General features: G+C 35.1%; 1 protein-coding gene and 2 pseudogenes across 5 annotated transcripts; all 3 read right to left on the reverse strand.

The window, feature by feature from the left end:
* Positions 1-37,468: 37,468 nt before the first annotated feature.
* Positions 37,469-40,231, reverse strand: LOC116274183 (annotated as a pseudogene). The gene has a single exon (XR_004182776.1). The product of XR_004182776.1 is annotated as a 14-3-3 protein zeta/delta pseudogene (transcript).
* Positions 40,232-58,480: 18,249 nt separating this feature from the next.
* LOC101017012 (UDP-glucuronosyltransferase 2A1) lies at positions 58,481-117,534 on the reverse strand. 3 transcript variants are annotated; one of them, XM_021938573.2, is made up of 6 exons: positions 114,047-117,534; positions 70,456-70,604; positions 67,050-67,181; positions 65,982-66,069; positions 65,303-65,522; positions 58,481-60,770 (listed from the first exon to the last, which is right to left on the reverse strand). In XM_021938573.2, exons 1-6 carry the CDS (start codon positions 114,759-114,761, stop codon positions 60,491-60,493), a joined length of 1,584 nt encoding a protein of 527 aa, XP_021794265.2. In that variant the 5' UTR covers positions 114,762-117,534; the 3' UTR covers positions 58,481-60,490. The 3 variants fall into 3 exon arrangements, with proteins under 3 accessions (XP_021794265.2, XP_021794264.2, XP_003898868.2); XM_021938572.2 differs by lacking the exon at positions 67,050-67,181 and adding an exon at positions 105,261-105,890; XM_003898819.3 differs by lacking the exon at positions 114,047-117,534 and adding an exon at positions 105,261-108,828.
* Positions 117,535-119,941: 2,407 nt separating this feature from the next.
* Positions 119,942-121,329, reverse strand: LOC101017828 (annotated as a pseudogene). Its single transcript, XR_160798.5, has one exon. The product of XR_160798.5 is annotated as an acetyl-CoA acetyltransferase, cytosolic pseudogene (transcript).
* Between the last annotated feature and the right edge of the window lie 22,531 nt (positions 121,330-143,860).

The following is a 143,860-nucleotide window of genomic DNA, read 5'->3' on the forward strand; positions in this document are numbered from 1 at the left end:
AAAAAGAGTAAATGTAAAACAATATTGCATCCCTAGTGAGATTGCAAAGATTAGTGCTGCTGTCAAGGATTTGCAAGATGCAAGGGTGGTGATTCCCACCACAGCTCCCTTCAACTCTCCTACTTGGCCTGTGCAGAAAACAGACAGATCTTGAAGAATTACAGTAAATTATTGTAAATGTCACCAAGTGGTGGCCCCAATTGCAGCTGTTTTACCAAATGTGGCTTCATTGCTTGAGCAAACTAACACATATTCTGGTACCTGGTATTCATCCATTTATTTGGCAAATGCCTTTTTCTTCATTCCTGTACATAGGGCCCACCAGAAGCAATTTGCCTTCAGCTGGAAAGGCCAACAATATGCCTTCACTGTCCTGCCTCATGGGTATATCATGTCTGGTTTTGTGTCATAATCTTGTTCCCAGAGATCTTGATTGCTTTTCTCTTTCACAAGGTATCACACTGGTCCATTACATTGATGACATTATGCTGATTAGACTGATACAGTGAGAAGTAGCAGCCACACTGGACTTATTGGTGAGACATTTGCAAGCCAGGTTATAGGAAATAAATCTGACTAAAAGTCAGGAAACTTCTACTTCAGCAATATTTCTTAGGGTCTAGTTACATGAGGCCTGTCAAGATATTTTTTCTGAGGTTACAAGAAGTTGTTACATTTGGCCCCTCCTTCAACGAAGAAAGAGACACAACACCTAGTGAGCTTATTTGGATTTTGGAAGAAACACATTCCTCATTTGGGTGTGTTACTCCAGCCTATTTATTGTGTGACGTGAAAGGCTGTCAGTTTTGAGTGGTGCCAAGAACAGGCAAGGGTTCTGTTACAGGTCCAGGCTGCTGTATAAACTGATATGCCACTTAGGCCACATAACCCAGCAGATCCAATCATGATTGATGTGTCAGTGACAAATAGTGATGTTGCTTGGAGCCTCTGGCAGGCCCCCATAGGGGAATCACATGGAGGTTTCTAGGATTTTGGAGTAAGGTCCTGCCATCTTCTGCAGATAACTACTCTTGTTTTGAGAGAAAACCCATGGCCTGTTACTAGGTCTTGTTAGAAACTGAATGTTTGAATATGAGTCACCAAGTTACCATGCCATCCAAACTACCTATTGTGATCTAAGTGCTTTCTCACCTATCTAGCCATAAAGATGGACGTGCACAGCAGTGCTCTATCATCAAGTGGAAGTGGTGTATATGTGACTGGGCTCAAGCTGCTTCTGATGGCGTAAGTAAGTTACATAAGAAAGTAGCTCAAGTTCCCATAGCACCCCCCCCCCCCAGTCACCCTACTTTCTCTCTCCCAGTATGCACCCATGGCCTCATGGGAAGTTCCCTATGAGCAGTTGACAGAGGAAGAGAAGACAATGACCTGGTTTACAGATGGTTCTGCATGGTATGTAGGTGTGATGATTAATACTGAGTGTCAACTTGATTGGATTGAAGGGTGCAAACTATTGTTCCTGGGTGTGTCTGTGAGAGTGTTGTCAAAGGAGATTAACATTTGAGTGAGTGGATTGGCAGAGGCAGACCCACCCTCAATCTGGACCCACCATCTAATCAGCTGCTAGCACAGCTAGGAAAAAATCAGGCAGAGGAATGTGGAAAGACTAGACTGGCCTGAGTCTTCTGACCTCCATCTTTCTCCTGTGCTGGGTGCTTCCTGACCATAAACATCAGACTCCAAGTAGTTCAGCTTTTGGACTCTTGAACCTACACTAGTGGTTTGCCAGGTGCTCTTGGGCCTTTGGCCACAGACTGAAAGCTGCACTGTTGGCTTCCCCACTTTTGAGGTTTAGTTACACAGACTGGCTTCCTTGCTCCTCAGCTCACAGACAGCCTGTTGTGGCTCTTCACTTTGTGATTATGTGAGTCAACACTCCCTAATAAACTCTTTTTCATATATGCATATATCCTGTTAGTCCTGTTCTTCTAGGGAATCCTGATTAATACAGCAGACACCGAAAGTTGATAGCTACACCACTACAGCCGCTTTCTGGGACATCCATAAATAACATTGAGCAATGCACCTGGTTGTGCACTTTGCTTGGAAGGGGAAATAGCCAGACGTGTGATTATATACTGATTCATGGGCTATAGCCAATGATTTGGCTGCATGGTCAGAGAACTTAGAAGAAGCATGATTGAAAAATTTTTGACAATTAAGTCTGGAAGAGAACTATGTAGATTGACCTCTATGTGTGGTCAAAACTGCAACTGTATTTGTGTTTCACGTGAATACTCAAGAAAGGTGACCTCAGTATAATTTTAATAATCAAGTGGTTAGACCTATTCTGTGAACACCACTCAGCCTCCTTCTCCATCCACTCCTGTCATTGCCCAATGAGCTCATGAACACAGTAACTATTGTAGCAGGAATAGAGGTTATGCATTCAGCAACAAGGACTTCCACTCACCAAGGCTGACTTTGCTACAGCCACGGCTGAATGTCCAAGCTGCCAACAGCAGAGAAAAACACTGAGCCCTTGATATGGCACCATTACTCAGGATAATCAGCCAGCTACTTGCTGACAGGTTGATTCCATTGGACTTTTTTTTTTTTTTCTCAAGGAAAGGGCAGTTATTTGTCCTCACTAAAATAGACACTGCAGATATGAATTTGCCAATCCTGCACTCAATGCTTTTGCCAAGACTGCCATTTGTGGACTTGCAGAATACCTTGTCCACTGTCATCGTATTCCACGGAGCATTGCCTCTGACCAAGGAACTCACTTCACAGATAAAGAAGTGCAGCAGTGGGCTCATGCTCATAGAATTCACTGGTCTTGCAATTTTCTCTGAGGTATTGCATCAGCCTGAGGCAGTTGTCTTCTTGAATGGTGGAATGACCTTTTGAAGTCACAATTACATCACCAGCAAGGTGACAATACTTTACAGGACTGGAGCAAAATTTTCCAGAAGCCTCTGTATACTCTGAATCACTGTCCAATATATTCTACAGTTTCTCCCATAGCCAAGGTTCATGGGTCCAGGAATCAAGCAGTGGAAGTGGAAGTAGCACCACTCATCATTACCTCTAAAATAAATTTTCCTTCCTGTTCTCACAACGTTATGTTCTACTGGCCTAGAGGCCTTTAATAATCAAGTGGTTAGGATGACCCATTCTGTAGACACGACTCAGCCCCCTTCTCCATCCACTCCTGTCACTCCTGTCAGGGAGGGAGCAATGCTGACCCAAGTAGGCACAACAATGACTTTATTAAACTAGAAGTTAAGATTGCTACCTGGCTACTTTGGGCTCCTTCTTTCTTTCAGCCAACAGACTAAGAAGGGAGTTATCTTGTTGACTGGAGTGATTGATCAGGATTATTAAAATGAAGTTAGACTACACCTCCATAATAGATGTAAGGAAGAGTATTTCTGGAATACAGGAGATTCCTTAGGGCATCTCTTAGAATTACCATGCCCTGTGATTAAGATCAATGGGAAATTACAACAACTAAATCCAGGCAGGACGACAAATGGCTCAGACCCTTCAAAAAAAAAGGTTTAGGTTAGTCCAGCAACTAAATATGACCACCAGCTGAGGTGTTTGCTGAAGACAAAGGGAATACAGAATGGGTAGTAGAAGGTAGTTATGAACACAAGCTACGACTGCATAAACAGTTGCAGAAACAACAACTGTAATTGTCATGAGTATTTTCTCCTTATTTGATTAAGAATATGTTTGTGCATGTATACACTTGTATGAAGAACATATCTTCATTTTATTTCCTTTCTTTTTTCTTTATCATGTAACATGATTGATTTACTTCATATTAACATTTAAGTGTTTTTAACTTTATGTAATAGCATTTAGGTTAAGGATTAATGTACTTCCAATTGTAGAAAGAATAGTTGTATTATGTTAGATGTAAATATAATCTTACTATTTTCTGTATTTGATGATTTATATGATTTCAGGAGATGTGTATTGGTGCCATGTTGACAAGGGATGCACTTGTGATGGTAAATATTAGGTGTTAATTTGATTAGATCGAAGCATGCATAGGTAGCTGATAAAGTACTGTTTCTGGGTGTGTCTGTTAGGGAATTGGCAGAAGAGATTGAAATTTGAGTCAGCAGACTAGGAGAGGAAGACTCACCCTCAGTGTGGGTGAGCACCATCCAATCAGCTCCCAGGATGGCTAGACCATAGCAGAAGGAAGAAAGTGGAATACGTTGGATTGTTGTGTCTTCTGGCTGTTATCTTTCTCTCATGTTAGAGGCTTCCACCTGTTCCTCCTGCCCTTAGACATGAGACTTCAGGTTTTTTGGCCTTTGGACTCTTGAACTTAACACTAGTGGTTTGCTAGTTTATCTCGGAATTTCAGCCACAGGCTGAAAGCTGCATTGTCAGACTTCCCTGTGTTTAAAGCTTTTGGTCTCAGACTGAGCCACTACTAGCTTCTCTCTTCCCGAGCTTGCAGATGCCCTATCATGGGACTTCACCTTGTGATTGTGTGAGCCAATTGTTTTTAATAAACACCCTTATATATACATATATCCTATTAGTTCTGTCCTTCTGGAGAACCCTGACTAATACCACCATTATCATGGATAGTACAAAAATAACTCATATGTCTATAAGTTTTACCTGATACATTTGTATAGTAAAGCCTTCTCATTGATTCAATAATAATGAGGGAGTTTTTCTTATGCTCGTATGGGAGAGGAGTCCGTATAGAGTACAAAGTAAAAAATTAGCTGGGTCTTTTTATTATCTCTACTTGGCTGTAGTAAAACAACTGTGATATTGGAATCTTTTTTGGATTTTTTTCTATGTAGTATATACAAAATTTGGTTTAATTAATTGTAGTATATTTATGTAATGGAATATTATAGTATAAAAATGAACAAACTACAGTGATATGCAAAAATATAAATAAAATAGAAATCATTGAAGAAGTTAGACATAGGATATTTTTCAATTACTTTATTGTCTTATTTACATAGATGCAAAGACATACAGATTTCACTCATTAGCCAGAGATGGGAGAATCAGGAGTCACATCTCTGCCATTTGAGTAACATGTTGACATTTATCAGCCAAATGCTTACCTCCAAAGCAAGATATAAAGACTTCCACTTTCTAGTTTCTGTTGTAGTGGTATTTGTCATTCCACAGTCTGTGTAAATATTTCATTTACTTTTCCAACAACTAACTGGTAGGAACAACAGTTATAACCAGAAAAACACATAGAAGATAATGTAATTAGAAAGATAAAAAGTTAAAGTACTAGAGCTTTTAAAACTTAGTGTTAATTTTTAGCAAGAAACCTCAAGATTTTCACTGAAGGGGATATGATATTACATTCATATTTTGAAGATAAGATGAGAGACAACATCATGTGAAAAGTTTTTCTTTACTTTCATGAATATTTGGTTCTTATATCTGGAGCTGGAAATCTAAAATAATGCTACTGTTTGTAGAGCCCCTACACATTTACTATTTCCCACCACCATGTGAGAATAACTGTATATGGAAAAAGTGGAGTACAGTGCTTTTTGGAGAAGGTGAAATATGGAATGATTTACAAAACTTTGACATGCTCAGTAAAACAAGAGAGGAAGTGACTGCAGGGCAAAGAAGAGAAACAGAGTACACAAGAAGGCTGTGAATTTTTTAGTAGTGCTTTCAGGTGGAATGTAATGACAGATAAGATGAATAATACATTTCTTAATACAAGTAAGAGCATAGGTAGTACATAGCTTGAGTTTAAAACACTAACACCTACATAGAACTTGAAGAAAACATGAAACACATAAGAATCTTCCTTATCTTTATAAGGAATCAAACTGCTTACTTCTAATCTAACTGCAATCTTACCTACAAGTATAATCATCCTTTTCTACTCCTCCCCTTCCATTAAATGAATTTCTGTGCCGAGTTTCACTTCTATTAAGGCCAGTCTTTTGGAGATATTCACCTTACCTCGTAACCCTCCTGCCTTTTTTCTGTATCCATAACTTCCCTTCCATAATAATTCTTTCACATTTAAAATCAGAAGTAGATAATTTATTTTCAATTGTACTGACTCTGGGATCCATCAGTTTAAGGTAAATTGTTCCCCAATCACTACCAACAAACATAGCTCCATTAGTTTAAGGTAAATTGTTCCCCAATCACTACCAACAAACATAGAAAAATTATACGATCTACTTGTTTCCGCTCTCTTATTGGTAAAATTTGTCTAAAACTAATATGATTTTTAATGATGTTTAAGAATGTATTGAGTTAATACATTGCACTTAGAATAACATCAAGCATTTAACATAAAACAATACTACAACATACTGGGTCCTGATCTTGATGCCACATCTTGATGCTATGTCTTCAGGTTGGTATTGATTTTGATGGCTTATCTTTAAGTTTCGTGGATCTTAGAACCATTCAAGTTTCATGTTATTTCGTTTTATTTTCCATTCACAACTTACTTTTATGGGAGGTGTCTATGCATTTCATCATCTTTCCTTACTTTCGATTGTGTAATTCATTTTGTATTGCTGCCATTTCGTTGAAACTGCAAACATGCCAGAATAAGTAAAAAACGTCTTCAAGTCAGATTTCAAAAAACTTTTCAGTCATTTTATTGACACAATCTAGAATTCAATACTATTTTACTCTATCTACTAAAATTCTTATTTTGATTTATGGCTCACCATAGCCTCACCATTTTCTCATGTTTTTTACTTGTTCTCTCCTCTTTAGCAGGTATGACAGTCTATTTCTATCTAGTAAATGTAAATGTGTTTATTTATTCATTCGTTCAGTCAACATGTATCAAATTTGTTCTTTGTGCCCAGATGATCACTAGGTACAAAGAATGTGGAGACAAATGAGATCAGTCCCTACCTTCTCTGTCTTTATTTTATTGATTGATGTATACCTAAATAAAAAAGTGACAAGATGAACAGAGTAGTTACATTTGGGAAGAAAATTATGGGAATTATACAAACAAATTTTGAATGCTTATGTTCAACGGCTTTAAAAGAAGTTGTTGCAAAAATTAGTTTACTTCAGTATTTTCAAGTTGTAGCCTATAATTTAAAGTTCAACTCAGATGCCTCTCAGGTATAACCAGTGTATGGAATTTTTTTTCTTGATTCTTTTCATGCTCAGGATCACATCAATGAATGCAAAAAATCTATAAACTTGGTGAGTGTAGGTTATTTGCCCAGCTGTGTCATCTAACAGAGCATATTATGAAGATATTGCAAAATGACATATAGAGATTGATAGAAAATATTTTTTATCATGTGAATACTGGGACTTCTCATGTTTGAGACTGATTTTATTTAGGCTACCTAGACTCTAGAAGACTTAAAGATCAACATTTAATTATTGGCTGGTTATCAGAGACTGGGAAAGCTCACAAGGTTTCAAATGGCTCAAATCTTGTCTGACTCTGAGGTTGTTCTCATCCGTAATCGATACATAGATGTTTTTTATGAAAAATTAGAACACTGGTTATGTGTCTTATGCAACAGTATTCATGACTCTTCAAATTAACACTGTTTGCAATATGTTCTAACATGTTTATTGTGGGCAAGTTTTGTGAGATAAAATTTGAAACTTGCTTGTTATAATGCTGATCAAAGATCCACACAGAATGAGTGTTTCTAAGTTGGAAAATACATAGATAGAAAAGGAAAGATTAGTTCAGGGCTTTGAATTTATAACTCCTGAAAGAAGAGAAAACAACCTCTATGGAAGGAAGTTGTAAATAATATCCAATATCTTGTAGCCAAATGGAAATCATGACTATCAGGCCCCAAATCTAATTGCAGTGGTGAATTGAAATGACTTTTCAACGTACAAGCTCATAGATGTCTCTAATTTGCCTCATGTTATATCAGAAAACTGAGTAGAAATGAGGGGGACCCTGAGATTTAGAGAGGGATATTTCAGCAGACACAGACAACTTAGAAACTTATACTCCTAAAACTCCTTGAACTTCTTTTATGGGCTCAATGATACCCTCCTTGTCTGTCTGAAAACACTAATTTTGTGTTGTGTAAGACTTTGTAAGAACTTAGCATGGAATAATGTTCTAGCAAGGGAATCTACAGTTTCCATAAGATCCATCTCTACCACTTCTCAATGCTTCATTTCAAGAAGAGAATTGCAAAGTCCACTCACATATACAGCAACACGAGGCACAATTTTATCACTTTGATGGACTGAACAAGAGGCTCATTTTTCATCTTAAATAAAAACTATTAAAATAATATTTTATCAGGCCAACTTTTTATAAAGATGCATGTATCCACTACTTTGAGGTTAATGTGTTGGTCCAAATAGTTAATTATGTCATTATCAGGCATTTGGTTGAATAATTAAAGCCTGGATTTAACATGACTTATAGTAAATAAAGTTCAAATTTGATAACATTATTGATATTCTATATGAAAATCACCTATAGGCTGAGGGAAATGGGAATGTTAGAGGAGATATATTATGTGCAATATGTTCAGAATCCATTTCACCATCTCAGTGACATTAAAAAATATATTCGTGCTAAACCTATCAATAGCCTTGAAAATCTACATTGTGTTTTTCTTCTGTAGGGTAGAGATGAAAGTGAAAGATGCCGCAATAAAATTGGGATCTACAATTTCAGTGGAAATAATAGACACCAATGATGGTAGAGGCTGGTTGGGTTATATTAACTACAAAATACTTGATTTGGAAAAGTACCAAATCCAGCTACAGGACCAAAATTGTAGAATGTTTCAACTTACAGGTAACTGTGGCATTGCCTAATTGCTCACATTACTTTTCAGAATAAAATGTATGAACAGCCTATGATGATACTGCTTCATCTTTTTTGAATATATAAAGTAGATATCCTATGTGTACACACCTATATATCCTATATATCTTATACATGCATTGAACGTGTGTGTGTGAGATTAGATAGATATATAGACAGACAGATAGATAGATGATAGATGGATAGAGAAATAGAGAGATAGACTAGATAGTAGATAGGTAGATAGACAGACAGATAGATGATAGATAAATGGATAGATAGATAGCTACATGAATACACATATACATAGATAGATGACTATGTTGCCTATAGACACCTTGTGACATTCATATTATAACTCAGAAATTTCACGTTTTCTTCCTTTGTCTGTCGTAGATGCCAAAGTTAAATAAACCTTTAACAAAATATAGTAAGAGAATCTCAGCATTTTGGAGCAAAACTCTCACCCATTTTCCTGAAATATCTTCTCCATTAGAAAAACAGTCTCTGATTTACTCTTGAGTTGTGGTGGATACTTACTATTAATATTTGTCCATGGGCACCAAGAACCTATCCTACCTGAGATGGCTGTTCTGTTGTGAGAACAACAAAAATATAACTGAACATTAGCAGCAGTATTCTACTCTTAATGGACATACAAATATAAGAAAAGGACTGAGAAAATTTCAGAAAAACAATTAAATCACTTTAGCAAATGGATAAGGCTCTCATGGAACTGAACAATGTTTTTAAACCAATCTCAATAAGGCTGCCTAGAGATTTATGGGGTAATTTCTAATTTAATAGAACAAAATACAGGGTTACAGTCCCACTCAGGAGTGTCTCTTAAAAAATCTTTAAGCAAAATCCTTCTAATGGGCAGAATATCAAGCAGGACATCTAAATAACTGTATTTTTTGGGAGGGGGAGGAGCAGAGAATGGCCTGTGTTACAGCTCTACAGAATCACAGGTAGTACCTAATGAACTGACTAGTTTTTAAGGATATGGAAATAATCTCAGTGAAAAGTTAATGGAAAGAATATTTGAGGTAGACTTATGTGGGTTTACCTTTTGTAATTGGCAGAAATCACTTAGAAGGCATGCACTCTAGGAACTGCCTCAGCAATAAAGTGGATTGAATAAGTAGTCCTATGGAACTCAGTCTTTTCCTTCAGACCTCCAGAACTTGATCGTAAAGTTTATTTTTAAAAAGGAGCAATGCTGTCTGAGACAGAGACTATATATAAGTTTATGGCGTGGACTTTATCCCACCAAGGCTGATCTGGCTACTACAGCTGCTACATGCTCAAAATGTTAATAGCAGATGTCAGCCTGAACCCTCCTCAGCATGGCATCATTCCCTAAGATTCTAGCCAGACACAGGTACATCACGTACATCACCTTTCATCATACAGCATGCATTCTTTATTTCATAGTACATATGCTTAAAAAAAACACACAGAATTTTCCACATCTTCTCTTTGTTATTTCTGGTGGCATCAAAATCTGTGAACATGAAGGACCCATAATCAAATTATGATATTAATCTCAACATTGAGTATGAATAGGAAATATATTCACAGCGAAGGAAATGCAACAAGTTCTAATGTCTGTGAAATGTGCTGATTTTATAAAATTCCCCATTATCTAATGAAGATCCTGAAGTTCTTACCTACGAGAAAAAATTGATTTTGTGGTCTTAAAAATGCAGTATGTGTTTTAAATTAGAATCTGATAGCTGACATTTTCCATATTTTAGTTTAAGTACATGAGTGTAGAATTCAAGAAATTTAAAAAGGGAATGGATTCTCTCAAAAGTATGCACTAATATTTTTCAAAGACTACTTTTTTTATTATTACAACCTAGAGGCAATTTGAAGGTTGTCAATCACAACAGAGGAATATGGGATCCAAATATGGGAATATAGAATTCGTATTACCTAGGGATTTGGCCACAGTTTACTTAGATTGGAAGCTGAGAGCACTGCTTGATTATTCTGAACTACTGTGTTTTGGATTTTGGCCAGAGAAGGTATTACTCTCCTGGCTGTGGTTATTGATCCAAAATACCAAAGATAAACTAGGATGCTAAAATATGTTGAGTATAGTCTAAATTATATCTAATATCTGCATTTTACAATAACATATCTTAATACCTTGGTATTCAGTAATAAAAATCAGTGAAAAGTAATGGCAAATCATTAAGACAAAACATATTATTACATTGATTTGAAAATGATGAAATTCGGGATAATTCTACCAGCTAAAGAACTTTGACCAGAGGAAGTGCTGCCAGAGAATAAGGGACACATGCAATATTTACAAACAAAATAAGTTAAACAACCAACTTCAGTCTCCTGGTTAACTCTAAGGGATGATCTTATAAGAGCTGTGCAAAAGCACTCTCGCTGATGTGACCTGGTGTCTGCTTTGTGAGGGATGAGATTTTCCACATTTGACTCATCTGAATAGTTTTGTTAACAGCTGTCAGGGAAAGTTGATTCTCTCTCTCTCTCTCTCTCTCTCTCTCTCTCTCTCTCTGTGTGTGTGTGTGTGTGTGTGTGTGTATCCATGTATATCCTGCAGTTACACTGACTAATCCAGTTTGCATTGCCCAGAAACTTTTGCCAGCTGGTCTTCTAATGATATTCAGATAAGGAGAGATAACTGCAGAACATCAAAGAGAAGGAGGAGAGAAAGCAGCTCCTATCTTACCTGATCTTTCTCTACCTTGGCCTCACCTTGTTTTCAGTGGCTGTGTCTCTCTGCAACCCCATCTCTTACCATGCTATCTTGTTTCCACAGTTCCATTTCTTAAGGAACTCTAAAATGTCACTTCTTTTACTTTTCCTTTCCAACCTAGGGTTAATGGAGAGTTTCTTCTCTTGATAAGTCATAGTTCCTAGTTTATTTTCTTAGCTCTGTCAACATTACTGGGAATAGTATCACCCTAAAGCTGAATTATTATGGGGATACACCTGTGAATAAAATAAAACTCCTAAGCTTTCAAGCAAAACAAAACAAACTCACCAGAAAGGAGACCCCAGGCAGATTCAGTGGTTTTGGCAAGGCAGGAAATTAGTCACACCTCATTGCTCCCCTTCCCTATAACTGTCACAGGACTTTATGTTCTAATAATTCAACAGACACCAGTTCCTGAAAAAAAAAAAAAATGATTGAAAGATTTTTCCACCAATGTTGACAGACTGTCTAACGTCATGACTAGACCTTCCCTTACTGTGGCTTCTCTAGGACAGCTGACTGGACTTACAAAGCATTCTTTCCTAAGCAATAAAGACTGACCACAGACTGGTTCTCACCAGCCCACGATGACTGTGCACAAGGTGCTTTTATGCCCTCTGATTGACTTTTTGATGTAAAGAGACAAGTTTCAGTTCATGTTAATGTTAAGTCTCCATGCCAAAGTAGGCATGGGATGAACATACATATTTGTTCACCATGCATGTGTTTGGTCTTCTTCATTAATATTCCTAGGATTATTATATATCCTACTGAATATGTATGCATAACTGGTTGGGTCCTCTTAGGCATAAAGCCCAGCCTCTATTTTTTATCTCTGAATCATACGCTTTTGGTATTAGCTGGAGACTCTGTTTCCTAACCTGCAGATTGTAACCCTTTGTAACAAATAATTCTCTCCTTTTTCTTCTTCCACGTATCTCATGGTGTTTGGTTAACACACTTCCCTGAAGTTCCTAAGCACCTATCTAGCTCCTAAGCTGACAATTTCAATACAATCCAGTAAACTGTTATTATCCATGCATATATTTTAAAAAGTCAATTCACTGGAATAATTGAGAGGGGAAAAGAGACAACCAAGTCTGACTCTTTAGGATTGAATTTAAGCCAAGTGTTGAGAGTATTTATTTGGAAATGAACATATTATTCCCTTTGTCCAAAAATCATGGTACAAGGGCTTTGAAAAGATAGTTTTATGTAGACTACTTCCACTAAAAATACATGCTGCACAGAATTCCATTAGAGTTTGCCTTCTCCCCTTCTTCTCAAATGCCAGGCTTCAAAAATAAATGGAGTATTATACCTATCTTTCAAATTTGGACACTAAATAAAATAATTGTCTCAGATAGCCCAGAAACAAGCTTAAGGCACTTATTCAAATTCAGAGCAAATACTGAGAAAACATGAAAAAAAAAATCACGAGCTGATAACCATTTACACAATATTAAATTTTTTTCTAAATGACAGATGAAGACAATCAAGCATAACATATGCTATGGTCTGAATGTGCCCTCTAAAATTCATATGTTGAAACTTAATTGCAATGTCTTATTATTAAGAGATGGGCCTTTAAGAGGTGATGAGGTCATGAGGGCAGAACCCTCATGAATGAAATTAGGAGCCTTATAAAAGGGCTTGGAAGAAGGGGCTTCTTCTCTTCCACTCTTTGCCATGTAAGAAAACAACATTGGCCCACTATTTATCTTCCATCTTTTCTGCCCTGTGAGAACACCAAGAAGGCACCCTCTATGGCCTTCAGCCAATGCCGAAACTCCTGGTGTCTTGATCTAGGACTTTTCGGCTTCCAGAAATGAGTGAAAATAAATTTCACTTCTCTATAGATTGATGAATCTTTGTCATTTTTTTTTATAGCAGCAGAAACAGGTTGAGACAATATGTGAATCCCCAAAAGAGAATATTTGAAATAAAATAAGAATATGTGGGTAATAAATACTAGATCAAAAATCCAATTATGAAACAAAATGATAAAAGAGATAGGTGAGATGTTAAATTAATTTTTGGGAAATAACACCTGAAAGAATGGATAAATAAATTAGAAACAGAAAGCAATGCTTATGACATTAAAATGAATTTACTAATTAAAATTATTTAAGGCAATCTCGAGCTGAGAATAGTAAAAATTAATTAAAACAATTAGAAAATAATCAGAATGAGGATGATCAAAATATTTTAAAGTAGTGACAACTGAAATCTGATGTCCCAAAAGTAGAGAAAAAATGGAACTGAAAGTTATCCTAATAATCAAACAAAAATTAATTTCTAAAATAAAAAATGAATACTTTAAATCTTGAAATAGCTGTGTTATAAAGACACACTATTAGCTGGGAAAATGTATACAATTTATAAAAATATATTAAAATTAAGCTTCTGAGTTTAAAATATAATGATTTTTTTCTAGTCAAAATGGAAACTTTTCAAAAAAGGAAATAATTTGATAGACCTCAAAAGTTCTTTAGTAACATTTAAAGCTAGAAGACTGAAAATGATTTACACAGTTCTGAAGGAAGAAAGTGAGAACTAAGTACATGATACTAAGATTTAGATTTTGCTCATTCTCACATAAAGGCAATGAGTGAATATTACAAAACTTGATCTCAGAGAATTAATATCCATGAGTCTTTATTGAAAGCAAATTCTGTATGACATATTCAAACCAGAAAAATTAAAAACATTCTGGAATAATCTCTGATTCAATGGTATACATTGAATTCCTTCAAATATAGCAAAAAGACCAAAGAAATGTGAAGAAAAAAAATGTCAGAACTATTGACAAGTTATAATTATGATGTAAATCATATAAATTGGGGATGAAATTACTTCCATAGCAGAAGTTTAGCTAATAGCTAAAACTAAAATGCATGGTTAAACATAATGACTAAAACTATGTATACATATATCATACTATTTCTTAATCTTAGAGACATCTATCAGAGAAAAAAACAATATATAAAGATATATATCTAAAATTCAGTAGAGATTAGAGTTCCATTTCAATATCTTTCAGCTAAATTAAATAAAATTATGTTTAAAATTTTATTTAAAAATCCATAGGTAGTACTAATCCATTAATGTGGATAACCCTCCCAAAAAGGTTGTCACACTGGCCCTTTGCTCTAGCTGGTGGAGGGCAGTGGCCCCACATGATGAGGCAAAGGACTCACTTAGCTGTTAACACTTAAGCCGTCCACAGGTGGCTGAGCTGAAAGAGCACTGTAACACACCTTCTGGAGCTTCAGGGGGTCACAGGCATCTCTACCTGGATGCTGCCCGCACAGAGTTTGCTCATGCTACTGCCAAAAAGCAGCTGGCCAGACCCCATACTCGCTTGCCTAGGTGCTCCTTCCCACAATGGGTTGAGCCAGGCAAGCTGAGTAAATGGAGTTTGTTCCGGTCAGTGTCCAAAGGTGGTTGTCCAGGTCCTGCACTTGCTCACTCCCGGTTCCTGCACTTGTTACCTTGTACGCTCCGTCCTGCAAGGGGTACGAGGACAGGCTGAGTAAATGAGACACCCCTGTCATGAGTCCCACAAAGGGGTCAAGAAAATATCCTGCATCAGTAGGTTAGACTATATAAACAGTGGTACTTATCTGGAGGTTTATTAGTGACTGCTTTTGAGATACAAAAAATTCACTCTTGTCATTGTGTTTACATTCATCTCCATAGCTGCGCCTTTGACCTTTATATGAATGATGTCATTAGGCTGATGAGCAAATATGGGAACTCACACCATACAGAACTATGATAAATAGCTTTATAGATCACATTAATTACACCGTAAGTGACACATGCTTTCTTTTTGAGATGACCTAATTTGTGGAATGGATGAGAATGAGATAAGGATTTCATTCAAGGGCGGGGCCAAGATGATGAACTAGAAGCAGCTCATGTGTGTTGCCCTCAGGAACGGGAAACAAAAGGGTTAGTGAACCCTGACCTTGCAAGTGAATCATTTGAGAAACCATGTCGGGATCCATCAAAGCAGCAGGGGAACACAGAGAGCAGAGAGGAGCAAAGCTGAGCACTGACCGGTCTAGGCTTAGAGCAGAGCAAGGAAAACCTCTGCAACATGAGAAAGGAAGAGTGAGTGACAGCTCCGAGGGGGATTCATGCTCTCCATAGGGACCTGTACACGAATAGGAATATGGAAATCTCCCTTTCCCCCTCCCCAGCACTCCTGCAGTGTGTTTCTTGTTTGAGGCAGAGAGCCACCGAAACATTTTTCCAGGTGAACTTACAAGGAGATCTTGTAAGCTTTGAGCCCAAGAGGAGACCAGCAATGATGTCACAGGTAAAATAGAAAACACAATTGTGGTGCCTGGGAGCAGTAAGATTGCTCCCTTTGCTGGAAGGGGCTTAGCACCATTTTCCAGCCCAGTTGTCCTGCTTTGGCCCAAACTTGGCTGGCTACTCAACTAACCCAGCTACTAGTAGCCAAGTGGGCAATGCTCACTGGAGATTCCAACCCACTGGTCACATTTTAGTGTAAACTGAGCTGGAGTACATAGTCTCCTCATATCCCAGGAAACACCCAGGTGGCAGGGCATATGACCTCACTAAACCACATCAATTATAGCCAGGTGAGCAATGCCTCTAGAACTTCTGACCCAGTATTCCTGTATCTGTGTGTACTCAGCTAGAGCATGCAGCATTCCATTGGTCCAGGGAATACCTAGGTGAAAGAGTATACGTGGTTGCTCACCTCCATCACTAGTAGTCAGGTAGGCAATACCTGTTAGAGATTCTGACCCACCGGTCCTGCTTCTGTTGGAATTCAGGCAGTAGGTACAGCCTCTTGTTATCCCAGGAAGCAACCATACAGGAGGGCAGGTGTCCCCCAGAATTACTGCTGCTGATAGCCAGGTAAGCCAAACCTGCTAGAGCTTTCTGCCCAGCAGTTCTACTGCTGTCTGAATTTGCTGGGCAGCACACTCTGCTATTGCCTTGGAAACACCCAGACTATAGGGCAGACAACTACAATCACCCCTACCTCCAATAGTCAGATTGGCCATAACTGTTTAGAGCTTCCAATCAGTATTCCCTTTTCCATCCAAATTCTACTGACAGGTGTAACCCTGGTTCTACTGACAGGTGTAACCCTGGGCTGCCCCAGAAAGCATAAAGACAACACTCTAGGACTGGCCTGCCAAGGATATGGCTTGTCTGCCAACAGTGGCCCCTGCCTGAGAAAGCCCCATGGACTGGAACAATCAACAATAGAAACAAGGATATGGAGATTGTAATTGGAGACAAAACACAAACAGTCCACTATTCCAAATCCAGGAGTGGACTAGAATTGAAACCAGTCAACTAAACCCATGTATTATCATACTCACTCACAAAAGAAAAAAGCAAAATATTCGATACAAAGGACAGCAACTTCAAATAATAAAGGAATATCAGTTCACACAAATGAGAAAGAACGAGTGCAACAAGTCTGGCAACTCACAAAGTGAGAGTGCCTTCTTCTTTCCAAATGACTGCACTAGTTCTCCAGCAAAGTTTATTAATCAGGCTGAAATGGCTAAAATAACAGAAATAGAATTTAAGATATGGATAGATATAAAGATCATTGAGATTCAGGAGAATGTCAAAACCAATTCAGCAAAGCTAAGAATCACAATAAAACAATACAGGAGCTGAAAGATGAAATAGTCATTATAGAAAGAACCAAACTGATATGTTAGAGCTGAAAAACACACTACAACAATTGCATAATGCAATCACAAATACTAAGGACAGAATAAGCTACACTGAGGAAAGGATCTTAGAACTTAATGATAGGCTTTCAAAATAACTCAGTCAGGCAAAAATAAATAAAGATAAACAACACCTGAGAAATATAGAATTATGTAAAGAGACAAAATATATGACTCATTGGCATCACTGATAGAGACAGGGAGAAAGCAAGCAACTTGGAAACTATATTTCAGGATATCATCCATAAAACTTTCCCAAACTAACTAGAGAGGCCAACATTCAAATTCGAGGAATACAGAGAACACCTGCAAGTATGCAAAAAGACACGGATCCCCAAGACACATAATCATCAGATTCTCCAAGGTTGAAATGAAATTTAAAAAATATGAAAGGTGGCTAGAGAGAAGAGACTGTTCACATACAAAGGGAACCTCTTCAGGCTAACAGCAGACTTTTAAACAGAAAATCTACAAGCCAAAAGAGATTGGGGACGTATACTCAGCATTCTTCAAGAAGGAAATTTCCAAGCAAGATTTCATATCCAGCCATATTGATTCATAACGAAGGAGAAATAAGAATCTTTTCAGATAAGTAAATTCTGAGAGAATTTACCACCAAACCTGACTTTAAAAAGATCCAGAAAGAAGTGATGAATATGGAAAGGAAAGATGGCTACCAAACACTACAAAAGCATATTTAATTACTGAGATTACTGACACTATAAAGTAACCACACAAACTAGTCTGCATTATAATGAGCTAACAATACAATAATAGGATCAAATCTGCACATATCAATACTAACTTTCAATATAAATAGGTTAAGGGTCCCTCAAAAGGCACAGAGTGACAAGCTGGATAAAGAAGCAAGACCCAGTATCATGCTGTCTTCAAGAGATGCATCTCTCATGCTATGACATCCATAGGCTCAAAATAAAGGGATGGAGGAAAAGCTACCAAACAAATGCAAAACAGAAGAAAGCAGGGCTTGTAATCCTAATTACAGATCAAATGGATTTTAAGAAAGATAAAGAAGAGCATTATATAATGGTAAAGATTCAATTCAGCAAGAGAACATATCTTAAATATGTATGCACCCAACAATAGAGCACCCAGATTTATAAAGCAAGTTATTTTAAATCTATGAAGAGACAGAGATTCCTACACAATAATAGCAGGAGACCTCAATACCCCACTGACAGTATTAGACAGATCATCAAGGCAGAAAATTGACTAAGATATTCATGAGTAGAACTCAAAACTTGACCAAATGGACCTAATAGACATCTACAGAAGTCTTCACTCAAACCAACAGAATACACATTCTTCTCATAGCCATGTAGTTCATACTTCAAAATTAACCATATAATCAGACAAAATACAATAATCAGCAAATTCAAACAAAAAAACAAAATCATATCAACCACTGTCAAAGACCAAGCACAATAGTAATAGAAATTAATAGTAAGAAAGTCACTCAAAACCATACAATTACATGTAAAATAAAATAAAATAAAAAATTACTACTGAATGACTTTGGCAGAAATTAAGAAATTCTTTGAAACTAAGGAGAACAAAGATATAAAATACCAGATTCTCCAGAACACAGTTAAACAGTTTTAGAGGGAAGTTGATAGCATTGAATGTCCACATGAAACATTTTAAAGTATTTCAAATTAACAAACTAACATCGCAACTAGAAGAACTAGGGAAGCAAGAGCAAATCAACCCCAAAGATATCAAAAGAAAAAAAAAATCAGTCACAGCTGAACTGAAGAAAATTGAGATACGAAAAAACAAACAAAAAAATCAGTGAATCCAGAAGTTAGTTCTTTGTAAGAATTAAAAGAAAAATACACTTCTAGCTAGAGTAAAAAGAAATGAAAAAAGATAGAATATCCAAATAATCATACTTGCAAATGACAAAGGGGATTTTTCCACCAACTACATAGAAAAACAAAACAAAGCAAAAATCAGTCTAAAATGAAAACAATACTCCAAGCACACAAATTACAAAATCCAGAGGAAATAGATAAATTTATAGACACATTCAGCCTACCAAGACTGAATGTGGAAGAAATTAAATCCTAAACAGACTAACAACAAGTTCTGAAATTGAATAACTAATAAAAAGTCTGCTGACCAAAAATAGCCCAGAACTAGGTAGAGTCACAGCCAAATTCTACCAGATGTATAGAATAAAGATGATTCCACAATTTCTCTAAACTGTTCCAAAAAAAAAGAGAAAGAGGTATTGCTTCCCAACTCATTATATGAAGACAGCATCATCCTGATACCAAAACCTGGCAGAGATACAACAAAACTGAAAACCTCATCCCAATATGCTTGATGAACATAAATGAAAAAATCCTTAATAAAATACCAGCAAACTAAATGCAGAAGCACATCAAAAAGCTAATCCACCATAATCAAGTAAGCTTTATTCATGTGGTACAAGGTTGATTCAACTTATGGAAATCAATAAATATGGTTCCTCTCATAAACAGAACTAAACACAAAAAATCACATGATTATTTCAATAGATGCAGAAAAGACTTTCAATAAAATTCCAGATCTCATCATGTTAAAAGCCCTGAATAAAAATAAGCATTGAAGGAACATACATCAAAATAATAAAAGCCATCTATGACAAAACGACTGCGACCATAATATGGGATTGGCAAAAGTTGGAAGCATTCCCTTTGAAAACTGGCATAAGACAAGGATGCCCTCTCTCACCCCTCTTATTTAACATGGTACTGGAAGTCCCGGCTAGAGATATCAGGCAAAGGAAATAAATATAGGGCATCCAAATAGAAAGAGGAAAGTCAAACACTCCATGTTTGCAGATGACGTGATTCTATATCTAGAAAACCACAGTTTTTGTCCAAAAGTTTCTTGTTCTGAGAAACAACTTCAGCAAAGTCTCAGGATACAAAACCCAAGTTCAAAACCAGTATAATTTCTATATGCCAACATCCTTCAGGTTGAGAGCCAAATCAGGTACATAATTCCATTCAAAATTGACACAAAAAGAATGAAATACTTAAGAATACAGCTAACCAGGTAGGTGGAAGATCTTTACAATGAGAACCACAAAACACTCTGCAAGGAAATCAGAGAAGACACAAACAAGTGGAAAAACATCTCATGCTTATGGATAAAAAGAATCAGTATCATTAAAATGGCCATACTACCCAAAGCAGTTTACTAGATTCAATATTATTTCTATCAAACTACCAAATGGAATTCTTCCCAGAATTAGAAAAAGAAAAACTGTTTTCAAATTCATATGGAACCAAAAAGAGCCCAAATAGCCAAGACAATTCCAAGTAAAAAGAACAAAGCTGGAGGCATCACATTGTCTTAGTTCCAACTATACTACTGGACTATAGGAACCAAAACAGCATGCTACTAGTACCAAAACAGGCACATAAACCAGTGGATCAGAATAGGGAGTCCAGAAGTAATGTTTCAAACCTACAACCATCTGATTTTTAACAAAACTGACAAAAACAAGCAATTGGGAAAATATTGTCTATTAAATAATTTATGTTGGGATAATTGGTTAGCTATATGCAGAAGAATGAAATGGGGACACTTCCTTTCACTATATACAAACATCAACTCAAGATGGAAGAAAGACAAATGTAAAATGTAAAACTATAAATAGGCTGGAAGATAACCTAGGCAATACCATTTTGGATATAGGAATTGGCCAAGATTTTATGGCAAAAGTCCAGCTTAAATTTTCACTTTAAGCTGATCCCAGCTGTGTTCTGTGTACAATGTTTTAACTTACATCTGAAAAGGTCACTGTTAGTCAATCTACCTTTCCAATTAGTAGAGTGGCCACAAGGATTAAAGTACTGATTTCTGTGAATCTGAGCAGGGGCTTAGAAAATGCATTAGTCTGTTTTCATGCTACTAATAAAGACATACCTGAGACTAGGTAATTTATAAAGGAAAGAGGTATAATTGACTCACAGTTTCACATGGCTAGGGAGGCCTCACAATCATGCCTGAAGGCAAGGGAGGAGCAAATGCATGTCTTACCTGGCAGCAGACAATATAAGGTGTGCAAGGGAACTCCCACTTATAAAACCATCAGATTTCATGAGACTTATTCACTGTCATGAGAACAGCAGGGGAAGATCCACTCCCATGATCCAATTACCTCCCACCAGGTTTATTCCATGGCATGAGGGAATTATGGAAGCTACAATTTAAGATGAGATTTGGGCGGTGACACAGCCAAACTACATCAGGCAGTAAGACTGATGTGTCTTCTGTGAGATTTTTGACTATTGATCTTAGAGAAAATAAAAACCCCATCTCCACCTAAATTTTGTGCAAAATCTTATCTTTCTTGTGAAGGTAAAATTATCTCTATTACTAAGGTGCAGCATCATACAGGAAAAGAAAATGTCCACATATACTTCTAACTGGAAACAGTAAAGAAGTTTCAGAGAAATCTGTAGGCTGATTCTTTCTTTGGACAAGTAGAGCTGTCTAGTCTCCTGAAAAAATCATTATGATTCTAATACTTACGGCTTAAATGCGTTATCATTGATCACAAGTAAAAGCATGAAACAAAATTGGATCAGAAAATGAGTAGATGATAAAGAGTAATTCTTCTCATGGTGCATGGAACTGTTACCTGAACAGTATAATTTAACCAACCAACAAAGTTGTTTGCAAATATACTAAAATATTCTTTGGATGGAAGCCCAAGAGAGTCCTGAGGTCTTCGCTTTTGAAATAAGCAGTATGCCAATTTACAACCAAAAATTATTAATAAAATGATCTTCACTTCTCTTAGGCAAGCATTGAGTATTATTTTCTTCATGTTGATACCTTCCATTGTTAATAGAGCTAAGGAGAAATTTATTAGAAAGAAAATACAGAGTAATATATTTGTTTTATATTTTTGTTTTGTTTTCTTTAGGTGGAATTTCACTCTTGTTGCTCAGGCTGGAGTGCAGTGGCACTATCTCAGGTCACTGCAACCTCCGCCCCCCAGATTCAAGATTTCCAAGTAGCTGGGATTACAGGGACGTGCCATTATGCCCAGCTAATGTTTGTATTTTTAATAGACATGGGGTTTCATCATGTTGGCCAGGCTGATCTTGAACTCCTGACCTCAAGTTATCTGCCTGCCTTGGACTCCCAAAGTGCTGGGATTATAGACATGAGCCAAGAATACATAGCAATATATTTTAATAGAAGATAACACAATTAAACTCCTGTGATACTTATTTTTCACATTAATGCAAAAGGGCTCCTCTGCCTTACTGATGTGCAGATTACCATGCGATTGTGACACTAGCTGCACATCTTTAGTTTGAAGTTTAGCACAATAGTGAACATCAGTGGTGATCTGTCAGAATCCACTGTAAACTGGTGATGGTGGCCACCATAAGGGGATCCTTTGCCTGTGGAAAGGAGAGGAAAGACCAAAAAGACTGTATTGTGCTTTGAGTGCCAGCTTAGCCAGAGCAGAATCAAACATCAAGTCAATTTCTAACGTTCTTGACTCCAATCTCTGGCTCCCAGACAGCATCTCTGAACATACCTGGGGCCTGGGCCAAACAGACAACCTAAAAGGAATGGGCTTTGACAAGGTCCTGTACTAACTTCAGATCTAGTCCAGCAACATTACAGTGGTGGTGGCCACGGGGTTGCTGGCATTTCTACATTCACAGTTCCAGGTGGCTCAGCACAGAGGGAGAAATTCCATTTGTTTGGAAGAAAGTAGTGAAAAAGAACAAGAGTCTCTGCCTGGTAATCCAGAGAATGTTTGCAGATCTTATCCAAAATCACTAAGGCAATACTTCTACGAGTCTGCAAAAACCACAGCATTATTGCATTTGGGGTCAAAGTCTCTGAATACATGGAAAGCCATTCTAAGAAGGACAGGCAGAAACAAACTCAGACAGTGAAGACCACAATAAATACCTTAGTCTTCAATTTTCAGAAATCAACAGACATCTAAAACCATCAACACCAACCTCATTAAATTAGTTACCAGGGACCAGTCCTTGAGAAAGAGATATATAGTCTTTCAAAAAAAAAAAAAAAAATCAAAATAACTGTTTTAAGGAAGCTCAAAGAAATTCAAGATAATACAGAGAATGAATTCAGAATTCTATTAGATAAATTTAAAGAAGAGATTGAAATTATAAAAAAGAATCCAGCAGACATTCTAGAGTGGAAAAATGCAATCAACATGCTGAAGAATGCATCAGAGTCTCTGAATAGCAGAATTGATAAAGCAAATGAAAGAATTACAGATGAACATGGTGGCTTATGTCTGTAACTCCAGCCCTTTAGGAAGCCAATGGAGGAGGATCATTTGAGTCCAGGAATTTTAAACAAACCTAGGCAATGTGGGGAGACCTCATCTCTACAAAAAGATAAAATGATTAGCCAAGCAAGGCGGTGTGAATGTATAGTTTGAACTACTCAGGAAGCTGAGGTGGGAGCACCACTTGAGTCCAGGAGGTCAAGGTTGCCCTTAATTATTATCAAACCACTGAAAAACAGCCTAAGTGACAAAGTGAGACCAAGTCGCCAAGATGATAATAATAATAATAATAATAATAACAACTTTGATATGCTTGAAGACAGGCTAATTGAAAATATGCAGTCAGAGGAGACAAAAGGAAAAAGGAGTAAAAATCAATAAAGCAGTAATTTATATATACAAGATTTACAGAACAGCCTCAAAATGACAAATCAAAAAGTTATTTGCCTTAAAGAGGAGCTAGAGAAAGAGACAGAGGTAGAACGTTTATTCAAAGGGATATCAGAAAACCTCCCAAACCTAGAGAAAGGTATCAACATTCAAGTTCAAGAAGGTTATAGAAAACCAAACAGATTTAACTCCCACCAAAAAAACTACTTCAAGGCATTTAATATCATCAAATTCACAAAGGTCAGGAGTGAAAAAAAAAAATCCTAAAAGCAGCAAAAGGAAAGAAAATACAACATATAATAGAACTACAATAAGTCTACTGGCATACTTTTCAATAAGCCTTACAAGCCAGGAGAAAGTGACATGATATTTTTAAAGGGCTGAAGAATAAAACTTCTACTTTAGAATGATATGTCTAGAAAAAACACCCTTTAATCAAGAAAGAGAAATAAAGACCTTCTCAAACAAACAAAAGCTTAAAGAGTTCATCAACAGCAGACATGTAGCATAAGAAATGCTAAAGAGAATTCTAGCTGAAAGAAAAGGATGTTAATAAGCAAGAAAAAAATCATCTGAAGTTACAAAACTCATTGGTAATAGTAAGCACACAGAAAACGCAGGATTGTGTAACACTGAAATTATGGTGTGTAAACTTTTGACATAAGTAGAAAGATAAATGATAAAATAATCAAAAAGGATAATGACAACTTTTCAAGACAGACAGTAAGTCATAAAGAGAAACAAGAAAAACTAAAAAATCAGAGAGATCAAGTTAATGTGTAGAGTATCTATTAGTTCCTTTTTGCATGTTTGTTTGTTTATACAATCAGTGTTAAGTTGCCATCAGTTTAAAATAATGCGTGATAAGATAGTACTTGTTAGCCTCACGCTAACCTCACATAGAAAAGCATACAACTGAAACCAAAATAAATTAAAAAGCAAGAAATTAAAGCATAGTACCAGAGAAAATCACCTTCACTAAAAGGAAGATAGAGAGTAAAGAAAGAAAAAGCTAAGACCCCAGAAAAATTATAAAACTTATAACAAATTGGAAGGAGTAGGTCTCTACTTATCAATAATAACATTGAATGTAAACTATTAAACTCTCTGATTACAAGACATAGAGTGAATGGATGAATGAGAAAACAATACGCATTGCTCTGTTGCCTGCAAGAAATACACTTCAGCTATGAAGACACTCATAGACTGAGAATAAAGAGATGAAAAAATATACTTCATGCCAATGGAAACCAAAAAAAAAAAAAAAGTAGGAGTTACTATACTTATATCAGACAAAATAGATTTCAAGACAATAACTATAGGAAAGACAATGAAGTACACTATATATTAATAAAGTAGTCAATTCAGCAAGACAACATAACAATTTAAAATATATATACACCCAACACTGGGTCATCCAGATATACAAAGTAAATCTCATTAGAGATAAAGAAAGATATAGACCCTAATAAGATAAAAATGGAAGACTTTGATACCCAACTTTCAGCACTGGAGAGATCTCTCAGAAAAAAAAAATAATAAATAACAAACAAACATGGGACCAAATCTGCACAATCAGCCAAATGAACCTAACAAATATTTACAGAACATTTCATCCAGTGGCTGAAGAACGGATCATTCTTGAGAAGACACCATATATTAGGTTACAAAACAAATTTTTAAAAATTTAGAAAAAAAGTGAAATAATACTAAGCATTTTATCTAAACACCCTGGAATAAAACTATAAAACAATAACAAGATAAATTTTGGGAACCATATAAAAACATAGAAATTAAACAATAGGTTTTTGAATGGCTGTTGGATCAGTGCAGTAATTTTTAAAAATTAAAAAAATTTCTTGCAAAAAATGTAAGAAAATCATAAGATACCAAAACCTAAAGGATTCAGTGAAAGCAGTACTAAAAAGATACCTGTAAGTGCTGACAACAAAAAAGAAAAACTTCAAATAAGTAACCTAACAATGCCTCTTTAAAAATAAGAAAACAAAAGCAAAATGAACAGAAAATTGGTGGAAGAAAAGAAAGGATAAAATTAGAGCAGAAATAAATGAATTTGAAATAAAAAAAAGTGCAAAATATCCATGAAACAAAAAGTTGTGTTTTTTTGAGAAGATAAACAAAATTGATAAACCTTTAGCTAGACTAAAAAGAAGAGAGAAGACATAGATAAATGGAATCAGATATGTAAAAGGAGACATAATTGATACTGCAGAAATTCAAAGGATTATTGGTGGCTACTATGAACCACTATATGCTGAAAATTTACAAAAATCTAGGAGAAATGAACAAATTCCTTGACGCATACAGTCTATCAAGATTGAACCATAAAAAGTTCCCAAATCTGTCCATGCTTATGTCCTGAATTAGGATTTTTATGGATTTATTTCCTACCTTTAAGTCCTTAATCCATCTTGAGTTAATTTTTGTATAAGGTGTAAGGAAGGGGTCCAGATTCGGTTTTCTGCATATGGCTAGCCAGTTTTCTGAACACCATTTATTAAATAGGGAATCCCTTCCCCATTGCTTGTTTGTGTCAGGTTTGCCAAAGATCAGTTGGATGTAGATGTGTGGTGCTATTTCTGAGGCCTCTGTTCTGTTCCATTTATCTATATATCTGTTTTGGTACCAATATCGTGCTATTTTGGTTACTGTAGCCTTGCAGTATAGTCTGAAGTCAGGTAGCATGATGCCTCCAGCTTTGTTCTTTTTGCTTACAACTGTCTTTGCTATGTGGGCTTTTTTGTTGTTGTTGTTGTTCCATATGAAGTTTAAAGTAGTTTTCTCCAATTTTGTGAAGAAAGTCAATGGTAGCTTGATGGGAATAGCATTGAATCTATAAATTACTTTGGGCAGTATGGCCATTTTCATGATACTGATTCTTCCTACCCATGAACATGGAACGTTTTTCCATTTGTTTGTGTCCTTTCTCATTTCCTTGAGCAGTGATTTGTAGTTCTTCTTGAAGAGGTCCTTCACATCCCTTCCAGGGTATTTTATTCTCTTTGTAACTACTGTGAATGGGAGTTCACTCATGATTTGGCTCTCTGTTTGTCTCTTGTTAGTGTATAGGAATACTTGTAATTTTTGCACATTTATTTTGTATGCTAAGATATTGCTGAAGTTGCTTATCAGCTTAAGGAGATTTTGGGATGAGATGGTGGTGTTTTCTGAATATACAATCATGTCTTCTGAAAACAGGTATAATTTGACTTTTTTTCCTATTTAAATACCCTTTATTTCTTTCTCTTGCCTGATTGCCTTGGTCAGAAAAATAGCAAGTAACAAAATCAAAGCCATATCCTAGGAAAGAAAATCCCAGGACCCAATCAGTTCACTGTTGAATACTTCCAAACATTAAAAAGTTTTTTTTAAAAAAAAAAATAACAAAACTAATATCAATACCTTTCAAGCTCTGTCAAAACAGAATAAGAGGAACACTTCCAAACTCATTCTCTGGGGCTAATAGAAAACCAGAAGAAGACACATTAAAAAAAAAAGAGAGAGAGAGAGAGAGAGAGAGAGAACTACAGACTAATATCACTGATAAATATTGGGGTGAAAATCCTGAACAAAATACTAATAAATCCAATTCAACAGCACATTAAATAAAAATCGTTCATTATGACCAATTGGGATTTATCTCAGTGATGCTAGGAAAATTAAGTATATGCAAATCAATCAATGCAATACATCTTAACAACTGAAGGACAAAATCCATATGAACATTTCAATGTATGCTGAAAATGCATTTGATAATGCTTAACATATCTTCCTGATGAAAACTTCAACAAAATGAGTGTACAAGAAACATACCTCAACATAATAGAATCCATCTATGACGGATCCACAGTTAGTATCACACTGAACAGGAAAAAACTAAGTCTTTCTTCTTAAATCTGGAACACAATAAGGATTCCCACTGTCACCACTGTCATTCAATATAGTCCTGGAAGTCTTAGGTAGAGCAGCAAGACAAGTGAAAAAAATAAAGGACATTAAAATTTGAGAGGAAGAAGTAAAATTATCCTTGTTTGCAGATGGTATGTCTTATATTTCAAAAAACCTGAAGGCTTCACCAAAAAAAAAAAAAAAAAATTAAAACTGATAAATAAATTCCATGAAGTTGCAGATACAAAATGGACACACATAAATGAGTAGCATTTCTATATGCCAACAGTAAGCAATCTAGAAAAGAAATAAAAATGTAATCCCATTTACAAGAACAACAAATAAAATTAAATACCTAAAATTTATCTTAACCAATAAATTGAAAGATATCTATAATAAAAACCACAAAACATTGGTGCAAGAAATGGAAGAGGACACAAAATATAAAAATATATTTCATTTTTATGAATTAGAAGAAGCAATTTTATTAAAATGCTCATATTTCCTATTCATTCTACAGATTTGACACAATGCCTATCAGAATACCAATTACATTCTTCACAGATATAGAAAAAAAAATCCCTAAAATGTATGCGAAGTCACAAAAGACCCAGAATAATCAAAGATATTTTGAGCAAAAGGAACAAAACTGGAAGAATCACATTATCTGACTTCAAATTATACTACAGCATTATTATATTATACAGCACGGTAATGACATCAAAAGACAAACATAAGTCAATGGAACATTATTGAGAAGCCAGAAACAAATCCACATATGTAAACTCATTTTTAAGAAAGTTTCCAAGAACATACATTACAAAAAAGACAGTCTCTTTAATAAATGGTTCTGGGAAAACCAGATATTTATCTACAGAATAATGATATAATACCTACTTCTTACCTTACACAAAAATCAAATCAAAATGGATTAAAGACTTAAATATAAGACCTCAATCTATAAAACTAATACAGGGACACATTGGGAAAACTCCCCAGGACATTGGTGTGGGCAAAAAATTTCTTGAGAAATACCCTAGAAGTAGAGGCAACCAAAGCAAAAATGGAAAAATGGGACCAAAAGTAGAATTATGGAGCTAAACAGTATCTTCACATTTAATGTGAAAAGGTTATTCCAAGTTACACTTCATCAAAAAAAATTCTTAGATTCATTTAAGTTGTAAATCTTCTCTGGAAAAAGAACTCGCTGACTTAAAGTTTATTTCTCTAAGTATCAGTGACTTTTGCTGTCTTACATGTGAATTGCCTGTTCATTTATGACCTATATTCATATTGGTCTGTTTATCATTTTGGTTGTTAATTTTTACTAGTTTCACTGTAACAAAACCAATCTTTTGTTACTTGTTTTGTAGGATAGATTTGGAAAAAAATAATTCTGGCTTATGTGAAAAATGTTAAAGTATCTACCATGGTAGTGTATCAGTTCTATTTTTCTTTAAAAATATGTCAATTATCTACATGAGTTAAAAATTATGTTGTAAACTCTTTCTATAATTCCCTTAGTGTCAAAGTTTTAATATGTTTTTAAGTTAGGTTTATACCTCAGCCTGGAGAACGTTTCTTGTGAAATTTGAATGACGGTCTTCTTACTAATCAAGGCAACTGTTGTTGTTTAACTCAAAAGTTTTGATCATAAAGTGCTTTGCTGATTTGTAGCTTTCAGAAGGGCCTGGAATATCCCTGTGACTTTCCCATAAGATTGTTGTAATTTTTGTATTTTTTGCATTATTACTGATTATGGTTAACCACAGTTTGCATAGATTTTAAAAAATTGTTATTATTCTATTTTTAATCATGCCAAATTATGTAGTGTTTTCATATTATGGTTATGAGAAGAGTGTAGCAACAGTCTGCTGAGGAAAGAGAGAAGGAATAAGACATGCTCATCTAAATTATGGCTACATAAAAATGATAATTATTAGTGTAAACTATCTTTTACAAACTTATGTTGAATGTCACAACATATCTGAAAAGTAGTTACTGAAAGCAAAATCTTCTCGAAATGGCTCAATTTTATAGCAAGAAGCAGATTGACATTGCTATTTTTTCCCATTCCACATAAATTCTACTGGGAAATGCTTTAATGTATGTTTTAGGGGAGAAAAATTATCCTGACTCTGGATACACATTAGAGTTAAGCAGCACTGTTTGTCTCCCAAATCCTGAAGGAGTGTATGAGAGTATTAATATGGTTTGGCTCTGTGTCCCCATGCAAATCTCATTGAATTGTAATAATCCCCATGTGTTATGGGAGGGACCTGGTGGGAGATAATTGAATCACGGGGCCAGTTTTCCCCATATTGTTCCTGTGATAGTGAGTGAGTTCCATGAGATCTGATGGTTTCATAAGCGTCTAGCATTTCCCCTGCTGGCATTCATTTCTCTCTTGCCTGTCGCCATGTACGATGCCATGTACAACATGTCTTTTGCCTTCCTCCATGAATGTGAAGCCTCCCCAGACACGTGGAACCTCTTCCATTAAACCTCTTTTTCTTTATAAATTACCCAGTCTGGGGTATGTTTTTATCAGCAGAGTGAAAACTAACACAATTTTATAAATTTCTTTGACCTTGGCTTCGGGCAAGGTCACAGATGAGATCTCAACAAATTCTGAAGTATTTATTTTAGACATATCTGACTACAGTGCAATAAATTTTTTAAAAAATAATAATTCATTAAAAAAGAATGCACCACTATTCAAATTACATGTACAAAAATACATACATTTCAGTGTTTCATATAGTGTAGTATACTGAAATGATTATAAGTGACTCAATTTTTTCCCACTTCTTCTGCTCCAGAAATATATACTTCCAGAAGAAAAAATGACATTGATCAACATACATAGACTAGCATAAAATGAAGACATTATGTCCACCAAGTGTTAACACTAGAAGTAATTCTATGATTAGATCCTTGTAAAAGCTATGAAAAAAAAGTGACTTTTGGGAGGCAACCAAATGAGACATAGTCCCTGGAAGTATAGAGTACAATTTAGAATGCAGTGAATTCCTGCTTAAATAAATAAATAAATAAATAAAACAAATGTAATGGAACTAGACATCTTCCTAGACTAAAGCAGAGTCAATCAAAAAAATTGTGAAGACATGCTCTTACATGCAGAGTGTTCATAAATCAATGCCTGTTGAAAATTTCCTAAAGAAAACCATATAAGAAAATAACCATATACAATAGAAAGATTTGCATCCAAGATTTGTAGATAGAGAAAAATGTCAGAATGAGATGTTTATGTTTTTTTTTTTATTTTTTGAGATAGGATGTTGCTGTATTGCCCAGAGTGGTATGTTTTCAGTGATATGATTATGACTCATTGCAGCTTCAACCTTCCCAGTTCAAGCAATTGTATCACCTCAGCCCCCTGAACAGATCACAGATTCATGCCACCACATCCAGGTAATGTTTTTAATTTTTTGTAGAGGCAAGCTCTCGCTATGTTGCTCCTGGGCTCAAGGAATCCTTCCACCTTGACCTCTCAAAGTGTTGGAATTATAAGTGTGTAGCACTGAAACTGGACAGAATAAAAATTGTAAATAAGCATGATTCGAATATTCAGAGAAAAAAGAGTCACTAACATAAGACAAAGATGGAATGGTAAAAGAAGCATGAATTCTAAAAACCAAACAAGCATAATGCGATACTACCTTACTCCTGCAAGAATGGCCATAATCAAAAAAAACAAAACAGTAGATGTTGGCATGGATGTGGTGATCAGGGAACACTTCTACACTGCTAGTCGGGTTGCAAACTAGTATAAACACTATGGAAAACAGTGTGGAGGTTCCCTAGAGAACTAAAAGTAGAACTACCATTTGATCCAGCAATCCCACTACTGAGTATCTATCCAGAGGAAAAGAAGTCATTATATACAAAAGTTACTTGCACATGCATGTTTATAGCAGCATAATTCACAATTGCAAAATCGTGGACCAATGCAAATATATATGATGGGATAATACTCAACCATGATAAGGAATGAGTTAACAGCATTCACAGCAACCTGGATGAGATTGGAAACTATTATTCTCAGTGAAGTAATTCAGGAGTGGAAAATCACACATCATATATTCTCACTGATATGTGGGAATTAAGCTATCAGGACGCAAATGCATAAGAATGATACAATGGACTTTGGGGACTTGTGGGTAAGGATGGGAGGGGGTGAAGGGTGAGGAATAAAAGACTACAAATAGGGTGCAGTGTCTACTGCTCAGGTTATAGGTGCACCAAAATCTCACAGATCACCACTAGAGAACTTATTCATGTAACCAAACACCACCTGTACCCCGATAACCTATAGAAAAATTAAAAAAAATAAAATAAAATAGACATTTTTATTTTTTGAAATTAGAAATTGGTTCCCTAAGTATATGAAATATTGCGCCCAAGAGAAATCACCTAATGCCCTAGACACTGCCAATAAACTGATGAAAACATACACATTTTTTTTTTGTTAACAACTTGCATTACAGCTGTCCTAATCACCTGCTTTTCTTCTAAAGCTCTCATGTTTCTAGTTGTTTGCTTGATCTTAACCACCCATCCCACGCTTTGTTGGAATGTTTGTGATCTGATTCAATGTGTTTGTTTCCATTTTTATTTCATGCTATCCCAACTCCTGCAACTTGCATGTCCTCATTATGATTGATCAATTCAACTACAAAGATCACCTTATCTGACCAAGGACTATTCATTAATTTTTACTAGTTTGTCTGACCTTAGCTAACCTTATATCCTTTGCCAGTCACTCTGAACCACAGTCATGATGACTCAGGATTGTAGATCTCTTTCAATTAACAAATTTATATTTTGTAAAATATCTATACCAGAGAAGAATCTATAGAAAAAAACACAACATGAAAAATTGAGGACAGGATATGAACAAAATTCTGACTGGATTATAAGCCAAGAAAGTGATTAATCAGATTAATAATTAGGGATTTACAGTAAAATCACTGATATATTTTTATATTTTGCACTGATAAAATTAATATTTATTTACAGGCCAAGCACCAAATAACTGGCAACTCCAGGGCTGGTTTGTTGGGCATATGACTGGTGATAGGTGAATGGTACACAGGGGCCCAGAAGAGCAGATTGCAACCTACTAGTATCTCAATTCTTATTATACTTTTGGACAATAGGAAACAGACCATCAGTGGGACTTAAAATTCTGTGGGCCAACTCTAAGCTCATCTTTGTTGGAAACTCTATATGCCACAACTTATAAAAACATTATTTTCGAAAGAAAGTCATGCCTCTTACTCATCTGAATCTAAGATTCAATGGCCAATGGTACAAGAACTTTGGGGATGCTAACAAATGAGAAATTTGAAATTTGTTTACCAGTTTTCAATTGATTGTTCACCAGGTGCAAATAAAGTTTTGTGATGTTGAATCAGGACCCTGTAAACATTCCTCATTTGCCAGCTGTCTGAGTGGTTAGTTTCATCAATAGAGGACACTGGAGTGACTGCGAGGAGGTGTAGGCAGGAAGACACATCCCTCCCAAGGTCCTACTCTTCACTGTTATTCAGTAATTTTTATGAAGATTATCGGGTTTTAATAATATGTATTTTAAAGAATATACGTAAAAATATACTTAAAGAATATAAGAAGGACATTTTCAATTAGCATATTTGTTTTATCTTTTAAGAAACGTAGCATTCTGCTCAGGAATCAATATAGAAAACTCCTACATATACTATTTGTCCTTGACATAGACAGACTCAGCTTTATATGTTATTTTCAAGACTAAATTTACAATTGTTTGATTTTTGCCTTCAACCTCTGTGGTGCTTGCACATTCCTGTCTTTAAGTATTATATTCAAAATAAAAATAAAAGAGATTATCACAGAGATGAAGAATGTTACATAAATTCAGTCATTCTATGTGATTACTTAAAGTTTATATGTTTACATATTGCTAATGGCTGAGACATTTAAAAGTTTGCTGAATCAATATCAAAGAGATAGATGCACAATATTATAACTTTTTGAATTTAATATACTTTGGGATTTTGATGACTTTCTATCAAGCACACCTTTTTATGTACATATTTTCCTAACTATAAGTTTATATATCACTTTACATAAAAAGACTTTTCAAAATTAAACCAATCAAAGTGAAAGTATTCTTTGATCTCCTATGGATAGATATTAATTTATGTATCTGGCTATGTGGTCTAAGAATTGCAAAGAAGATTTATTTTGACAAAGTCATTAATACCTTTCCAGATGATATTTTGTTAAGAAAATATAAATAAACTAGTATTTAGCTTCCATAGTACATGTTGAGCTTCATTACTGACTTAGGCTAATATTTATATGTAAGGTTTACCCCTTTTAAAAAAAAAACACATTAAAATAATTAAAGAGCATTAATGCATTACTTTTTTCCTTCCTTGTATTTCACTATTATTTCTTTTTAATGGAATGACTATATGTTCGGTTTAATAAAATATTCAGCATATATTTATTTTCTAGACGTTATCATACTTAGTTTCATTACCATGATTTAACAATAACAATTTATTGTTAAAAATATTATTTATAGATGAGCACTGTAAAATTATTTCCCATGTGTCATAAATTATTATTATACTTTTTTTTTTCATTCAAATGTTCAGATATATCTCATCGGACAAAAGAACTGCTCTTAAGTTCATTTCTTTCTTCTCTGTGATTTGCTTTTCAATTCTTGTTCTGAATCTAAAGGCTATACTGACCAAAATTTAAAGGCAAGATTTAGAGAGCTTTTGTCATTTATCATGCTTTCTCCAGCATAAACTTTAAAAATTATTGTACAGAATATTTGGTTCTTTATTCAATCTACAATTTATTTTTCTCTGTGTTATGAGAGGATAGTAAGCAAAATGACTATATACATTTCTGGTTTGTATATCCTCAGTATGCCAGGTATTAAAGTAATTGGAAGTATCTGACTTGACAAGGTAAGACTAAGAAGTGTGACATCTTAGTTCAGAAGAGAAATCTTGTAACCTTATAATCTAGAGGGACTGGACTAAACTTTCTGGGCTCAATCTATCATTCCTAACTAAAAGGAACTAGCTTCTCCTTTTGTTTTGTGTATTACTATCCAATTACAAAGGGTCACCACTAAAGCAAAAATGGCAATTCAAGCACGTTTAAGGCCATATGAGGAAAACATCTTCAGAGTTTCTAAACAAATAGCTTACCAGGTTGCATAGTTTTAGACAGGAAGCCAATTATGACCATCTAGCATTTTTGAAACAAAGAATACTTTCATGAGGAAATATTGTGTATTTCATATAGAATGTGAATTTAAACTTCTGTGTAACACAAAAGACTTGCCTAAACACCATGCTAAGAGACTTGGCCAAGTTTAGCTCAGCTTATATGTGCACTAGGTGATGGATTTGTCCCGAAAAGTGACCCCAGCCTTCATGTTGAGACTTTGCTGAAAATAGCATGAACCTGCCAGACTGCAAAACATACACTGTTTAGCTGATGTTCCTGAACAATTAGCAATTATTTTCCACTTCCTTTTTATGTAATATTCTGTTTTCATATAGTCCTACTAGTCTCTTGTTTTCCTCATTTTCGTTTCCTCATATTTCCTTTTTATTCATATCTGTTTTCTCTTTATAAACCTCAGTACCTTTGTTTCAGTTGGAGTTGAGCTCAGTTTATACAGTAGTCTCTATCCCCTACTTCAGTAGTCAAAATAACATCTGCTTTGCAATCTTTAACAAGGGCCTTGCTTTGATTTTCTTTGACAGAAACACATATGTTCTGTTTGATTGTATTTTGTTTATACAGAAGATGTTGTTAAAATGCACAGTTAAAATGCCTAGTCTTTCTGATTTCAAATCAACAGATTAAAATTCCAGTGAATCTTGTGTTTTTTTTTTTTACTTTAAAAATATACACTTGTAAGCATAAAAATTCAATTATTTGAGCTTTTCTAAAATTATAATTACACATTACTTAATGTGTAACCAAGAGTAAAATATTTAAATAAATCAGGAATTACAGGTTTTATGAAATGTAGAGGAGAATCTTGCCACAACTTAATGCATAGATATGGAATTAAATGGAATGATCTCCGGTGTCATGCCTACCAGCCTTAGATCTCAAGAGTGCTAATATCTCTTTTCCTTCTTTATGTACTTAACAAACTTTTGATAACTAAAAAAGCAATATTTTATGACAAATAGAGTAAGAATTTCCATGCAGGCCAGCACATGCAGAGTAGTACTGGAACCAGGTGAGGTTGTGGGCAGCTGGCACAGGTACTTGGTTGCTTTTTGGTGTGTGACAAACTCAATCCAGAAGACTTCTTAGGACTTCATAGGCTGAACATAATGAATGATCCATAACCATGTAACATTCTCTCTACAGCTAAAATAAAATCAAATAGACAACAACTTATAGAATAAACTAGAAACGATAAATATGTGAAAATATTTTTGCAGAAGTTTAAAATGAGTGTCACATAACATGGATGAAAACTAAAATATTTTATTTCAAAGTGATTATAGAGATTTTGGTTTATGGACTAGAATTTGTTGGATGCATAAGTTTTCAAGATGTAAAGAGAGAACTTAAGAGAGAACAAGTATTTCTAGCCTAGAGAGTGGAAGAAGTTAAAGCCAAAAAGAAATATACATACACACACACACACACATATATATACACACACATATATATATACATATATACATATATATATACACGTATGTATTATTTGAGAATACAAAGTTTAATTATCTGCTATAACAATTATTAATGGATGTTGTATACAAGGTTCAAAATAGTAATGGATGTGGTATACAAGGTTCAAAATAGTATCATAGTAATGGATGTGGTATACAAGGTTCAAAATAGTATCAAAGCCTAGAGATAGGAAACAAATCTATGACAAGGTTCAGGTCCACTTCCAGGCAAAGCTGATAAGAAGTTAGTATTGATCAGGAGTTAGTATTGGCATTATATCAGTGGATTAATGTTTAAAAGCATGAAGCTGGTTGTATTTAGTTTGAATCTTAGAATACCTGGTGAAATTATTCTCATGATAAAGAGGTTCTCAGTAAACATTTGCAATTATTACTCTCTTTTTTGTATTGTGGTTTTTAGAATCTAAGTGGTGCTCAATATTTTAATTTGAGGCATTGTACTTCCATTTGTTTTTGCTGTTGAAATAATTATAGACTAATAGACAAAGAATAAGAATGCATGTCAGTATTTGGCTTACCATGTCAAAACCAAAAACTGCTATATAGAAGCCTCATATTTCTGGTTGGAGACATTTTGGCAACTTATTTCTTTCAAGTCAATTATTTTTTTATTTTATATTTTTTTTCAAAAAAAAGGAACCACAGCTATAAAACAAAGAATATAGCTACATGTAAACTAGTATCTTCTTTTTATAATAATTTTTAAAAGTCAAATTTGAAAGCTCTGGTAGTTTAAAATTTATCAGTGATAGGAACAAAATGTTAGCATGAAAAATTTGGAAGACATTAAATATAATGGCAATTAGAGTTTCATTATGTCATTCTGATTTAATGAAAATGAATTATTTTTTTCCATCATCAATATTTATTGAGCATTTACAGTGTACTAGGCACAATAGAACATACAGAAAACATTGTCCGTGCTCTTGAGGAGCTTACATTCTAAAAGAAAAAATACACTTCTTTTAAAATGGCATTTTTGTTTTGTGTTTTCTGCACAGTACTGAGGAAATATTTTGTTAAAGTGAGCTTTGGGTATAACTTAGCCCCATCATTATTTAGAGAAGAGAGGAAGAAGAAAGAGGAAGGATTTTAAAGGCAGACAACGACAGACCATTCAGGATAGGTAGGGTTTTAAAGGGAGATAAACACAATCTCATCAACTAAGGACAGATTTACTACGATAAATAGGATGAGGGAAATAGTCTGTGGGGTGCAAGCAAAGGAAGCAGGGTGCCTCAGACATTGAGTGGAGCCAGAAAGATCTAAAAAAGGAAAGTAATCTTGTGCACCTGACAAATAGAATAAAGGATCAAAATCGAAGGCAGGCTGTAAGAGTATCAAGAAATTCTTAAAAACCAAAAAGTGACTTGGAAGCACAAAACTTACAGTTAATGCTACCCAGTGTGATGATGGGCCAAGAACAATGTAGATTCCTAAGTTAGAAAATGCCATATACCAAAATTTTAAATGGAACATATTACATTGTTTTGCAATCAATCTCCCCCACTCCCAGAAAAATAGGAACTCATTTTTTTTCAGGGTGGAGAGGAAGAGAGGGGATCATGGGACATGGAAACAGTAGTTATATTAGTAGTTTTGTTGTTATGATAAATTTTGTGTTTAAACTTGGTAAAAGCCCATTAGCTGCCAAGAGGGAATAAGGAATAAATTTCAAAAAAATGTACAATTTCCTTTAGAGAAGTTTCAGAACCAAAAGACTAATTTACATGAAAAGCTGTAGAGAAAGTAGTTGAAAAGTCCATTCATAAAACTTTTATTCCACTTACATGAATTTAATGCACGTGTTCTTAACAATTATGCTTGGATTATTCATGAAAATTTCATAAGACATTAAGCAAAGCTAGCCATCATCTCAAGTTATTTCCCTGTTAACTATTTTTACAGCACATGCATGTTAGGTAAGTATCAAAAAAAAAAAAAAAAATCACAAAAGCAAAAAACCTTAAAAAAAGTTAAATACATAGGTTTTTTTTTTACTGCTGTGCTTGATATACATGAAGTAATCAATACCAAGCAATTCATTTTTACTGCATCTTTACTTTTACATTTGTTCTTAGGTTGCCTAAAACATTTAAATACAAATAAAATGAGTGTAGCAAAAATAATGAAAGCTAACAGCAGGTAACTTTACAAATAATGGAATGTGAACCATTTCTGACCTTATCCAGAGTAAAATGGGTCACAACTTTGTCTAAAGGAACACTTCTGCAGCTGTAGTCAAAGATGTGCATATTGAGATTGAGTGTTCCACAGATACACATGGTTTAACCTATGGTGTCCATGGGGTATGTTTCTACCACAGCCTTCTAAGTGCTCCAGACCTTAAAGTACCCACAATTACTACACCTGTGACTGGAACTAATGATCCCTTTTATTCCCCACCAGGACAAACCAATATATAGGCAGTTTTCTTTGCTTAGACATGGAAGCGGTTTTACACTGGCCCTTGTGAAGCCACAATGTACCAAAAGTAGTATGCCAAACATTTAGAGCTTGTATAAAAATTCCACAGCCCCATATTGGCCACCTCAAGATGAAAACAGATAATTCCCTAAATGTTAACTGGCTCTACTCCCCTAATATTAAACATAAAAACTACATGAGAAATACAGAAATTCAAATGGAAGTAACATAAACCTGTCATAAATCATAAACAAAAAACTATTTGTGGGACAGCATGGATGACAAATGGTCTACTGTGTAAATTTTAGAATGAGGCAGACAAAAGTTGGAAGTCCGGTTAATTTTCCCCTCCTTCTCCTGCTTTAACTTCGCCTCCTTGGGTATCCGACGTCCACAATGTCAAGTTGTCTCTCAGTAATTGCGTTATTACCGTGCTGTCTTTGTATGACCCTTCACTTAATGTATCAAGTTCAGCAATGGATTCATCAAAAGCTGACTTTGCAAGAGAGCAGGCTTTCTCTGGGGAGTTCAGAATCTCATAATAGAACACAGAGAAGTTAAGGGCCAGACCCAGTCTGATAGGATGTGTTGGTTGCATTTCCTTTTTGCTGATTTCAAAAGCTTCTTGGTATGCTTGTTGTGACTGATCCACAATCCCTTTCTTGTCATCACCAGTGGCAACCTCAGCCAAGTAATGATAGTAATCTCCTTTCATTTTCAAATAGAATACTTTGCTCTCTGCTTATGAAGCATTGGGAATCAAGAACTTTTCCAAAAGAGACAGTACATCATTGCAGATATCTCTTAGCTCCGTCTCAATTTTCTCTCTGTATTCTCTAGCCATCTACTGTTTTTTCTCAGCACCTTCCGTCTTTAGTTCAATACTTGAGACGACCCTCCAAGATGACCTACAGGTTCCTACAACATTTTTATAAGCAACTGAGAGAAGATTCTTCTCCTCATTGGATAATCCAGCTCCTTGCTCAGTTACAGACTTCATGCAGGCTGCCATGTCATCATATCGCTCAGCCTGCTCGGCCAGTTTGGCCTTCTGAACCAGCTCATTTTTATCCATGACTGGATGTTCTTTTTGTCTCCTAGAAGCAAGGTTTGAGGGACGTCGTAGTCCCCAGGGTTCCAGCTGGTGGTGGGAGTGGACCACAGACTGGGTGATGAACGGGGACGGTAGCCGAAAATGAATTATTTCTAAAGAGTTTTAAAAATAAGGGAAAATGTGCAACTAATGTGAGATGCTAGACATGTTTATTTGCTTCACTGTGATAAAATTTTTACTCTGTATTTATATCCCATAACATCACTTTGTATACCTTCAATATATAAAATAAAATTTATTTAAAATATAACATTTGAGGAGCTGTCTTACTGAAAGACCCGCATAAATTAGTCAGTACTATCATGAAATTCATGGTTCCCTGCTTCAGGTTTGTTCTCAATCTTCCTCATAATCCTTCTATTACCATCATCAGCAATTTCTCTTACTTCACTTTTCAACTATTTCAAAACATATGCATTATCCTAAAACCTCTGTCAAATATTTCCATTAAAACCACACACATACACACACAAAAAAACCAGATTGTGATACTCACAATGGTTTGTTAACGATTGTCTTCAAGCATTAAAAAATACATATATGTACTCAGCATTGTGTTCATGTTCAGAGTCACTGCTGCTCCTTTGGTCTTCATGTAAGAACTCATCAATACATGCTATGTAGTTAAAAAAAAAAAAAAACTTGTACATTCACAAAGGATCATTAATGACTGCTTTTAATGCATTGAGTAAATCTGTAGTTGACATCGTTTTTGTGTCCAGTTTAACAGCTTCTCCCCTAGCCTTCATGTGAACAATGTTATCAGATTGATCTACAAACAAAGGAAGCCCCCTCCACATAGTGATCCCACGGTAGATCCTCTCATAGGTGCTGTTGGCTCCACCACGAGTTATGAAAGCTTTGGTTTTTGGATGACCTAAGATTCAATTAATTTTTGAATAATTATTTTTTATAAGTCTTAGAAATGAAATGAGCAATGCACAATATGAGGCAATGAGACGGGCAGTGTTCTCTAGATAACAAATTACTATTGCAGAAAAACTGCATTAAAATAGCTTCAATCTCAGAGGAAGAAACACCTCTGGGGTGATAAGTGAAGGCTCCACAAGTGGTATGTGACTTGAGGCTTGAAGAATGAATACAAGATTGTCAAGTGGACAAATAGAGCACACCATGAATAAAAAAAACTACAAACCCCTACTCCAGACCTCAAAAGCAGGATGCATGGAAGAACATGTTCTTTTAGAGAAATAGTGGAGTCACTGAGTGTGATAGGGTGTGGTGTCCAGGGCAGCAGGGAGTGGGGTGGTGGTGGTGCTCGAATAGAGGAAGGACAGGCCACACTTCATCACAAAATGCATTACCACTTCATAATAAAGACTAGGGATTTATTCCCATAGAAAATACAGTCACTGATAATAAAACAAGGGCTGTTATTTTTTAGTTGTATTTGAAATATCTATACATTAGGAGAAAGTGTAGGTGTAACATTCAAATTAAGAGACAGACAAACCAGAAAATTATTGGAAAGTTATCTGTGCAATGTAACTACACTAGAAACAAAGGTAGTTAGTTTCTGGCCATAAATGATATGACTGTTTATAATAAAATGCAAACTGTTGTAGTTTATTGTATTTTTCCCCAGAACTGGGATAGTAATGTAATGAAATTAGATTTTGAGTTTTTAAATAATAAATGGTGAAAGAGTTAGTTTTCTGTTGGATCATTTTCAACCTGTTTGGCTGATACTCACTTATACAGCTGAGTATTGGTACTAATGTATCTGATTTCCTGTCACCAAATTTCCATAGAACTATACAGATAAGGGACTGTAACAATGATAATACGCGGACACATAGAGGGCCACGACACACACTGGGGTTTTTCGGAGGGTAGAAGTTGTGAGGAGGGAGAGGATCAGGAAAAACAACTAGTGGGTACTAGGCTTAATACCTGGGTGATGAAATAATCTGTACAACAAACCCCTATGCCACAGGTTTACCTATGGAACAAACTGTCACTTGTACCCCTGAACTTAAAGTGAAAGTTAAAAAAAAAAGTACTTTGTCATATGAGTCAAATCCAAATTATAGCATATTTGTAAGAATTCTAAAATGACAAAGAGATCACCTAGTTAAATACCTTCCATAAAGCTGGTAAGGATATGAGGACAGGACAGGTTAAGTAACCAAACTATGGAAACCTGAGGTGAAAATAAATAAATAAATAAATAAATAAATAAATAAATAAATAAATATTTAGTTGGCGTAAAAGTAATTGCAGGTTTTAAAAAAGTAATGTCAAAAACCTCAATTACATTTGCACCAACTTATTTTTTATTTATTTTTACATTAAATTAGATTAAACGCAATCATGATGTTTCATACATAGTGACTTAGACAAATTAGATAATAAGTGATAAATTCAAACATTTAAGTAATTGTTAAGCAGTCACAATTCTAATGTAAATAATAATAATAAATTATTAATCATCTATACCTTTTTTATTAGTGTATTTACCATACTCACTTTCATCTGCAGAATTTAGTATTAAGCTTTTTATTTTTAAATCAATTAAATTGGAGAGAATTTACTTTTATTCACTTGTGCCGTAAGTTAAGTCTGACAGCTGATGGTTTACAAAAAATCAAATATATGCAATCATTTATGTATGAGAACTAAGTTAGTTCTGCTTAGAAATTACATATAACTTGTTTCTAATTACAAATTACTAAGCATTTCTTCCATAAAAAAAATAAAGCGACAGCCGGTCACGGTGGCTCACGCCTGTAATCCCAGCACTTTGGGAGGCCGAGGCGGGTGGATCACAAGGTCAGCAGATAGAGACCATCCTGACTAACATGGTGAAACCCCGTCTCTACCAAAAATACAAAAAATTAACCGGGCGGGGTGGCGGACACCTGTAGTCCCAGCTACTCGGGAGAACCCGGGAGGCAGAGTTTGCAGAGAGCCAAGATCGCGCCACTGTACTCCAGCCTCGGCGACAGAGCGAGACTCCATATCAAAAAAAAAAAAAAAAATTACAGTGACATTTTCACATATATTCAGAATATTATCATATTTGCTAGCATTGTAAATTCTTTAACTATTGGACTGACTGATAGTTCATAAATAATAAGGCATTTGAAAATTTTCCAAAATTGTGATGATGCTAAATTTTGTTCAACTTACTGTTAACTTTTCAGTGACAAACTACAAAGTGTAGACAGCAGTGATCATTATGGTCATCTATAGCTAAGCCATTTGGTATATGCCTAATACCAAAATGAAGTACTGATTTTGGAGTTACCAAACAATCTTCATAAACTAGAGTATAATGAACACATTTTTAACATTTATTTGCTATATAAGCAATAAATGTAACTTCAGGTTTGCAGCAAAAAAAATTAGTAAAGGTGATTACAGGAAAGCTATATAGGATATAAAACTAAAGAATATCTCATAAATATTTAATACAATATTTAGATCAAAGTTGTACATATTCGAAAGTTAGTTATTACTGTATTTTATGGGGTATCTGAACCTCTCTCCATACCTGGCTTCCTTCTGCTTGACCCTGATCTGAAGTGTCTGGCATATATTAGGAAATTAATAGTGTTAGTAACAACAAGAAATAGCAATAATGTTACTAGTCAACATTAATTTGAATCACTGACTAGGTATCAAATATATTTTAACAGTTTTGTCTCTATTAACTGCTTTTCCCACACAATGCAATATAAGATTTGTACTACTATTATTAGAGTAGTCATAGTCATCTCGGATAAGAATATTCTTGAATAATTTTATCAACTGTTGCCTGAACTCTTATATCCATCTCCTAAATGCTACTTCGCATAGTCTTAGCCCTCTGCAGTCAAAACCAGGCACTGTATCTTAAGGCTTTTTTTAAGTGAAGTCTGATCATATCTTTCCCCAGCTCAATTTTCTTTTTTTTTTTTTCCTCTGGCTCCCCAATGCCTTCATTACATGTTTCAAATGTATTTCTGTTATCTGATTCCAAACTATCTCTCTAAGGAAATCTGCCTCTTTATTCAACCTCTTCCTGCTAAACTAAACTTGGAGTCTTCAGAACTGAACTATCATTACTATTCTACCTGCTTTCATTTTGTGTCTTCCTCTCACTTGACCTGTTTCTGCAAATCATTCAGGTCTCACTTTTATGATCAGTGTTGCTGGTGTACTTACTATTCCTACTGAATGTCCTGTAAGCATTGTGGTCCTTCCTTTCTAAAACATTTTATACACATTTTATGACATGCTTTTCATTCTACAATTCCAAATAGAATTTAAAGTCTGTGGGAGTAGAAAAGGTGCCTAAATTTGTTTCTCTGCAAATCCAGCACTTACCTCTGGTGTATTTTAATAATCACTTTATAAATAGTTTTTGAGGAAATGATTTATACTGTCTTATGTGTTGAGTAATGAATTCCTTAGTTTCAGTGACCCTATTATTAATGTCTCACAGGCATCTCACTTTATTCTATAATGATAATGATAGTTATTTTAGACAAGAGGTTAGCAGGTTTTCACTGGGATCCTTTAACAAAATCAAAGCTTGGTGAGTGTGAGAGAGAAAACACTAAATACTATTCAGTTCTAATTAGCCATATTTCTGTTTCCCCATTGTCTTAGACAACGCAGTGGGTCTCCCTGAATGAGTAAAATAACAGACAACATAATGAGACTATTGTCATGTGGATAGACTGTGTAATTTTCCAAAATACGTTGGAATAATACAGCCAATGCTTTAGAAAGTATCTGTGCATTACTGAAATAATTACACTAACATGTACATAATATAATTTGTATCAATAATTTGTGTTATATAGTATATATATACACACATACATACACATATATATGAAAGGCAAAATGAGAGGAGACTGTCTCTAACATCATCTAGCCATTAAAATAACGCACTATAAAATTGAATATGCATTTATTTTCTCTCTAAAGACATACATGTAAACAACTATTTTAGCCCCAGAATCAAGTAATCTTAACATATCCATGGAAACAGGTTTCCCAGGAGCACGCATTTTAGTTTCTACTATTTAGCAAACTGGTTCCTGAACCTTGGCTTTCCAAGTGAATGTGACGCTTTTGAGAGAATGTCTGAATTTCTGGTACCCACTACTGCTTTTGGTTATGTTAAGAACTGAAGAATATTGTTTATAGAAATATTTGCGGCCGGGCGCGGTGGCTCAAGCCTGTAATCCCAGCACTTTGGGAGGCCGAGACGGGCGGATCACGAGGTCAGGAGATCGAGACCATCCTGGCTAACACGGTGAAACCCCGTCTCTACTAAAAAATACAAAAAAAAAAAAAAAAAAAAAACTAGCCGGGTGAGGTGGCGGGCGCCTGTAGTCCCAGCTACTCGGGAGGCTGAGGCAGGAGAATGGCTTAAACCCAGGAGGCGGAGCTTGCAGTGAGCTGAGATCCGGCCACTGCACTCCAGCCTGGGCGACAGAGCGAGACTCCGTCTCAAAAAAAAAAAAAAAAAGAAAGAAAGAAATATTTGCTAATAGCAGCTAGAATGTTTTCAGAAATTGTGGAAATTAAGATTTGTGTTCACCCTTAGTTTTGGCTGAGTTTTTAAATGGAGGAAAATAAATTTTAGAAAGTAAAGACTAATTACATGTATCTCCAAACATTAATCGGGTTTTATGTATTTAAAACGGACTTGTGAGGACTTAATAAAGAAATGTATAATTATTAAAAACCTCCAAGTACAGGGTTTTTTTTTTTTTTTTTTTTTTTTTGTTTTGTTTTGTTTTTTTAAGGAAACTGATCTGTACAAGGACATGCAATTTCCTCAGTGCTACACAACTGTGTTAGAAATATATGTGTGCCTCATCGATCTATGTCTTTGTTTATCAAGATATTAGGAAGGCGTCTGCTGAGTTTTTATAGGATAAAAATGGATATATGGAAAATGTATATCTTATCGCTTAAATAAATCTGAAATTCATTAATTCATGGTCGTATGACTTCCTACAGTGTCCTGTATGAGTGATGGCCACAGGCTTCTGTCTGATCTGGTAACAGCAGACTTTCCCCCATATTTGTAAGATTATTGATCATTTTATCTTTGCATTTTATCATTTCACCTATAAAACACACAGTTTTTTGATTTTATATTTATATAAACTTACCTTAAAAGGCACAAGGAAATGTAGGGCTTCATACTACCAATTAAAAACTTACATAGTTTTTCATTGTAAAACTAATCCCATTTCCTTTACAAAAAAAAAAAATAAAGTATGATTTTATTCTCTCTGTCAAGCTCACATTTTTGGTTGTTTGTTTGTTTGTTTGTTTGTTTGTAAATAGTGACAATCCACAGATACAGACATTCCTAAAAGAAATAAAAGTAATTCAGTAGACATGTCACTGTTACAGAACGTGAATATGGAATGCAGTCGATGTTTTTGTTTCATTTTGTTGAGACAGGGTCTCGCTCTGTCTCCCAGACTGGAGTGCAGTGGCATGACCACACCTCACTGCAGCCTTGGCCTCTTGGGCTCAAGCGATCCTCCTGCCTCTACCTTCCAAGTAGTTGGGAATACAGGCGTGTGCCTCTCGTCCTGGCTAATTTTCTGTAGATATGGGTTCCCAATATATTGATCAGGCTGAATTTGATGTTATTTCATGTTGATTTTTGTGTGTTTGGGAGCTTGTCTTTTTCCTCAACTACTATGCAGGTAGATAGTCATCCCCCAGAGACCCACTAGATTGCAATATAGAGGCACTTTCTCATTTCCCTATTATTCCTAATACAGAATTGTAGAGCTGGAGAGTACCTTCAGTTTTCTAAATCTATTCCCAAACAGGATATCACTAACCTCTTTAGAATCATTCTTCAGAAAATACATCAATTTATTGAGAACTGGCTAATACTCAAAGAAATGAAATCTTAAGTTCAGTAAGCTGTGTTCCAAGCAGGAATTATTTTCACTTACCAAAATATCTTCTATTACCTCAAGGTATCCTTGTTGAGAAATGATGAAAACTAAATTTTAAGTATCAAGTCTAGACCATTCAGTGCTTTGGTGGGAGTATTTTGATTATATACCTCCTACCCATCAGAAGCAGGCAGCTAATATTGTGAACTGAGCATTTTTGTCAAAAGTCACAGAGAAAAGACTAGAGAAGAATGAGAAGGTCAAATGGACCTTGTGTGGCTGACTGCATGGATCTTGTCTCCTGGAGGTCTGTCGTAGAAGAGAAAACACATAGAGGTGAAGAAACAGAACAGGCTCAGTCAGCATCCTTACCCAGAGATGGCAACATCCCTATTAAGACCAGTGCAATACCTTTTCATTTTCAACAAATGTTGTTTTGTCTGTTTTTGATCCTTGGCATTATCAAAAACGTAACTGCAGATCCAGTGTATATTTTTCCTTATTTTCCCTTTTAGCTATCTGAGAAAATGAGTAAATGTCACAACTGTACTTTTCCAAAGAAACAGAACGATTGACAACTTATAGCCTATCATGCAGCTCATGCTTCAAATTGAGGCTAAAATTTTCAACTGTGGGAAAAAATAATGTAGAACACAGAAACATTGTACAATGTAAGCGTTTTTTGTTTTTTTGTTTTTTTTAAAGAAAATGTTAGTGTATGGAGTGTACTAAATATCTGTGATACATTAAATATATTAGTTCTAATCTTACTTTTGATTTTGGAAGCCCAAAATAAAGGGAGTGTTGTTTTCATGGTTATGTCTTCTTTGTGGAGTCCAGTGTTGATATACTTGAGGCATGTTGTGCATTTTCTAATTAATATTTTTATCCTCTTGAATTTGTGTCTCTTCCAAGCATTAAACTTTTACTACGGATCTTAAATTCCTTATTAAAAAATGAAAGTGTGAATACTTTGTTTAGCTTATGTTATTTATTGTGATTGACCACATTTTATGGCTCCTGAGTGCCTTCACAAGCAACACTTTCCCTTGAGTCTATAAAAGTGTAATTTAGAGTAAATACATTGTCTGTAAAGTCGAGATCAGGTGCTCTCCACCAAAAGCAAAACAAAACTGCTGAAATGTGGCAAGGTTTCTCAGTGTAAGCTTAAATATTTAAACTTTTTACCATTTGGAAAATACTGGACAAAGCGGAAGGACAAAACATCATTTGCAATAGTTAAAAGTTGTGCAAGGCAAGGTAACATTATACTTTTTGACTAAGTTATTCTTAAAAGTTAAACGCATTTCTTTTTGTGAAGTGTGGATTATAAAAGCCAATCAAAGACAAAACCAGTTTGAAAAACGTTTTGTATTCTACAACACCTTTTATGAGTAAAAGTAAAACATAAATTTTTTACTTGTAATTTTCTTTAGGGAGAAATACTCTTTCTCTTTGGTATGACCACAATATTATAAACAGCAAGAATATAATATTATTTCTGCAATTTTAGTTTGCAGAAATTTACACAAATTTCAAATTTACAAAATTACAAATTTACAAAAATTGCACAAATTTTAGATTAATATGTTTTCTGCAATTTTAGAAAGTCATTCAAGCCTGTGTGGCAAAATGACGTAAGACTGTCTCTTTTTTTTTTTTTTTGAATGTGGGAGGTGCTTTTATTTATTTATTTATTTATTTATTTTTATTATACTTTTAAGTTCTGTGTACATGTGCATAACGCAGGTTTTTGTTACATAATGTATACTTGTGTCATGTTGGTATGTTGCACCCATCAACCTGCCATCACCCATCAACTCGTCATTTACATCAGGTATAACTCCCAATGCACCCTCTCCCTTCACCTCTTCGTGATAGACCCCGGTGTGTGTGATGTTCCCTTCCTGAGTCCAAGTGATTCATTGTTCGTTCCCACCTATGAGTGAGAACATGCGGTCATTTTCTGTTCTTGCGATAGTTTGCTGAGAATGATGGTTTCCCCCAGCTGCATCCATGTCCCTATGAAGGACACAAACTCAAACCTTTTTTATGGCTGCATAGTATTCCATGGTGTATATGTGCCACATTTTCTTAATCCAGTCTGTCACTGATGGACATTTGGGTTGATTCCAAGTCTTTGCTATTGTGAATAGTGCCGCGAATGAACATACATGTGCATGTGTCTTTATAGCAGCATGATTTATAATCCTTGAATATATACACAGTAATGGATGGTTGGGTCATATGGTACTTCTAGTTCTAGATCCTTGAGGAACCGCCATACTATTTTCCATAATGGTTGAACTAGTTTGCTAACCTTACCAACAGTGTATGCAGTTCCTATTTCTCCGCGATCCCTCCAGCACCTTGTTGTTTCCTGACTTTTAATGATTGCTATTCTAAGTGGTGTGAGATGGTATCTCACTGTGGTTTTGATTTCATTTCTTGATGGCCATGATGATGAGCATTTTTCGTGTGTCTGTAAGCTGTATGAATGTCTCTTTGAGAAATGTTTGTTCATATCCTTTGCCCACTTTTGATAAGTTGTTTGTTTTTCTTGTAAATTTGTTTGAGTTCTTGTAGGTTCTGGATATTAGACCTTTGTCTGATGAGTAGATTGCAAAATGTTCTCCCATTCTGTAGGTTGCCTATTCACTCTGATGGTAAATTTCTTTTGCTGTGCAGAAGCTCTTTTAGTTTAATTAGATCCCATTTGTCAATTTTGGCTTTGTTGCCATTGATTTTTGTGTTTTATGAAGTCCTTTTGCCCATGCCTATGTCCTGAATGGTACTCACCTAGGTTTCTAATAGAGTTTTTATGGTATTAGGTCTACCATTTAAGTCTCTACTCCATCTTTAGAATTAATTTTCATATAAAGAATAAGGAAAGAACTTTAGTTTCAGCTTACCTATGGCTAGCCAATTTTCCTGTGCTAACTACTATTAAATAGGGAATCCTTTTTCTTTTCCCCCATTTCTTGTTTTTCTCAGGTTTGTCAAAGATCAGATGGCTGCATGTGTGGTATTATTTCTGAGGACTCTGTTCTAGTTCCATTGGTCTATATCTCTGTTTTGGTACCAGTACCATGCTGTTTTGCTACTGTAGCCTTGTAGTATAGTTTGAAGTCAGGTAGCGTGATGCCTCCAGCTTTGTTTTTTCCTTTTGACTTAGGATTGTCTTGAGATGTGGGCTCTTTTTGGTTCCACATGAACTTTTAAAGCAGTTTCTTTTTCCAATTCTGTGAAGAAACTCATTGGTAGCTTGATGGGGATGGCATTGAATCTATAAATTACCTTGGGCACAGGCCATTTTCACGATACTGGATTCTTCCTATCCATGACCATGGTATGTTCTTCCATTTGTTTATATCCCTTTATTTCAATTGAGCAGTGGTTTGCAGTTCTCCTTGAAGAGGCCATTTACATCCATTGTGTTGGATTCCTAGGTATTTTATTCCCTTTGAAGCAATTCAGAAATGGAAGTTCATTCATGATTTGCTTTCTGTTTGTTCACAGTTACTGGTGTATACAATGCTTGTGATTTTTGCACATTAATTTTGTATCCTGACTTTGCTGAAGTTTCTTACTTCTAAGGAGATTTTGGGCTGAGACAATGGAGTTTTCTAAATATACAATCATGTCATCTGCAAATGTACTTGACTTCTTCTTTCCTAACTGAATACCCTCTTGATTTCTTTTCTCTTGCCTGATTGCCCTAGCCAGAACTTCCACTACTATGATGAATAGGAGTGGAGAGAGGGGCATCCCTGTCTTGTGCCAGTTTTCAAAGGGAATTTTTCCAGTTTTTGCCCATTCCTAGTATGATATTGACTGTGGGTTTGTCATAAATAGCTCTTATGATTTTGAGATACAAGTTCCATCATCACCAAATTTATTGAGAGTTTTTAAAGCATGAAGGGCTGTTGAATTTTGTCAAAGGCCTTTTTCTGCATCTGTTGAGATAATCATGTATTTTTGCCTTTGGTTCTGTTTATGCTGGATTATGTTTATTGATTTTATGTATGTTGAACCAGCCTTTGCATCCCAGGGATGAAGCCCACTTGATCATGGTGGATAAGCGTTTTGATGTGCTGCTGATCCGGTTTGCCAGTATTTTATTGAGATTTTTGCATCGATGTTCATCAGGATATTATCTACAATTCTCTTTTTGTTGTGTCTCTGCTGTGGTTTTGTATCAGGATGATATTGGCCTCATAGTGAGTTAGGAGGATTCCCCTCTTTTCTTTTATTGCAATAGTTTCAGAAGGAATGGTACCAGCTCCTCCTTGTACCTCTGGTAGACCAGCTGTGAATCCATCTGTCCTGAACTTTTTGGTTGGTAGGCTACACTATTGGCCTCAATTTCAGAGCCTGCTAATTGGTCTATTCAGGGATTCAGCTTCTTCCTGGTTTAGTCTTGTAGAGTTTTAAGTGTCCAGGAAATTATCCATTTCTTCTAGATTTTCTAGTTTATTTTATGAGGTGTTTAAGTAGTATTCTCTGATGGTAGTTTGTATTTCTGTGGGTAGGCGGCCATATCCCCTTTATCATTTTATTAAGGCCTATTTGATTCTTCTTTTCTTCTCTTTATTAGTCTTGCTAGTGGTCTGTTGTCAATTTTAGCGATCTTTTCAAAACCAACTCCTGGACTCATTGATTTTCTTGAGGGTTTTTTGTGCCTCTATCTCCCTTCAGTTCTGCTCTGATCTTTAGTTATTTCTTGCCTCTGCTAGCTTTGAATGTGTTTGTTCTTGCTTCTCTAGTTCTTTAATTGTGATGTTAGAGTGTCAATTCTAGATCTTCCTGCTTCTCTCTTGTGGGCATTTAGTGCTATAAATTTCCCCACACACTGTTTAAATGTGTCCCAGAGATTCTGTATGTTGTATCTGTTCTCATTGGTTTCCAAAGAAAAACTTTTTATTTCTGCCTTCATTTTGTTGTGTAAATCTAAAATAATTCAGGAGCAGGTTATTCAGTTTCCATGTAGTTGAGCGGTTTTGACTGAGTTTCTTAGTCCTGAGTTCTAGGCTTGATTGCACTGTGGTCTGAGAGACAGTTTGTTATACTTCTGTTCTGTACATTTGCTGGGAGGAGTGCTTTTACTCCAATTATGTGGTCAATTTTGGAATAAGTGTGATGTGGTGCTGAGAAGAATGTATTCTGTTGATTTGTGGTGGAGAGTTCTGTAGATGTTTATTAGGGTCTGCTTGCTGCAGAGATGAGTTCAATTCTGGATATCCTTTGTTAACTTTCTGTCTGTTGATCTTTCTAATGTTGACAGTGGGTGTTGAAGTCTCATTGGCTATTGTATGGGAGTCTAAGTCTCTTTGTGTTCCTAAGGACTGTTGCTTTTATGAATCTGTGCTCCTGTATTGGGTGCATATATATTTAGGATATAGCTCTTCCTAATTGATCCCTTTACCATTATGTTAAGTGGCCTTTGTCTCTTTTCTTTGATCTTTGATATTTAAAGTCTGTTTATCAGAGACTAGGATTGCAACTCCTGCTCTTTTGCACTCCATTTTGCTTGGTAGGACCTCCTCCATCCCTTTATTTTAAGCCTATATGTTCCTGCATGTGAGATGGGTCTCCTGAATACAGCAGGACTGATGGGTCTTGACTCTTTATGCAGTTTGCCAGTCTGTGTCTTTTAATTGGAGCACAGTCCATTTACATTTAAGGTTAATATTGTGATGTGGAACTTGATCCTGCAATTATGATATTAACTGGTTATTTTGTTCGCTAGTTGATGTAGTTTCTTCCTAGCCTCGATGGTCTTTACATTTTGGCACAAGCTTGCAATGGCTGGTACCAGTTGCTCCCTTTCCATGTTTAGTGCTTCCTTCAGGTCTCTTTGTAAGGCAGGCCTGGTGGTACAAAATCTCTAAGCATTTGCTTATCTGTGCTGATTTTTATTTCTCCTTCACTTATGAAACTTAGTTTGGCTGGATATGTTACCCTGGGTTGAAAATTCTTTTCTTTTAAGAATGTTGGTATTGGCCCCCACTCTCTGGCTTGAGGGAGCTTCTACAAGAGATCTGCTGTTATTCTTGATGGCCTTTGTGGGTAACCTGACCTTTCTCTGGCTGCCCTTAACATTTTTTCCTTCATGTCAACTTTGGTGAATCTGACAATTATGTGTCTTGAGTTGCTCCTTCTCGAGAGCATCTTTGTGGCGTTCCCTCTGTATTCCCGGATTTTGAATGTTGGCCCGTCTCTACTAGGTTGGGAAGTTCTCCTGATGATATCCCAGAGTGTTTTCCAACTTTGGTTCCATTCTTCCCCTTCACTTTCAGGCACCTAATCAGACGTAGATTTGGTCTTTTACATAATCCCATACTCTTGCAGGCTTTGTTCATTTCTTTCTTTCTTTTTTCTTTTAGATTTCTTCTCGCTTTCATTTCATTCATTTGATCCAATCACTGATACTCTTTCTTCCAGTTGATCGAGTCGGTTACTGAAGTTTGCATTTGTCACTTATTTCTCTTCTTTGCGGTCATGGTTTTCATCTCTGTCCATTCGTTTATGGCCTTCTTCTGCATTAATTATTCTGTTATCAATTTTCTACCTCTTTTTCCGCTTTCTAGTTTCTTTGCACTGCAATGCACTCCTCCTTTAGCTCTGAGTTTGATGGACTGGTTTCCCCTCATCTCTGCCAAAGTCATTCTCCATCCAGCTTTGATCCGCTGTCGATGAGCCGCGCTCCTTTGAGGAGATGTGCTCTTTATTTTGAATTTCCAGCTTTCTGCCCTGTTTTTCCCCATCTTTTGTTTTTATCTGCCTCTGGTCTTTGATGATGGTGACGTACTGATGGGTTTCTTAGTGTGGGTGTCCTTCCTGCTTCTGTTAGTTTTCCTTCTCTAACAGTCAGGACCCTTCAAGTAGCTGTAGGTCTGTTGGTGATTGCTGGAGGTCCACTCCAGACTCTGTTTGCCTTGGGTGTCAGCAGCAGAGGCTGCAGAAGATAGAATACTGCTGAACAGTGAGTGTACCTGTCTGATTCTTGCTTTGGAAGCTTCCTCTCAGCGGTGGTGTACTCCACCCTGTGAGTGTGGGTGTCGGGTCTGCCCCTAGTGGAGGATATCTCCCAGGTAGGTTACCCAGGGTCAGGGACCCACTTGAGCAGGCAGTCTGTCTGTTCTCAGATCAACCTCCGTGTTGGGGAGATCCACCGCCTCTTCAAAGCTGTCAGAGTCGGCTGCATCTGCAGAGAGGTTTCTGCTGCTTTTTGCTGTTGTTGCTTGCTGTTGTTGCTTAGCTGTGCCCTGTCCCCAGAGGTGGAGTCTACAGAGACTGGCAGGTCTCCCTGAACTGCTGTAAGCTCCACCCAGTTCAATCTCTTCCCAGGGCTTTGTTTACCACTTAAGCCTCAGCAATGGCAGGTTCCCTCCCCCAGCCTTGCTTCTGCCTTGCAGTTAGATTGGTGACTGCTGTGCTAGAATGAGGGAAGGGGCTCCCGTGAGTGTGGGAATCCTCCCGCCAGGTGGGATATAATCTCCCGGTGTGCCCTAGAGCACAGTGTTGGGGTGGGAGTTACCCGATTTTCCAGGTGTTGTGTAACCCCAGATCCCCTGACTAGGAAAAGGGATTCCCTTCCCCCTTGCGCTCCCAGGTGAGGCAATGCCTCGCCCTGCTTCACCTCTGGCTGTGGGGCTGCAACAGCCGACCAGCATCCATTTCAGCACTCCCCAGTGAGATGAACCCAGTACCTCAGTTGATAATGCAGAAATCACTTGTCTTCTATGTCGCTGGTGCTGGGAGCTGGAGACTGGAGCTGTTCCTATTCAGCCATCTTGCTCCGCCCCCAAGACTGTCTCTTAAAAAAAAAAAAAAAAAAAAGAAAGAAACTCACACCTGTAATCCCAGCACTTTGGGCACCAAGGCGAGCAGATCACTTGAGCCCAGGAGTTCGAGATCAATCTGGCAACAATGTTAAATTCCCCCTCTTCTCTACAAAAAGTGAAAATATCAGCTGTTCATGGTGGCACACGCCTGTAGTCCCAGTTACATGAAAGTCTGAAGCAGGTGGATCTCTTGAGCCTGGGAGGTTGAGGTTGCAGTGAGCCATGCTCCTGCCACCATACTCCAGCCTGTGCAACACAGACCTTGTCTCAGAAAAAGGTCATCTGTGTGTTTCTTTCAAGCACATCTATGGCAATTCTTGTACCACAAATTTAAAACTTCTAACTTGATGGCACATTTTTACCATATTTTTTGAGACGCAGTCTCACTCCGTCACCCACGCTGAAGTACAGTGGCGCGATCCTGGCCCGCTGCAACCTCTGACCCCGAGTTCAAGATGAGGTAGCCTTCCCGAGTAGCTGGAAATACAGGCATGCACTACCATGCCCAGCCAATTTTGCATTTTTAGGTGAGACAAGTTTCCACCATGCTGGCCAGGCTGGTCTCAAACTTCTGACCTGAAATGATCCACCCACCTCAGCCTCCCAAAGAACTGAGAACACAGGCATGAGCCACCACACCAGGCCCTGATGGCACACTTTAAAAGTAATCCCATTTCTTATTGAATGTTTGAAACCAAGAGTCAAAAGAAAACACACGCACATATATATGTTGTGTTCTCCATTTATGTTATTTGATTATAAAATTTTGACGGAACAACACGCATGTAGGAAAGAGGTAATTGAAGTCCTCCGCTACATTTCTCCAGTATGTATCCAGGAAAGAAACAGAAACTGTACAAAAAGGATGCTTCAGTAGCTGAGTCAGCAGCTCACCACTGAGACCACTGGCAGGTGCAAGAATAACATAAAACCTCAAATTTTGTATTTTTTTTAAAGTTTCTTGTTCAAAACCAAATTTTTACAAAGATTTTCATGACATTCAGAATATCCCCATAATTGTTTTGTAGTAGTGCCATATCTGTCCAAAATGTATCTTTGGGCACATCTTTTATGCATTGATCTATCCTGTCAAAAAATTCTATAGTCCATCTATAGTGCAACATGTATTAAAAAGTTCAAATTTAATACTAGTCTATTGAGATCAAGGAAAATGGAAAACAAAGGTCTAGAACAGTCACTGCATGACCTCTCTGTACAAGTTTATTCAATACTCACTTCATATGAGTTCTCAATTCACTTCATTATAGTTCTCAATTCACTTCGTATTGATCCAATGTCTATATTTTACCAGCACCTTTCCACAACTCTACCTAAAGTAACAACTCAACTATAGGGGGAGCAAAACTGAAGTTCATTTCACAGGCATCCTAGTTAACTGCAATGCTTATTTCTCTATGCTATTGCTGTTGCTTCTAACTAAGGAGAAATCATCAAGAATTTAAAAGAAAACTCCAACACATCTGGCTTATGCAGCTTTGCTGTTATAGCAAGATACATGAGACTGGATAATTTACCAAGAACAGAAATTGTTTTCTCACAGTTCTGGAGGCTGGCAAGTTAAAGAGCAAGATGCTGGTATCTAGGAAAAGCCTTCTTGCTGCATCCTCACATGATGGAAGTGGAATGGCAAAAGTGACCAATTCTGTATCTTCATGTGGTGGAAAAGCAAGCCTGCTGAATGCTGCTTGAATCCTCTTCTATAAAGGCCTTCATCCCATTAACGAAGAAGGCAATATCACCTCTAAGAGGCCCCTCCTCATAATCTGTCACATTGGCAACACCTGAATTGTGGAAGGGACACATTCAAACCATAGCAATGTCAAAGTAAATACATTATCTGAACAATCACAGTTTCTGGATGGCAAATGGATCAAGAAAAGGCAGATGATCTCATGCTTACAAGTGTGTGTTAATGTGTCTTTTAAAATTACAAGTGTTTTACTCCCCAGTAAGAGTTGAACTTGTGTTTTCTAGACACCTAAGTCATGTAAGAGGTTTGTGAAGTGTCATGTACAGTGACAAATGGAGACTTCTTTGTCTGCAGTCTCCTTGACACAGAACTGAAGATAAAGTAATTATACAGCTGAATTACCATTTCTTGGATGTCACCGTTCAAGATACTTTTGTGTGTAAAAAGTTTGTACACGTACAAAACACATATCATATATTTATCAGTTTAAAGTGTACAACTCAATGGCCGGGTGCAATGACTCACGTCTGTAATCGCAGGACTTTGTGAAACCCAGGAAGGTGGGTTGCTTAAACCCAGGGATTTGATATCAACAAGGGTAACACAGTGAATCCTCATCTCTACAAAAAAAAAAACAAAAACAAAAACAAAACGAACAATTAGCTGGCTGTGGTGGTGTGCACCTGCTGTCCCAGCTACTTGGGAGGCTGAGGTGGGAGGACGCCATGAGCCCAGGAGGTTGAGGCTGCAGTGAGTGGAGATTGCAATACTGCACTCCAGCCTTGGTGACAAGTGAACCCTGTCTTCCAAAACAAAGTTTTTAATATACAATTCAATGGTTAATCGTATATTCATAGAATTTCTCAACAACTAGAACAAGATTTAGAGTATTTTATCACCCACCAAAAGAAACACTGTACCCTCAGCCTTTCCTTATCCCCCTTTTTTTTTTTTTTTTTTTTTTTTTTTGAGACGGAGTCTCGCTCTGTCGCCCAGACTGGAGTGTAGTGGTGCCATCTCGGCTCACTGCAAGCTCCGCCTCCCAGGTTCACCCCATTCTCCTGCCTCAGCTCTCGAGTAGCTGGGACTACAGGAGCCCGCCACCGCTCTCGGCTAGTTTTTGGAATTTTTAGTAGTGACGCAGTTACACCGTGGTCTTGATCTCCTGAGCTCGTGCCTCCCAAAGTGCTGGGATTACAGGCGTGAGCCACTGCGCCCGGTTCCCCTACTTTTTATCTCTACCGATTTTCCTATTAAGAACATTTCATATGAAGGGACTTACACAGTATGTGATCTTTGTTGTTTGACATCTATACTTAGTATAATGTTTTTAAAAGTTTCATTAGTGGTATAGCATGCATCAAGACTTCATTATTTTTATTGCCAAATAATATTCTACATCATATTGTGTATTCATTTATCAATGATGACTGTAGTTTTCCTTCCAGTTTTGGTTAAGATGTTGTTTATCAACATGCATGTATTAATTTTGTATAGACTTATTGTCATTTGTCTCTGGTATACTACTAGAGGTAGAATTGCTGGGTCATATTGTAACTCTACGTGTAAACTTTTGATAAACTGGCAGATTGTTTCAAAATGCCTGAATAATTTTTGATTCACACAAGCAAAGTATGAAGATTCCAAATTCTCCACATCCTTGCCAACACTTTTAATTATTTATCTTTGTGATAATAGCCGTGTTAGTAAGGGTGAAGTGGTATCTCATTGTGATTTTTACTAACATTTTCCTGTAATAATGTTGAACCTAATGATGCAGAGCATTTTTCTCATTTGTTCTTATTGGACATTACATTTGTTCATTTGTCCTTATTGGACATTTACATATTCCTTAGAGAAATGCCTGTTCAGATCTTATGCACATTTTTGAATTGGGTCATTTGTGGTTTTTTTTGTTTTTGTTTTTGTTTTTTTAATCATTGAGCTGTGAGCTTTCTTTATAAATTTCTTACACAAGTCATTTACCATGTATGTAATTTGCAACTATACCCTCCAAAGTCTGGTTTCTCTTCAGACTTTAGTGATGGTGTTCTTGGATGTACAAAAAAATTAATTTCAGTGAAGTCCAATTTATCAATTTTAATTTGATTGCTTCTGCTTTTGGTGTCATATCTAAAAACCTTGCAAAATTCAGGGTTAGAAAGTTATACCCATATTCTTCCTGCTAAGAGTTTTATAGTTCTTGCTTTTACATTTGGATTTTTTTTTAATCATCTATTTTGAGTCCATTTTTATATATGGCTTGAGGTAAGGGGTTCAATTTTATTCTTTTGAATATTGATAAATCTGTTTGCCCACTGGTATTTGTTAAAGAGACTATTTTTTTCTTCATTGTATAGTTTTGCATTCTTGTCAAATATCAGTTGACTCTATGTTTGGCTATATTTCCAGATTTTACAAACTATTAAAAGTGAGTGTATGCCTAGCTATATGCCTGTAGGTAATGCATGCTAGGTTTAATACCTAGGTGATGGGCTGATAGGTGCAGCAAACCATCATGGCACACGTTTACTATGTAACAAACCTGAACATGCATCCTGGAACTTAAAATAATGTAAAATTGAAAAAAGAAAGAATGAAAGAAAGAATTTCAAAAATTTTACAAGCCAGTGAATGTAATTTATCTTCTCAATTTCAAATATTGAAATTAACACTTTAGTTAGAAATGTCATTAAATTTATAAACGATAAATAAAGCAAAATCTTTAATATATTTATTAAATTAATGCAAAGCTGAATCAAGTAAAAGCATTTGCCTCCAACTACTGCTTTCCATTGGTAAAAATTTATTATACCATATCCTTAGTCAAGCTCTTAGTCTTTTATATACACAGCATAACAATTAATTGATAAATTTAAATTTGTGGAAGATAAAGACAAAAATAATGCAATGACCTCAAATTCCAAGTAAGCATTTTTTATTTTTTGGCATAAAATTAAACTTTTGATTACAAATGGTGATTATATATTATGAACATTAGTGATTTTTAAACATAATTGATATTTAATGTAATTATTTGAACACAACTAAAAATTTTATAAAATTACTTATTATTTTCTAGATTTTTCTTTATTATATCCTTTATATATGATCGGTTCACCTTCAATATATAACATAGAACTTTCTCCTTGAAATCAAAGAGTCAATTGATTTATTTATTAAAGACAGTACCCAAATCTTCCACTACCGCTTATATAAGAATATATGTTGAAGAAAGGCAGGCAAGTTACACTGTGATTTTCTAGATATGCTCAATAAAAATTCTGTGGACATTAAACAGGGATGCACATCACACTTAAAATTCATTCTCTAACTCCTGCAAAATTGAGCACACAGAAGAGTTTATTTTTATTAAAACAAGGAAATCATTACCTTTCTCATAACACACTACTGTCCTATGGTGGCTCCCTGAATTATTTGGTATATGAAAACTTGTGAATTTGACTCTTCCTTACACCTATCAAATTCTATCTACACTGTATGCATTACCAGGATTCAGCATAATGTTAATCATTAATTAAGGTGAACTATAAAATAATTTGATACTATGAATAGAACATATTTAAAATTAGGTAGTATCCTTGTGCAGAAGAGTGAAAGGAAGAGGGTATAGTCAGCAGGGAGAGACAAAGGAGAAATAGAAGACTACAACTCACAAGTTAATGATAATCATGCCAAAATCTAGAGTTTATCAGTAGGCTTATTGCAGGTAGAGAAATAGAAAATTTGGAAACAGGATGGGAGATATGTTTTTGTTAAACTCCTTTTGGCTGGAATTAATAGGACTATAACATTCAGGATTTTGCCAAACTTATATATATATATAAATTTTATATATATATAAAATTTCCTCTTTCTCTTGACCTATTCTCTTTTTTTCTTCTTTCCTATCTTACCAAATTTTTGACAGGAAAACAAACAACATTGTATGACCAAAAATATAGCCATTGTCACACAGACCAGCAAGAACCCGATTACATCCAAAGAGTGGTACTGGAACCAGGTGAGGTTGTGGGCAGCTGGGCGCAGGTGCTTGGCTCCTTTGTGGCGCATGACAAACTCAATCCAGAAGACTGCTCGATCCAGGGGCTTTACAAGTTGATCATGGTGAATTCTTGATAACCTCATAGCATTCTCTTTATAACTAGAAGACAAATAAATAGGCAGAAATTAGATAATTTTTGTTTTCATTTTCATTGAAGATAAACATGTGATACATATTTGCTATACAAGTTAAAGGCCGTAATTATGTTGAGCAAGAATATAATTTTTGCATGAACTTTGCTAGTGCATAGGATTTTAAGAGTTACGAAAGGGAAGATGTGGATGAAATATATTCTTAACACAAGTATGATCAAATGTAGACATAAAAAAGTAGAGTAAGCCAGTTGTAAACATATATATCTAGCATAATTTTTCCAAAAGTAATTTTGATACTGTGTGAATTATACTGTGCAGGATGATTCCAAGACCAAGATAGTTCATAACCTAATATGGTAGGGTAAAAATCATTGAACACATACATAAGCATATCTTCTAATGTCTGACTAGTTCATATGACAGACAAAGGACATTGGCAGTCAGCATTAGTGAGTCATTTGACAGTTCTAAGATGTTGGCACTGTGATAATTACTCTGTGGCACACATTTGTATGTTTCTGATGAAAAGGACAGTGTCTGTATCTGTAACATGAAGACTGAACAAAACTACTCTGGCGATTTAAGAAGTGGCATATCCAAGTACCTGAACTTTGATGTTTCAATTGAAACATCTCCCTAGAATTAGAGCTCTTATTCAACTTGCCATCACAATAGCAATAGTCACAGAGATAACAGTTCTAATCGCTTCTCAAACAATATTGGTTGGATATCTACATATTTAAAAGGCAAATTATGTCTTCACTTGCAGTTTCCCCAGTTGTTAAACCAAAGTTAGTAGGTTTCATTTTGGTTTGTGTCTGGAATAAAAGTTCCAGCCTGGAGTCATGAAGATGAGAGAAGGTAAAGGGTCTGTGTAGAGATGTCCTGGTGTTGGCACGACATTGTTAGGACTGGGGAATGGGGAATATGGTGATCATTTACAAGAGAACATGGTACACTAGATTAAGCAGCAAAAGTAGTTTACATGTGTTGAGTGTGTGTGTGTGTGTGTGTGTCTATCTAATGAAAAAGAATATTCATACTTGCAACTGCATTGAACCTTAGGTAGGGTCAAGACAGTAATTTCACATGGATCATCCTAATATACTTTAGACAATAAATAAATTTGTACATGTGAATCAAAAAATAATAATAAGAAGAAAACATGTTTTCCTATAAATGATGTGGGACAAAGACCATACTCAAAAATTCATTATTTCATGTTTTATTATACACTAATGTTTTATGACTGATATGTTAAAATATTCTGAATAATTAGCTTATGATGGTCTATCTATTCAAATGTAATTGTTAATGTCTATTAATTGCTTTAATGAATAACAGAATGGAGTATAAACACATCCATATGTATACTCTAAACTGTACCCTGTGTTCCCAGAGGTAGTATTTGGTTTAGGGTTAAAGTGACGGTATTTTAAATTAAATAATTTTTAGGCATTTATTTAGAAATTTCTCACAGTATTTATAGTTCTTATTTATTGCATCAATATTTTTGTCAATGAAATGAGTCAAAATCTAAAATATTTGAAGATATTTACTTATAGCATAATATGAGTGTTCATGGCCCACGACACAGCCCTCAGGAGGTCCTTAGCATATGTGCCCAAGGTTTTGGGGATGCAACTTGGTTTTTACATTTTAGGAAGGCATAAACATTAATCAAATACATTTAAGAAATACATTGGTTTGGTTTAGAAAAGTGGGACAACTTGAAATGGAGGTGCATCCAGGCTACAGGTATATTTAAACATTTTCTGGTTGACAATTGGTTGAGTTTGTCTAAAGACCTGTGATCAAAGGGAAGGAATGCCTTGGTTAAGATAAAGGATTGCAAAGACCCAAGTCCTTATTTGCAGAGGGAGCCTTCAGGTAGTAGGCTTCAGAGAGAATAGGTTGTGAAATGTTTCTTATCAGACTTAAAGTCTGTGTTGATGCTAATGCCAGAGAGGTATACTGAGGCATGTTTGACCCTCACTTCCCATCATGGCCTAAAACAGACTCTAAGATTAAATTTAAAGGAGGCCTGGCTGAGGAGGAAGTCCATTCAGACAGTTGGGTGGGAGAGTTAGAATTTTATTTTTGGTTTACAGTTTTCAAGTCAATAATAATATTTAACGATCATTTTAAGCATTAGAGTTAAAGAGAATCACAGACCGTACCTATGCTGATAATTAATAAAATGAACCATTGTCAGCCACTAACAATTTTGTAATAGTCTAATTGACTAGACACTGAAGTAACAAAAAGTTCATACTGAGTCTTGCAAAAGCTCCTAACCCACCACTTAGCTCCTGAATTATGATTTCTAAAATTATGACTTATACAACATGTATGTATTAATAAAAGTCAATTAATTTGAATGTGGATGGGAAGCAAAAGTGGACAACCAGGGCTGAGTCTTGGTATGAATCTAAACCAAGTATTGAGTGTCTTTCTTTTCTGAAATGAGTACACTTGCCCCCGTGTCTAAAATGCCTGGCAAAGGACACTGAATAGATGTTTTTAAGCAGGTTAGTTCCATTAAGAAAAAGCACTAAATTCCATCCGAGTTTACCTTCTCCTCTACTTCCTGAATCTCAGCCTTCAGGAAAACTGAATGAAATGTTACATCTATTCTTCAAGCTTTGACTCTACATGAAAACAATTAAATCCAATAAAACATAGAAGCAAGTTTAAGGCACCTACCCAAATTCAGAGCAAACACCAAGACCAAGAAAAAATAACAGCCTGATAACCACTTATATATATTGAAAAATAAATGAGAAACTAAAAATTCATTTAGGTATGGCATATAGTCCAAAGAAGAGGAGATTCAAAATATAATAATAGCAGGAGGGTAATGAATACGCTATCAAAATTGAATTATAAAGCAAGAGGAAGTGATAAGGAGATAGGTGAGCTGATGAAATAAGTTGTCAAAAATGGCAGTCAGTTTGAAGAATTAATAAAGAAATTAGAAATAGCAAGCAATGCTCATGGTAAAAATAATAAATTTACTAATTTGTGAACTATTTGAGGCAATCTCAATGAATTAAGAATAGTAAAAATTGATTAGAACAATTAGGAAATAATAGAGGAAAACATACCAAAATATTTTATCATAGGGAGGACTAAACTGGTGCTCCAGAAGTAAATATAAAAAATGGAAATAAAAGGTATTCTAAGAAATAATACACAAAAGAATTAATTTCTGAAAAGAAAAACTGGATTTTTTTATGCTAGATTAACAGTGCTGTAAGGACACAGTGTAACTGAAGAAAAATATATAAAGTAATTTATAAGAATACACCATAATTGAGTTTCTGATTTTTAAAAAGTAACAATTTCTTTTTCCAAATTGAAAAGAAAGCAAAATGATAAAATGGTCAGGCAGGACTCAGAAATCCTATAGCACAATTTAAACTGGAAGGCCGTGAGTGATATTTCCACAGGTCTGAAGGAAAGAAAGCAAGAGCTAAATATATTATATTCAGACAGAAGTCATTCTCATAACAAAGCAGTGAGAGAATATTGCTAAACATTGTCTCGGAGAATTCAATATCCAAGTCTTTATTGGAATAAAATTCCATGTGAGATAATCAGTCAAGAAATAAATCGTAAATATTTTAGAATAAATAATCTGTAATTCAGTGGTGAACACTGAGTCACTTAAAATATAGGAAAAAGACTAAATAAATGTGAGAAAAAATGACAAATATTGGTAAAGTAAAATTACAATGTAAGTAATACAAATTTGGAATGAAATAGAGATAAATTTCAAAGCAGGAGTTGAACTCTACATGGCTAATTTTAAAACATATCATCAAAAATAAAGACTCAAAATTACATATACATATATCATATTATTTCCTAGCTTTGATGAAATCTTTCAGAGAAAAAAAATAAGATACAAGTGTGTATATATATATAGACATACATATTATATACTAAGCTATGTGTCTATATATAGCTCAATATATTTTATAGATTCATTTCAATCTAAAAGCTAAATCAGATAAAATTATACTTAAATTTTATTTAAAATATCACAGATAGTACCAATCAATATTTAAACAATTATTCATTACCCTATATATTTTCTCTCTGTGTGTATACATATACTAATGAAAGGTATAGAATGGTAAATACTCAGTGTTAATAGTTATTTCTGAATGATTATTAGTGGGTATATTATCATTTCAATTTTGTATTTACTGATTAGTTTATAATATGTACATACTTACTAATTAGTTTATAAAATTAAGCAGATTACCCAGAAAAAAATGAGAATGTATATAATCATAGCATTCTTTATTTTGAAAAAGATTGAAAGAATATTTGAAGTCTTAGGATTTTCTTTTTTTTCCAATTTCAGGAAATCACTTCAGCAGTTTGGCAAATAAAATAGTTTTTATATTGGACAGGTTATGGTTGTTATTGGAAAATAATTACAAAAGTATTAAAGAATGTACATTTTCTGGTATTATAAAAAACGTAATTAATGTTAGACAAGTCTTTAGGAGGCTTAGTACTTACGAAGGTTCATTAATGACTGTTCTCAAAGCGCTAAGCAAATCCACACTTGTCATTGTGTTCAGGTTCACTTCCACAGCTGCTCCTTTGGCCTTCATGTGAGCAATGTTATCAGGCTGATCAGCAAAAATGGGAACTCCCACCATAGGGACTCCGTGGTAAATAGCTTCATAGATCCCGTTAGTTCCACCATGAGTGATAAAAGCTTTGGTTTGGGGATGACCTGATTTGAGGATGGAGTGAGAAGTGGGTTTGTAATAATAACACATTAGCAGAATTTGAGAGACAGAAGGGGTCCAAAAGCTATAACATAACTCTCTAAAGAAGGATACATTTTCTACAAAAGCAGATCACAGAGGGCGTTGCCCTCTCAGAAAACTGTGATCCCAGGAAAAGCAGTAACTAACAGCATTTGCATTTTCTGGGAATATATTACTGAGGAGATGGTATCTGAACTGAAAATGAAACTTGAAGTGTAATTAATCTTAACTGAAAATGCTCTTTTGTGAAACAGAAAATATGAATCTATAAAATTAACCGCCAATTACGTAATTACATCTGCTTTAAAATTGGGTGTCAAAATTTTAAATTATTAAAAATTTATGGAATGTATTTGCTATTAAAGAGTTACTTAACTTGTCTATTGTCCCACTGTACAGCTTTTCTTTCCCAACAGTCTTACCAAGAAGATCATTCTGGGGTATCCAATCATAGAGCTGAGTATTGTTTCCTAATGTGGCTGGTTTCTTTCCTACGTATCTCCACAAAACCTGTGGAAAATTGTGCTTTAATTTTGCAAGAAAAAGACAATGAGGACATTTTAAGTTGGTAGAATTATTTAGAAATCATTTAGCCAGCTACATGGAAGATGGCAATTATGTAAGCAGGAGTTTACAAACGTTGAGATATATAGCAGGACTGTTATATCTACCTTTTTGTAAAGTCTTGTACTAATAATCTATTAAGTATAGTATTATTGTTTTGATATTTATCACTTAAAAGCTTTTAGAAGTTATATTTTAAGTGAAGAAATAGAACATAAAGAAGACCAGTTTAATCAATCACAACATGGAGGAGAAAAATCATGAAGCGTGTTATGTGCTTTAACCAATACATAAATATAAAGAGTCCTAGGATGTTTCATGAATAGAAATACAAAAAGAATAGTAATGCAAAATTGTAGAGATAAAAATGAAGGTTAATTGAATAACATAAATCAGAAAATGCATGTTTTTGGACTGTAATATTTGAATTTTAATTGTTTTTAGCTAGAGATTATTCAACTTAGAAAGACTAATTGAATCCAGACTTCTACTTCTAAACCAACTACATTTTGATAAGAGTTGTAATAAAACCTAGACATTTGAATTACATTTTTAGCATAATTTCTCCCTTTTCCTGGGCCATGGAGCTAACAAACTTCAGAAGTTTTGAAAGTAGTCAGTGGAGAACAAAAAAATTTCAAATAGTAAAAGTTCAGTGGGGGCTTAAAGTTTTCATTTCTATTCCATTAAAAATAAATGACTTCAAAAAAGTATGCGTTCCCAAAATAATGCCAAGGCTCAGTAGGGAAATGATTCAATGTGCTAATGTACATAATTTTAATGTATTACACAATTTTACTTACAACTGTTACTAATGGTACTCAGTGTATAATGAGTTTCAATTTTCATATGGAAAGAACGTTACTAGACGCACTGTGTCTCCCCTTAGTAAAAAGCTGTGTACCAGGATCCCAGGCTGTACTGACCTTCTGTGGAATCTGGGCAAGGGCTGAGGCAATAAGATTGGCCTTTTCTTCTGTAAGGTTTTTGACCATTGATCCCAGAGAAAACACCACAACACCATCTTTACCTGAGCTCTGGATAAATTCTTCCATTTCCTGCATACATAATATATTTTCTATTACAAAGGTGTAGCATCATAAGAAAAAATAAGTTTACTTACACATTTAAGTAGGTTAAATTAAGATATATGTCAGAGAAATTATTAACCTGGTCTGTCTTCTGACATGTAGAAAGATCTAGTTTCTTTTTTTTTTTTTTGACAGAGTCTCTCTCTGTCGCCCAGGCTGGAGCGCAGTGGCATGATCTCCGCTCACTGCAAACTCACCTCCCCAGTTCAAATGATTCTCACACCTCAGCCTCCTGAGTAACTGGAATTATAGTCACATGCCACCGTGCCTGGCTAAGTTTTGTATTTTTAGTAGAGATGGGGTTTCACCACGTTGGCCAGGCTGGTCTTGAGCTCCTGACCTCCAGTGATCCACCTGTCTCGGCCTCCCAAAGTGCTGGAATTACAAGCATGAGCCACTGTACCCAGTCAGATCTAGTCTCCTTAAGAGGAAACATGTCTCTGAAATGTATAACTTAAATAAAATCAGTGATTACAAGTCCAAGCATGGAACCAAAACCATGACAGAAATGAACACTAAATAAGAGACAACCTTTCTCATGGTAACTGAAATTGCTACCCCCAAGGCTTAATTTAACCAACCAACAAGGTTGTTTGCAAACTCATAAAAACAGTTTTTGGAAGGAAGCCCAGTAAAGGGTACTGAGTTAGGCTTTTAAAATTATTAGCATGCCAGTTATATCTAATAAATTATTAATAAATTTACTGGTTTCTGTTAAGCATTCATGATCATTTTGTCAAGTTTATGCCTTCCTTGTTTAATAGGTCTAAGAAAAAATTTGTGTAAAATGTCATCTAATAGTAACATATTTTAGAACGAGACAACAAAGTGCATCTCCAACTATAATCACAATGATGCTTATGAGACAGTGTATCTCTTCTTCCTGATGTATAAGCTGCCATGAGTGTGATGTTAGCTACGTGCCCTTAATTTGAGCCTTAAAGCAAAAGTAAAATATAAATTTCTCTGCCAATAAAATTCCCCAGGTCATTACTTATAGTTTTGCAAATTTGATGCTGCAAAATCTGAGATTAAGGCCTTTCACATCATAATCTATGTGAATGCTACTTTCTAGAGATGTATTCTGCATTCCATGTGCAAATATTTGTCATGATCACACTGGAATCACTGATGGATCAGTTTCTGACTAGCCAAATTATTAGGGGAGGGTAGTATATTAAGTGAAAAGACTGCAATTTTTGGCTTAATGTCAGGAGAATATTTCTGAAGTCCCAGGAATTGGTGCTTTACCATATTGATTTAGTTTCCAAACAGGTATTCATTAATTAAAATAATACACACACACACACACACAACATACACATACACATACACACACATTCAAACCTACCATATTGATATGGATTTTTCACTTGACAGTCTCTTGTTACTTTTGTATTCTGTGTATCCAGTGATTGGTGTAATTATCATCAATATAATCCATGATTGGTATTGATATTTCCCAAAGCCTATATCAATATTTAAATTGATTGAATACGTAATGGTATAATGTCTGCTGTTGTAAAATATAACTGATTTGTCTTTGTGAAATTGTGAGAGCATATGTATTTGTGTGTGTTTGTGTAAAAAGTGGGTTTGGGAGGAAAAACATAATAGTGTGGCATGGGTTATTATCCAGCGACCTATGGATATGTCATGTATATTTCTGTGTCTTTATTTAGATATTGGTACATTATCTCCTATAATAAACATTCACTAGAGCTTGCCTGCAGTCATAATTTGACTGGCAAGAAAATCCTTAAATAAAATTTTCAGAATCCTGAAATAAAATTTTAAACTTAAATATGTCTTTTACCATAAACAGAAATTTAGTACTCTTATGGGAACCAGGAACTTTCTAAAAAGATTGCTTTTGTTTGTGTATGAACCAAATAAATAACAGCCTATTTCCTCACTCCCTATTGATAGTTAAATACGTTGTTCCTACCATGTGTACCTGTAGTCTATTTTGCTTCTCAACACTTTTTCTGTATAACATTTCTTATATTCCACATTTCTTCTCTGAAGACTTCATATTGTAGTATACAATTTCTTTTTCATGCCATAAAACCTGACACTATATTTATAAAGAACCAATACAATATTTGAGTCTCTTAGTTTTATAATAGTTACTTTATGCTGATGAATCTGAATCTATTTCTAAATGCTTTCTGCTTGGATTTACACTTTGTACTACTTAAATGATTTCTAGAAATTACTGAAAATGCTTTTGGTTCCTTAAAGTAAATAAGTCAAAAAGTAACTCACCATTGTTGACACAAAAGAGTTTTTCTTTTTCTTTTCTTTCTTTTTTTTTTTTTTTTTTTTTACCAATTGTTTCCTGACAGTAGAAGTCACAACTATCTAATAAATTCACAAGATTAAAACCTAAGAGTCCTGCCTCATTTCATTGTCTTTCTTCAATAATGACTTCTTACTCACCAAGTTATGTGGAATTCACCCAAGAGTTTTCATGAAGACATCTTTATCTCTTAAGAAATTTGGCACATATACACCATGGAATACTATGCAGCCATAAAAAGGATGAGTTCATGTCTTTGTAGGGACATGGATGAAGCTGGAAACCATCATTTTCAGCAAACTATCGCAAGAACAGAAAACCAAATACCACATGTTCTCACTCATAGGTGGGAACTGAACAATGAGAACACTTGGACACAGGAAGGGAACATCACACACTGGGGCCTGTCACGGGGTGGAGGGAAGGGGGAGGGATAGCATTAGGAGATATACCTAATGTAAATGATGTGTTAATGGGTGCAGCACACCAACACGGCACTTGTGTACATATGTAACAAACCTGCACATTGTGCACATGTACCCTAGAACTTAAAGTATAATAAAAAAAGTGAAAAAAAAAGAAATTTGGTAAATATTCCTGTTCATAATGCTATGTGTCTTGTTAAGAAGACTATGGCAATCTCCTTAGTAATTTCTATGATCTGGTTTTCTATCTCCCCAGGTCCAGCATCAAGGTATAGACACACTGATATTTGTAACACACAACTTGAATCATTTTATTCTTCAGTTTAGATTATCAATGTAAAGTCCAAAACACCTAATATTACTTATAGGAGACCTCTATCATGAGGAAAATAGATGTGGAGCAGCAAACCGAAATGTCCAGCAAAATTTATTTGTTATTGAGGCTATAAATTTTAAAAGAAAATTAGGTATTTTATTATGAGGAGCATAAAGTCCTCCACTGTTGTAGACCTACCTTAGGTAAAGATTTGGCAGGCTTGCAGTGTAATCCTCCAACAAACTCAAAATTAGGTAAGTATGGACGAGGAAATTCAAAATCCCAATAAGTTCGGATTAACCAAATTTCAGCTTTCCCCATAGTCTCACACAAGGTAGTGGGTCTTCCTGGAGAAAGAAGTTGGATGGACAAAATTAGCTTGTATGTTTGCTGAAGGGAAAAAAACTATCAGTAATTTCCTGAAAGCTATTAAGAAAAAATTCAGTTAGGTCTTCTAGAATACATATCATGTTTATATATTAAGGAGAAGGAAAAATTAAAGAGGATGGAAGAAAGGAAGGAGGGAGGAAGAAAAAGAAGAACGAAAGGGAGGAAGGAAGGAAGAAAGGAAGGAGAGAGAAAAGAAGGAAGGAAGGAAGGAAGGAAGGAAGGGGAAAAGAAGGGAGGAAGGAAGGAAGGCAGGCAGGCAGGCAAGCAAGGAGGGAGAGAGAGACGAAAGCACGAAAAAGGGAGAAAAAAGGAAGAAAGAGGTAGAACTAGAGAGACAGAAGGAGAGAGAGAGGGAGAAATGGAGACAGGGAAGAAGAGAGGGAGTAGAGTGGGGCCTGAGAAAGGAAGGAAGGAGGGAGGATTTTTAGTTAGTGAAAAAGAAGTAATGTGTAAGTGTCATTTCACAATAATAAATCAACTAAAATTAAACTATAACTACAAATACTGATAAATTTAACATTCATATTCTCTCTTCAGTTAAATGCCAGATAACTTTTTTCCCCAGGACACCATACTGGAGACACTGTTAGCATGCCTCTCCCACTTGAAAAGACAATATAATGAGTAGAGATTCACGCTCTGAATTTTTTTTACAAGAAGCAACACAGAAACTTAACAACAACAACAACAAAAAAGTAACCATAAACTCTTTGAAAAAAGTGGTGGGCAGCAGCCTATCCTGCGACCCACATGAAAAATTATGAGTCCCAAGAGTATGAGTGGGGAGAAACTGCCTGTGGGATATATACTCCCACTGGGAAACCTGGCCATCCAGGACACGGGGAAATGCCTTAACCATACCCAGTACTGGAGCTGCTTCAGTGAGCAGTGGGAAATAGATGTGAAATAGCAGCATCTGGACGTGGTTTGTGTGCACTCTCAGACTCCAGCAGGAACAGAGAAAAGTCACTCCTAATCCTACATCACAAGGGACCTTGCGGAAGTCTGCCAACTAACTCAGGTTGTGGTCACAGGTTGAGAGAAACTCCCAAGTGAGAATCACAATACAGTCTTGAGTGGGGACAAACTCCCTTTGGTCAGAATTGAGGAATGAGTAGGAAGTGTGCTATGGCCACAGCCACAGGGGATGGACACCCCTGCTTCAGAGGAGCATGGCCTGAAAGCAACAGTTTATATCTCAGTGGGTGTGTTAGGCCATTCTCTTATTCCTATAAAGAAATACTTGAAACTGAGTAATTTATTTTTTTTAAAAGAGGTTTAATTGGCTTATGGTCCCATAGGCTGTATAGGAAGCATAGTGGTTTCTGCTTCTGGAGAGGCCTCAGGAAGCTTCTAATCATGGCAGAAGGCAACGGAGCAGCAGGTTGTTTTGCATGATGGGAGCAGGAGCAAGAGAGAGAGTGAGGGCAAAGGTGATATACACTTTAAAAAAAAAAAAGGCAGACCTCATGATAACTCACTCACTATCACAAGAACAGTACTAAGGGAGGATGGTGCTAAACCATTCATGGATACTCTATCCCCATGATCCAATCCTCTCCAACCAGGCTCCACTTCCAACATTAGGGATTACAATTTGACATAAGATTTGGGCAGCACAATGTGAGATCCAACCCCATATCAGTGGGGGAAGGCTGGGTCATGACCTGGGGCATTTTGAGTCTTGAGAGGAGGTGTTCTGGAATCCAGTTACCTCATGCTAGTGGAACACTGTAAAATGTAGGACTCCGTCTTGCCAAGTGTGGTGAGAGCTTCAGGTGAGGTGGGGTTTACTTGCTGCTACACATACTCCGCATGTGGATTCTTCTGTGCAGCAGAGGCAGCTGCACTTCTCCCTCGAACGTTACCCCAGCAGACAGAGAGCTTTGCTCTGATCCTCATTGTGACCACTGATCGTGCCTACGTAGGGAGAGCCAGAGCACAGACTTGACTGACCCTGCCTCCACCTGTCCTTGCCCCTGCATCTGCCCTGGTAGCTTAACAGAAAGGACAGAGAATATGGGGAGCTCCACGGCCTGCCCCCAACCAAGAGTACTTATCCTGGGTAACACAAGGCAAACACAAAACTCACTTCTACCAGTACAGTTGAGCCTTCGCGCCTCCTGGCTAGAGGCCAAATGATAGTCCTGCTGGCAGCATCCGTGGCAGAAGAAGACAACAGGAAGGAAAAATCCTGTGCACTTAACTCCCTATCACTATTGCCTGCATCACTTTGGGTAACCAGGAGGTCCTGAGTTTGTCCACATGCCAGTACCTTACTACCACAGTAATTTGAGAAAGTCATACTGCTAAGGCCCACCAATCAAGGAATCTCAAAGTCTTGGCAATTCCTCTGCCACCCCGCTGGAGCTGGTGCTGGTATCCACTGATGGGTATTCAGAGGATTAGTCACATCCTCCTGCATATCCCTAGCAACAGCCCCAAGCTGACAGCCTCCTGGGTGGCCAGGTCCAGGAGCAGCAGCATTCATAGTAGCCCGCCCTCAGAGACTCCTACTCCTAGGCAAAGGAGAACCGTACCACACCCATGGAACTTGAGAAGTTAAAGGGTAGAGTAAAACTAAGAAAACATGAATAATTAATATAATCAAGAAAAAGTATATTATTGAAATAGAAATCAAATTAAAAGTCAATCATACTCAAAAATAGATGCTGTTACACTTATAATGATTATCTGACTAAATCTAGTAATATTTTAACAAAAGATATGAAAAAGTTGGACGCATTATAGCAATGAAATGATAGCTTAAAATTGAAAAATATACAAGTTCACTTTATTAAAAGGTAAAAAGAGAAAAATCTTACCATCTCAAGCAATAAAAACTCAACAGTTGTTCATAATCTTCAAATTCTATTAGTAAACTACAAATAGAAAATAATTTCTTTACACCAACAAAGGCACTCCAAACAAAAAAGTTTCACCAAATGTAACCTTTATGTTAAACTAGTAAGAGCATTCTTATCAAGATGAGAAAAAGTCAGTGGTATATACTAATGACAACTTTAATTCAGAAATATTTTACACTACTGCAGTTAAACAAGAAAAACAATTTTTAGAATAAAAAAGATTGAGGAGTTCTATCTATCTATCTATCTGATATCATGTTGTGTAACAAATCCAAAATAACCTACAGATAAATCTTCAGAATGAGCAAGAGAAGTTTTAGTTTTGCTCAATACAAAACTGTAACATAGCAACTGAAATTTCTGTGCACAAGTAGATGAAAATTTAATTTAAAATCTAAATTTCCACTTGAAAAGTTAGAATAATTTTTATAAAAGTTACATACTCTATTCATGCTTAGTATTACAAAATTGTATAAAAACCCACAATAGAAAAGTAAATAGAGCTAATATGTTCACAGATAAGATCAAAATTCATAAAGATGTCCATTCTCTAAAATCAACTTATAGATTAATTATGAATCTTATTAAAGGTCAGGAGTTCAAGACCAGCATGGCCAAGATGGTGAAACCCAGTCTCTACTAAAAATACAAAAAAATTAGCCGGGCGTGGTGGCGGGTGCCTGTAATCCCAGCTACTCCAGAGGCTGAGGCAGAGAATTGCTTGAACCTGGGAGGTGCAGGTTGCAGTGAGCCAAGATCACACCACTGCACTCCAGCCTGGGTGACAGAGTGAGACTCTGTCTAAAAAAATTAAAAAATTAAAAATTTAAAAACATTAAAATTTCAAAATTACAAGTTTCATAAACCTTTACAAATTTTGTAGAACTTTATATGTGATTCTAAAATCCATATGGAAAATCAAACAGCCAAAAATAAGGTACTCCAGATGAAGAGATACAAGGGGAAAGAATATTATTTTATCAGATATCAAGAACTAATATAAAGGAAAGCAGGTAAGATAGTGAAAAAAAACAAAACCACTGAAGTAATGAAATTCATGAATGACAAAGATGCAGATAGGCAGGAAAAAATGTTTTCAATAAATAGTGATGGGACAACTCCTTACACTTGTGCAAAGGTGAAAAAAAATAAAATAGGTGGGCTGAGAGGGAGTCAGGGAAGAAGGAAAGAGGGAAAAAATGAAAAATATGCAAAGAAATGAACTCAACTCTACAAAATACACACAAAAAATAATTTATTTTATTATTATTATTTTTGAGACAGAATTTCACTCTTGTTGCCCAGGCTGGAGTGCAGTGGCATGATCTCAGCTCACTGCAGCCTCCGCCTCCCGGGTTCAAACCATTCTCCCACCTCAGCCTCCTGAGTAGCTGGGACCACAGGCACATTCCACCATGTCCGGTAATTTTTGTAAAAAATGAATAATTGCAAATAAATTCAGATAAATAAAGTAAAAGCAAAACCATAGCTTCCATGAAGACAGCATAAAAAATATTATTTTTAATTTCATAGTAGAAAAGGATTTTCTCAGGAGCATAAAGAAAAATTATTCACTTCCATTAAATTTAAAATCTACAATTCATTATCTGATATTAAAACATAATGAGAAAACAATCATAAACTATAGGAGGATATCTGCAATATATAAAACTGGCCCAGGCTCATATAGAATATACGATATTTTTTTTTTTTTTTTTTTTTGACACAGGGTTTTTCTCTGTCTTCCAGGCTGGAATGCAGTGGTGCCGACACAGCTCACTGCAGCCTTGACCTTATGGGCTCAGGCAATCCTCCTACCTCAGCTTCTCAGTAGCTGGGACCAGAGGTGCACACCACAAACCTAGCTATTCTTTTTGTTTTCTTTTTTAAAATATTTATTTATTTATTTATTTATTTATTTAGAGATGATGTCTCTCTCTGTTTCCCAGGCTGGCCTCAAACTCCTGGGTTCAAGTGATACACCTTGGCCTCCTAAAGAGCTGGAATTACAGGTGCAGCAATCATTGAACTGTAGACTTAAACTGTGAATTTTAAAGCGTGTATATTATATCTCAATACAACTGTTAATAAAAATCATTAAATGAATTGAATAGTTTGCAGAACAATGGGAAATATAACACCCTACTCGTGAAAGTATAAACTAGTATAATCTCTCTCAGATGAGATTATTTATACTTATACATATTCCTATACCTATACCCATACCTACACCCATACCTATACCGATACCGATACCTATACCTATACTTATTGGGTGAAAATAAATGGCTTATATCCTGTAAATACAATTGTTCTTATGGAACAGGAGACACATACCAAATGTTCACTGCATTCCACACACACAAAAAAAATCTATAATCAATTGTCATTTGACAGAATGTCATGATATTGTCACCTGATGGAAAACTGTCTATAAAACTTGGGGAAAAATAAAAAGGAAATACACGACTGTAACTCTACACTAATGTTGAACATAAGTAGAAATTTTACCCATGTGTTTGTATACATTTCAAAAAACTAAATAATAGAATATTGAGGAAATAACACATAATTAGCAGACCTATAAAATTTTTAGAGAAAACATTAAAACCAGTCAGGCTTCTGGTTTCCATTGGAAGCATCATGTTTCTAATACTGAAGGCAAAACTTTACACTCATATATTATCAAAGTTGATATAGTTTCTAAAAGCTGAAAATACATGCATATTTTAAAATATATATAAAATATTTTAAAATGTGCACAAATTAAAGTTCATGGGTTAATCTTGCATTGTTCCAATTCTGCTATTACCAAAAATAAGTTGCATTTAATTCATTGTCCTTATGTCTCTAGCATGAAGCACCCTAAAATTGTTTAATCATTTAGTGTTTACCCTCAGACATGTTCTGGGGCAGGGTACAAATCATTTCATTTTCTATTTGGCCACTTATCCTCTTGACTTGTAACTGTTATGGCATTTTAGGTAATTTAAGCCTTTTTCCTGTGATATCTATTACAAATATTTTTTTCAGTTGACTTATGAACCGATTAACATTATGCACCCTTTAAAACTTTAAACATAAACTTTAAATAATCTATTTTATAAGTCAGTGTTATGAATTGAATTGTGTTCCACTGAAATTTGTATGTGAAGCCTGACTGTATTTGAAGATAGGGCCTTCAGGGATAATTAAGCTTAAAATGGTTCAAGGGTGGGTTTCAAATCCATTATGACTAGTGTCCTTCTAAGAAGAGGAAGTGACACCAGGAATGCCCATATGCAGAGAAAAAGCTATATGAGAACATAAGATGGTGACCACAAAAGCTTCAAGAAAAAACAGACCTGGCAAATCCTGATTTTGGACGTCTAACCATCAGAACTGTGAGAAAATAAACTTTTGTTATTATTAGTTCTTGTATTAGTTTGCTAGCACTGCTATAGCTACACACCACTGGTTAGGAAGTTAAATTAGCTAATATTCTTCATACCCAGTATAATCTTTGGTTTGTTAGTTCACATTTCTTTATGATTCTCAAAAATAATAGTTGGAGTGGAAGCCTACCTCAGTTGATGTATTTAGATGAGAGCTGTGTATATAAAAATTAGAAAGCAAAACCATTATTTAGCAGAATTGGCAAATAATTTTAAAATAGGGAGAATAAATGTTATCAGTGAAGTTAAAAAAGAAAATCACTGTTTTGGGTTTTTTTTTTTTTTGACATAATCTTGCTCTGTCACTCAAGCTGGAGTGCAGTGGCACCAACACAGCTCACTGCAGTCTCGACCTCCTGGTTTCGAGCAATCTTCCTACCTCAATCTCCCAGTAGCTACAACCACAGGTGTTCACCGCCGAGTCTGGCTATTCTTAATTGCTATTAATTGTGCCAAACTTTAAAAAAGGTCAGAAACAACAAAATATAGCAGGGTCATAAAAGTACTCTAAGAAAACAGAGGTAACATTATAACCTTAGAGAATGGAAGTCCTTTTCTACAAGATAAACCAGAAATGATAAGAAAAAAACTGATAAACATATGCACACACTATGACAAGGTTCATCATATATTATGAAGTACTTTAAATGAAGAACAATGCTACATAATATAGCTGAGTTTTTTTTTTCTCCAAATCTTTGTGTTAGCATAGAAATACCTCTAAATTATTTTATCTGAGAAAACTAAAGTCTAGCTCACGTTAAGCAGTAGAACTTAATTGCATAAATTTAAAAGTATGGGAATGTTTTTCATTAGGCTGGGTGAAATATAAAATTGTTCCCTTTGCAAGTCACTTTTGAGTCAGCAAGAAAATGAAAATCAGCACACTGCCAAAAAAAGGAAAAACAGGAATTCTGAAATACACAATTTAGTAAAACTTGAATGGTTCCTTCTGAAAATACACAGTATGTTTTAGGGTGGGAAAGTAGCTAAGCCTAAAGGGTTGCCGTAGTGTCCCTCACTACACATATGCATTCACGTAAGTTCAACTCCCCAAATCTACCCTCACTGTTACAAATAAATTCCATTACATGCAAGTGTACAGCAAGAAAAATTTCCTGTGTTGACTTGTCCCTGTGTGGAAGAAAAATATCTTCTCTGAGAATTAACATAGTCAGCACTCATGTGAGGTTCCAGTTAAAATTCAAGCTAGAAAAGCATTTTGGAAGAAACTGACCCTAGCCTCAAACACTTCCCACAGATTAAATTCCAAGGTTAGTAGGCAGCTCCTGTTTACCAAGAAACAAGAGTTCATGTCTGAAAATCAGCAAAAGTAACGGAGAGTAGAATATTAGCATAATTATTTCAAATATTAGAAATATTTTAAATAAAATATAAAATTATTCCATATACTATAGTGAGTTGGAAGATAGCTCATGAATTGGAAGAATCAGTATCATTAAAATGACTAAATTGCACAAAGCAGTTTACACATTCAATGATATTCATGTCAAACTACCAAAATCATCACATAATTAGATAAAAACTATACTAAAATTCATATGGAACCAAAATAGCAAGGATAGTCAAATTAAAGAGCTAAGTCAGAAGCACCATACTACCCAACTTCAAACTATAAGACTACAATAATTTTAAAAGCATGGTACTAGTTTGAAAAGAGACACATAGACGAATGGAGCAGAAAACAAAACTCATTAATAAAGCCACATACAACCATTTGATTTTTCACAATATGGACAAAAACAAGAAATAGGGAAAGCACTCCCTATTCCGTAAATGGTGCTGGGATAAGTGGCTAGCCATATGCAGAAGAAAGAAACTGGATTGTCACAATTTACCATATACAAACATTAATGCAATGTGGATCAAAGATTTAAATGGAAGATCTCAAAGTATAAAAATCTCTGAAGAAAACTTAGGATATTATTTATTGACATCAGCCTTGGCAAAGAATTTTTGACTCAATCATCAAAAGCAATTGCAACAAAAACAAAAATTGACATGTGGGACATAATTAAATAAAGAACTTCTGCAGGAAAAAAAAAAAAAAAAAAAACTATCCAGAGAAATTTTCTCCTACAAAATAGGAGAAAACATTTACAAACTATGCATTTGATAAGGGTCTAACAGATTATACAAAGAATTTAAACAACTTAACAAGCAAAAAACAAATAACCCCACTAAAAAATAATAGGCAAAAGACATGAACAGACACTTCACAAGAGAAGACATACAATCAACCTGTATATGAAAAATTGTGCATTATTACTAATCATCAGAGAAATGTGAATCAAAATCACAATGATATATTATCTCACACCAGTCACAATGACTCTTATTAAAAAGTTAATAAACAACAGAAACTGACTAGGTTCTGAAGAAAAGGGCTTAGAAACTGTTGGTCGGAATGTAAATTAGTTAAGCCAACATGTGTAACAGTTTGAAAGTTTCTCAGAAAACTTAAAACAGATCTACCATTTCACCCAGCCATCCCATTACTGGGTATATACCCAAAGGAAAATAAATCATTCCATAAAAGGATACATGTACTAATACGCTCATCATTGTGCTTTTCACAATACCAAAGACAAGAAATCATCTGCCAAGAATGGTGGATTGGGTAAATAAAATATGGTACATATACACCATGGAATACTATGCAGCCATAAAGAGAACAAAATCATGTATTTTACGGCAACATGGATACAGCTGGAATCCATTTTCCTAAGTGAATTAAGACAGGAACAAAAACCAAAATACCCTGAGTTCTCACTTATCAGTGGGAGCTAAACACTGAGCACAAATGCACTTAAATATGGGAACAATAGACACTGTGGACTTCCAGAGTGGAGACAGAAGAAGGGGGATGTGGACTAAAATACTAACTTTTAGGTACTGTGTTTACTACCAGGGTGACAGAATGCATACCACAAACGTTAGCGTTACACAATATACCCTTGTAACAAACCTAAACACCTATCCCTACATCTAAAATAAAAGTTGAAATTTAAAACAAAACAAAAAAATAAACTAGGAAATGCAAACTAGAAAAGAAAGAGAAAACCAAATCAAAAATTAGTAGAAAAAAAATAAAGATTAGAACATAATAAATAAAATTGTGTCTAACAAAATAATACAAAAGATAAACAGTTATTTATTTGAGGATAAACAAAATGAACAAAACTTTAGCCAGACTAATGAAAAGAAGGAAAGATTCAAATGAATAAAATCAGAGGCAAAAAAATGTAGACATTACGACTGGTGCCACAGAAATTCAAATACAGGCCACTACGAGCAATTATATGCAAATAAATTGGAAAATCTAGAAATAAACAGTTACCTAGACAAATACAACCCATAAGATTGAACTGTGAAGAAATCCAAAACCTGAACAAACCTATATTAAATAATGGGTTAAAGCAGTGATAAAAATTCTCCCATCAAAGTAAAGCCCAGGACCTGAAAACTTTCACTGTTGAATTCTACGAAACATTTGAATAACTAATGTCAATTCTACTTAAACTATTCCAAACATCATTGAAATATGTTCCAAAACATAGTATTCCAACTATGTTTAGAATATTGAAACCAAAGACACAACAACAACAACAGCAGACCAATATCTGTGATGAACATAGACACGAACATCTTACCAAAATGTTAGCAGTCTGAATTCAACAACATATCAAAAAAATCATTCATCATTATTACATGTGATTCATCTCATGGATACGAGAATGTTTCAACATATGCAAATCAATAAATGTGATACATCATATCAACAGTACCAGGACAAAATCCATATGATTATTTTATTTGATGATGAAAAAAAATTTGAGAACATTAACATCCCTTCATGATTAAAAACTCTCAAAACAACTGATTATAGAAGGAACATAGCTCAACATGATAAAAGCCATAAACTGCAAACCTACAGGAAACATGATATTGAATGAGTATAAATTGAAAAAGTTTCTTCTAAGATCTGGAAGAAGAGTAGGATACGCATTTTCACAACTTTTACTTAACGTCATAGTAATAGTCCTAGCCAGAGCAATTAGACAAGTGAAAGAAGTAAAGGGCATTCAAATTGCAAAGAAAATAAAATCAATTATTCTTATTTCCAAAAAATATGATCTTATATCTAGAAAAACCTAACAACCCTACCACAAACTGTTTTAAGCTGATAAACCGATTCAGTAGTTCCAGGACAAAAAATCAACATACAAATATCAGCAGCATTTCTACATGCCAACAGTGAACCATACGTTAAAAAAGGAAATAATCTCATTTGCCACAGCTACAAATAAAGTAAAATACCTGTTAAACTGAATCAAATAAAAGAAATATATCTACAATGAAAAATATAAAATATGGATGAAAAAATTGAACAGGACACAAAAAATGAAAATATGTTTTCTGTTCATAGAATAGAGGAATAAAAAGTATTCAAACATCTATAGCACCCAAAACAATCTACAGATTCAATGCAATCCCTATCAAAATACCAATAAAATTCTTCACAAATTGAAAAAAATGTATATCTAAACTTTGTATGGAACCACAAAAGACAAGAATAGCTAAAACTATTCTGAGCAAAAGGAACAAAGTTGGAGGAATTATGTTACTTGACTTCAAATTATACTTCAAAGCTAGTAGCCATAACAGCATGGCACTGTCATAAAAACAGAAATAAATCTATACATCTACGGTAAACTGTCTTTCAACAAAGCTGCCAAATACATACATTGGGAAAGGAATGGACTCTTAATGGTGCTGGGAAGCTGGGTGTGTATATGTAGAAGAATGAAACTGGACCTCTGAGTAGTCTGTTCTCACATTACTATAAAGAACTACTTGAGACTCTGTAGTTTATAAAGAAAAGAGGTTTAATTAACTCACAACTCCACAGGCTGTACAAGAGGCATGGTTGGGAGGCCTCAGGCAACTTACAATTGTAGTAGAAGGGTAATGAGGAAGCAAGCACATGGTGGCAGGAGAGAGAAAGAGATAAGGGGAAAGTGTTACACACTTTTAAACAACTATATCTCATGAGAACTCACTATCACTAGAAGAGCAAGTGGAAAACCCGACCTCATGATCTGCTCACCTTTCAACAGGTCCCTCCCCCAACATTGGTAATTACAATTCAACATGAGATTTGGGTGGGGACAAAGGAGCCAAACCACATCAGTCTCTATCTCTCACCATATACAAACATCAAATCACACTGAAAAATTAAATCACTCTAATTTAAATCTAATCCTTCTAATCTTTAAGTTAAATCTCACTGATTTAAAACCCAAAACTCTGAGGAAACACTAAGACAGTGTTTTGGGCAGACTTGGTTAGTAAGACCTCAGAAGCATAGGGATCCAGAGCAAAAATGGTCAGATGGGATCACATCAACCTCAACCTAAAATGTTTCTGCACATTAAAGAAAACAATCAACAAACTGAAGAAAGAGTCTACAAAATGGGAGAAAATATTTTCCATGTACCAATCTGACAAGGGATTGATAAGTAGAATATATCAGGAGCTCAAACAAATCAATAAGGAAAGAAAGAACAAGTAATCCCCCCCCCAAAAAAAAAGAAAAAAAAATGGGTAAAAGATCTGAATAGACATTTCTCAAAAGAACAGACAACAGGCAAATGAAGAAATGGTCACCATCACTAATCATCAAATAAATGCAAGTAAAAACTATAATGAGATATCATCTCAGCCCAGTTCAAATGGTATTTACCTGTCCCCCCTCCACCCCCCCCCCAAAAAAAGGCAATAACAAATGCTGGTGAGGATGTGGAAAAAGGGAACCCTTGTGCACTGTTGGTGGGAATATAAAATGAGTACAGCCACTGTGGAGAAGAGTGTGGATGTTTCTCAAAAAAAATAAAAATAAAACTACCATATGATCCTACAATCCCACTGCTGGGTATATATCCAAATAAAGGAACCAGTATATCAAAGAAATACCTGCACACCCTTGTTCATTGCAGTACTGTTCCCAATAGCCAAGATATGGAATCATCCTATATGTTCATAAATGGGTGAATCAATGGACAAGTGAAAATCCTGTCATTTGCAATAACTTGGATGAAATTAGAGTTTCCTCCAGTTAAGTCAGGTGAAATAAGCCAGGCACAGAAAGACAAATATGCCGTGTTTTTATTCACATGTGGAAGCTAAAAACAATAATTAAAGAATGAAGATATAGAGAAGATACAGAGTAGAAGGATGGTTACCAGAGGCTGGGAAAGGTCTTGCAGGGTGAGGAGAGTATAAAGAAGGCATGATTAATGGCTACAAAAATATAGTTAGAATGAAAAAATCTAGTATTTGGTAGCACAATAGGGTGACTATAGTTAATAATAATTTATTGTGTGTTTTAAAATAACTAAGAGTGGAATTGGAATTTTCCTAACATAGAAATGATAAATGCTTGAGGTTATGAGTATCCCAATTATCCTAATTTGATCATTACACATTTTATGCTTGCATCAAAATATCAACGTTTCCTGTAAATAGGTACAACTATTATGTATACATGATAATTGAAAACGAAAACTTAAACAATTATAACATGTATCCCACCAACAAAAAGGAACTGAAGCGTTTGCAACTTCCAGTTTACCATTTCCTGGAAAGCCACTGGCTTACTCATTCAATTAATTTGAGAGAAATTAAGCCAGAAAAATATGATATTTTTGTCTTCTAACTAGGATATGCAATAGTTCATTTAGGGAGATAAGAAATGGAAAAGTGTAAGCTATAAATCCTCCATTTAGTTGGAACTGTAGCTTCTCATTATAATAAAAATCAAAAGCTAATGACACTTTCTAAATTTCTCTGCCATTTTTTATTTTATTTATTTTTTTTTTTTGAGTAGTGGTTTCTAAGTTTCATTTTCCCACTTGAAATTGCCTTCTGAGTATGTGACATCTATAATCAATGACAATGGAGTAAAGAAACATCTGCATAAGTTTCTGCCCACACTGTTTTCACTACTGTCTTGTAGTTAAAATGTAGGTGAATAAGAAATATGTAGCTGGTGGAAATGGGATATAATTTCAGTTTCCAATTGCCAGAAAATTCTCAACTTCTCTGATCTCGATTTCTTCATCTGTAAAATAAAATTAGAATCACAGAACTTTTGCAAGTGTTCAACAATAAACTATGTGTAAAAACACTTTCATAACTATAAAACAAAAATGTGCATCCTTTGGCGGTTGCTGAATGTTAGGCCTTAGGTTAAAAGTAAATCTCATTTGAGACTTCCTTTTTCGTCAAGCAGTTTACCAAGCTTTAGGATGTGCTGCCCTCCTGTGGATGATACTTGATAGTGCTGAATAAGTGTGACGAGTCCAGATTATTAGGAGTTTAGTAATTTTGTTGATGGCGTAAAAATAAAGTTCATTTAGATCTATTTATGTTTATACAAATATATAATATATGTGTTTATAACATACAAGAAATGTATATTATAAAACACATTATGTGTGCGTGTATAAGTAGACGTACAAAACCAAGATGAACACACACAACGTATTTAATATTAAATATTGTAGCCACTCTCTAAGCACTAGTTTCCTTCAGATTCAGGAAGAAAGACTGTTTCAAATTAGGGTTAGGGCTATTTATAAGTTAAAATAATGACATTATTTTATAGTATTATAAAATATTAACATTAACATTAAAAGTTTAAGGAGATTTCATTAGCAACATACAGGATCCATTAATACGTTCTTTAAAATAATTTTAAACACTAAAATAACATAAACTATTATTCTTTATTGGGAAATAACATTTCTAAAAATATTTCCATTATAATCCACTTACTATCTAAGATTTTCTGATGTAATTTTCAAGGTAATTGAAATAAAATATAACTAGGTTTCAAAATAGAACAGAACAATAATTCTTATCTAAAAATCTTCAATACTTAGCTTCCTGAGGAAAAAACAAAACCACACAGTAACAACAACAACAAAAATGATAAACAAGACTTTACATTCCTAACATTATTGTGTTTAAATATGTTTTTCAGAAATCATTCACATTTGGGATTTAATGAGAGAAAATTTTCCAGTTCTTAAGAATCTGTTTGTTTGACATCATTTAATTAGGGGTCTAAATAGATTCAAATTAAAGAAAAATTGGACTACATGTTTTTATACAGAGATTTAGTATCCGTGTATGTAATCATCATAATTCTATGAGAAAATATTATTTCACAGAGAAATAGGCCAGTAGTAAGCGTGTGTGTGTGTGTGTATGTTTGTGTGTGTGTGTGTTGAAGTGGGAAGAATGTATTAAATTTGGCAACACTGGTTATAATTCTCTTAAAAATATTTTTGGGGTGTTAAATTAAATAAAACCAGTAACCCCAGGAACTCGTAACTAATCAATCTAATTGGGAGATTCCACTAAAGGTTGGCAAAAGACTTCTTCACAAGAGAAGAGATTTAAAAAGCACAAAAATATCTTGGTGAATTCTAACACATTTCTAACTTTATTGATTGAAACGTTCTTTGTCTATTTCTGCTGCCAAAAATAAATTTATTTTAACCATGTGGCCATTGAATGAGAATTTAAATAGACCATATTAACAATATTTTCATGTGCAAGTACACAAAGACTATATTGAACATTAATCCCTGAAACCCTCGATACAGTAAAATCTCCGTGCTTTTCAGATTCAACTTTGGTTGAAATTTCTCTAAAAGTGTAATTCTAAGTTCAATTAATTATATGATTATATCAATAAATGTAGAAAAGCCTTAAGTATAATCCAATACCCTTATTGATTAAAAAATAGAAGTGAACTTTCTTAGACAGATGAAAATTATGAAACAACTATTAAAGGACATAAAACAAACAAAATAAGACCAGCAAGAAATCAAACTTCAGAAAACTTTGTACTCAACATTGAAAGCTTAGAAGAAATTTTTTAAAAACTCAGGATCAAGACAAAGATGTTGCTTAACATAGTTTAAATTAATGTTGACTTTTATAATTTAATTATAAAATAATACATGGAAAAAGTTATGTATTATAATATACAATATATGTATATACATTTGTAAATGTAGGAATTAACATTATTTATGTCAGAAAAAAGTTTATCAATATTGATAGATATAATTTTAATATACAGGCCACCTGCTGTGCTTCATGCCTACAATCCCAGCACTTTGGGAAGCCAACACAGAAGGATTGCTTGAGCCCAGGAGTTTGAGATCAGCCTGAGAAACACAGAAAGACATGTCTCTACAAAAATAAAAATAAAAAATTAGCCAGGTGTGGTGGTGCAAGCCTGTAGTCCAGCTACTTTGGAGACTGAAGTTGGAGAATTGCTTGAGCCTGGGAGGTTGAGACTATAGTGAGCCACCATTAGCAGCACTGTACTTCAGCCTGGGTGACAGAGCAAAATCTTGTCTTAATGCATACATATATAAATACATAAAATAAAATAAAATAAATAAAACCAACGTACAAAAATAAATTGCAGTCTTACATACCCAACAAAAACAAAAGTGAAATTTTAAAATAACATTTAAGAAGACTCTAAAAATAATTACATACCCAAAAATAAATCTAACATAAAAGGAATATAATCTTTTTCAGGTAAATTATTCCACTTGTTTGTGTGAAACTTAAACACATTCTAAAATCTGTGATAAAAAATAATGAACTCAGAATCATCCTGTTACCAAAACCTGGCAGAAACACACACACACACACACACACACACACACACACACACAAATTCAGGTCAATAACCTTGATGAGTATTGATGCAAAAATCCTCAACAAAATACTTCCAAACCAAATGCAGCAGCATATCTAAAAGCTAATCCATGACAATCAAATAGGCCTTATCTACGGAAGGCAAGATTGGCTCAACATACACAAATCAATACATGTGGTTCATCATGTAAACAGAAAGACAAAAACCACAAGATTACCTCAATAGGTACACAAAAAGCCTTTGATAACTTTATACAAAAACTCAATAAACTAAGTATTGAAGAAACATACCTCAAAATAATAAGAACCATATATGACAAACCCCCAGCCAACATCATACTGAATGGGGAAAATCTGTAAGCATTATCCTTATAAACTGATAAAGACAAGTATGCCCTCTCTCACCACTCCTATTCAACAAAGTACTGGAAGGCCTTCCAGAGCAATCAGGCAAGAGAAAAAAATAAGAGGCATCCGAATAGGAAGAGAGAAAGTCAAACTTTCCTAGAAAACCCCAGAGTCTCAGCCCCAAAGCTGCTTGAGAATAATAAAAAACTTCAGCAAAGTTTCAGGAAACAAAATCTATCTACAAAATCACTGTCATTCCTATACATCAACAGCAAAGCTGAGTGACAAATCAGGAAGGCAATCCCATTCACAATTTCTAAAAAAGAATAAAATACCTGGGACTAAATCTAGCCATGGAGGTGAAAGAGCTCTACAATGAAAATTACAAAACACTGCTCTAAGAAATCAGAGATGACACAAAGAAATGAAAAAACATTTCATTCTCATAGATAGGAAGAATCAATCTCATTAAAATGGCCATACTGTCTAAAGCAATTTAGAGATTCAAGGCTATTCATATTAAACTATTAATACCATTCTTCACAGAATTAGAAATAAAAAGAAAACTATTTTAAAATATATATGAAAACAAAAAAGAGCCCCAAAAATCAAGGCAATGCTATACAAAAAGAACAAAGATGGAGTTATCGCGTTATCCAACTTTATACTACAGGGCTACAGTACCAGAACAGTATGGCACAGGTAAAAAACAGAAACATAGACCAAGGAAACAGAATAGACAGCTCAGAAATAAGGCTACACAGCTAACAACCATCTGATCTTCTACAAAACTAACAAAACCAAGCAATAAGAAAAGGATTCCCTATTCAATAAACAGTGCTGGGATAAATGGCTAGCCATATACAGAAGATCGAAACTGGACCCCTATCTTACAACACATACAAATATCAACTCAAGATGTATTAAAGACATAAATGTAAAACCTAAAACTATACAAACCTAGAAGACAACTTAGTCAATGCTATTCCGGACATAGAAAGAGGAAATACTTTATGACAAAGATGTCAAAAGCAATCACAACAAAAGCAAAATTTGACAAACGTATCTAATTAAACTTAAGAGCTTCTGCACAGCAAAAGAAACTATCAATGGTAAATAGACAATCTACAGAATGAGAGACAATATTTTTCAAAGTATGCACCTGACAAAGGTCTAATATCCAGCATTTATAAGAAACAAACAAACTTACAAGAAAGAAACAACATCATTAAAAAGTGGGCAAAGGACATTAACATTCACTTTGCAAAAGAAGACATACATGCAACCATCAAGTATATTAAAAAGTTAAAATCTAAATACCACTGATTATTAGAGAAATGAAGATTAAAACCACAGTGAGATACCATTTTATGTCAGTCAGAATAGCTTTTATTAAAAAATCAAAAAATAACAGATGCTGGCGAGGTTGCAGAGAAAAGGAAACACTTATATACTGTTGGTAGAAGTGTAAATCAGTTCACCCATTGTAGAAATCAGTGTGGTGATTCCTCAAAGACTTAGAAAGAGAACTATCATTAAACTCAGCAATCACATTATGGGTATATACCTAAAGGAATATAAATCATTCTATTATAAACACACATGCATGTGAATGTTCATTGCAGCATGATTCACAATAGCAAAAACATAAAGTCAACCTAAATGTCTATCAATGACAGATTGGATAAAGAATGTGTGGTATATATTCATCATGGAAAACTACACAGTCAAAAAAAAAGGAATGAGAAATTTTTTTGGCAGGAACATAGATGGAGCTGGGGAGAGAGTCATTATTCTTAGCAAACTAATGCAGACACAGAACATCAAATACCACTTTCACTTATAAGTTGGAGCTAAACAATGAGAACTCATGGACGCAAAGAGGGGAACAAGAGACACTAAGGCCTACTTGAGGGTGGATGGTGGAAGGAGGAAGGCGCACAGAAAATATAACCATTGAGTTGTAGGCTTAATACCTGGGTCTTGTAATAATCAGTACAACAAACTCCTGTGTACCACATGACATGTAGAACAAACCTGCACATGTACTCCTGAACAAAAAGGTTCTTTCTAAAAATAAAAATAAAAATAATTAACATATGAGTTTAAAATAGCCAAGAGAAATTGTAAGAAAAAAGTTATGAATACTTACCTGAACGTGTATCAAGTTACATAACAAAGTAATAATATAATGTATAACAACACAAAGATGTGAAATTGGCATACAAAAAGTTAGAGATCAAAATGTATTTATAGCTAATATGCCAGTGTATTGCATACAATTGAGAAATGGGGAAAATATGAATTATTGAATTAATGATCTGTAACAATTCTTAACTACATAGATTGTAAAAGAGAACTGTATTTTTATGTGTAACAAAACCAATTACAAACTCACTAAATGGATTTGAAAAAAAATTGTTATTATGCATTATCTATATAATAGACACAGGGAATCCATATAATGGATACAATATACTGAATGAATAATATATCTTAATATTATATATGCATTGCATATTGTACTGCCAATTCTTAGTCTAGAGGTTCAAAGGTGAGGGGGGCATGTATTGAAGATTTCATGTGTTATGAGCTTCAATTCTATATATGGCATCCAGACAATGGGATGCTGCTATTGTCTAGCAAAGAGAATGACCCATAGGGTCAACAGGAATATAGAGGTTCAAGGTCCTCAAACACATAAATCCAGCAGTCCACATCCTATGTCTTGGCTTTGGCGTAGGAGATTCCCTGACAAAAAAATTGCTAAAAATTCAGCATAATTTATAATTCCGCTAAGCCAACAATTAGGTCTTGGCTATAATTTTCAACACAGTATACCCACTTGCTATGGGTCATAAGGGTCTTTTAAAAGTCGTCATGGATGTGTTCTGCTTTATATTGTGTCCTGAGTTTTACGTGTCTGAATTAATTGAAATTTTCTACCTTCTGTTACTGAAGGCAATAAACACAGCTAACAGTTACATAATTCTTATAATTATTATTGCTTCCACACTTTTCAGCTGTTGATTTGGCACAAGGTAATTCATCCTCTTCCATCTGTTCCTCATGACAATTCACCAAAAATGAAAATTGCAGTAATTGTGATTGTACTGCATGCCAAGTGATACCACTACCCCATTTCTACCAGTAATGTGGTCTTTACAGCTACCTAGCCTAGGATTACTACAATGTAACACTCTGTTTTGATTCCCCAAGAAAGAAGCACTGAAAAAAGAATTTGAATACAATTAATTTCTTTGAGAATCATCCCGAAGTAATACCACAAAGGCAGTGGATAAAATGGGGTAGGGAAAAGACAAAAGCCAATATGAATGCATTACCAAGTCACTTGCCACTGCAGGAAATTGTGCATACATGTAAAAAAATAGCATAATATTTAACAGAGTAGTTTATATAAATATTTTAAAAAATATAAAATAACATTTTATGTTATTTAATGATAGATACAAAATGTACAAAGAAATATAACAGATGCAAAGAACTGAAGTCACAGTTTTAAAGAGCAAATGAGCAGCCAGGATATAAATTTATATTATAATGTTTAATTTCTTCAGATGGCTATCAAATGGATTAGGATTTATCTCATGTAATGTGTAAAATTATATATGATACATTATTAAAATAATTCAAATAAAACTTTTGAGATGAAGGTAGAAAATTGAGCTTAATGCTTTTTTATACAGATTCATTTGGAAGTAAATTAAATAAAAGTAAAGACTTGAGCAAAAGCATTTCAGAAAATACAAATCAGAAAAATAAAGATTTTACAAAATTAATGCTGGCCAAAATGCCCAAAACAAGCACCTCAAAGAAGCATCTTATATATTGTGAAATATAACAAAAATATGTAATTTTCACAAATTGTTTTTCCATGAACAATATGAACTCTATTATTTCCTCATTTATTTTCTGTGTAATTGTATTATCAATTACTGAGAGAGGACCATCATAATCTCCAAGTGTAAATGGGAATCTGTCTATTTCTCCTTTAATCTTCATCAATTTGCTTTCTTTACTTTGGTCCTCTTAGGTACATACATATTTGTGATTATTATGTCTTCTTGATGAATTAACACCTTTACTTATAAAATGATGTTTATTCTCATAATAATCATTTCTCTGAAGATCTACTTTATCTAATATTGATACAGCCATTCCACCTTTGCTTTACTGTTAGCATCATAGGTATATTCTCATTTTATTTTTAACCTTTTTCTTTATGAGTTTTTTTAAGATAGAAGAGAGTTTAGAGTTGCTTTAAAAAATAATAATAATCCAATTTGACAATGTCTAACTATTGGTGAGGGTTGTGAGCACTTTACATTTAATGTGATTATCTACATGTTTGAGTTGGAATTTATCATTTTGTTATTTTTTAAAAATTTATCTCATCTCTTTTTTTTTCCTTCCTACCTTCATTTTTATTAGTTGAACACATTTTATGATCCTAGTTCATATTTTTATTAGCTTATTAAATATTCTTTTTTTGCTCTACTTTTTTGGGGTAGTATGTAAAATTTGCAGTTAGTATCATTTTTAGCATAACAACTTTACAACAGTATACATCCTGTATTTCTTCCCGGATTTTGTGCTACTGTTGCCATACAGTTTACTTCTATGTATTATACCTTCAAAATACAATAAAAAACAGTAGTTACTATTTTGGTTCTAAGCCGTCTTTTAACCTTTAGTAATATTAAATAAAAATTTTAATGCCTTTTTTATTCATTGACTTATTTACAATTTTTGTCTTTCCATTCATTTATCTAGATCCAAATTTTTACTAGAGATCATTTTTCCTCTGCCTTTAACATTTCTTCAAGAAGTGGTGGTCTATAGAAGATTAATATTCTTGGTTCTTGTAGCAACAATAAAAAAACAGCCTTTATTTTTAAAATTATATTGGCTGGGTATTAAATTTGCTGGGAATATATGTATTAATTATGATAATTTTAATTTATTTTAGTACTTTTTAGGTGTAACTGCTGTTTTGTAGCTTGCATTGATTTTAATGAGAAGTCTGTTTTCATTCTTTTCTTTTTTTCTTTGTTAGATGAAGTATTTTTAAAATTTCCCTTCCATTTTTCAGATTTTCTCTTTATCACTGTTCAATATATTGATTATAATGTGATAGAGGCATTTTATTTTTCTTTTCACTTCGTTAATTGAGCTTCTTGGATCTATTCATATATGGAATTCACGAAATTTGAAAAATTTGGGGGCATTATTTATTGTAATTTTTTTTTTTTTTTTTTCTGCTGATGCTCCTTCCTTTAGGATCTTGAAATACTATACGTTAGGATGCTCTGTTTATTTTGTGGGGAAGGGAGAAGTGATTCTTTTTCTTTGTTTTCCATTTTGTATAGTTTCTATTACTATATCTTTAAATTCTTTTTTCTATGTTGTGTCCAATCTATAAATACTATCCAATGTATTTTTAATTTTAGATATTGTGCATTTCATCTCTGGTAGTTTAATATAGGCTTATTTTTAGATATTTTATTTTTCTCTTTATATGCTTACTTTTATGTTCTTTTGGCCATACACTACTTTTTTTTTAGGTCTACACTTTATCACTTATGTAAATTTAAAATTTACTTACAGAAATGCAGAGCAACTGCTAAATGGTATAAAGATGTATCTTTTCAAAAGTCCCAGGCAGGAAGACTTAAAAAATCAGTAAACAAATATTAAAATTAATTGAAGAGTCTTGCAAGTTGTCCAACATAATATCAAATTACAAAATTCAATAGCATTCTCTAATCCAGATACAACTACAAAATGTTACAAAATGAGATGTTTAGAATTGCAACAAAAACTATCATCAAAGAGTTATCTTAAAGTTACTCAATAACCACAAGCTATTTATAACAGCAGTTTTAGAGTACTTGTCTACTAATTCTATCATCTATGTCATTACTGTGAACTTATCTATTTAATAATATGCCATTTGTTGCTGTCACTTATATATTTATGCTTTGTCAAATGCTTCATAACTTTTTTTCTGATTTTACCTTGTTGGATACTGGGCTATTTTTTAAAAAATTATTTTAAATATTTGGACACTTCCATCTGGTAGAGAGATATTTGTAATTTCATCCACTAGGGCTTGCTTTTAAGTTTATTAGATCATATTCTAACATTTTATTTCAGAGTAAATTTTATTCCACCAAAGAGGCCATACACATCTAAAGACTCTGTCTTGATGTTTGGAGACTTTTAACCATGGTGAAAAAAACTACATACATATATATGATTTTTATATATGTACATATATATGAAGTAACTATTATTGGACCACCTACAATTTCTAGTGGTTTTATGCCCTGTTTCAGTAGTTTCCTTAAATGCATGTGCAGATCAGTATTCCAAAACAGACTTGAGGATACTTATTGGGTAAAATGTTCACTACCTGGGTGATGGGATTATTCATACATCAAGCCTTAGTGACACGCAATATACTCTGATAACAAACTTGCAATATACGCTTGGAAGCTAAAATAAAAGCAGAAGATAAAAAATAAAATACTAAAGAAAGCTGGTCATTTAAAAAATTTTCATTATTCCTTTTATACTCATTAATTTGAATTAAGAGATAGCTTGTTGCTTGAATGTTTTATTTATACAGTATAAAATAAAATATTAATGAATTTTATATGTTCTATTAAGTCATACTGATTATTTATTTGGTGTCTCAAATTGTCCCAGATTTTGGAAACTTCTTCACAGTAGTTCCTGTATTCTTTTGACATGGCTCCATTATTTCTGAGCACTTTTGACTTTTTGGCATTACTAGATAGTTTAGACTCAACTTCTGTTTTCACTGCCTCAAACTTAAAATTAACCACTTCTCCAGCGAATGATATTTTATTTTATTAGATAATGGCATATAAAACTCAAGATGTACATTTTAGGTCAATTCATTGTTACTGGGTTTCTCATATTTTCAGTGGACAAAGAGAGAAAATATATTTGCATGTACTGACACACACATACACATTTTCTATTCTCTATTTCTAAATCATTTTTAACAGTAAAAAACCTTTGCCATAATAACACAATATTTACCTATTTGATAAGCCTTAATAAACACATGAAATTTGTTTTAGAATTACTCAGAGATTTGTAAAAAAATCAAATTATAAGCAAATTGTAATTAATGATGAGAAAGAAAATATGAAATATTAGTATCACATTGAAATTAACTCAAGATGGAGGGAGGGATAAATAGAAAATTTGTAAATGTCATAGACAATATTAGCGGTTAAAAAGAGAATGGAGAGAAAAATATTAAAATATTATTAAGTTTTGCATAGTGACCCTTTATCATATATATGTTTTACAAATATTTACTTCCATTCTACAGATTGGCTTTTAAGTTTGTTGATTGTCTCTTTTGCTGGCCAGAACCTATTAAGATGGATATAATCCCACTTGTCTGTTTTTACTTTTGGTGTTATATCCAAGAAATTATTACCAAGGTCAATGTCAAGAAGCATTTCCCTATGTTTTTTTCCAGGATTTTTGTGGTTTTAGGTCTTTGGTTGAATATTTAACTTGTCTCAGGGCATCAAAATGTCCACATTACCAAAAGCAATCCAGATTAATGAATCCATATCAAAATCCCATTGGCATTTTTTAAAGAAATAGAAAAGACAAATCCAAAATGTATATGGAGCCATAAAAAAAAAAATAGTCAAAGCAACTTTATGCAAGAAGAGCAAAGCTGGAGACATCACACTCCCTAATTTCAAAATACACTACAAAGTGACAAGAATCCAAACAGTATTAAAATCCAAACAGTATTAAAACACACATATAGACTAAGGGAATAAAATGGAGAGCCTAAAAGAAACCCACCCATATATGGTCAGCTGGTCTTTCAACAAGATGTCAAGAATACACGATGAACAAAGAGTAGTCTCTTCAATAAATGATGTCGGGAACACTAAATATCCACAAGCAAAAGCAGGGAATTAGAGCCTTATCTTAAACCACACCTCTTCAAATTTGATGAAAACAATCCTTAAAACTTAGAAAAGAGAACTTTTTGAATTAATATAAATGGTTATATATTTAACGTAAGTTAAATGGGAGGAAAGAAAAAGTGTTTTCTTTAAAAGCAAATATATGAATGATCCAGATTGTCCACTTCTACTTAATACTAAATGCAAAGTTTCAGCTTACAAAATAAAATACATGTGAAATGCCTAAAAACTGAATAAAAGAAAAAAGACTGCCATAACCTTTACATGCTATTATGGTCTATATTGAAATTCAAAGGAACCTATAGCCACTATTAAGTTATAGTCTACACTGAGAGAGACAATCTTTCAATTTACTTCAACTATTAGTCTCAAAGGGGATCATTGACTGAACCCAAATTGATAGCAAAGAGAAAGGGAGCCAGGTGATACCAGGTGATACATGGTTACACTCTTCTCCTGACTATGTTAAAGCCACTTTTGTCATTTCCCCAGCACAACAAACCATAGTTTTTTTCAAGCATTGCTATTCCCTCTCCTTTAAACCACCTTCATTTGAATTTTGCAGATTCAATGATATTCATACATTCTACTCTGAGCTACTACAAATGATGGGAATATTAATACTCCTCCAAGTAGAAAGGGAGCCAAGTGGTACAGTCAATAACAGTAGCTTCCTAGGACTTTGAATAGCGTTCATTCAGGAAGTGTACTGCAAAGGGTTTACTTTGCAGGTCTTGATGTCTCAGCTTGTACATTCCCCAAAAAGGCTCATGTTCTTATATTCAAGACGGGCTCGTACCCGTCTCCTAAGAGCTGAGTTCCAATCTTTTGGAATACAGTGCCTAATAAGAGGATTTTTGTATATCTGAGGTCTTGGTCCACAGTAGTTTAACCAGATAGTTTATTTTATCAACGTGATTTACCATGATCACCAGTTTTTGCTCTGAGGGTCTGGAGTCTGGGTAGCTGAGGTTAGTCAAACAGGCTCTAGACATCTGTGTGATTGAGCTTTAACAATAACCCAAGACATCAAGGTTCAGGTAAGCTGGTTGATAAAACTACATCCTGTCACACATATCCTTGCTAGGAATATTAAATAAATCCTGTGCAAGTCTACTGGAAGAGGACCCCTGCAAGCTTGCAACTGATCTTTTCTGGCTACCCTTCATGGGTCTTTTCTCTCTCCTTATTTTAATCTGTATTATTTTGTTATAATAAACCACAACCATGAGTCTAGCAGCTTCTGAGTCCTGTGAGTCCTTCTAGTGGATCATCAAGTCTCAGAGTAGATGCATAAGAACAATCAGTAAGACATTGTGAATAATTTGGTAAAATAAAATTTATATTATCATTGCAATAGAAATTTCTTTGTAAAATATTTTTTCCTTAATCTTGAATGTACAAGCATAGTTAAAATTCCAAAATACCACATGAAAAATAATTTACTGGAATTTATTTCTCATATTTAAATGTGACTTTAAATTACACTGTTAAAGATATTGAAGATTATATTAAAAATATGTAACTAAAATCCAGCCATATAGATCAGAGCTCTAAGTTTCTATTCTTGTAGACATTTGTCTTTCTCTTTGTTTTAATGAGGATATACCAATAGTAATAGCTCCATCTGCAGTTCGCCACTATATATTTTTTTTCTCCCGCAATTTTTGACGTAGTTGGAGTGAGGCCATATGCAACAGGGTCTTTAAGCAATTTCCCTCCTCCCAGATTTGCCATGCAGTATCTTTATTCTCTATAACTCTCCATTCCTACCTCTTCCTGGTTACATTCTTATCCTGACTATGTTAAAGCTACCTTTGTCATTTCCCCAGCACCACAAGCCATAGTTTTTATCAAGCATTACTATTCCCTCTCCTTTAAACCACCTTCATTTGAATTTTGCACAATCAATGATATTTACACATTCTACTCTGAGCTACTACAAATCAATGTGAATATTAATATTCTTCCAAGTAGAAAAGGGTTATAAACAGGGAATTATATAATAGGCCTCTAAGAAAACCCCAAGGAATGCAAATTAAAATGAGACACATATTTTCAACAGTCAAACTGGTCACAAAATAAAAACTATTTATTATAGCCAAGTTGCCAAGGATGTATGAAAATTATATATGTTTTATTATGTTAGTGAAGTGGTATACAGACCCTAAAGATGAAACCGTGAATGCAATTCTATTGCTGGAGGAAGTCCTAATTTACCAAGTCTCCAGCACACCCACATTCACACAACACACAATTATACTATATATCAATTATACATATATTATATATATGCATACATGTAAGAATTATTACACTGTGGTGTGTGCTAAAGAATACATGACTAAGTGGAAGAGTTAACAATACTATTTACATGTTATTAATAACTTGAATCTGATTGCTGTGATAGGATGTCTCAGCTCTCCAGATATGGAACCATTGACATAACATTTCTATTGTTCTCTTTCTTAAACTATGACACTACTTTCTCATCTGAAAAAGAGAATCAGTGATACTTGTTTCAATACCAAATGCTCTATTTTTCACTTCCTATTGGCATCTTTTCTTTGGAAAAGTAGAGAGCTAGGGCTTGAGTGAATCCTAGAATCACAAAGATACCTATACAATTTTAGGGAAATTAGTTATGTGGACTTTGGAGGTAAATAGATCTATTTCCCATATTTTTTCAAAATGATGTTTGTCAATGAGAGAGTTACTTAATTTTTCTCTTTTTTTATTTTATCATAATATTTTATAAATATATTGTGAAAATTAGTAATAATAATCCAAATGTTTAGAAAAATGCTTCAGTGGAGAGTTTAGTCATCATAAATTTTAATACTAAACTGAAGATTATAGCACCAGCAAGTAGACTGTCCACAGATTTACTGCCTAATCATCAATATTGAGAAATAGTTTAGTTATCTTTCCAAGGTGTATAACAGAATATACCAAAATATAACAGAATGAAGAATAATATTTGAGATGAGGGGCCATAACTTCAATATAGTCAGATATTTGTGTATCTAAACCAGCCAAGCAAGGAGAGGAGTGTGTACATGGGCATTGCTGGATGTGTCCACTAATTATCCCAGCTGACAACCTGAAAATGAGAACAACTGTAGCCACTTCATCAGGATATTTTGGGAATTTGAAGACTACTGACATGCTACTAGGTTCCACTGATGTTGGGATACTAATTTTAAGGAAGTCACAATTGAGCTAAAAACAAAGATTGGTTGAATTCAATTTCTATTTTAACACAAGGCTACCACTTCACACTACCTTTAGTTGGCACTTTTGTCAAGAAAAGACAGAAAATATCTGGAAACATGGATTCCAAAATAATGTCGTTAAAAGGACAATAAAAGCACCACAATTTGTGTGACTCCAATAAATACCACATTATAGTTATTAGTTTTTATTTATTCCTAAAATTGTTTACTTATATGATGCATATTTTATCTGTATTTTTGAGATTCACAAAAATGAAAGATCTATTCCTATATGTTTATTTGTAATAACAAAATGGCCTATGAATTCAAAGATAATTACGTTAAAATAAATTTTTAAAAGGTTCAAGTTGTTTTGCTATAAATATAAAAGAAGTTACAAAATAATTTGATTCACTACCATGAAGGAAGAGGGAAGGCATCACATGTAATGTTACAAAGCTCAAAAGAACTAGGTTTAGGGGTTAATAAGGGGCCTGTATTAAAGATAAGGTAATTTTTTTTTTTCCACAACTAGACTCTTTTTTAGTTTACGTACAGCACCTTTCAGAGTCAAAACTGAGTTGCTGATGATGCCAGTACACCCACATTATGATTTTTTTGAAACATCCGGTGGCTTCATCATTTAGGCCAAAAGAGTACAATCTCATTGAGGACAATTTCTATTTATGACCAACAAAAAACAGGCAGGTGGCAAACTTCTTAAGCATGACAACAGTAAATATGGAAATCAGCCTTAGTGAATATATTTTTTAAAAGAATTAACTGACCGGGCGTGGTGACTCACGCCTGTAATCCCAGCACTTTTGGAGGCAGAGGCAGGCAGATCACGAGGTCAGGAGTTCGAGACTAGCCTGGCCAACATAGTGAAACCCCGTCTCTACAAAAAATACAACAATTAGCCAGACATGGTGACGGGAGCCTGTAATCCCAGCTACTCAGGAGGCTGAGGCAGGAAAATCACTTGAACCCGGGAGGCAGGGATTGCAGTGGGCCAAGATCGCACCATTGCACTCCAGCCCGAGCAACAGTGTAAGACTTGGTCAAAAAAAAAAAAAGTAACTATATTTAAGACAACTTTTTATTTTTAATCAAGGAATACGTTATGCACTAGAGATTCTTGATGGCTTACAAACCGGACATGGGTGACAATTTAATCTTGATGTTAAAGTCAAAATGATAAGAGAATGTAGTAAAAAGTTCACCAAAGAAAACTAAAAGAGAGTAAGAATGAAGAATTAGAACTAAGAGGTGGGAGTTACTCAGCCTAAGTATCTGAAAAGGTCTGGGTAGTGGCCTTGTTAGAAAGGAATCCCAGAGAATGATTGATATGTTAGTTCACACATAACATATTTGATGAAACAAATCACACTGTACACTTTATGTACTTTTTATCACATAAAAACTATACCTTAATAAAAACAATACAGATCAACAAAATGGTTACAATGAAAATAAATAACAAAAAGAACAATATCAAGTGTGATGACAATGGAGAACAGCTGGAACCCTAGTATATGGCTAGTAGGTTTACTAGTGTGTATAACCGTTTGGGAAACTAAATTTTAATGGTATCTATGACCTGCCAATTCCACTCTCACGAATATATCCAACAGTATAGCATACATGTATTCACCAATATTAGGTACAAGAATGTTCAAAGCAGTGTTCATCATAAAGTGGCAAAACCAAAATAGCCTAAATGTCAATCAGCAGTAGAATGGATAAATAAAATGCAATATATTAATTCAATATAGACTCCATATAGCTATAAGAATGAACACAAGATATCTACATGCAACAACTTATATGAATTTCAAAAACATAATATTAATCAAAATAAGAAAAAATACAAAGGAGTACATAATGTGTGATTCATCTATATAACGTTTAAACTCAAGGAAAATTGATATATGGTATTAGAAGCCAAGAAAGTGTTTACCCTTAGATAGGAGTTGTAGGGACTGATAAGCAGAAGGAGGAGGAGTTAGGGATTGCATTCATGTTTTGTGTAATTAATTTGAGTGCTGGTTGCAAGGGTGGGGTTATTTCGTGAAACTTCAATGAGCTATAAAGTTTAGGATTAATGTTTTACAGAAAGATTACACAAAATTTTAAAAACCTGGCCGTGTGCAGTGGCTCACGCCTGTAGTCTCAGCACTTTGGGAGGCGGAGGCGGGCGAATCACGAGTTCAGGAGATCTAGACCATCCTGCCTAACATGGTGAAACCCCGTCTCTACTAAAAATACAAAAAATTAGCCGTGCGTGGTGGCTGATGCCTGTAGTCCCAGCTACTGGAGAGGCTGAGGCAGGAGAATGGCGTGAACCCGGGAACCGGCGCTTGCAGTGAGCCGAGATCTCTCCACTGCGCTACAGCTTGGGCGACAGAGAGAGACTCCATCTCAAAAAACAAACAAAACAAAACAACGACAACAACCCACAACACTGATCGCAGGAAAGCTACATATAAGAAGGAACTGGAAGCCTTCTGTGAGGAAAGATTAACAGAAAGCTCCAAGTTTTCCAGAGAAAGAGTGGGAAGCAGGGTATGAGAATTAGAGTTGGGATAGGAAATGAAGAGAACCAATAAATAAAACACTGTGCCCAGAAAAGAAACTATAGATGAAATACAAATAATACATTACTATGATTAATCTAGTTCAGTTCCAGACAAGTTGGTTAGAGGGGGAAGGTTAAGAGGCTATTTTTTTCTTAAGTTAATTGGGGTTCATTCCAAAAATAAAAAGTTGATTTAACAACTGATAATCACTTTATATATTTTACCATATTGGCAGAACAAAGAGAAGAAAAATATAATAATTTCAACAGACACAGAAAAACATTTGATAAAATTCATCATGCTTTCACGATGATATTTGAAGTAAAAAGAAAAAGGGAGATTCCTCAATCTAATAAGAGGTATCTAAAATTAGCCTAGAGCAAACATCGCACTTAATGGTAAACAATGAATGATTTTCCATTGACATCTAGAATGAGACAAAAGGCCCATTACCCTCATTTTTATCTTATATTGTGCGGGAGTGTCTCATTAACTGTTAGATTTGTTTTCTTCATGGGCTGGGGTAAGGTAACATTAGCTCTAAGAATCCATCTGAAATTTATCAGCAGGAAATGCTTGAGGGTATGGATACTCCAGACTTCAGGATGTGCTTATTTTACATTGCAGGCCTATACCAAAACATCACGTGTACCCCCTAAATATATACTACTATGTACCCACAAAAAAGTTTAAAAATAAAAATAAATTTAAAAAGAGGAGTAAGGATTAAAGTTCAGATTTAAATTAAATATGAAAAGTCAAAAAATAAAAACGAATAAATAAGATATATCAGCAGGGAAAGAGGGCCCAACATGGTACTGACAGTGAAAACTAAATTATACCAGCCAAGTGTCATATAGCTTATTACTGGGCTTTCTGCTCTCCCGATCTACAGTGCGCTGGGATGGATGGAGACAGACTGGAAACCCAAAAGACCCATGCAAAATGGAGTCATCCAGTTTCCAGTTGCCTTACCTGTCTAACCATTTTCACTACAGTGTTCAAGGACTTAACCTTTCTATTGCTGCAGCAAAGGCTAGTCTCAAATTCTACAGTGAGAACTATCTATGTGCTGTGCAGCAGATCTCTTAGAAGTTGAGGAAGAAATAAGGTTCAAAGGCTGGGCACGTTGGCTCAAGCATGCAATCTCAGCAATTTGTGAGGCCAAAGCGGGTGGATCACTTGAGGTCAGGAATTTGAGACTAGCCTGGCCAACACAGTGAAACCTCGTCTCTCCTAAAAATACAAAAATTAGCTTGTCCTGGTGGCATGCCTGTAATCCCAACTACATTGGAGGCTGAGGCAGGAAAATCACTTGAACCTGGGAAGCGGAGGTTGCAGTGAGCCAATATCCGCCGCTGCCCTCCAGCCTGGGCAACAGAGTGAGAGTCCATCTCAAAAAAAAAAAAAATTTAAAAACAAAAAGAGAAGGAGAGAGAAATAAGATTCAGTTAAATTTGATAGTGCCATGTGGAACACTTGGCCTGCCCAAAATTTATTAATAGATTTGCTTCTGGATATGAGTAGCAATGATTTTCATAATTCCTGATATCCCTGTTCCCTTAGCTATTAAAGGTATTTTAAAAATGTTAATTGTTTTACTCATTTCATCTGTCACAGTTAAGACTTCCTCACTGATATAGAAAACAAGTGTCGTAACTGGTGCAATCAAATGTATCATTGTACTTATTCCGACGTCCTTCAAGACATTTGGAGTTTTTCTTTGTCGCAATTTAACATGTCATTTCTCTAGTCTATTTTTCCTACACAGAACTGAAGAACAACTACTGTAATGGAAACGCCACAAAAATTTGACATGTTGATAGCTTTCCAGTGGTCAAACAGAATTATGTAAAATTGTGTATCTCCCCTCTTTCAATATCAGTTTACAGTTAGCAGGTGTTCTTAATGCTTTGAGAATGTGATGGCAAACAAAACACAAAATGTGGTTTTACCAGTTCTTCACAGTATACCTTAATTTGAAATAAAATATTGAAGGCAGTTATTTGTTGTTCGGATATGTTTAGTAACATAAGAAGCATGAAGGATTTCAGTAAATAGGATATTTAATTTCTGAAATGATAGAATTTCTGAACCTAGATTATTATTCTGTAAAGGTGAGAAGTTGGGAACTTGCTGTTTTACAAAGTCTTTTTCACATTTATCTAATTGTTTATGGCTTCCTTTGAGAAGGAAGGTTTAGTACATACCAGAAACCATTTATTTTTTGCAGATTTTTTTGGCCACTTTCCATTTACAGAGCCCTATGGTCATGTAACTAGGGTTTTATAATTGCAGGCTTCCTAAGTAGTTTGGTGTAAATAATATTTAATATAAGTATAATTCTTTATAATTGATATGGAATAGTCACACATGATGCCATATGATCCTCCTAACGAGTATACTGAAATTTTTAACCCTATTTTAAAGAAGAGAAAGCATTGTGACTCAAAAGTTTCAGCTACTTGTCTGAGATCACAGTTAGCAAGTGGAATCGGAACCTGGAGCCACACGCATTTTTCAGGATCCTTCACCTTCTTACTTTTTGTATGTCTCTTATTTAAGGTGTATAGATTGTTAACTCATTCAGTAACTATAATAATCACTATCCAATACGTACCTGGCTAGTGACAATTATCATAGAACACATTTCAAATGTCTTGAAACATACTCATGTGAATCATATACCTAAATTAAAAGAAAAATGTGGTTTGAAGGCATACAAAATTTGAAAGCCAGGAAAAAAAAGGAAATCTGGTTAGATTATGCCTTAAAGGAACTTTAAAAACACAGAATTATAAAATTTTAATTACCTCATCTTCAAAAATAAACTCAAATTTTATTTACCTTGCATATGTTTTTTATGTGGTATATTTAATATCTTTCCTCCAGACAAATTCTATGAAAAAGTTGAAAAGTTTTTGATAAAAAATAATTGCAAGAGTTTTGCAATATCAAGAGGAGAAAAAAGAGACACACAAATACCACTTGTGAAAGATGAGAGTAAGATCAAGTGAGTTGATGAGCATTCTTGTGTGTATGGCTTGCCACAGGTCTTTATACTTGTTCTTACCTACTCCTAAAAGGCTTTTCCTCCAGGGATCTTATGAATTCTCACTTTCACTTCCCTCAGGTCTTTGGCCTGATGTCGTTCTTTCATTTGATACTTTCTCTGCCTGCTCTATTTAAATATGCAACCTCACTCTAAGAACTATCTGTTCTTCTCACTTTATTACATAGCATATATCACAGGTTAACATCCACATATTTTATATATTTATTTTATTTATTGGTTGTCTCCTCTCATTAGAATGTAAGTTCCATGAGATAGAGTAGATAATTTGATCTGCTTTGCTTATTGTTGTATTCCTACCACTTAGCCAAGTTGTAGGAACTAGGTTGGCATTCAACAAATACTTTTTTTTACACAAAGAAAACAAGAGAGAATGAACTAAGAAAAGTAAAAATGGAAGGCAGGCAGGCAAGAAGGCAGGAAGGAAGCAAGGAAGGAACGAAGAAAGGAACGAAGGAAGGAAAGAAGGAAAAATGGAAGGACCAAGGGGAGTGAGGGAGAAAGAAAGGAAAGTCAAAAGGTATGTAAAAAGTCTTTCACATTAGCTCTGCAAGAAAGTACCAGTGGTAGCATCATCTTTTAATTCGTGCTGTTAATTAGGGTCCCAAGTACTAAGAGACCTGGAGGCAAAACCATTCAAGAGAGAAGGAAATAAAAATAGGGAGGCTCATAAAAGTCAGGAAAAATAAGTAATATAAACAACCAATCAGGACTGGCCTTGATGGTTAATATTATTGTGCTTGATTCTCATAAGGAATGCTTCATGAAAGGAAATGTGAGGCTGGCCACAGGATAGACAGAAGTTAATTTGAGACATGGTGCCCAAGTACCTAGAGAAGTGTAAAGACAGACAGTGAGAACTAGAGTAGAGTGTAAACTCTGGTTTTCTATTGCCTGATTCTATGCTTTTCAAAGCTTTCTGCAGACAAAGAAAATAATGAAGGACAAAGGAGGGACAGTAAGTCATGCATCATCTCGAAAATATTTGCCAGGGTATTTTTGAGTAGTGTTATAATGTATCCTAATACAGGCACTTTCATTTATATTTTGAAATTGATTTATACATTGAAAAGCTATTACCTAAATAGACACAAAGTTGTTTGCATTAAGAGACAATAGCATACATATTAAATCCACCATTTCATTTTTAAGGATTTGTTCAAAGAGAATAATCAGGGAGTTGTTTGTACAGAGATATTAGAAGTCCATTATCTTCAGCTCAGCATATGCAGTGAAATGGAAATCTTTTGCCGTACAACAATAAGCACAAATAAGGGATGTGGAGTCATTAAAAAAAGAAAATTTTAAACTTACCTAAAATTTTGCTATAGTATGAATTCCATTCTCCCCAGTAGGACTGAAATATATAGTCTTGCAGAGAATAAGATATCATATTTTTAATCCTTTCACCAAAAGTCATCTGGTCAGTGAGCTCTGACAAGGCTGCCGGTACATAGGAGACCGGTGCTGGGATTTTCCCACAGTGTCTCTCCACTGTTGATGCTGGAGAGAACCTCAGTGTGTACACAAATGGGATTCCTAATTTCAGAGCAATGAGATCACCACAGATTGTTACTGGGTCTGCTACTAACACTTCAAAACCACCTTTCTGAAGTCTTTCCATTAACTTGGGGTTGTTTAGTACACCATCACAGATTTGCATATTAATTTGAAAGAAAGTGTCTAGAAGGTTTCCTAGTTCTTTGTAGAAAGCCCATATTGTGAGAGGAGTTGGTCTATGGTCAATCCACAGCATTATCATATGCTCAATTAAGGAATCTACATTGCTCTTCTTGTAGGAAACAGGTATCACTTCAAAATTCACAGGAGAATCAGGATTGGAGTTGATGAATAGAGTTGCTGATGAAGCCAGTACAGTCACATTGTGATTTCTTTGAATCAACTCTTCTAGAATAATCTTAATATTTAACCAATGGCTACCATCTGTAGGCCAAATTAACACATTCCCACTTAGAGCAATTTCAGTCAGAGTCAAGTTAAAAACCAGCATCTGGACAAACTTCTTAGGCATGGTGAAATCCATTATGGAAACCATCCTACTGTAGGTCCTTCAAGATGTAAAAAAAGAAAACAAACAAAAAAACTTCAAAGTACATCTAGGTCAATTTCTAAATAAAATAATACTTAATGCGATGGTTGCACTCAGTTATGGGTCAACTGATCTTCAGATTAAAATAGAATATAATTCAAATTCCTATATGCACTAACATAATTATTTCAATAACAGAAATAAAATTTGGTTAAAGAAAAGGAGGCAGGGGTGTTATAAACCTACAATCTGTATATTCTGGGATAATAACTATGATTTATAAAATACATCTTTAATATAATACATTTTTCGCAAAATTGATTAAACAACTTTCTCTCAGAGGAAGTTTGCTCAAAGATTTCAAGGTGTTTTAGATTATATGGATTACAGAGCAAAATACTATGCATTTGATATAGAATAGCTTTCTTCTCCATAAAGCCAATTGATCATTGTCTCCTATGCCTTTGTTACAGGGAATTTTTCAGTTTCTTCCATATGACACAAATGAAGAAGATATGGCCTGGTACTCCAAAGAAGCACAGACTTTGTTATTCAGAGAAGTTAGGTAGATACTGGAGTTCAATAGACTCAGATTCAAATATTGTCCTTTTATAAGAATTCTGACCTCAGGGAATTATCGAGACCCTCCCATTCTAAGTTTTCTCAAAGAAAAATGAGAGGTAATGACATTAATTTGTTGTATTACTTTGTGGATTAACAATAGTATCTGTAAAGCTACTGTTCCTTCTTCTTGGTACAGAGCAAGGGTTTAGTAATGCTAAAGGTTTAATAAATTTGTCTAAAGATTGATTAGGAAATCCATGGGCCAGCTGCAGAATGACTGGCTAGACTTGGACATAACAATATCAGATATGGATATAGTGTTGCAATTCTTAGTGAATTCCAAACTGAATAGTAGCAATTACGTAAGAATTCTGTCTTGAAATCGTTGGAGGCCACCATTAAAACGAGAAATATGAACAAATAAAGTGATTAAAAGGATAATAATCAAAAATTAAGATTAGAAAATAAGTGATGTATTTTAAATTTATACTCAGTTGCCCTTAAATCATATAATTTCAGGCCCTTGAATAACAAAAGAACCAGGAGGGCAGAGAACAGGAAAGACAAGAGAGAGAAGTGATGGTTTTAGAATTTTTGCATTTATGTCCTTTCAAGAGTAAGCCTCAATTTGAATATAGTGGCAGTACCTTAAAAATTAATTAGATTTTGAAACCAGGCAGCCAGAGAAGAGTGTAAATAATCTTAATGATCTTCAAAATAAGCCCAGGAAAAGGGGATTAAAAATCTTCATAAAGAAATCTGTTGCTGTCAAACTTTCAATAAAAAGTAAACACAACATTATAGAAAACATGAAAGTCTATCTATAAAATACTTAGATTTGTTCAAAAGTTGAGTTACATGTAAGGAAAATATAATAATTAATTAGGGATTACTCACAAATGTAGCTACGATAGTACATAAAAGCTTATCAAAATATGCTTCAAAATCTCAATACCTATAGATATCCCTAAATTACCGAGAGTAAGGGGAAAATGATGATTTTAGTCAACTTCCACTTTTAAGTAATATCTGCAGGGTGATAAAATATTTATCTAATTTAGTGAAGAACAATAAAATGTATATAATGCTTTTAATTTGAATTGATTATCCTATTATTTACTAAATAAAACAACATTTTATTTAGTAAAATGTATATAATGCCATTAGCCTGAATTGATAATCCGCAAAACAACATTCTGGTATGAAAATATTTTTCCACTAAAGACGTGCCCTTGCCTGAAAGTCTTCTCTTCCTAAGTGCTTCCAGAACATTGCACCTGATGGCTAGGATTCAACTCTGCTGGCTCTTTTTTCATTGTCTCCCCAAGGCCAGAAAAGCCAGGAAACCAGTTTTCATACTCTTTTGGGTATGAGTGATTCAGTTTTATTTGAGTTTCTTGATTTTTATTAACCTAATTCTCTAAAAGCTTAAATTTAGATGTACTTTTAGTTTTGCTTTGTTTTGCTAAACAGAAACTGCGTATATTCTAGCACTTTGCTTTTTACCTCAGAGTGGAGTCTAATATCAAATGATTCACCACTTTCTGAATTGTAACTAAGCAAGTTACTTAGCCTCCTCATTTACCAAATGATGAGAACAATGGCACCTATTTCCTATAGTTTTGGGTATGGTGTGACACAATGCAGGTAAATTATTCAGAACAGCACCTGGGCTCCATAAGTGATAGCTACCCATGATGTTTTAGGGAGAGAATCTTATTTTTTAAATGATCAAATAAATCAGATCTCATTAACTTGACCCTTCTCTACTCTTTCTCTCCTCCTACAGTGACAGACTGGAGAATCTAGGGTTTGGTGCAGAATTTCTCAAACGCTGAAAGTTTCCCCACAAGGCAGTCCCTCTCAGTCTTTCGGCAGACCCACAAGTGACAGGTTATTAACAATGCAAAGAGTACCAAAGTTTACAAATTACTTATTTTAAGAAATATAGGCATATAAAACTCAAGATTATATCCACACAAATTATAACTTCCATATTTCCTTTTCTTCTAATACCTTTTCATTAGTGGGAGCAAAAAAGATAGAGTGATCACTATCTCCAAGAATTTCCAATGTCCCAACTTCAATTACATCTCCAATGTAATGCCTGTGGCTATCATTCAGCTTATGGGTCATTGCAGAAAAGGGAATGATAGTAGAAAGTTTTTCAAAGATTCTAACCAATCAAGATTAATGTAAATTAAAACAGAAGAAGAATAACGGAAAAAAGGAAGGAGAGAAGAAAGCAAAGGAATAATTAGTAAGAAAGAAAAAAAGAAAAAAAAAGGAAGACTTAAGTAGAAATGTATTATTCTACAGGAAAAGATTCCAGTGCATTTTTTCTTCTTTAAAATTACTGCTGAAAATCAAGTATCCTGGAAGTATACACATTTCATGTTTCATTTCTAGCATTTTATTTTATATTAATTACTCATGCTCAGGGAGTCCGGAGTTCATGCAAAGATCTAGATACTATGATCATTCTTTTTGAAAATCTGGATTTCTTATTTAATAGACTTGCAAAAAAGTCTGTTATTATAGATGACATTCATCTTAGAGATTATTCACCTAATTATTCATATATAATGTTATGTATTTTTACATGTTATACACCTCTAATATAGAGAGATTATTCACAAAAAAACCTTGCTTTTACAGTGGTCAAAGGGTAAAATGCTGTTGGTAACAATATGTAATGCTTATGGATTATAAGTATTTTTAGTGACAAAAAATGTTACGTTTTTCTCCCCTTAAATGTGCCCCAGTTTTGGTGTTTTTGTTTTTTTTCTTTCTAAATAAAAGTGAAAATGAAATTTACCTGGTTCCATTTTTTAAAATGCATAAAAATTCAAAAAATTTTTAATGTATACATTAGAAACTGTGGAACCTGTTACCTCCTTTCAGTTAGAAGTGGCTTATAAAGCTCTCTTAACGCCAAAGATATATCCCTAGACAACCCTCCCCAGACAACAGAATCGCATGATGACCTACCCCTTAATGAATACTAGGTTACCTAGTGATACAATGGCCCAATTGTGTTCATTCGACAAATCAAAAATAGGCAAGAAATAGAATAGCACATTTTAAAAGCTAAACACATTGAAAAGAAGAAAAGTGTCCAAGAAAAATTTAACCTAAAATATTCTGAACAGTTCATAGATTTGCACCTGAAATTTAAAAAGAAGAAAAAACAATTTCTAGAACTAGGAAATATGACATCGAAGCTTTGATATGAGAAAGATTTTCATTTTAATACTATTTTCTCATAATTTAACGTGTTTGATATTTCCAAGTCTCAATATTCTTTTCTGTGTTACAACTTTTTTCTTGCAATGAACTGCAATAGTTCAAGGATTGAGAGAAAATATACGTAAATCACTTATCACAGTGGCTAGTGCATAGAAAGATATTAATATATACTGCTATCACTATTATGATATCCATCAGTTTGAGCTAAATTCCCATGATCTGAAATAAAATGAGTAATTTTACATTATAAATATCCAATTTCTACCAATTATCAGAGATTAAGGACTCACTCTGAGCTTCTTGTTGCATTCCACTGCAGAGAAGTAAACTTAGGGACTTGTTCTATTTATTTACTCAGGTGAGACTGTTCAAGGTCTAAGTGGATATAAATTTGTTACAATGATTTGATTAACGAATTTTAAGTAAATGTGGAACATCAATTCAAATTACAAATTGGAAAGGAGTTATTTTTACAAGTCAGTTCCATTTATCATTCTCCTTTCTCATTCTACATCCACAAAGTCTTGCACAGAAATAAGTTACTCTGTCATGTCAATACTTTACTTCTTACCTCGTCTTTTAAATATGACTGTTCATGTTCCTGGCATCAGTAAGAATATTGTGTTTTAATAAAGACAAACTTAAGTAGTCATTCTAAGTCAAAAGCGGGTAATTTGATCAGAAACATGATATATCAAAATCAGAGGATAAGAACATCTTTAGAAATCTGCATTATATTCCTCTGAACAAATTGTTAAGAAAGATTAGCCTCATGTATTAAGACTGAAAGAATAGTGTGCTTTTATTACCAGTATTTACTTACAGGCAAAATAAAATGGAACATGTGATTCTGAGACTGCCAGCCTAGGTAAAGTAAACTGTCAGATAACTTCACAAATAAAGAGATTAGTAATCATGAGAATTAGAATTCCAAGGTTGATGATGAGGAGTTGACAAAACTGAAGCGGTAGGATTGAAAATAAAAACATAAATTGTGACCAAGAGACCGTCTATGTACATTCCGCTCTTACCTGAACTGAGATGCTGCACTTACTCCGATGTCCCTTTTAGTTTACCACACATATGAGGATATGAAGGATATTTTGCCATCTTGACAGTTTCATTGCTTCATAAAACTTCAATTTTTTCCTCCTCTCTCTTTTAAGATCTAGTTTCAGCCATAAGATGTTTCCCATTCATTTTTATCTCTATAGGACACTTGAAGGTTCATCTATAATCATCGTAGCAAAGTTTGTATTCTCTGAATAAGAGAATAACTAGTTTTTCTTTTACTTCTCAAGAGATAAAGATCTGATTTTGAATTTTAGGCCAATTACTTAACACACCCAGAGGAGTTTATGACTTTTGCTATCGGTGTTAATTATAACTGGCTTACCAGCTTTTGATAATAATCATTCACATGGCTGTAGTATCTCATGTCTTCATTCACATACCAACCCATGCATATTTATTTTGATTGATATAGGTCAACTTTACAGTGTTTTTAGAACAGAGGTCTGTAGAAAAGAAGCTAACGTGTCAGTAAGCATCACTACACAGAAATCTCACTTTCTTCTTTTGCCAACATTCATGTAACCCACTGTTTTACCTAGTACACTTTGTCATCTTTAAATTATTTTCAATAGCATTTAGGATGTTCATTCATTAGCTAGTAACCATTTCTAGGCCTTACAAGCTCTGCTTAGCAAACATTACAGTCTCTGCAGTCTGTGCATTATTACTTTGTTATCAATAAATGAATGCACATAAATTAATGTGCCAATGTTACTAATGAGAAGCTACAGCCTCAGAACTTAATAACAGCTAGGAAGAGTAAGGAGAGCGAGGATGAAGAGAGGTTGATTAATGGGTACAAATAGACAGTTGAGCCCAGCCTTTGATAAACCAGTAGGGTGACTACAGTTAGCAATCTGTTGTACATTTCAAAATTGCTAGATGATAATTTGAATGTTCCTGTTATCAAGAAAAGATGGATAGTTAAGGTGACAGATATCCCAATTATCCTCATTTGATCTTTACATATTATATGTATCAAAATAGCACATGTACCCCCAAAATATGTACATCTATCATGTATCAATAAGATAAAAATTCTTAGAGAAATATAACTTATCAAATTTGGAAAACATTCCTCCTCTATCTGATTATCATTGGGTTTATGTCTGCATTTGTAAGGTTTAGCAAGAAAGCAAAGTAAACATTAAATATATAATACTTAACCCTACATACAAAGTATCAGCTGCAACTGTGTATTGTGAAATAATTTTACCTGCCTGGGAAGAAAATCATGTTTAGAATATGTAAATGCATTGCTTGAGTTCAAATATTTTGATTGTTGACAATTTCAGAAATATGTATGAAAGCAGAAAAATAACAGGTGACCTGCATGTAATAAGATAGCAGAAAACATGGAAACTAGATTACCATAAGAGAGATAAAAGTATATATGTGTCATCTTTATTTAGATGACACTTCAATCTCTAACCCAGGAGATTACCTCTGAGATCTCACCCCTTATATCCAGCTGCTTATTGGATTTTGCTAAATATTCCCCAAAGTGTCACATACACAACATGTCCAAAATTCAATACAGTATCCATTTTTATTCTCCCATATTCACTGTCATGGCTGATTGGGCCACCCTATTCTAAATCCTTTCAGATGTAAACTAATTTAGTCCTTTTAGTAGCCTTGTCAGACTTGACATAAATGAGGTTCAGATGCAAGGAGACTGAATTACTTTTCAAAGCTACAGACTGCTATGTGGATGTTGTCTGTAAGCTCCTGCTCTCCTAATTGTGTTGCTATGTAGTCTCATACTGCACTATTTTCCTCCATTTATTCGCCACTTGTGTAGGGCAGGCTCTTACCATATCTTTCCTAGAGTGATAACTTAGTCTAGTCTCACACCTCTCAACTCTACCGCCACATCTGTCCAAGTGTTTTATATAAAATGAAAATCAGGTCATAATATTTCCCTTTAGATGGTTCTCAATTGCTTATTAGATTAAGATGTTTTTAGAATGATGTACTGGAGACTTTGAAATATTCATTGAATTAATTCACTCATTCTTGTGGTTTCAACGTCATTAGCATCTTCCCCCATGCCTCCCTACCTTACACTTGAACCTTCAGCAATGCTAAATTATCAGAAATATCCATCGCACCTGTGCTGTTTTGTCTTCAACTTTGAGCATGCTTTTTCCTTCCCCGTTCTTACCTTGTAGGAAAACTCACATTCAGTATTTTAAAGTATCCTTATGCATCACCTGAACTCTGAAGTTTTTCAAAATAATACACTCTGTCTGTCAACATAATACCTAACTCCTCTACATTTTGTAATTGGTACATATTTCCATATTTACGTAATTCACATAATAAATATTCCTTTTAATGTCTGATTTATCTGTTTGTGAAATCCTTGAACCGATGGACTTTATTTTAGTCTTCCTATCTAAAAGAGTGCTTAGTAAAGAGTAAGAAATCTGTAATTAATGAGGAATAAATGATAAAATTCAAAAGCAAAAAAATGGACAAAGCCTATTTGATTTTTAGACAAATATGTTCATAAATATATCAACATGATCAATATAGGCTTTCTGATGTTAGTACCATTGATTACATTTTTACTTATCAGGTAAACACCATATCACACTTAAGCAAGTTAAATAAGCTTAGCATGGATAAATCATCCAGATCAATGGTTTTAGTTCACACCTTACACTTAAAGGTGATAAAGCCTTAATGTATTTTGTTTCTTTATGAGCCTTAATATTTATTAAATGATGATCAGAGATTATCAACATACATGTATGCTCTTAAACATGCATAATAATGTCTGTATTAATAATAGGCTTGTGGAAAGTTTAACATTTTCTGGCTTTCTCCACACATCCCGGTAGTTTCTAGGCAATTTCTATTTTGAGCATAATATCTACATAAGATACAGCCTGACTTTCAGACTAAAGTATTTGTCACTGTATTTTATCCTTAAAAGAACTAAATTGATATCTTTAAGTCCATGCAATTAGAAAACAACACACTGTACTTCTGAAGTACAATGTCTTTTATCTTCTTTTGTGCTATCAAGTGATAGTAATACATAGTATATCAATACTTGGAATTAAAAAAGAGTAGACATAGAAAAATAAAGAAGGGGCTCCACAAAGTTCTGTTTTTTCAAATTCAAGTAATAGAAACAAAATTTGTTACATACCTAAAGCTTTACTATAGTATGAATCCCAGGATTTCCAAAGAGTTTCAAACATGTAGTCCTGTAGGTGGTAGGAGATGAAATTTCTTATTCTGTCAGTGAAAGACATTTGGTCTGTGAGTTCTGATAAAACAGCAGGAACATAGGAAGGTGGGTATGGTACCTTCCCACAGTGCTTTTCCACTGTTGAGGCTGGAGAAAACCTCAAGGAGTACATAAATGGAATTCCAAGTTTTAAAGCTACTATATCGCCACAAGGAAATACTGGATCTGACACCAGGACTTCAAACTTGCTTTTCTTTAGCTTTTCCATCAGCTGTTGGTTTTTAAGAACACCATCACAGATCTCTCGAGACACTATATGGAAGTTCTTGATTGCTTTGGCCATCTTCTGATAGAATCTCCAAATGGTTGAAGGAGATGGTCTATTTTCCAGCCATGTCAAAACGAAGTCGTTGATTACTCCTTCTATTCTTTCTTTGCCAAAGGGCACCTTATATATTTCAAATGTCAGAGATGAGTTAGAGGTTGGTGTGATGAAAAGTGCACCCGAGGCAACTAGGACAGTCACATTATGCTCTTTTTTAATGAGCTCATCTATAATTATCTTAACATTTAGCCAATGACTACCTTCCATTGGCCAAATCAAAACATTTCCACCAAGAGTGGTTCCTATGAGACTTATCTGAAGGGAGAACAGGAAAAGGTTGTTTAACATGATGTGGCTTGATGCAGAAGATTTGATGAGATGTGAAGCAAAAGTTTTTCTCTGCTTTTAAAGGAAAAAGAAAAGGAAAGACAAAAGGATTTCTCAGTTTTGAGGCAAACCATTAATACCCTTAAAACGCTTCTCTCTATAAAGTGATACTAGTCACAGTAGCTCCATATTTTAGGGTATATACAGATATATGGGTAATGTGTCTTACTTCTCAACCTGTTGCTTTAATTTTAACGTTTTAGTATGATTCCTGCTGTCTAATCCTCCTTTTGAACTTAATCCTCCAACCCTTTTTTGTGTGTTTCATAATTGTTAAATTTTTACAATTAAATTAGATAAAGCTTCTGTATATGTCAACTCTACATTCAGGTCTAGATATTGAAACCTTAGTTAGGACCAAAACTCATTCAGAAATTTAAAGTTGTTGATACTGTAAGTTTTAAAATTTTTAATGCGTTAATATAATTTCATTTGCCACAATTAGACATTATAATAATAGTTATAATATATAACATTATGTCAAATGATATTTATAAATATATATTACTATAAATATGTATAAATTCAAATACTTATAAATAATATGTATAACATATATACTATATTTATAACTACTTTAGTAACATGTTTACAAAAATAGTTTATGTTAGTCACCAAGTAAATATTATAAATAAATGAATAAAATAAAAGATGTGCAAGAGATTATAGGTTATGTTACTAGTGAATAGGAGCTATTTAAAGAGAATTACTAAGTCAAGCATACATCTACCAAAAGTGCTGCTCAAAAGCTATCTAGCCTGAATGAAAAACAGCTACTTGACACCTAGACTCACCCTTCAATGATTGCTAGCGTTTATTAAGTCCTCGTTGTATGTCAGACATTATGCAAACTCTTTAACACGTTAATTTCATTTCTTGCTTATTTAAAAAAAAATCCAATTATGGATCTTTTATAATTATTCCCACATCAAAGAAAAAGAAACCACTGCCCAAAGAGATTGAATAACTTGCCATGTTCCTACAGCAAAATAAGAAAATACTACTTATTGGGTACAATGGAAATACAGTGTACACTACTTGGGCGATGGGTACACTAAAAGCTCAGATTTCACCACTACACAATGTACCCAGACAGCACAACTGCACTTGAACCCCTAAAATAAGAATAAATAAAAGATGGGAACTAATGGTAGCAATCTTAAGGGTCTCTAACTCCCACAGACTATTGTATTAACCACTGGGATAGATTGCCCCATCAAAATGTATCATGTCCCCTTACCAACTAAGGAATCTATATGAATAGCAGCCTTCCAAAAGCAAGATAACACAATACAAAATTGTGTAACACACATTGGATAATATCGGATCAAGTAATTTAAGTAAAGCGATCTCTGTGAAAATATTATGTTTGTATGCATGTGTCTGTGAATAAGCAGAGTGATCATTTTTGTGTTAATAAACCTTCTGAAATTATAAATGCTATATTCTTAGTGATATCATAAAATCATCTCTTCTAAACTCTCCCATTACCAAAGATAATCTGTATGAAAACATCAACTGTTTCATTCAAACAATTACTTTTATAAAGTACTGTTCAAAGTTTAACAGAGTGATCATAAAATTCCTTGAATTTATTTCCATTCTAGGCTCTCTGCAGAAGATGTTATGGTGTGCACAAAATTTTTGCCTTCCTGCTGTCAGCCTGGTTCATAGTGACTTGGCAAGAAACTTTAAAATAATTGTCATGATTCACTAGGATGTCATGATTCACTGATGTTATTTTCTTCATTTTATTTATTGGCTGGGAATCAGATCCAGTTTTAGATAACTAAAATATGGTATTTTATTCAAGTACTATTGAGAGAGGAGAAACCAAGAAACCAGTTAGGCAGATAGTTAGAACAAGGTCCTTTGGTAAAATTCTTTCTAACAAAAGGGCAGCCTGAAGCTGCACAACCTTCAAGCACAGATAAAGAGGCAAGGTCAACCATAAAAGACCCTTGTCTTTTGTAACCAGCAAAAGACATATACATATACACACTGTGGGCTTCAGTGAGCATGTTCCTTTTCTTTTTTGTTCCTATCCTCTTCAGATAAGAGAACTTACACAGGGAGGCTTGCCTAAGACATGCCTGCATGTGCACAGATAAGATTAGTTACACAGAACCAAGCATGTCTGCAATGGAAAATTCCATCTCCTGATACATGCGCAGTAAGGAAACAGGATAATATGGAATAACTCAGGGCCTGCATGCACACAAGAGGGAGTGGGTGGAGTTGTGAGAAATTCGCACCTTTGCAAATAAAAAACACCCCACCCCATTGGCTTGTTTATAAAAGTCTTTGCATTCAACTGAGAAATGGCAATCCTCTCGGTCCCCCTCTCTGCTGTGGAGAAATTTCCCCTTTCACTTACTAGACTTTCACTCCAACCTCACCCTTGATGTCCATGCACCTTAATTTTCTTGGTCCTAAGACAAAGACCTCTGGGTAATACCTCAGACAGGGAGACTGCTCCAGTGACGTTAAGCTGCTTCACTATGTGTTTATTGGGTACCTATTATTCACACACAGCAGTACCTACTAGGTAGAAGAGGAATCCAAGAGATCTTTCTCATATTACTTTTATAGTCTATCAGTGGAACATAAGAAAAATACATACATATCTGTGACAAAAATCACTGTAATACATTATAGTAAGCAAGATATTATAAACATAATTTAGATTTTAGAATAAATTAGGCCAAAGAACCCTAGCTTAACATTATGCTGTTTAACATTTATTAGACCAAATTTTCTCATATATAAAATGAAAATTAAAAACAATTTGTTTGAGAATATAAAGTAATAAAATAAAATAAGCATATTTGTTAATATATTAAAAATGAATATACAATAAATACCATAAATTATGTAATAATACAACATATAAGAAAACTATATATTTAAATAGATACAATTGTATTTATTAAGCCACAAGTATATTACCTGGAGTAAAAGTGATGTTTAAAATGTATTATCTTTTTCATGTAATCCCTTCTCTTCTCTTCCCTAGAGAAATTAACAAGGGCCTTCATATGAAATAACATAGGTATAGTGTTTTCAGAGATCCGTAGAGATTACTTACAGCTTTTTGGGGGGATTAAAGGTAGGGTGGAGGATAGGAAAGTCTTCATGAAAGGTATGATATTTGATACTCGTGTTGAAGTACAGGGTACCTGGATGTACATGACAAGCAGTGTGCACAAAGGTGTTATGCCACTGATGAATTTTAGTGTTTTCAATTTTAATTTTTATGGACTACATAATAGATGCATAAATTCATGTGATACATGTGATGTGCTGATACAACATACATTGCCAGAAATATGATCACTATTAAAAAATTTCTCACACTAGTCAGGTTAAATTTTGGATTGATTTGTGTTTTCAAATTTAATAGAAAACTAAATGAAGTTATATTGACAACAAAAGGTTTAAAGAGGTTGTTAAATAGAAAGATTTTGCCTAAAATGTGGGTCTGAATTTGTGTTTGTAATTATTCTGATCTTAAAATCACTGAAAAGCTAATCTGCCCTTGCCAGAAAAATTTTGAAAGAAATACATTTTATCCCTGTATCAAAACATCACAAATATGTCATAAAATATACATATATACATATACTATGTACACATAAAAATTAAAAATAAAAATAAACTAAGGGTAATATGATTACAATATTTGTGAACGCTCATGAGTTCAGAGAAAAAAACTAACATATTTCAGAAGTTAGCATACTCAAATATTTTTGTCTTAGACAATGATAATAAAATATATACTTTGCTTAATTGTGTTACAGGTAATTAGATAGGCATTAGGAATGTCAGGTGACAGTTCGATGATTATCACACTGCCTCTCTAAAAATGAGAATTTTGCAGCCAGTGCCTGGGAGAGACAATGTCTCTATGATCCACAGCTGTTAATATTAAAGAATTAAGTGAATGCAGATGCCAGAGAGGAGCGACTTCCTGGGCACGTGCATTAAGAGGCAAAATGTTGACGTGTGACCATCCAGGGACACTTTACAAAAAAGGGAAGAAAGTCTCAGATGAGCATATATACAACTTCCTAAACAGACTGTGCCTGCTCACTTCCCAAGGGTAAGAAGGACACTGTACATGTGGGCAGCCGACCCTAAAGGAAGAATCATGGAAAAGAGGCGAGCCTATAAAGTCCTAGGATCAAGGTTAAACGGGGCACTTCAGGTGCCCACTTGAGTCTCTTCTAAGTGAATTTTCCTTTCTTTCCTGTTCTAAAGCCTTTAAAATAAACTTTCACTCCTGCTCTGAAACTCGTGTCAGTCTCATCTTCTCTTCCTTATGCCCCTCAGTCAAATTTTTTCTTCTGAGGAGGCAAGAATTGAAATTGCTGCAGACGTGTAAGGATTTGCCACTGATAACTCAGATGCCTTCTACTGGTTAACAGTTGCACCCAAAAGGAGTAAGCATGTCATTAATATTAACACAATTGGTTATTACTTGGTTATTACTTTTACAGCAGTATTTAGAAAAACTTTATGTCTTTTTTTTTTTTTTTTTTTTTGAGACAAAGTTTCACTCCTGCTGTCCAAGCTGGAGTGCAAGGGCATGATCTCGGCTCACTGCAACCTCCGCCTCCCGGGTTCGAGCTATTCTCCTGCCTCAGCCTCCTGAGTAGCTGGGATTACAGGCGACCACCATCACGCCTGGCTAATTTTTGTATATGTAGCAGAGACGGGTTTCACCTGGTCTTGAACTTCTGACCGTAGGTGATCCACCTCCCAAAGTGCTGGAATTACAGGCATGAGCCACCATGCCCGGCCATCATTTTCCTTTATTAATAAATAAAATTAATTTTGCATAAAACGATTTATAGCATAAAACTTATTATAGCATAAAACTTATATTTAAAGTAGATTTTAAAATAAATATTTAAAAATCTATTAATTAATATTAAGAAAAGAAAATTCCCGCTGAGGATGACATCTTACATCCTGTTATTCATGTGTTGTCTTTTTTTTTTTTTTGATTGATCTGATGTCTCTTGTATGTATAACAATGCTAAATGCAATTGTCTTGTACCTTGAGTTAAGTATTACGCATTAAAGTACAACAAGTTGTAAACTTGGGTTTTTGTGATGTAGGAAATGATTTCCACGTGTTTTGGTCCTCTGATTTCACATATAACAACCTAGTACTTTATTAGTTTAACAAGACATTGAGGTTGTTCAAAGTTTAAGCAATTCATCCTCTCTGAACACACATTGCTATTCCCATCCCACCCCCAATGCACAGGGCCACAATGCCACAACTTCCTCCCGTTCTCTCCAGTGTGTGTAACAGGGTCACAAGAATTCGACAGCCAGATGCTCCAAGAGGGTGGCCACGGCTATAGCCCCTCCTTCAATGTTGACCTTCTCTGGGTTTAATCCAAGTTCTTTAACTATGACAACAGAGAGGGCTGCAAAGGCTTCATTGATTCCAAATATATCAACATCCTCCAGTGACCAATCTGCTTTTGTAATAGCTTGCTTTGTGGCTGGAATTGGTCCTATTCCCATAAGGGAAGGCTCCACACCCACTTGGGACCAGGAAACTATCAGTGCTAAAGGTGTAAGCCCACGTTTATCAGCTTCTGATTTCTTCATAAGAACCACAGCTGCAGCACCATCATTTATTCCTGAAGCATTGGCTGGGGTGACGGTTCCCGTTCCATCGGTAAGAAAGTAATGCTTTAGCTTGGACATGGCTTCTATGTTGCTCCCATGGTGAGGAAACTCATCTGTTTTAACTTCAATAAGACCTTTTCTAGATGACACCAAAACTGGTACAATCTCTTTGTCAAAATGGCCAGCTTTCTGTGTATTCTCTGTCCTATTCTGGGACAGAACTGCAACCTCATCCTGATCTTCTCTAATCACTTGCCATTTTTTGGCTATGTTTTCAGCTGTAATACCCATATGACAGTTGTGAAATGCATCTGTAAGACCATCACAGAGTATACTGTCAGTCAGTGGCATCTCACCTATCTTTACTCCTGTTCTCAAGTGAGCCAAGTGAGGAGCCTTGCTCATATTTTCCATGCCTCCTGCAACCACAATGCTGGAGTCTCCTATCCCTATTGACTGGGCTGCAAGGCACACAGCTTTTAGACCTGACCCACAGATCATCTGGCAGCTCCATGCTGGAATAGAGTAGGGAATTCCTGCACCCACATTGGCTTGTCTAACAGGATTCTGCCCACAGCCTGCTGCCAAAACATGTCCAAAGATGACCTCCCACACATCTTCAGGAACCACAGTGGCCCTCTTCAAGTCTTCTTTGATGACAGTGGAGCCCCAGTCTTGGACAGGAACAGTAGCTAAGGCACCATTGAAGGAACCTATGATGGTCCGCGCCGCCGAGACGATGACCACAGGATCTGAGCCTGCATTCATCCTACCCACGAACGCCTCTCCTGCTGCCGTCTGCCCTGCGCTGCCTGCAAGTTAGGCAAGGCTCCTCCTCGCAGCCCATAGGTCGCCCCCTCATGTGTTGTCTTAAAGACCACAGTGATCACGTGTGTACATTATCCTTGCCTTCACCATATGTCAGTATGAAGTTTCTTATTTGTTACTTTATGTGTCATCTAATGAAGGAACAAACAACTCTCCACTGGTAGGAACAAGAGGCATGAGAAGAACCCCTAAAGAGGACTGTGAGTTCACACTTAGACAAAACTCTCAACTTACTGCTCTGTCCACACAGTTCCCTTAATATCTGTAAAATTATTTTGAAGTATAAAATCTGGGAGAAAAATTCCTCAAATTATAAATTAGAACTAATAACACTTTCATGGGTAAGCAATGAAACAAACCAAAAGCTAAACCAACCTTTCGATGATTGATATTTCTTTAAGAAGAAAATGGAAAATAAATTTAAACATACATTTTATATTGATTATCATGAAGTTTTCTAGTTTCTTACCTGAAGTTTCCTGAAGGAACGTTAACAGCACTAATTTGACATTAAGGAAGAAGCTGAATGTAAATAAATCCTAGGTGAATAAGCATAATATAATCAGTAATATGATCTTAAATGGAATAAAGATTACGTAAAGTCGTTTATACTTAACATTTTCCACCCACTACACTGTGAAGCAGATTAACCTTTTGTCAAAGGTGTAACCTTCTATTGGTTCCCTAGCAACTATTTGCCCTGAATTTTGCATTTACTCTCATGATCTCTGCCGCTACCCCCGCTAACCAAGTACGTCAGGATATGTCTAAAATAAGATTGACAATAATTAGTAATCTTGAGATTGTTATGAATAAGTATGAGCATTTAATGTCCCTCAAATGCATGAAACAATTATTTTTATTATGATGATGAAAAGAAATTTTAAAAAATTAAAATGTCTTTATTTTTATTTATTTATATATTTATTTTCCTGATTCATGATGATGAAAGTGGGTGGTTTAATTGATCTTTGCCAAAAAGAAGATAGTAATTTAGATCATGAAATAACTTTTTTAGAGTTGCACACCTTCATTATGCACCATCCTTGGGGAAGAAAATTACTGCTGTTTCTTTGTGTAAATATTTTGAAGTAGCAAAAAAAAACTTAGTATGTTTTTTGGCATAGTGTCCTAAATATGTCATATTTAGCAATAACTAAGCATTGAGATAAAACATCACCATTTGTTGTTTTTGCTGATAAACTTATGGAAATGTGGAAATAAACTTCATACAGCTAATAAGTATGGCATAGTCCCGCAGAGACACACTTTGTGTGATAACATTAAAGAGGAAATAAAGGAGAACGGTGGAGGCCCCACACAAGTCTTTAAGTTCACGTCGGCTTGGATTGCATACATCTGACTACAAATATTCATCAGTTTATGGAGTACAAGTTCAATCTTGATAAAAGAGAAGTAATGTGTGTGCTTCATATAATGATTTCTCCATTTTGAATAGCTAAAATAATTAACTTCTCAGCTAAATAAAATGAGTCTTCATGCAAATATTTCAACATGAGCCCTCAAATGGAAACTTTTCTGAGTCTTTTCACTTATAGTAATATATCTTTTGCCTTCACACTTGTAACACAGCATGTGTGTTAATTTTTTTGATTACCATAGTTTTCACTCAAATCTATTTGATCATACTCTATTTATTTTCTTTTTATAATCCCAATCACAAACACACACACACACACACAAACATACACACACACACACATTCCTTTGAAGCCAAATAATTGATAACTATTTAAAAAAATTTCTGTTTGGTTTTCTGTACTGTAAAATTCATATCAAATGTATTAACTGTAATATAAAAGTGTTTTGTTTTTTGTTTTTTTTTTTTTGCTTGTCCAAGATTTTTACTTGTTACAAGTGGTTAAATTTCTATCTAGGACAGAATGAGAAAAGCCAGTAACTTTGAAAATATTGAACAACATGATTCCCAACTTGACAAAGGAGAGACTCAAAATAAGAAAAAATCATAATGAACACTGGACACAGTAGGCCTGAAGACTTCCTATGATTCCAATACATTTCTAGGTGTAAAAGATCACTGTTATTCTACTCATCCTCCCATGAAGACTGACAGGCAAAGACCTGACTAACTCTGTAACAAGAAAACAGTTTAAATTGGTGAAGCTTTTCTTGGAAATGACTCATTTTACCCAATTCAATGACAGCAATTTTCACCACTTAGAATTAATGAGAAATACTGGATAAACTATCATCAACTTCAAGGTTAACCAGTAAACTTCTTTGAAAAACAACAATGTTTCATACCATGTATGATAATAATTTTTATCAATGTTTAAAAAGCATTTTGAAAAATTCATGTCAAATATTTTCTTTTCATTTTAATTTCTGAGTTATTTTTCCTATGTGTATCAGTTGTTTATTGCTGCAAAAAAAGTCCCTTCAGATTTAGTAGCTTTAACTAACAATCACTTTATTTGCTGCCAATTTTGGGGGTGAGAAGTTTGCGCTGGGTTCAGTTGGACAGTTCTACTGATTTCCCTGTATACACCTCATGCAGCAAAAGTCATCCTGGGGGCTCTATGTGATGGTTAATTTTTGTACCAACTTGGTTGGGTCATAGTGCCCAGATATTTGGTCAAACATCATTCTAAATATTTCTGTCTAGGTGTTTTGGGAATGAGATAATATTTTACAGGATCATTCTTCACAATGTGGGTGGGCCTCATCCAGTTGGTTGAAGGCCTTAATAGACAGTAATTGACATCACACCTAAATAAGAAGAAATTCTCTCAGCAGACTGCTTTTGGACCCAAATTGCAACTCTTCCCTGAGTCTCAAGCCTGCTGTTCTACCTTGCAGATTTTGGACTTATCAAGCTTCCACAATTGTAGGAAGTGTTTCCTTAAAATAAATTTACATTTCTCTCTCTCTGCATACATACACATACACACACACACACACTCACACACACACATCCTCTTGGTTCTCTTTCTCTGGAGAACCATAACGCAGTCCACTTAGACAGATTGTCTAAGGTTGCTTCACTTAAGTTTTGGATGTCGACTCTTGCCCTCACTCTCTTGAAACAATGTTCTTAGATTCTCATGTAAAGAAACTCCATCTAGAGGTCAGAAGATGGAGACCATCCTGGCTAACCCCGTCTCTACTAAAAAAATACAAAAAACTACCCCGGCGTGGTGGCGTGCGCCTATAGCCTCAGCTACTTGGGAGGCTAAGCCAGGAGAATGGCATAAACCTGGGAGGTGGAGCTTGCAGTGAGCTGAGATTCAGCCACTGCACTCCAGCCTGGGCGACAGAGCGAGACTCCATCTCAAAAAAAAAAAGAAAAAGAAAAAGAAACTCCATTTAGCTGTACCCTGGCATTGTCTCAAAAAAGTGAGGATAATACCTGCAAGCTTTCTTAAGGATTATGCCTTGAAGTCATATTTTACTTCTGTAGAGTTCTATTAGATCAAACAAGTGACCTGGCCAAGCCTAGGGTCATAGTGGGAGAATTTTGAGGACCATATGGCAAACAGCCTACCACACGATACATTCTTAAATGGCTTCTCAAATTTTACATTGTTGTGAATGATTCTCTTCCTGTGATTAATTTTATACACATTACTTCAATATAAATTTTATCTCATTGCATTTTCAGTTTTTTTTTTTTTTTGTAATTTCACATTTATGGTGTACTTACAATATTCCGTGTGCTATTCTGCATATTTTATGTACATTAATTCTTACAACAACCTTTTGAAGTAGGTAATATTATTTTTTCCCATTTTCAGATGAAAATGCCAAGGCATAGAAAGCTTATATAACTTGCCCTGTATCACTCAGAAACTTAATGTCACAGCAGTACTTAAATGTATACGATCTGACTACAGAGTATGCATGCTTAGTCATAATGTTATTAAAAGATCATTTGTGATGACTGAGGCATCATGGCAGATGGGAAGCAGGACTAGATTGCAGTTCCAGACACAGCAGGAGACAGAGGCTTGCACTGTGAATTTTAGCTCAAGATGGACTGCAAGAGCAAACCAGTAATTCTGAGAGGACCCACAGATCTTATGATGGAAGCAGACTGTTTCTTCAGGACCCAGGAGACACCCCAAATACTGTGGGTGTCCCAACTGCAGAAATTGTAAAGGGAGACCCTTCTCTTCCCAACACACACCCCCACTAGAGAATCTGAATGTCTGCTTGTCAGGGAAGTTTTTGACTTTATCTGGAGCTGAGTCAAGTTAGAGAGCTGAGTCAAGTGAAATACAGTGGTAGGAGAAATAGCAGAAAGGCGCTGGGAGCTCGCTGGGTCCCCCAAGCAGTCCATACCTGCCTGGCACCACAGGGATCCACTGGGAGGTTCGCCACAGAAGTAGGGGGTAAATACCACAGGCAGAAGGAATTCTCTACCTGAACTTTGTAACAATTTGAATGGGGCATGAAACCTCCTGGCCAGTACCTGGAGCACGGCATGAATCCAGCATGCAGACTTCACAGACGGGGGCAAAACTAAAGCGCTTTTCTTTGGCAGCTGGGAGGTGGAAAGTCTCAGGCAAGTTTTCAAGTGGGTCTCACCCTCCACCTGGAAACAGACTCCAGGTTGTTGAGGGGAACATGGTGGAAGTTAGACTGGCCTTTCAGTTTGCATGAGAGCTGAGTGAGGCCTGTGACTGCTGGCTTTCCCCCACTTACCTGACAAGCTACATGACTCAGCAGAGGCAGCCCTACTCCTCCTAGTGTGTCTGGAATTGGTAGGTTCTTGGTCTCACTGACTTCAAAAATGAAGCCACAGACCCTTGCGGTGAGTGTTACAGTTCTTAAAGATGGTGTGTCCAGAGTTTGTTGCTTCTGATGTTCAGATGTGTCTGGAGTTTCTTCCTTCTGGTGGGTTCATGGTCTCACTGACTTCAGGAGTGAAGCTGCAGATGTTCACGGTGAGTGTTACAGCTCTTAAAGGTGGTGCATCTGGAGTTGTTCATTCCTTACAGTGGGTCATGGTCTCACTGGCTTCAGGAGTGAAGCTACAGACCTTTCATTGAGTGTTACAGCTCTTAAAGGCTGCGAGGACCCAAAGAGTGAGGAGCAGCAAGATTTATTGTGAAGTGCTAAAGAACAAAGCTTCCACTGTGTGGAAGGGAACCAAAGCAGGTTGCCACTGCTGGCTGGAGTGGCCTGCTTTTATTCCCTTATCTGGCCCCACCCACATCCTGTTGATTGGTCCATTTTACAAAGGGTTGATTGGTCCGTTTTACAGAGAGCTGATTGATGTACTTACAAACCTTTAGTTAGACACAGAGCGCTGATTGGTGCATTAACAATCCTTTAGCTAGACATAAAAGTTCTCCAAGTCCCCCACTTCATTAGCTAGACACAGAGCACTGATTGGTGCATTTACAAACCTTTAGCTAGACACAGAGTGCTGATTGGTGCATTTCCAAACCTTTAGCTAGGCACAGAGTGCTGATTGGTGCGTTTCCAAACCTTTAGCTAGACAGAAAAGTTCTCCAGGTCCCCACCTGACCTACAAGACCATCCAGCTTCACCTCTCAATGGCACTCACTGTGGGACTTTGTGGCACCTAGCCCGGGCACTCCAGCAGCCCAGAGAGAGCTTTTCCCCCTGATCAAGCCCCATAGGCACCCAACTGCTGTGCTGAGTGTGAGGCCCACCAAGCCCATGCCCACTCAGACCCTACACTGGCCCGCGATCACCCGCAGCCCTGCTCCTGCTAGTGCCTCTCCCTCCATACCTCCCTGCAAGCAGAAGGAGCTGGCTTCAGCCTCTGCCAGCCCCAGAAAGGGGTGCCCACAGCACAGCAGTGGGCAGAAGGGCTCTTCCAGGGCAGCCAGAGCAGACACCAAGGCCAAGGAGGCACCAAGAGCAAGCGAGGGCTGCTAGCACATTGTCACCTCTTTACTAGGTACACAACTCCAGTGACCTGGAAGTCTCACTCCCATCTCCAACAGCAGTCACAGCAAGACCCGCCCAAGGATACTCTGAGCTCACACAGCCCCATACCACCGCCATCTGATGGGCCTTTCTTATCCACCCTGGTAGAAGAAAACAAAGAACATTTAACCGTGGGAGTTCTGGGGTCCCATCCACTGTTGGTATCTCTTCACACTACTACAGCTGATGTGTTCTGGAAAGTGCCATCTCCTGGCAGGAGGCCAAGCCGCACAAAAATAGATCATTAAACCACCAAAGCTAGGACCCTCAAAGAGGTCATTGCACCTTCTGCCACCTCCAATGGAACAGGCGCTGGTATCCACAGCTGAGAGACTCATAGATGGTTCACATCACAGGATTCTGTGCAGACAACCCCGGTACCAGCCCAGAGCTAGGTAGACTCACTGGGTGGCTAGACCCAGAAGACCAGAAGAGAGACAACAATCATTGCAATTGGGCTCACATGAAGTCACATCTACAGGAAAAGGGGAAGAGTACTACATCATGAGATCACCCCATAGGACAAAAAGAAATCAACAACCTTCCGCCCTAGACCTTCCCTATGACATAGCGCACACAAATGAGAAGGAATCAGAAAACCAACCCTGGTAATATGACAAAACAAGACACTTCAACAACCCCCCAAAATCATACTAGTTCCCCAGCAATGGCTCCAAAACAATAAGAAATTCCTGACTTACCTGAAAAAGAATTCAGGAGATTAGTTATGAAGTTAATCAAGGAGGCACCAGAGAAAAGTGAAACCCAATGCAAGGAAATCCAAAAACATGGTGCAAGAATTGAAGGAGAAATATTCAAGGAAATAAACAGCTTAAAGAAAAAAACAATAAAAAATTTCAGAAACTTTGGACAGACTTTTAGAAATGTGAAATCCTCTGTAGAGTCTCAGCAATAGCGCTGAACAAGTAGAAGAAAAATTCAGAGCTCAAAGACAAGGTCTTTGAATTAACCCAATCTAACAAAGACAAAGAACAAAGCCTCCAAGAAGTCTGGGATTATGTTAAACAACCAAACTTAAGAATAATCAGTGTTCCTGAGGAGGAAGACAATTCTAAAAGCTTGAAAAACATGTTTGGGGGAATAACTGTGGAAAACTTCCCAGGCGTTGCTAGAGATTTAGACATGCAAATACAAGAAGCACAAAGAACACCCAGGAAATTCATTGCAAAAAGATTTTCACCTATGCACATTGCCATCACTTTATCTAAAGTTAAGATGAAGGAAAGAATCTTAAGAGCTATGAGACAGAAGCACCAGGCAACCTATAAAGGAAAACCTATCAGGTTAACAACAGATTTTTCAGTGGAAACCATACAAGCCAGAATGGATGAGGCCCTATCTTTAGCTTCCTCAAACAAAACAAGTATCAGCCAAGAATTTTGTATCCAGCAACACTAAGCATCATATATGAAGGAAAGATTCAGCCATTTTCAGACAAACAAATGCTGAGAATTCACCATTACCAAGCCAGTACAAGAACTGCTAAAAGGAGCTCTAAATCTTGAAACAAATTCTGGAATCACATCAAACAGAACATCTTTAAAGCATAAATCACACAGAACCTATAAAACAAAAGTACAAGTTTAAAAGCAAAAACAACAACACCAAAAAAATAACCAAAGTACACAGGCAACAAAGAGCATGATGAATGCAATTGTACCTCACATTTCAAAACTAACATTGAGTGTAAATGGCCTAAATGCTCCAATTAAAAGATACAGAACCTCAGAATGGATAAGAACTCACCAACCAACTATCTCCTGCCTTCAGGACACTCGCCTAACACATAAGGACTCACATAAACTTCAAGTAAAGGGCTAGAAAAAGACATTTCATGCAAATGGACACCAAAAGCAAGCAGGGGTAGCTATTCTTATATCAGACAAAGCAAATTTTAAAGTAAGAGAATTTAAAAGGCACAAAGAGGATCATTATATAATGGCAAAAGGTCTTGACCAACAGGAAAATATCACAATTTTAAACACATATGCACTTAACACTGGAGCTCCTAAATTTTTAAAACAATTACCAATAGACCTAAGAAATGAGAGAGACAGCAACACAATCATAATGGGGGACTTTAGTACTCCATTGACAGCACCAGACAGGTCATCAATACAGATAATCACCAAGGAAACAATGGATTTAAACTATACCTTGGAACAAATGGACTAGATAGATAGATAGATAGATAGATAGATAGATAGAACATTTCATCCAACAATTGCAGGATGCACATTATATTCAATAGTGCATGGAACTTTCTTCAAGTTAAACCATGTGATAGGCCACAAAACAAGTCTTAATACATTTAAGAAAATTGAAATTGAAGTTTGCCTGTTTGCCTGGGTATCAGCAGTAGAGGCTGCAGAACAGCAAATATTGCAGAACAGCAGATGCAAAGGAATGCAGCTGGAAGAAAGCTGGATGGATAATGACTTTGACAAGTTGCAAGTTGAGAGAAGAAGGCTTCAGACGATCGGTAATAATAAAATTCTCCAAGCTAAAGGAGGATGTTCAAACCCATTGCAAAGAACCTAAAAACCTTGAAAAAAGATTAAATGAATGGCTAACCAAAATAACCAGTGTAGAGAAGTCCTTAAATGACCTGATGGAGCTGAGAACCATGGCACAAGAACTACCTGACACATGCACAAGCTTCAGTAGCTGATTGGATCTAGTGGAAGAAAGGGTATCAATGACTGAAGATCAAATGAATGAAATGACATGAGAAAAGAAGTTTAGAGAAAAAAAAAAGAGTAAAAAGAAATGAGCAAAGCCTCCAAGAAATATGGGACCATGTGAAAAGACCAAATCTATATCTGATTGGTGTACCTGAAAGTGACAGAGGGAATGGAACCAAGTTGGAAAACATTCTTCAAGATATTATCCAGTAGAACTTCCCCAACCTAGCGAGGCAGGCCAACATTCAAATTCAGGAAATACAGAGATTGCCGCAACTCCAAGACACATAATTGTCAGATTCACCAAAGTTGAAATGAAGGAAAAAATGTTAAGGGCAGCCAGAGGGAAAGGTTGGGTTACCCACAAAAGAAAGCCCATCAGACTAACAGTGGATCTCTTGGCAGAAACTCTATAAGCCAGAAGAGAGTGAGGGCGAATATTCAACATTGTTAAAGGAAAGAATTTTCAACCCAGAATTTCATATCCAGCCAAACTAAGCCTCACAAATGGAGGAGAAATAAAATCCTTTACAGACAAAAAAATGCTGAGAGATTTTGTCACCACCAGGCCTGCCTTACAAGAGCTCCTGAAGGAAGCACTAAACATGAAAAGGAACAACCAGTACCAGCTACTGCAAAAACATGCCAAATTGTAAAAACCATCAATGCTAGAAAGAAACTGCATCAACTAATGAGCAAAATAACTAGCTAACATCAAAATAACAGGATCAAATTCACACATAAAAACATTAACCTTAGATGTAAATGGGCTAAATGCTACAATTAAAAGATACAGACTGGCAAGTTGGATAGAGTCAAGACCATCACTGTGCTGTATTCAGGAGACCCATCTTACCTGGAGAGACACATATAGGTTCAAAATAAAGGGATGGAGGAAGATCTATCAAGCAAATGAAAAAAAAAAAAAGGAGGGGTTGCAATCCTAGTCTCTGATAAAACAGACTTTAAACCAACAACGATCAAAAGAGACAAAGAAGGTCATTACATAATGGTAAAGGGAACAATTCAACAAGAAGAGCTAACTATCCTAAATATATATGCACCCAACACAGGAGCACCCAGATTCATAAAGACCTACAAAGAGGTCTTAGAGACCTACAAAGAGACTTAGACTCCCACACAACAATAATGGGAGACTTTAACACCCCACTGTCAACATTAAACAGATCAATGAGATGGAAAGTTGACAAGGATATCCAGGAATTGAACTCAGCTCTGCACCAAGTTGACCTAATAGACATCGACAGAACTCTCCACCCCAAATCATCAGAATATACATTCTTCTCAGCACCACATCACACTTATTCCAACATTGACCACATAGTTGGAAGTAAAGCACTCCTCAGCCAATGTAAAAGAACAGAAATTATAACGAACTGTCTCTGAGACCACAGTGAAATCAAACTAGAACTCAGGATTAATAAAAGCACTCAAACGGCTCAACTACATGGAAACTGAACAACCTGCTCCTGAATGACTACTGGGCACATAATGAAATGAAGACAGAAATAAAGATGTTCTTTGAAACCAATGAGAAAGAAGACACAACATACCAGAATCTCTGGGACACATTTAAAGCAGTGTGTAGAGGGAAATTTATAGCACTAAATGCCCACAAGAGAAAGCTGGAAAGATCTAAAATTGACACCCTAACATCACAATGAAAAGAACTAGACAAGCAAGAGCAAACACATTCAAAAGGTATCAGAAGGCAAGAAATAACTAAGATCAGAGCAGAACTGAAGGAGATAGAGACACAAAAAACCCTTCAAATCAATGAATTCAGGAGCTGGTTTTATGAAGAGATCAACAAAAGAGATAGACCACTAGCAAGACTAATAAAGAAGAAAAAAGAGAAGAATCAAATAGACGTAATAACAAATGATAAAGGAGATATCACCACCGATCCCACAGAAATATAAACTACCATCAGATAACACTATAAACACCTCTACACAAATAAACTAGAAAATCTACAACAAATGGATAAATTCCTGGACACATACACCCTCCCAAGACTAAACCAGGAAGAAGTTGAATCCCTGAATAGACTAACAACAGGTTCTGAAATTGGAGCAATAATTAATCGCCTACCAACCAAAAAAGGTCCAGGACCAGATGGATTCACAGTTGAATTCTACCAGATGTACAAAGAGGATCTGGTACCTTTCCTTCTGAAACTATTCCAATCAATAGAAAAACAGGGAATCCTCCCTAACTCATTTTATGATGCCAGCATCATACTGATACTAAATTCAAATTAAGATACGGAGGCCATTATCTTTACTACAATTAAACATGTGTTTAGAGGTATAGATGAGAAAAGTTAGACGAAAGAAGACAATCTGTTATGTCAAAAATAGAGAGGGAAGGCCGGGCGCGGTGGCTCAAGCCTGTAATCCCAGCACTTTGGGAGGCCGAGACGGGCGGATCACGAGGTCAGGAGATCGAGACCATCCTGGCTGACACGGTGAAACCCCGTCTCTACTAAAAAATACGAAAACTTAGCCGGGCGAGGTGGCGGGCGCCTGTAGTCCCAGCTACTTGGGAGGCTGAGGCAGGAGAATGGTGTAAACCCGGGAGGTGGAGCTTGCAGTGAGCTGAGATCCAGCCACTGCACTCCAGCCTGGGTGACAGAGCGAGACTCCGTGTCAAAAGAAAAAAAAAAAAAAAATAGAGAGGGAGAGGTAATTTATCTTTACTTGCAGTTCATATGGAGGAATATTTGGAAAACTATTATAAAGTTCAAGAGAGTATATAGAGGAAAATAATAAGGTATAAAATTTAAATTGAGATATGTGTAGAATTTTATACAATAAGAAAGATAAATTGTTCTCAATCCAATAAAAAAGATAAAATAAGCATAAATTTAATAAAACATATACAAAATCTATATGAGGAACAATTTTAAACACTTTAGAAATACACAAAAATAATCAGTTTTTATTAAATTACTGATTTTCTTCCAATCTTCTTTAAATTCTAATTTTCTTTTCTTTTCCATTTTCATTCTCTGTACTTAGAGCACTCAAAGAGTATTGCTTATAATATAGTCTGTCAAAACTACCTGATATTTGGAGATATGTGATAATGCAATATGGTAAAGAAAAAATAAAAATTAAGGGTAATATTTGCATCTGTACTTATTTTAGCACAGTCGGAAAAAATCCCTGTGCTTATCAGGTGGCATTTTTGTATTCTACTTATCCAGTATATGAGGTTTTAAAACTTTGTCAATTCCTATAGAATATCAAATAAGAGGAAAGCTAAAGTTCAGAACAATGGTCTTTGACAGCTAACCTGCCTTCTCATTTGGAAAAATAACAAGTAAATGTTTTCCTTTTTTCCTTAGGAAATTCTAGCTGATTTTATAGCTAGTAAATTAATCTTTGCTATCCTTATCTCCTCCAGAAACAACCATGCAAATATCAAGCCATGCAATAAGAACAACAACAACAACAACAACAAAAATAATAATAAATAAATAAATAAATAACCTTGGTATTGGGTTCTCCATTTTTTTTCAAGACATTAAATTTTGTATTCATTTAAGAATATTTCACAAGAGATGGAGCAAGATGGTGGAATAGAAACCTCCATCGATATTCCTCCACATACTACAAGGACACCAAGTTAACAAATATCTATGCGGAAAAAAAAATCTTTATAAGAAAAATCAGGTGATCACTCATAGTACCAGCTTTTAGCTAGATATAACTGAAAGAGGCATTGAAGAGTAAAAAAAAAAAAAAAATCATGAATCGCAGATGCTACCCCTCCTCACTCCACAGCAGCAGTGTGGTGTGGAGAGCACTTCCAGGCACTGGACAAGGAGAACACAGCAAGAGCGAGGCATTGAACTCAGAGAAGAAAATAAACCCAGACAGAACTCAGCTAACACCCCCCCACAGAGGGAGCATTTAAACCAGCCCTAGTCAGAGGGGAACCACCAAGTCCAGTGGTCAGAACCTGAGTGCCTGCAAACCTCACCACAGAGGACTACAGTGCTCTGTTTCTCCAAGTAAACTTGAAAGGCAGTCTAGGTCGTAAGGATTGCAACACTTATGTGAGTCCTACTGCTGTACCAGGCCCAGAGAGAGTGGACTGGGGGTCATGTGACATATTGAGACATAAGATAGGACAGTCAAAGGAGTTCTGGCATCACCTCTTTTCTAAACCCAGGCTGTACAGCTTATGGCTCCAAAAGAGACCTCTTCCTTGCACTTGAGAGGAGAAGGAAGAGTGGGGAAAATTTTACCTTGAATCTAGGATATCATCTCAGACATAGCAGGATAGGGCACTAGTAAAAGTCTTAAAGTCCCTAATCCAGACTCTAGCTCCCAGATGACATTTCTAGACACACCCAGGGCCAGAAAGGAACCTGTTGCCTTGAAGGGAAGGACCCAGTCCTGACAATATTCATCACCTGCTAACTGAAAAGCCCTTGGGCCCTGAATAACAAGCAATGATACTCAGGTTCTACATTCAGAGTCATGTGTGAGACATGCTAGCTTGAGGTAAGACACAGCACATTATCAGCTCTGTTGGATATGGTTTAAAACTTCTTCTGTTTGAGAAAAGCAGAGGAAAATTTAAAGGGGACTTTGTCTTGCACTTTAGGTACCAGCATGACCATAAGGTGTAGAGCACCATTTGGGCTCTCAAGGTCCCTAGTTCAAGGACTTGACTCTTAGATGGCATTTTTGGACCTAACCTAGGCCAGAGAGGAACCCACTTCCTTAACAGGTGAGTTCCTGGGAAAGTAACATTCACCACAAGCCAACTTATGAGACCTTGGGCTGGCTGGGCACCGTGGCTCATGCCATAATTTTAGCACTGTAAGAGGCTGAGGCAGGCAGATTACTTGAGCCCAGGAGTTCCAGACAAGCCTGGACAACATGGGAAAAAAAAAAAACCCATCTATACCAAAACTACAAAAAATTAGCCTGGTGTAGTGCCATGTGCTTGTAGGTTCAGCTACTTGGGAGGCTGAGATGGGAGGATTGCTTGATCCTGGGAGGCAGAGGTTGCAGTGAGCCAAGACTGTGCCATTGTACTTCAGCCTGGATGACAGAGCAAGGCTTTGTCAAAAAAAAAAAAAAAAAAAAAAAAGAGAGAGAGAGAGAGAGAGACAGAAAGAGAGAGAACCTGGGCCTTAAGAGAACATCAGTGGTAGTGCGGTAGTACAGACCTCAATCTATGAAACTACTGCAAGAAAACATTTGGGAAAATCTCCAGGACATCCTTCTACAGAAAAATTTATTGAACAATTCCTTACAAGCATAGGCAAACAAAGCAAAGATGGACGAATGGGATCACAAGTTAAAAAGCTCTGCACAGGAAAAAAAATGCAATTAACAAAGTAAAGAGAAAGCCCAAAAGAAGTGGAGAAAACATTTGTAAACTATCCATCTGACAAGGGTTTAATAACTAGAGTATATAAGGAGCTTGAACGATTCTATAGGGAAAAAAAATCTAATAACCCATTAAAAAAATAGGCAAAGTAAGCATTTCTCAAAAGAAGAAATACAGATGGCAAACAAGCATATGAAAAGGTGCTCAACATCACTGTTCATCAGAAAAATGTAAATCAAAACTACAATGAGCTATCATCTCTCCCCAGTTGAAATGTCTTATATCCAAAAGACAGACAGTAATAATGACGCTGAGGATGTGGAGAAAAGGGAACTGTTGATGAGAATGTAAATTAACACAACCACTATGGATAACAGTTTGGAGGTTCCTCAGAAAACTAAAAATTGAGGTTCCATATGATCCAGCAATCTCACTGCTAGGTATGTAGTTAAAAGAAAGGAAATTAGTGTATTGAAGATATCTGCATTCCTGTTTGTTACAGCACTCTTCACAATAGTCAAGATTTGGAAGCAACCTATGTGTCCATGAGCAGAGAAATGGATAAAGAAAATGTGGTACATAATGCACAACGGAGTACTACTCAGCTATAAGAAAGAATGAGATTCTGTCATTTGCAACAACATTGGTGGGACTGCAGATCATTATTTTAAGTGAAATAAGACAGGCACAGAGAGACAAACATCACATGTTCTCACTTGTCTGTGGAATCTAAATGTCAAAACAACTCAACTCTTAGATATACAGAAGAAGGATGGTTTCCAGAGGTTGAGAATGGTAGTGAGGGGTTGGAGGGAGAAAGGAGGTGGAGATGGTTAATGTGTACAAAATAAATAGAAAGAATAAATAAGACCTATGGTTGATAGCAGAATAGGGTGATTATGGTAATAATTTTACATTATAAAATAACTTAAAAGATGTAATTGAGTTGTAACTCAAAGGATAAGTGCTTGAAGAGACAGATACCTCGTTCTCCATAAGGTAGCTATTTCGGTTATTTCACATTGCATGCCTTTATGAAAGGCATACCATGTATCCCATAAATATACACATCTACCGTGTACTCAAAAGAAATTTTAAAATTGAAAAAACGTTTAAGTATATTTTAGAGATTGTTGGAGCCTATCTTCCATATTCTGTTGATTTTGAAAGCATTTCTTTGATTTTGCATATTTTTTGATATCAAGTGAGTAAAAATATGACACAGAGAAACTCACTTTTCTGAAAACACACATTTATCTTGTAAAAATTTTATATTGTTTCTTCACATATATTATTCATGTCAAAATTCAGTATGTATAACCAAAGATAATATTAACATTACCTTTATATCACAAAGTCTATGGGTCTTGAAAACCTTAACATTTCATTAAGTACCCTAGTTTTTTTATCTTTAGTTACAATGATTGGTAATAGTACCTAATAATCTGTTTATAGAAATGAACATTATATGTATATTACTGTTTTTAAAATCTCAACCACAAATAGTAGAAAGGGTTAATGCCTAGCTAGCAAAATTCATTTTTTAAAAATTTTAGTTTAGTTTTATGAGCAGCCCCTCTTGCAATTTTATTGTCTTAAGACACTATTCTTTTCATTATTATAATTATACTTTAAGTTCTAGGGTACATGTGCACAATGTGCAGGTTTGTTACATAGGTATACATGTGCCATGGTGGTTTGCTGCACCCATCAGCTCGTCATTTACATTAGGTATTTCTCCTAATGTTATCCCTACCCCAGCCCCCACCCCCTGACAAGCCCCAGTGTGTGATGTTCCCCTCCCTGTGTCAGTGTTCTCATTGTTAAATTCCCACATATGAGTGAGAACATGCGGTGTTTGCTTTTCTGTCCTTGTGATAGTTTGCTCAGAATGATGGTTTCCAGCTGCATTCATGGCCCTGCAAAGGACATGAACTCATCCTTTTTTATGGCTGCATACTATTCCATGGTGTCTATGTGTCACATTTTCTTAATCCAGTCTATGATTGATGGACATTTGGGTTGGTTCCAAGTCTTTACTATTGTAAATAATGCCACAATAAACATACATATACATGCATCTTTATAGTAGCATGATTTATAATCCTTTCGGTATATACCCAGTAATGGGATGGCTGGGTCAAATGGTATTTCTAGTTTTAGATCCTTGAGGAATCACCACACTGTCTTCCACAATGGTTGAACTAGTTTACAGTCCCACCAACAGTGTAAAAGTGTTCCTATTTCTCCACATCCTCCCCAGCATCTGTTGTTTCCTGACTTTTCAATGATTGCTTTTCTAACTGGTGTGAGATGTTATCTCATTGTGGTTTTGATTTGCATTTCTCTGATGATCAGTGATGACGAACATTATTTTCCTTTGTCTGTTGGCTGCCTAAATGTCTTCTTTTGAAAAGTGTCTGCCACACTTATTGTGTAATAAATATTGCCCGAGTCTTCTCTGACTATAATCACAGGTGTGACAACGTATTATTTTCTAGGAAAAGATGCAAAATAAGCAAAGTTATTCCTTCTAGCTTCATGGCTTCTTGTTACATTAAAGTAACACAGAATATTTTTCATTATAAAGGGGAGAGATCCAGTTTGCAAAACGTTTTAAGAAAGAGACTAATTTTTTTTTCCTAATTTTAAAAATTTATTTAGTCTCAATACCTGTGAAAATTATATTCTATGTAAATATATTTTACAATGATTTATCTGCTCTCTATAAGAACATTTGATTAAGATTAAAAATAATTAAACTTTAAGTAAAAAATTATCTGTAATTATAATCTCAGTCAGGAATGACAATATAATATGAGAGGGTGATGCAATTTGATCCACAATATAACCTGATAGACACTATAATTTTCTAAAGTAGAGTAGAGACTTGTTATGAAACAGTTCAATTGCTCTCTAGAAATAATTTTTTTCCAAAAAAGTAATAAATCAATTTTTTGAATTGTTAAAAATCATAAACAAAAGACACTTGAGGGTGAGAAAAAGAGTGACAGATGCTTAAGAGAGAAGGGTGTCCCATGAAGTTCAGAAAAATAAAATAACTTGCAGTAAACATAATCACTAGAAACTAAACAATTAAGTTCATTTTTTCCTCAGAAATGTGAACTATTTTGCTTCAGTAAAGAACCACTTAAAATTAAAAATGGTAATCCTCAAAGCCCCTTCAATAATCATTGTCTTTGTCAGAATACTGATCTGCAAATGCAGGTGAGGAAAATACTATAATAGGGCATAAAACCACTATAAACAGTAGGTGATCCAGGAATAGTTAGTCCACATTGGTTCCTACCATGGTGAAAGGTCTCCATACATCAAAGCACATTCTTTAAAGTGTATTACCTCATTGGTGGCGTAAAATTTACTCTGAAATAAAATGTTAGAATTTGATTTAATAAACTTTAAAACTAGCTTCTAATGGATCATTTAGAAATTTATCTCTACCAGATCAAAATTACCAAACATTTAAAAGAATATAAATAAATAAATAAATAAATAAATAAATAAATAAATAAATGAACAAATAAATAAAGTCCAGTAACCAAGGTAAAATCGTAGTGAAAAGTTCTGAAATATTCAACAAATCATAAATATGTGACATATATGATATAAAATATGGCATATTACTTAATAGACCAAGTCACAGTAATGTCACAGATGATGAAATTAGTAGACTTGAAAACAACGATTATAAACAGCTTATGACTATTGAGCTTTCTTTAAGATAATCCTCTAAGGATAGGTTTTGCTGTATTTTCTAATTGTATCTGGTTTAGAGAATGCTGTTGAGTTTTATAACTCGATATTTTATCAGACAACCTGTTAGGCTCTTTATTTAGTTTTAATATTTGTTTATTGATTTTGCAAGTTTTCTTGCCTGGAGCTTTTGAAAGGATATATCTTTACCATATTTAGCAATTGCTCTGTATTTCTGTGTGTGAAAATTTTAAATTTACATGAGTAATATAGTTTAGACCTGAAAAAAAGTACCTATGGCCAGAAAAACATAAAAGTGGCCATGTGAGGAGGAAAATAAGAGATCTAAACATGAGCCTATATTAAACTACCAGAGATGAAATACACAATATCTAAAATTAAGAACACTTTGGATAGTATTAACAGATTAGACATACTATAGAAAAATATAATAAACTTTAAAATAGTGTAATATAAACTACTCAAAATGAACAAAACCATTTTTCACTCCCCCTACAAAATAAACAAAGCATCCCAACATGCATGTAATTAGATTCTCTGAAAGAGGGAGCATCCACAGAAACCAATTTTGAAAGAAATAATAATTATTTTTAAATTTGGTGAATTCTGTATATGCATACATCCCAGAAATTCAATTAACCAGGTAAAAAGAAAAAAAAAAAGTCATCCCGAGCACATCATAATCAATGTATTGAACTCCAGTTATAAAGAAAAAAACCTCAAAAATTGTAGAAAAGTTTTAAAAACTGTATCACCTAATGAATGAAGAAAATATAGAAACAGACTTCTCATTAAAAGTAATGCAAGATAGAAAACAATAAAGTTAAATCTAAAAAGTCCTGAAAAAAATACAATCCTTGTAATAAATATATGTATGCCCAGACAATTAAATATACAGCAAATATAATTTTAAAAATAAAGACTAAAGTTTTTTATAGCTACAAGAAACAAGAAAATTAATCTTCTCTAGAAGACCACTTCTTTACAAAAAGTTAAAGGCAGAAGAAAAATAATATCTAATGGATATTTGGATGTAGACAAGTGAATGGAGAGTGTTAAAATTATAAATATGTGTGTGAATATAAAAGACATTTACAAATTTTATTTAATATCACTAAAGGTTAAATGACTGCTTAAAAACAAAATAATAACTACTATTATTTATTGTATTGTGAAGTTATAACACATAGATGTAAAATATATGGCAATAATAGCAGAAAATATGGAAGGAGGTACAGGAAGTATACTGTTGTAAAGTTGTTATGCAAAAGATGATATTAATTGCAAACTGAACGTACAACCACAAAAAAAGGAGCAAAACAAATATCTAAAAAGCCAATAAAAATGTCAAATAGTGTAATCCCAGCACTTTGGGAGGCCGAGACGGGTGGATCATGAGGTCAGGAGATCAAGACCATCCTGGCTAACAGGGTGAAACCCCGTCTCTACTAAAAAATACAAAAAACAAACAAACAAACAAACAAACAAAAAAAAACAAAAAAAAAACTAGCCGGGCGAGGTGGCGAGCGCCTGTAGTCCCAGTTACTCGGGAGGCTGAGGCAGGAGAATGGCGTAAACCCAGGAGGCGGAGCTTGCAGTGAGCCGAGATCTGGCCACTGCAGTCCAGCCTGGGTGACAGAGTGAGACTCCATCTCAAAAAAAAAAAAAAAAAGTCAAATAGAATTATAAAATATATTCTACTAATTCAAATGAAGGTAGAAAAGAAAAAAAAAAAGAACAAAGAAGAGATAAGATGAATTTATAAAACAAATAGTAAAATAATAAATTTCTCTTCAAACCTATGAATAATCACAATAAATACAAATGTTCTGTCTACTCTCACTAAAAGGTAAACATTGTCAGATTGGCTTTTCTAGACATCTATATGATGTCTAGAAGAAACTCATTTTATAAAGAAACAGTTTAAAAATAAAATGAGAATACACATTTTATAGCAATACAAGTATAATAAAACAGGGGTGGCTACAATAACATCAAATAAAGTAGATTTTTGGAAAAATTATTAGGGAAAAATGGTGATTTGATAATTAAAGTTGTCATTTCATCAAGAAGACATAAAAATCAGAAATATATATGTACCTAAGAGCATCAAAGTAAAGAAAGCAAATTGACGAAAATTAAAGGAGAAATAGACAGAGTCCCATTTATACTTGGAGATTATTATGACCTTCTTTTACTAATTGACAAAATAAGCATATAGGAAGTAAATAAGAAATAATAAAATTCATATTCTTCATGAAAACATAATTCGCAAAAATTAAATGTTCTTGTTATATTTTACAATATACAGCATGCCTTTTTAAGGCGCTTTTTCTGGGCATTTTGGCCTGCATTAATTTTGTAAAATCTTCATCTTTCTTGTTGTTTTTATTTTCTGAAATGCTTTTGCTTATGTACTTTTGTTTAATTTACTTTCAAATAAATCTGTTATAAAAAGTATTAAGCTCAATTTTTTACCTTCATCTCAAAGGTTTTATTTGAACTATTTTTATACATAGTCATACATAATTTCACACACAAAGTGAGGTAAAACAAATACTAATCTATTTGATAGCCATCTAAAGAAATTAAATATTACGATACAATTCTACATATCTTGTCTGCTCGTTTGCTCCTTATGACTCTGACTTCAATTCTTTGATTCTCATGTTCTTTGTAATGATTTTTTGTATTTATTATTAAGTAACATATATTATTTTATATATTTTTAAATATTGAACAGAATATACAATATTCTGTTAAATATTATGTTGATTTTTGTTACATGTATGCACAGTTTTCCACAGTGGTAAGTGACTTAGTAATACCTTTATATTGGATCTTGTCCTTTCCTTATTTAATGTTATCCACTGCCCTTGTGGAATTACCTGGCAATGCTTATTACGGAAATAATTTGCACTCAGATTTTTTCCTGAGAGCCTATTTCTTTGGGAACTCAAAACAGAGAGTAATATTGTAGCGATGCTAGGCTATATAGCTATAAAAACTACATTACTGATAGAAGTGATGTAGATATCACTTGGCATGCAGTACAATCACAATTACTACTATTTTCATCATTGGTGAATTGTGGTGAGGAACAGATGGAAGAGGATGGACTATTCTTGTGCAAAATCTACACTTAAGAAATATGGGACCAATAAGGATTATAAGATTACGTAGCTGTTAGCTGTGTTTATTACCTTCAACAATGTAAGGTAGAAAGAAAATAACAGAATCAATTCAGCCATATATATCTCAGGACACAATATAAAGCAGAAGGCATCCATGACAGGTTTTATTTTTTTATAGTAATTATTTTCTCAAACTCTTGTTTTAGGTTCAGGGGTACATGTGAAGGTTTGTTACATAGGTAAATTCTGTGTCATGGGTGTTTGATGTACAGATTATTTCATCAACCTGGTAATAAGCATAGGACTCAAAAGGTAGTTTTTTGATCCTCATCCTCCTTCCTCCCTCCACTCTCAGGTGGGCCCTAATGTTTGTTGTTTCCTTCTTCATGTCCGTATGTATTCAATGTTATAGCTGCCACTCATAAGTGAGAACATATATTTGGTTTTCTGTTCCGGCGTTACTTTGCATAGGATAATGACCTCCAGCTCCATCCATGTTGCTGCAAAGGACATGATCTTGTTTTTTTGTTTTGTTTGTTTGTTTGTTTGTTTGTTTTTCTGCTGCATAGTATTCAATTGTGTATATATACCACATTTTTTTCATTGAGTCTACCACTGATAAGCATTTAGGTTGAATCCATGTCTCCGCTATTGTGAATAGTGCTGTATTGAACACGTGTGCCTATGTCTTTAAGGTAAAATAATTTATATGCCTTTGAGCATATACCCAATAATGAGATTGCTGGATTGAATGGTAATTCTGCTTTGAGTTCTTTGAGAAATCACCAAACTGCTTCACAATGGCTGAACTAATTTACATTCCCACCAGCAGTATATAAGTATTCCCTTTTCTTTGCAACCTGGACATCATCTGTTGGTCTTTTGGCTTTTAAATAAGAGCAATTCTGACTGGTGTGAGATGGTATCTTGTTGTGATTTTGATTTGCATTTCTTTAATGATTATTGATTTTGAGTAGTTTTTCATATGCTTATTAGCCACATGTATGTCTGCTTTCGAAAGGTGTCTGCTAATGTTCTTTGTTCACTTCTTAATGGGGTTGTTTTGCTTGTTAGTTTAAACTCCTTATAGATTCTGGATACTAGACTTTTGTCAGATACATAGTTTGCAAGTATTTTCTCCCATTCTGTAGGCTGTTTATTCTGTTGATAGTTTCTTTTGCAGTATAGAAGCTCTTTAGTATAATTAGGTCCGATTTGTCCGTTTTTGTTTCTGTTGCGATTGCTTTTCTTACCTTCATAATGAAATCTTTGCCAACTCCTACGTCCAGAATGGTATTTTCTAGGTTATCTCCCAAGGTGTTTATGGTTTTAGTTTTTTACAATTAAGTCTTTAATCTATCTTGAGTTGTTTTTTGTATGTGGTGGAAAGAAGGGGTCCAGTTTCAATCTTCTGCATGTGGCTAGCCAGTGGCCACCACCATGTATTGAATAGGGAATTATTTCCCCATTGCTTGCTTTTGTTGACTTTCTCAAAGATCAGATGGTTGTGGGGGAGCTTGGCTTTCTATTCTGTTCCATTAATCTATGTGTCTGTTTTTGTGCCAGTTATTTTGGTTACTGTAGCCTTATATACACTATACTGTATTTAGAGTACAGTACTTATAGTATAGTTTTTAAAGAGACCCTTATGTCCCATAGCAAATGGGCAAACTGTCTTGAAAATCATAAC

The sequence above is a fragment of the Papio anubis genome, chromosome 3, assembly GCF_008728515.1.
Source record: "Papio anubis isolate 15944 chromosome 3, Panubis1.0, whole genome shotgun sequence".
Classification (NCBI taxonomy): Eukaryota; Metazoa; Chordata; class Mammalia; order Primates; family Cercopithecidae; genus Papio; species Papio anubis.

Coding starts and splice junctions, on each gene's coding strand:
- LOC101017012 (XM_021938572.2), bottom strand. CDS start 114,761: ATGTTAAACAACCTTTTCCTGTTCTCCCTTCAGATAAGTCTCATAGGA. Junction 66,070..70,455: donor CTGCCAAATCTTTACCTAAG/GTAGGTCTACAA, acceptor AATTTTCCACAG/GTTTTGTGGAGATACGTAGG. Junction 60,771..65,302: donor ACAGTCATTAATGAACCTTC/GTAAGTACTAAG, acceptor TTTGTCTTCTAG/TTATAAAGAGAATGCTATGA.